This window comes from Tiliqua scincoides, chromosome 2, assembly GCF_035046505.1.
Source record: "Tiliqua scincoides isolate rTilSci1 chromosome 2, rTilSci1.hap2, whole genome shotgun sequence".
Lineage (NCBI taxonomy): Eukaryota > Metazoa > Chordata > Lepidosauria > Squamata > Scincidae > Tiliqua > Tiliqua scincoides.
The window spans coordinates 206328223-206472401 of NC_089822.1; the positions used below are offsets into that span (position 1 = coordinate 206328223).

The 144179-nt window shown below is 43.2% G+C and overlaps 1 protein-coding gene across 2 annotated transcripts; it reads left to right on the plus strand.

Annotated features, from left to right (window-relative positions):
- Positions 1-4511: 4511 nt before the first annotated feature.
- Positions 4512-88458, plus strand: MAPKAPK3 (MAPK activated protein kinase 3). 2 transcript variants are annotated; one of them, XM_066614712.1, is made up of 11 exons: positions 4512-4701; positions 6629-6988; positions 64505-64644; positions 72627-72691; positions 74894-74973; positions 76025-76151; positions 76926-77001; positions 77293-77417; positions 80099-80184; positions 85338-85418; positions 85907-88458. In XM_066614712.1, exons 2-11 carry the CDS (start codon positions 6764-6766, stop codon positions 86063-86065), a joined length of 1164 nt encoding a protein of 387 aa, XP_066470809.1. In that variant the 5' UTR covers positions 4512-4701; positions 6629-6763; the 3' UTR covers positions 86066-88458. The 2 variants fall into 2 exon arrangements, with proteins under 2 accessions (XP_066470809.1, XP_066470810.1); XM_066614713.1 differs by lacking the exons at positions 4512-4701; positions 6629-6988 and adding an exon at positions 54902-54949.
- The last annotated feature ends 55721 nt before the right edge of the window (positions 88459-144179 follow it).

A 144179-nucleotide genomic window follows, 5' to 3' on the forward strand; every position in this document is an offset into this window, starting at 1 on the left:
ACCTTTCACTACACATAATGTGTGCGGTATGACACATTTTTCTTTCCACCCCCAGACAAATGGCCAGGATAATACCCTTGCCATATGACACAGATATCAATGATTATTCTCATAACATCTGTTGTTTTGAATAAAATGCACATCCTTTTTTTACAATAAAGATAGTGCTTTCTGGAAAGAAAACACAAGTTGGACAAAATATTTAAACAAATGAAAATTGACATACCAAAATGGGATTGCAACGTTTTAAAAGTGAGACATGGTCATGTTATACAGCTCTTGCCTTAGAAGGCTCCTAGAAAACTCTTGGAATAGAAAACAAAATTTCAGCAGGTAGTTTCTCCCATCACAACTGATGGAAAAAGCTTCACCTGATTAATGTTTCCCTTTTATGCAATGTTTAAAGATACAGGAATCAGTTCTAAGGCTCTGGCCCTAGCAAGCTTTCCTTCATCAGTGCAGGTTTTTTTTTCTTTTGTAGAAAAACACCATCATAGCATTAACAGAAAAATTCTATTTAACCCAAGCTAGTGCTCATCTTATAACGTAAGAAAATAGGATTCATTAGTCTTTGCAATTTCTGTCCTAACCTATATAGCTGCTGATGTGCAGAATGTAAAATCCGGTTTGATCCCTAAGGCATTTAATTGAATTCTCGATGGGGATTTACACTGCTCTCATCATCATTGCGTTGTAGTGCCTCCTATTAGTCCATTAAACAACATTAACATCTGTCAAATGTGGTTTGCTCTTCCTCTCTTCCTCTCCCCACTGAAGTACTGTGTGTACTGGGTAAATATTCAAATCTATATACACACACTAATATTTATGTATGTGAAAGTCCTCGTAGCATAGTTTCCTGTGTTTTCTTGTACTGATAAAAAGGCAGCAGAGTTTATTTCCATGTGAAATCAATGTTCTGGTACTTTATGTATGTATGTATGTATGTATGTATGTATGTATGCATCTAACCAAAATACGACATTCTAGTAGCAGTCACAGGAACATCTTCCCACCAAAAACTTGGTGTGCCTTGAGGACTTTCTTAAAAAGCAAAGCATGTGGGTGCTTCCTGTACTTACGACACATCTACAATGGATAAGGCTTTGTTCTGCATGCATGCCAACTGAACCTTGCTCAAAAGCACACAGAGCAGAGCTTTCTCTAAAGATTTCCATGGATGGGTGGATTGATATGGCAGAAGTCAGTCCTAAATGTACCAACCTATATGGCTCTAAAGGTAACAACAAGTACTTTGAACTAGACCTAGAAACAGATAGTAAGCAAGCATAGTTCCTGCACAATGGGAACAATAAGCTCCTTTTAATGTGACTCCCATCAGCAATCTGACTGAAGCATTCTGATCCAGTTGCAGTTTCTTAAATTTTTCAAGGGCAGTTCCACATACAGGGCTATGCAAGTAATCCAGTTGAGATGTGACCAAAGTACCAGTGACTGTGGCCAGATCTGGTTTCTTGGTGCACCAACCAAAGCTGGGCAAAAGCACTCCTGGATGTGGCTGCCCCCTGCCCCCTAGGAACAGTGTCAGGTCTAGTACCACCCACAAACTGTGCATCTGCTTTTCCAGGCGTACAGCCCCATCAAGCTCAACTCCTATTCTAGGGTCAGCTCTCCTACTTACTTATCAGCACCTCTGTCTTGCTTGGATTGGGTTTCAACTTGTCCATATCTACCCTATCACAGCCTCCAAGCACATTCAGAACATTCACTGATTCCCTGGGATCAGATGACATACTAAGGTGGCATTGAGCGTCATTCACATACTGACACTGCAGCTCAAATCCCCCGACAATGTCTCCTAATGGTTTCATGTAGATGTTAAACAAAAGAGGCATAACAGAACTCTACAGGACCCTATGAGCCAAGCTGTAATCCCCTATCAAAATCTTCTGAATTCCCCCCCCCCCCCATAGAACTGGAACCAACACAGTTTTGCAACTCCAAATCCTAAACCAAGAAGCAGTCCAGAAGGATGCTATGGCTAATGATATCAAACGCCACTGTCCCCTGTGGAAGTCAGAAACTATGACTCTAAATCCCACCAAACAGTGGTCTGTCCAGGACAATGGAATCATCATAACTAGCCAACCCACTGCTGGGAGAGATCACCTTCTCCCACCTTGTCCAACCACATCTTGGTGATGCACGCCAGTTTGGTCTGCTCATGCAGGAGATGATGCTGGATGTCTGTGGCTTTACCATTTACCAACCTGGCATTTAGCAGCATCTTACAATCATGTAAAGCTTTTTCTACACTCACTAACAGTTGCTGTGGAAACAGTAACTTTTATGTCTTCACTGAACATTTAAACCCCCAAACAAAATGTTGCACTCTTTATTTTGCAGAGAACTGAGAGTGTGTCTTGATTAATCAGTGTAACTAGCCAGTTAATGGCTTTGGTAGAGATTAAAAATACCACTCAAATTAATCCCCAGTGGCTTTTTCTGCATTTTGGGGAGAGCCTGATTTCAGGGCAGTGTGCTCTTGGTGCAGGCAGTAGCAGATCTACTTAGGGAAAGAGGAGACTCACCTGGGGTGGAGGTGACTTGTGGAAGGCATCACTTGGGTTGCACTGACTTTCTGTAATAGATCAATTACTGTAATAGATCAATCATATCAATTATTAATAGTTCAATAGATTGAACTCCTGGTAGGTTCAATCAATTGCTTAATATAGCACAGTTCATTACCTCAAATGTGGTTGTTCTTTACAATTACAAGTAGCATGCTCATTGCCTGTCCAATAACCACTACTATGTGGATAAATCTGAGTATTACAGAAGAATGTCAACATTAGTAAACAGTATTGCAACACTATTTGTGGGACCTAGCAGGAGTTTGTAAGTGATGTTAGGGCATATTGTGGAGGATACTTTCTCCATGGCCAACACTAAGGTCAACAGAAGCAGTTGTTCCAGGCAGCAGATCAGTACTTGCCGCCACTGCTCCTCCCAATCCCTGGATTGGAAAAAGAAGAAGGGGACAGAGAGGAAGAGGAAATATGAAGAGGAGAAGAATGCTGAGCTAGAACACTGGAGAGTGGGAAGAGCAGAGGCTGGTATGTCACTGGGTAAGGGGGCAGCATTTGGCATGTTGCCCCTGACAGTCTGAAAGTCTTGGACCAGCCCTGCATCTGGGAATATGCATAGATAGGCACCTTCTGGAAAGGCAGCATTACTTAAACTGCCTTAACCCATTTCTGCCCAGCCCACAGCTGTACACATTTCAGCCCTGTTGCATATATGCAACATTGGTCAGAAATGGCTTAACAGTTTCCCACTGCAAGATGCCCTGTTGCTTTAACACACATTCGATGCAGCCTTGAGGCGTCGGAGCATTTTTGTCTTCTGCTGCATGTCACCATTTTGTGTTTTCTTGCTTGCACTCTTTTGTTGACTGCACCCTCTTTTCACCAGCAGGTGTTGCCCTGACACCATCGCAGCACCATACTGGAGACAACCCTGTTAGCAGTTGCTCAAACCCAGTCTAGAGGAACAACCCAACCCAGGGTCGTTGCAAGCAGCTTCACCAGAGGGACTCCCAGAGTCGCTTTCCTTCCCCAAACCTTTCAGTCACCCCCTTTGTTTTTATTCTGTTATTTCTCCAGAGGAGGCAAAGGGGTGGCAGGAAAGACCTTCTCAGGGCAACCTCTCCCCGCAGTGAGGCGCTTTGTTCTGTGCACAGGCACTGCTGGAGAGGCAGCTGAGCCCTGCAACAAAGCCACAGCCATTCCTCCCCTCCCCTCCCCCCACAGCATGATTCACCCTGACCGGCTATGATCCTATGCACACTTACTAGGGAGTAAGCCCCATTGACTATAATCGGGCTTACTTCTAGTAGACAGGCACAGGATTAGGCTCAGAGGCTGCAATCCTATCCACTCTTACTGGGGAGTAAGCCCCATTGACTCTAATGGGGCTTACTTCTGAGTAGACAGGCACAGGATTGGGCTCAGAGGCGTTAAGGGCGAGGGAAGCAAGTTTTCCCCTCCGGGAAAAAAAGCGCCTTGCAAGCCTATCCTAAGCGGGTCTCCTCAGAAGCAAGTCCCATTATGCCCAGTGGGGCCTGCTCCCAGGGCGAGAGAGCTGTAGCCAGGAGAATGTCTCAGCACGAAGCGGTGCGGCCTCTCGCGCGCGCCCGCACAGACTGCTGCCGGTGGCCAAGGAGGCCCGCCGCGAGTCGGCTTCCCGGCGCTGTGCGAGGCGCTGTGCGAGGCCCAGCCAGGCCCGGCTTCCCGCCCTGCATCAGGAGGCTGGAGAGACCCGCTCGGCCGGCACCGGCGGGCCCTGAGAGGCAGAGCGCCGCGCCGCGCCGCGCCCAGCCCAGCTCGCTCTCCCTCCTCCCGCCTCCACAAAGCCTCGCTCTTGCACGGCCCGGCTCCGTCCCGCCCACCGCCGCCGCCTTGCACTGCCCTCCCCGTTTGCGGCCAGGTGTCCCGGAGCACGTGCTCCTGCTCCTCCCTCCGTTCTTCCTTCCCGACGGGACTCAGCGCCGGGACCGGGCTGGGCAGCCACGGGGGAGTCGCATGAAGCGCCCCCTGAGCCTGTGCTAGCGCTTGGGGAAGGGCTGGGCTGGGCTCCGATCCGCTCTATGGCCCCTGCTGCCCCCTTCCTTTCCCTGCCCGGCGCTTGCGGGAGCAGCAGCAGAGTGACCACCTGCGAGGAGCGCGCCCAGCGCAGGTAACAGCCAGGCGCCCCCTGCGGAAGCCTCACCTGCTCAGGTGTCCCCTCCCGGGTGCACCTGGGGATCCTCTTTGCTACACTGTGAGGCTTGGGGTAGGAGGCTCTTTGCTCTGAGAGGGGCGGGTGGCTACGTCCCCCCCCCCCCCGCCTTGGTCCACAGGTGAGCTGCCCACAGGTAAGGAGCCAGCCTAGGAAAGTTGAGCCTCCTGCAGGGACAGCAATTGGTTGTTGAGCCTCCTGCAGTTGAGCCTCCTGCAGGGACAGCAATTGGAGTTGGCACTCCTGGGTTGAGGGTTGCCAACTTCAAGCCATGAGAGCAGTTTCTGGTTCTTTAGGACAGGGGTGGGCAAACTTTCAGCTTTAGGGCTCCTGGACCTTTAGCTATTGTGTAGGAGAGAGAATTTCAGCAGGTGCAGCTTCTCATCTGAGAGATGACAAGGAGATCTGCACCTGTTGAACTTCCCTCTCCTATACAATTGTTAAGGGTCCAGGATCCCTAAAGCTGAAAGTTTGCCCACCCCTGCTTTAGGAGTTGCCTAGAAGGGAAAGGTCCACCAGGTGTAGCTTCTCCCACCTGTGCAGTACCAGCCTCAGAAAAGCTGGATGTCTCCCACATAATTCTTCTAGAAGGGAGGAATCTTTGGAGTATCTGAACCCAGCCATTTTGTTTTGCCAGGAAGGGTTGACACCTTGGCTGCCTTCAGAAGGTAGCAAGTCTGGCCCTTCTCAACAACTCTTGTTGTTTTGCTCATGTCGGATAAACAAGGAACAACAAGTGCAGGGCAATGAGACTGAGAATTCTTATTTCCTGTGAATTACACATGATGTGGGAAAATAAAAGGACAGCACAGAGATGTCTGATGAGATCAGCAAAGCCCAGGTGCCCACCTTTTGGGAAATCATCCACAAAGACATCCCAGCTAAGATCATCTTTGAGGATAAGAAGGTGGGCAGGCAGGGGTGGCTGGGCTGTGAAGAAGCACAATGACTGCACCTTATATGGACTTAGGAACTGTTCAGGCAGGATGGGACAAAAGGTTCATGCAGGCAACCTTTCTGGCCTCATCATCAGCCAGTGTCTTTGAAAAACCCTGAATAGGCAACAACACTCCCATGTTTTTTGCCCTATATCTTCTAGTACTTGGAGGTATACTGTCCTCTAAAAGCAACATTAAGGTGAAGTGGCATGTTCAATATTCTCTACGTAAAAAGTGGCACATGGTATGCTGTGGGTTGGCCACCCCTGAATTATGGTATATAAAATTATGTAGGCTTACACAAAAAATGTGAGTGCTAGTCTTCACACAATATATGCATACATGTCCTGAGATCCCAGGAAATTTCCAGCTCCCCTCCTTTAGCTCTCATGCCCAGATATGATGTACCCCCTACCATGGCATGCAGGTGCTTAATTATACCCAGGCCCAGGGTCATAAAGGAAGCCCAGGAGGCAAAGAAGGGCTCCCCCCCCCCATTTTTTTTATCTTGCTTGAAATAATGGTACCAGTTAAAGCATGCTTTAGTATTTTTCTAATGCTAGTTCTTTTGCAAAAGTTTAGTTTACCCAGTATTGCCAACTTTTTTCTGACAAGGTGCCTTTAAAAATTCTGATTTTTGCTGTGATAGCAATTCAACAGGTAAAGTGTTTCTCACATTGTACTTATTGATGTTGAATGCTTCAGTCATTGAATTTCTGCCTGTCATACAACTGTTAAAGGCACAAAAAAAGTTGGCAACCCTGGATCAGCTTGACTGCTGCAGGCATGGCATGCTGTGAGGCCTATAGGTGATTGACATTTTTTTTAGCATTTTGTAAGCCACTTGAGCTATGACACAGAATCAGGGGAGGAAGGTGTATGAGTAATAGTCCATTGTTCCATGCCTTTGTAATTAACTAACATTGTGTTCATTTTTTTTTTAAAAGGAGATCCTCTGCTGAATCCCACAAAATGGACCTGAGCTGCTTGCAGTGTTTGCTTTGATGGGAGTACATTACTGAAGGCAGTACGTTTAGGGAACTTGGCAACTGCTTTTTCTGATCTCTGAGTCTCAACCTGCCATGGAACAAAGTGAGAGTCAACAGGGGCCTCCACTGGAGAGTCAGGAAGACAACAAAAGCAACACAAGACCCTCATCTGGTGGTGCTGCCCCTGTAAAGGGGGAGATAAAGAAACATGCTGTCACAGATGACTACAAAATCTCTAAGAGAGTGCTGGGGTTAGGCATTAATGGCAAAGTACTGGAGTGCTTTCACAAAGTGACAGGGCGGAAATGTGCTTTAAAGGTATGTGTCCATATTTGATTTTGTTGCTGTCATCTTCCCTGTTGAGTCTTGGAAGTTACTGAAGAGTGATTTGGAAATTCAAAACTATGTCTTACCTTATGGCAGTAAGGGCCAAGTTGTTCCAAACCTGTTGGACTACTCCAAGCAGTCCCTGAGTTAGTGTTTTAAAGTACTAATTGTAAAATTGTTTTGCTCCTTTGTGTGGGCTAAACTATATGCTTCCTTCCTCACCCCCCCAGTGAGTCAGTTGGTGATTTGAATACTGATGCTACACTATTTTGAGCCAGGAAAACATTGCCTGTGTTTAGCATTGCAGGAGGTCTGAGCTGTGGAAGCTCACAAGGTGTACTTTTGAAAGCAAGTTAAAGTGGATTGACCTTAAAGCTAATAGTGTTCAACTCCAAGAAGCCCTACCCAACAACTCCCTATTTTATTCAATGGCATGTTGTTATTAATCAAAAAGGCTGAACCCAGTGGCACTATAATTGAGTGCACCCTTCCTTCTTCCTTGTGTCACCTTTTTCCTTGTGCTGGATGAAGCGACTGCTGGCCTTGGTTCCTCTTGCTTGAAAGCCTGGGTGAGGAAGGAAAAGGTGAGATTGTCACAGCTGCCGATATTTTGCAATTGGTTTTCTTCTGTTCTGAAAGTTCTATGTACAAAATAAACACAGTATGTTGTTTTTTTATAACTGTCCCACACTGACCTACTGTAAGAGTAAGCCTGAATGATATGGAGTTGGTAGCTGAAGGTTTGGGGGCTCTTGGTTTAGTTTATATTATGTCAATCCATTTGAAGGGATTTGTTTATCAATCTCTGTAAGATAGCCTAGTAAAGGTCGTTTTAAAAATTGAGAAATTATTTGAGTGGGTGGTGATTAGAATAATGTTTGCATTAATTATTGAGAAAGCAAACATCGTATTAAGTGATGCATGTATATTTGTGGAACTGACAATGATGAAACATGGTCATCAGTAACAAGCTAAGCCAGATCTTTCCAGGGATCATGGGAATAATATCAGAGAGTCCTGTATGCTCTACACCAGCGGTGTCCAAACTTTTTGGCAGGAGGGCCACATCATCTCTCTGATACTGTGTCGGGGGCCAGGAAGAAAAAGAATAAATTTACATTTCAAAGTTGAATAAATGTATATAAATTTACATAAATAAATATATTAGAGATGTAATTTATATGAATGAATGAATGAATGGTCTTGCAATACCTCAAGGCATATAAGGCCTTGCGCAAAGCAAGGCCAGTCTTTCCTTCGCTGCCACTGCTGTATCACAGACATGAAACAGCAAGTAGTGGAGGGAGCCCTTGGTCCACAGCTCACAAGAGAGGTTGAACAGTCACCCTCACACTGAGAGCAGTTACATTGGGTCAGTGCAGACTCCAGCAAGTCTCTGGAGGGCTAAAGGCTCATTGGAGACTGGGGGCTCCCCGTGGGCCTGATTGTGAGTCTCCGAGGGCTGCAAATGACCCCTGGACCGGGGTTTGGGTACCCCTACTCTAGACCAGTGTTTTTCAAACTGTGGGTCGGTACCCACTAAGTGGGTCATGTGCCAATTTCAGGTGGGTCTCCATTTATTTCAATATTTTATTGTTAATATATTAGAGTTGATGCTAACATGGTATGTGACTGCATTTGGGGAAATGTTAGACCTGTACTTTTAACAAGCTACTATGTGTATTCTTTGAACAATGATAGTAAATGGGACTTCCTCCTGGGTAAGTGTGGGTAGGATTGCAGCGTAGGATTGTTAAAAATTTTCCTGCTTGATGATGTCACTTCCGGTCATGACATCACTTCTAAAAAGCTGGTTCCAGTTTCTAAATGTGTGAGAACCACTGCTCTAGACCAGTGGTTCTCAAAGTTGTGGGTCACGACCCACGATTGAAATGTAAAAGGGTCACTTTCTCCTTAAGGGGAGTGGCCCATAAATGAGTGATCTGATGGTGCCACAGCAATCGCAGTGCCACGGACACCCAGGTGTATTTAACCATACCTGGGAAGTCTGTGCAGCCTCCTGGAGGGTCCTGGAAGTTCTCAGCCCCCTCCACTGCCCCAAACAATCCAAAACAGCCATGGTGAGCAAAAGAGAAACAAAACAAACAGAGGTGAGCAAAAAAACATACAAAAAAACCCCAGAAATATTCAATCAGAAATGCAATAAAGCCAAGGGAAAACTTGAAACCAATAGGTTTCACTTCCTACTTGAAAGCAGAGTGTAGAGGTCAGCCAGGTCTCATGGAGAAGGGAATACATAATCAGGGCACTACCACCTAGAAGGCCCTGTCTCACATTTGCATCAGCCATACCTCAGTGATGGGATGTGAAGCAGCACCTGATGATTTCTATAGCATGCAGACAGGTTGATGGGGGTTGCCAGTGTTCCATGGAAGAAGGTGTGGAGAAGACTTTACATGTAAAGGTGCCATGTACTGAGTCAGACTAGTTTGGCATGATCTACGCTGATGGTCAGTGGCTCGTCAAGTTTTAGGAGGGGTTTTCTGTCCTTAACTGGAGATGCCATGAACCTGGGTCCTTTTGTACTCAAATCACCTATTCTTCCGCTGAGCTGAAGAACGGAAAACAGCAAGTTACATTGTAAAGGGGATTATCTTTTTGTACTTTATCCTTATTTGAGCAACAGGAGCCTGTGGCAAGAACAATTGTGTGTACTTTTGTCAGGAAACCCATTTAAAACTGCAGGAGAAAACTCTGATGAATAGTCTCATGCTGATAGCTTCCTTTGGATATTGTAGAAATATATTTGCTTGTTTCTGTTGGAATTTTTTTGAGTATGTATCCCGCTTTACATGGTAAGAAGACATCGACTATGTCTTGTAACCATAATCTGACACATTTAATTGATTTTACGCTATGTTCATGCAGTTCAGCTCTTTATCAAATTGTATTCTCTGGTTATTCTGCAAGCTAGACTTGCATGTGAAGATGCTGAACTGACTCTGAGTGCCAGTGGTCTTTCCAGACATAATATCTTGATTATTTTTAAATAATCACTTGAATCTCATTGATTCTCATCATATGTTGCTTATTGTTTTAGGTATCTGTAGTATAAAAGAATTTGTTCCTTTTTTTGTACTTGGAAAAAATTAAATTACAACTGTAGTCTTATGCACACTTGGGAGTAAGCTTCTTTGAACGCTGTGGGACAGACATGCCCCTGTAGTCACAGGGATTCCATTCTGAGGCTCCTCCTTTCACTTGCCTCAGAATCCATCGCAACCAGGAAGATAATGCATTGTGATGCATTTTGGGGCAACATTGGGGGAAGGGAGGAGCCTCGGAGCTACCAGGAAGAGGCTGTAGGCAACTTGGAAGACTGCCTACAGCCTTGAAAATGCAGCAGTTTAACTGCACAAAGGTAAAAGGAGCTATTTTTAGCATTCACTTTCCTATATGTTTAAAGGGTATCCCTGGTACCTGGTGGAACTGTGGATAACTTAAACTGCGGATACCAGAGTATGTCTGTATGCATGAGATCAGGACATAAGCAGATAGTACAATCTTAGGGAGCAAGTCACTTTAACCCAGGCTTACTTCTGATCAAGGGTTGGATTGCATGGTTGGCATTTGAAATATCATTTTACATCTGAACAAATGCTTTAGATTTATTTTGGGAGATGTTTGCAAACTCAGTGGGATGCAACCCCATAATTACTAATGACATAATGTTTACAAGGTTTTATCTTCAGTTAACATCTAAAGAGACTCAGTTCAAGTTGGATCTCTAGAAAGAGACTGCTGCCTCACTAGTAGCCTCTTCCTGAACTGTATGATTTGAGCCTGCAGTTGGGGATTCACATGAGTTCCCTTCATACCAGACAATCCCTTGCTCATTGTAAACTGTTATATCAAGGGGAAGGGGCCTATCCTCTCAGACATGCCAGTTTTCTCTATGACCCTTGGAGTTCCTGTTGACCCTTTCAGCTAACAGCAACCTCAGGGAAATGATTTAGATCAGAAAAATGGCGCAAAGGGAAGAATTAAGACCCACTCCCACAGCACTGTTGTTCCTATCAGTTTTGAAACTCTCCCCCACCCCCTGCTGCTTAAAAGTAAAAAACTTGGGAGATCCCATCATGGATTTTCCATGTAACTTATTGTTGAATAACCAGCCTAAAGTAAGGCCCAGACCAAATGTGCAAAAACCCATTTGGAAATAATCATTTCCCCCAAATGCAGCACAGGTCTGGATAACAAACCCATGTGTGTTTATCTGTGCATTTTTTTCCATAGAAAAAGGACATTTTCCACTTCTTAATCTGTGAGTTTGGAGTTGACCACGTGTTTTGAATGCCTGGTTGGAAACTCATGGTTGTCTGATATTCATGAGGTTTGTGTTCTCAGAGGATGTGAGGCAAAGGATGATTGACAGCACTGGATGAGGGACTAGCATGGTTTTTCCATGGATAAACCCCCAGATTGGTGTGAATATGTGTTTGCAAATCCCATGTGAGTTGACACTCATGGATGTGATTTGCCCACAGATGTACTGCGCAATTGATCTGTGCCCAGATTCATACCTCAAATAGGAAGCACATAGGAACATTAAAAGGAGACTCAATTTGTAACAAACTTGGAGGTCCCGGTGATATTCATGTGGCTTATGTCCATGTAAACATTCTAAGGAGGAAGATGAAAATGTTTGTTTTTTGCTGGAAGTATTTCATTCTAGTAGCCCCATTCTCACTTTCATCATCACTTCTTTATTACATTGCCTCCCTTTTGTTAAAGAACAGTTTACGTCCCCTTTTCCCATCCTTTTTTAAAACCTCAGATATGTCAGTGCCTTAAGCTGGAATTCTTCTGCAGTTGTGTTTAGATGCAGCTTCTTGGAATCCTGGCTGCATGGTCTACCGCTGAACTGGAAGAGTGGGTAGCATTAAAAAATAGGGACAAGGTTGCATGAGTTTTGACCCTCGCATGAATTATGCTATCTGGGCAGTGTATGGAAATTTCCCAATCTGACATTCTGGCTAGTTTTTCATGTTACAGCAAATGGGGAGCCCTGCATTACTATTCTGAGTTGACCACATTTTCTGTGTTCAGGGAATTCACAATATCTGTTGAATATCTCCATGAATACTATTCAAATGTTACAGAAAAGGATGCAGTCAACATAAAAGGTATATGTACCTGCAGTAATGTGTGAGCTGGTACTTTAGCTTAAATGTTTGGCAGAATTTCTGATTTTGAGTATTTCGGAAATAAACTGCTAAAGGAGGCTGTAGCATCCTTTTCCTTGGAGCTTTCCAGAAATGTTTGGAAAAGTATCATGAATACTTTAGGTAAGGTTTACCTAGGACAAGAATTGAACTAGATTATATGTTCAGTCCCTTCAGTCATTTCGTTCTCTGTTATGTAAACTGACAGTCTAAAGCAGGGTTTGGTAACCTTCTTCCACATAGGGACCAGACATTGGGTCTGTCGGTAGTAAGAATGCATGTGCAAACTTCCCAATTAGGCTATAGAGCGGAAAAAAAAATATGGGTAAGGCATGGAGAGACTTTTGTCCAGACAGAGAATAACACTCAAAGGACTCAAACACTCAAATAACACTTCTGCCCTTGGTCTACTTCCACTGTAAGCCTTACAGAGATAGAATTACAAACGTGAATTCTTTCTTAAGGCCACTAAAGGCTGGATGAATATATCTTGTTTGGACTACGGGCCAGGTAGTTTTGGGTGAGGGCCAAATCCAGTCTGCAAGCCGTAAGTAGCCTACCCCTAATCTAAAGGATGTTGGTTTACAGAAAATGGCATCAACTACCAAACAGTGGGAGCCACCAGTCCTTTATCATACTTTTGCTATTGGTATTGTTGATTTATTGTGTGTTGGTTGAATTTTTGGCGATTTGATTTGTTGTTTTTTGTGATGTTAACTGCCTTGTGCACCTCTCTAAGGTGAAAGTGTGAGATATAATTAAAAATAATACTTGTAAACGTAGGCATGTGTATCTAACATTTTTAGCATTTGAGGAATAAATGTGAGTTTTTGAAAGTAGTATGTTTACAGATTGGTCCTCCTTATCCATGGATTTGGGACTCGCAGATTTGACCCACTGCAGGTTCCAACCAGGAGGCTGACCTCTATCTCCTGGATATGACTGGAAGACACAAAGCTCCTCCAGTCTGCACCGGCAGAATAGCTGGCACAGACTGGAAGACACTACCTCCCAGGTATGACTGGAAGACTGTAAGTCACGCCTGGGAGGTGGTACCCTCCAGTCTGCACCAGCTATTTTGCCGGTGCAAACTGGGGGAGCTTTGTGTCAGACTTTTCAGTCCGACACGGAGCAGAGGATCCAGCGGAGGCCTCCGCCAGTCCCTACCTCTCCCAGGCCCAATTCTCTCCTTCCAGGCCCAATTCTCCCCACCTTCCCCCCTTGCCCTGAAAAGCCTTACCTCTGGCCAGTGCTGCAGGAGCACCAGCCAGCAGTCCCTGCTGTGCTGGGGCTTGGTGCTGACTGGCGCTGGCCCAGTGCTGGCATTCCTTACTCCCAAGGTTCCATAAACATGCTTTACAGCACGTTTATGACAGCCCCGCTGGTGGTATGTATGTACCGCCGGCAATGAAGAGGTCAGGACTGGGCTCTAAATTAGTTAATCCTCACATTTCTTTTACTTTTGTTTTGGGGCTTCAGAATAGGGCCACTCTTGACCCATTTTTGCCTGGCCCACGAGTGTACACATTTGGTCCCTGTTGCTTATATGCAATGTTGAGCAAAAACGGCTTAAGTGTTTTCTTCATAGTATCTCTTCCTAATCTTACTCTAGTTGTTTTTTTTTACTTTAAAATAAAAATGGAAGACCTTAACTTGCTGTTTTTTTAACTTGACTTGTTGTCCAAAAATGAAATAAAGTGTTCCTGAAAGCAAATCTTTAGAAAATGGCATTTCCAAACCAAGAACAGAAACAGTAACCAAGAACGTGTATTCAGAAGGCAGGGATGGGATTCCATTTATTTGTAAGGGGACAGTGTGTAAACTTTATACAGAATCAGATATTTTGCATTAATCTCTTTTATGAGCTCCTATTGTCAAGATGGCTTCTGTTGCAAGACTGCTGATTCACAACAGACTTTCGGCATCATCAGGCTCTCCCCATCAAAGCATTTCTAGACTTGGCAGATGGCTTCTCTTTGCCAGCAAGCTTTATTTCTCTGTGGGAACAAAACTGGAATAGTCTGGATCTGAACAGATTACTCAATGGAAAGAATTTTTACTTGCTGCAAAAGGTCTTTAACAGGAAGAAAGTCTTATCCACAGAGTTTTGTGTCATTCATGTGCTGTGCACTGTAATTGCGAAGTCTGTTTTTTTTTGTAGTTCTTGTAAGTAGAACTACTTAAAATGTTCACTAATCATTTTCGTCTGGGAATGTAAAATGTAGCCTCCCCAAAGACATTGTAGGAGCTTTATAGTAGCTTTGGTTATTTTTTCAAAGTGTTAAATGATTTGATTTACTCTGCTTAGCTTAGCGGTTTTCTAAGCTCTTCTTATAAGGGCTGTCAACGTTGTTTCTGTTTGATTGAAATGCCACACAGACTGCTGTCTTGGGTTTAGAAGACCCAAACTGGTTACTTGTTTGTAAGCCAAAATTGAGTGGCAATATTTCCAAATGGATGGAATGCATGAATTTAAAATGATGAAGTAAACATGGCTGATGCATGACATCCATGCATCCCCAGTAGTTCTCATGCAGCCTATTCTTCAATAGCTTCTTTAACGTTGTTCAGTTGTCCTATGAGATTGCAGTGGGAAAAAATTACATTTTTTGTTTTAGTGTTTTCAAGAGACATGGGGGGAGAGATATCCAAAACCTTGAGGCAGCCACTGAGTATGCCGTGTCTTATGTGAGCAGCAGATTTTAGTGGTCCTTGAGATGTCTATGGCTTTTCTGCTATGCAAAAGGATACTCTCCATTTGGATTTATGAAACACTCAAGAACATCTAATCTGACCCTGAGTGTTCATGGGTGTTTCTGGATGCCTTTCTAACAGAATTATGTAAGAGAGCTCAAGCAGATAGCTGCTAACTCATCAAATTGCAAAGTTGAAATGCAAGATTTGGGGGAGGCGGGGAGGGTGAGTGCTGTATAACTATAGGCTATCTTTATAAAACAAGCCATACAGCTGCTCCCTTAGTGTTCTCTTTCAATCGCCAAAAACCTGAAACAGGTTTACCCAGATCTGTGCATTAATCAAAGCCTCAGGGAGATCAAAGTATTTTACTAGAACTTTGAACATACTGTATTTGGAATGGTTATGTGTGAAGTTTAGCTCTGTCTATCCATCTATCAGACCAGAACTTAATTCTCTTAGAGCCCAATCCTAACCAATTTTCCATCACCAATGCAGCTGCAATGCAGCCCTGAAGTAGTGGAACAAATGTTCCCTTACCTTGAGGAGGCCTCAGTGACTACTCTTCCACTGCAGAATGCAGTGCACACCTCATTGGCTTGTCTGCATCAGTACTGGAAGGTTGGATAGAATTGGGCCCTTAGTTATAAAAGGGATAAATTACACATTACATCAAGAAATCCAGGATACTGTAGTGAGGGGTGGATGTGACCTTTTGTGTTAAATACCTAAATGCAGCTGTGCCATTCTCTAGTCAAATTAGTGGCCCCTCCCACTATAATGCCATTTAAAATTAAGAACCTTGGGAGAATAGTTACTGTGCTACTGGTGTAATATATAGTTTGTCTCTGAGACACACATCCATCTCCAGTTATCTCTGATGGCACCCAGTGATTGAGGGTATCATGGGACACTGCAATCTAATATCAATTGGGTAGCAGAAGCATGAGGGACAAGCATTTTCTCTGTCCTTGTTTGTAAGTTGCAAATGTTACCATGGGATTCTCACCCTCGATAACTTGGATGTTGGAGATCAGCTCTGGAACAATTATAGAATGACCGAAGCAGTTTTCTTTGTTTGTTAGATGAGATAATTGCTTATGATTATACTTAATAGTAGAAAAGAATACAAGTGGAACATATAAATAAGACTTCTTCAACAATGTAATTATATTTTTTGGGTGGGTAGTCACCGAATGTCAAGGTGCTAAGCTAAGTATTCTCATGCGAAAGAATATTACACATATTTTATTTAATAATCTTATTTAATATGTAATGTGTTTAATATTAAGTATTTATGTAAGTGATTATTTGTATTTACGAGTAGAATTTTAGCCTGAACCGTACATTGAAAATGACAGTGCTTGCTGTCAAGATGTCTCTCAGATGGTGGTAGTTCTTTGCATTAATGGGGTACATGCATGACTGCTCAGTCAGTGCTTTTGGCATGGTAAGTTGTCATTCTGGCTGAATTGAATGCTGTAACTCCTACATGGAAGCTATCAAAGAGTATACTTGTTGGAAGGTGTCATGTCTGAAAGGCTTCTTCCTCATGTACTGACTTGTATATCTGTTTATGTCTGAATGCCAGAGCAGCCTCAACCTGGGATGTATAGTGCAGGTGATCAGATATTGCATGCATATCTGATTGGTACATAGAGTAAGACCACTTAAAAATTATACTGTGATATGGAACGCTAGCACAGGTAAATGCTTTTAAGTGGTTTCCATATTAGGTTGCAATGTTTCACTGGGTCCTCCACATTGGTTTACAGTCAGATCATATCGCCAGGCAGCACCAGTCTCTTACACACTACCCTGGCAATGGCCTTTGCAAACATGCCATAAGGCCCGCTGCTGTGGCCAGGAGAGGAATGGTACCAGGGGATCAGCTCTAGTTGGCCCTGGGCTCTGCAACAGTGTGATGACCCCCCAGGAACCATCTGGGTTGGGGGAAGACAGGGAGGGGGTAAAACTGGGCAGGGTGAGAGTGACCCCAGAGGTGGTTCTGCCCCGGAAGGCGGTGGGGACGGCAGCAGAGGCTGCCACTGAATCCTACCCCCCCCCCCCGAGCTTTGGAGCCCTACACAGGTCTCTTCAGTTCTGTATCAGCTAAATAGCTGACTCGGATCTGAATAGGTCCATAGGGGCTTCTGGGGCCCCATACAGGGGTCTATGTTCCCTTACCCTGAGACCTCCAGCTGCCTTCTTGCCCCTGCAGGATACAGCAGCAGTCACTTTGGCCTCACTATACTATAGGGTGGCAGTCAGCATAGGATTGAGCTGTTTGTTTCCTGCCTCTTATACCTGTTTTGTAGCCCCTTGGATTGAGAGTTTGGCTTTTATGTGCCCAGTGAAGATGGAACAAAGTAATGGACTCTTTACTTGGTTGGAAATTCATTTGGGGTGTAGTCTTTCGGTGATGGAATATACAAACTATCTGAATCATGGTATTTTGCACAGATTTACTAAGTATTTAAGATGATTCAAAGCTCTCTCAATGAGATTAAGCTGTAACTCTTGGATTTTAATACTCCGTAACTGTACAGTGAAAGTACTGTAGTTCAGCATGCAGATTAGCCTCACTGGTCCCATAATTTGAGACCTGACAATGTGGCAGCTCATGCAGGAACTTTAAACAAATTATTCTTAGGGATTCCTAGCAATGAGAGAAGTGGCAAACATGCACACAACATTTTGTTTAATGTTGTGGCAGAATGTCCACAAATTATTATATACTTAAAACATAACGAGCAAGGTGTACAAATGGCAAAATTTCCTTTAAAATGTGGGCTCTCCGATATTCTTTGCATAAACAAAGATATACTTGAGTGTTTTTCCCTCCTGCAACAGCTGATTATGCATAATATATAGTCCTTGTTTAAATGGGCAGGGAATCCTTGAGTGCTCTTATTAACAAATACTAGTTACCTCAGGAGACTTTCACAATACTATTTGCTTGCAGTAAGCGTCATTTCTACATATTCAAGATGTAACCCATGCTACAATTTACGTCATTGGGTATCCTGAAATGGAACGGAAACAAGGCAAGAACATCTAATTAAAGAGGACTCTCTTATTCATTCTCTGACTAACCCCCGGAATGTATGTATAGATCAGAAATTCAAGCTCAGGAAAGTTGTCTTCTTCAGGACAGCTGATAACTGACCTTAGGATAGGATAGCTAGAGCAAGTTCATAGCTGTCAATATAAAATTTGGCAGATTAATCTATGCTTTCCCCCCAAGAATATGGTTTCTCTCGACTCTTTTTTTGAAATTTAAGTAACATTGCAAGCAGGACCTGATCTCGGAGGCAAGTAATCTTTGACGTACTTGATTGCATTTATCCAAGGGTGACCCTTATAATAGGCTATTAAAACATGCAAGGAAGGCTACCGTCCTTGGAGAAACTGGAAAGAAACTAATGATTTTGCAGAGATGTTTTCTTGTAGGAAACATTCTTGTATTTGTACTGAAAATATTGAATATTGGTATTCTAGGTATATTTAGGAATTAGGATCCAGCTGACCTATTTATTTACTTGTACTGACCTAATGATCCCTAACCTATCGCATTGTAAGACTGCAAACAGCAGAAGTGGAAGAAAAGATGCACTGAAGCCCTGAAAAAGCAATGTGATAATATTTACTAGCATGAGACCACAGCATGCTGGTTCCTGGGTATGACTCTTGTACACATAACACCAAAATGTTCACAATAAACAGCTAGCTACTCAAACACCTATGCTATGCACAGCCTTCATAGAGCCTGAAGGTGCAGGAGTTCATTTTAAGTAGTGGCGCTATGGAGATGTGTAGTGTGTATTCAAAATACCACCAGGATTAACTTGGTCATATTGATGGTGTACAGATATTGAATCTTCTTTTACATGCTTATTGAGAAAAAAAAATGTGTGTGTATCCTTGTACCTTCATATTTAAATCCTAATTTTTTTCTTTCAGAATCCATTTCTCACAGGGCTTTAGAGATTCCGGTTTCCCACATGTTGCTTTCAGTCAATGTGGCTTTGTCAAAAGCAGTCTGGTTGCCACAGCAACAGAGCTGTTAACACTAAAGATGTCATTGCTTGGAGGTAGGGGGAAGGGGGATGGGTTTCTCTGGCTCAGCTGTGCCTCTGCAGCAGAAGCCCCTATTGCAGCCACATTACAGTACAAGGTCTCCTTTGTCTCTCAGTAAAAGCCTTTTATATATATTTTCCCCTTCTCCTTCCTTTCAGATCAATTTGCAGTCACACTTTGACACTTATGTTTGGGGGAAGGGTGAGGACTAGGCACTGGCTTGATGTACTAAATCTTCCTGTACTCTCATACAGACTTACTCCTTGAGGATGCTTCTCTTTTCTGACCAAATGGGAGTGTCTATGTAAATATTAATCATGTTTAACATTTGTATAGACATTCTCACTGTTTGAAGCACTTCAGTTGTATTATTATCCCCATATTGCAGTTGAGGAGCTAAGATTGTCCTCCTTGTGAACTCACAAAAGAGGTAAGGTTTTAACCAGGGAAGTGCTAATTTGTAACTCAGACCAGTGGTTATCAAACTTCCCAGCACTGTGACCTACCTTGTCTTTCATGGTAGGTTGTGAAGCGCTGCAGGTCCTTCTTGGGGGAGTCTGGAGGCCACTCCCAGGTCACACTGAACAGGTCACCCACTCTATTGGCCTCTTTGGCCTCTAAATGACCTGCAGAATCATCCAGAAGTGGAACTGGTGAAACCAGAAGTTGCATCCCGTAACCAAAAGTTGCTTCTGGATGCTTCTGCTGACCATTCGGAGGCCTACAGAAGCCAATAGAGTGGGTCATTGCCCAGCCCAGGATGATGTGGGAGAGGGCCCTTCCAGTGCTTCTAGAATGGCTCCAATCTGGAGCCAAATGGAAGCAGTGGGGTGGGAGGCCCCAAGTTGTGACTTACCGTGCATGGGGTCATGAACCACACATTGGGAAACCTTGGCCTAGTCTTTTAGTCTTTACACTATGTCAGATGTCTGGAACTTGCAGCAGGTGGTTTGTCCTAGGGCAGGGGTCGGCAACCTTAAACATTCAAAGAGCCATTTGGACCTGTTTTCTGGAGAAAAGAAAACCTCGGGAGCCACAAAACCCTTTTGACATCTAAAATGAAGATAACACTGCATATATAGGTTTTTTTTGCCTTTATGCTATGTATAAAAAAACTATAGTGTGTTGCATTTTTGAAATGAATGAACTGCTACAGAGAAAACAATATGTAACATATTTTAATGTTACAAGATCACCATAATCTTAAATTTAGCATTACATATAAAAAACGAAAGAGCTAAAATAAAATACATTTAAATTAAATACTAATTTATTTTCCCAGGGCCTGCCCTAGCCAATTTGGTGCTATAGGCAAGACTTGGGCTGGTGCCCTCCCTAGCAGAAAATCCTGACCAACAGTAAATAGTCATCTTTGTGTCTTTTCCACAGTAATGTAAAAGAGGTACAATGAAATACAAAATCTAATGACTAGTATTTTTCAATACAATAAAGAGATTTATAGTTATTTCTCCCCCTTGTATGTCCCAATTTATAATGCACTCCCCTCTTGTATATGCAACTTTTATAATGCGCTCCCCTCTTACAGGTCCCATTTTTATAATGTAGCCCCTTCTTGTAGCTCCCTTGTAGGTGCTGGGGCACCTTCCTTATGAGGAAAGGCTACGGTGTTTGGGCCTCTTCAGCCTAGAAAAGAGGCACCTGAGGGGGGACATGATTGAGACATACAAAATTATGCAGGGGATGGACAGAGTGGATAGGGAGATGCTCTTTACACTCTCACATAACACCAAAACCAGGGGACATCCTCTAACTGTCTCCTCAGAAGTCAGTCCCAGAAGAGTGAACGGGGCTTCCTCCCAGGGAAGTGTGGACAGGCTCCTCTGCCTGTCTACTCAGAAGTCAGCCCCAGTAGAGGGACCGGGACTTCCTCCCAGGGAAGTGTGGACAGGAATGCAGCTCACCTCGCTCCTTCCTGCCCATTGCCTCAGCAGCACTGCGTCTCCCACGCTTCTCCGACCAGCCTCGCCTCTTCCGTTCAGCCCCCTGCCCATTGCAGGGCGAAGGAAGGAAGAGCGCAGGGAAGAGGTGCCCGGCTGCCCCCCCCACACCTGCTCGCAGTGGGGCGGGGAGAGCAGGTCCAGGAGAGCGCAGCTGCCCCTGCCTGCCTGCTGAGGAAGGAGCTGCTCTGCGGGGGGGGGGGGGCGGCGCTTTGCAGGGAAGGAGCTGCAGCTTTGCAGGGAGGAGCGGCACCCCGCACTCACCAGCAGCCACCCGCAGCACATCGCTGGAGTGAGGCGCCCTCGGGGCTGGGCTGGCTGGGCAGAGGCCAAGGGGAAGGGTGCCCCACTTCCAGCCCCCACTGGGGAGCCGCATCAGAGGACTGAAAGAGCCGCATGCGGCTCTGAAAACACAGGTTGCCGACCCCAGTCCTAGGGTCACATTTATATGAAGAGTAATCCCCTAAAGTCGTTGGTGTACTGTGCCCCATAAGCTAGTGTTGTGGTTACGAAAATGATATGTGAGTCAGAGAGTTTCAAGTTCAAGTGTTACCTGGCCAGTGAATTCCCTGGGAGCCTTAGACAAACTTTATTTTCTGGGGTATCCCCCTCCACCTATAATATATAGAGATAATATTACTGACCTGCCTTATGAAACTCTCATGTTCTCTCTCCCACTTATGTATTTAGAGATAGACTCTGCCCCAAAGAGCTAATCTTATATTTTTAAACATGATACTCTGAAAAATGCTTACACCATGATGATTGATTAGCTATTAAAAAACATTCTCTACCTAGCCAGAGTACAGCAATAACTCTTTCTAAAAGTCCAACTGTGGAACCTTAGCTCATGGTGCTCACTTCTTCAGGTGCAGAGGGTCTTTCTGTACCAGTGAACAGATCAGGATCTCTACTGTACAGGGCCTAGTCCAAACAGTACCCCAGAGGAGGTGCATCTTCAGAGTCTCCCCTTCAGTTTGCTCAGAAAATGGCTTCACAAAAATTTAAAAGGGTTACAATAGGAGATGCTAAAGTGATTCATATAAATTTAATACAGTAAGTAATCCTACTTGTTTGTCCAAATTTAACTGACATTGTTCATGTTCTGGGGTAATTCATCCCCCACTAGAATTTCCTGAAAAAATAGGGATTGAGCTAAACCCCAAAACAAAAGTTGGGATCCAACTTTTCTATAAAAAAAATTTTGTACAAGATATGAAAGTGTACAACAAAACTTGGGTCTGGTAAAAATTAAACAGCCAGTTATGCAAATTAGATAGTCTATTCTGTTACAACCACAGTTATTTTGAATTTTTATTTTTATTGTATTGATTTTTGGTGTATTGTTATTATTATTATTATTATTAACAACAGTATTTAATATGTTAACTGCCTTGAGCTCCTTCCTGTTGCGAGAGAGAGTCAGAATACAAACATTTTATTAATAGTAATAATTACAGTGTAACTTTTTATAGGAATTCTACCCATGTGTATCTTATCTGTACCATTTTTGTTACAAAAATCTGGTTATCTTTGTAGGCCCAGTTTTACTAGGCTGAGACTGGGTGCCTATATACGCATTGAAGTATGTCTTGAATTTGGTGGGATGTGCTTCTGAGTAGACATATATAGGCTCAGCTTGTGAATGGGAGCACTTCTCCTGGCTCAGTTTTACCTTACCACAAGAATGTAGTTGAGTTGAAATCCTGCAAATTCAACATTGTGATTGGCTGGAAGACCCTTATACTGTTTTGTGCTTCTCATCATTGCTCCTGCTTTCCTTGTGGATATTTGTATTTAATTTTGCAAATCTGCTGGGTAAGTCACCCTAGATCTCATTCATGGAAATAATGAAGAAAATGCAAAGTGAATAGGATTGCATAATGTAAATGCACAATTAAATCAACATGCAAAACAGATAGGGTCTAGGAGTTTGGAACAGATGGTGTATGAAGAAAAGTTGAAAGGCTGAACATAGTTAACAAAAACATGACAGTATTTACCAGGGATGGGCAAATCCATCCTGGCTTGACTTGAGTCGAGTCACTGTCCCCCTGTGTCTCAACTTGAAAACGAGTCATAACGGGGGCACTTGCCAAGTTGCCCTTTTGGACTCTAAAGGACTTGAGTGACACGTCGGCCCCTTTAAAAAACCTGCCTTTAAACCTTTAACCCTTTAAACCCTTTAAAAAAACCCTTTAAAAAAATGAGGCTGATGCCAGGGTGTGTGTGTATGTGTCAGAGTTCTCTTTAAGTACTCCCTTGCTGTCCCCACCCATCTGTAAACAAGGTGGGATGGGGTGGGACAGACTGTGAGAGAGTAGGGACAGAAGTGGCAGGAGGGAGGAGGGTCACATGCAGCAGCTGCGAGGCTTATCAGGATGACCCAGTCCTTGGCATCTCTACTCAGAAGTAGTCCCACTGCAGCCTGTCATTCAATGAGCCTACTGGAGCCATGCCATGAATTTCTCCAGGATGAATAGGATCTGCCTTCTCCTAACCTTCTCCCCTCATTTGTCCAGGGAAAAAACCTCTCCCTCCCTCTTCCGCAGCCAATCGTAAGGTAAGAACCCCCTTGGCTCCTCCTTCTGCCAAAGAAAATATCCGATGCCTGTCCTTTGTGCAGTGATCATTGGTTTCTTTCTTCCTATCTGAGATGGGCAAGTGAGTTCACTCCTGCCTCTCCCCCCTCCCCCGGCTCGGATGCAAATGCAAACATTAACCCTTCCCTACCTCCTGGCTGGAACTTCCCTGCTGCTCAGCTGGTCTGAATGATGGCCCCACAAGGTCTTTCACACCATGAAAACAGTAAGCAAGCACAACCAGACACAGACAGACTCAAGTTTGCATGTGTGGGGACAAGGGTTGAGTCAAAGAGCCTTTGACTCGAGTGTTTTTCTGAGTCTTCCACATGTGCAATCCCCAAGTCAGTGAACAACACGCATTTCTGTGACTTGAGTCTGAGTCACCTGACTCAAGTTCCCATCCCTGGTATTTACATATTTAGAAGGCTATTAAAAATCAGAGGCATCATTGCTGTTTCTTTGAAAACATACAGCAATAGGTTTAAAGTCTAACCAGTACAGCAAGTTTATGCCAAAGCTGAGGTGACCCATCTCAATATTAAAAGGACAAGCAATTGAGCAAATGCATGGGATTCCTTATCCTGGAATATATTGGACTCAAGATTTTACTTAATATGCTTACTTAATATTACTACTTACTAAATATTTACTTAATATTTTACTTTAATTTGTAATGTGCAGAACAAACTTGATTGTGTTTTCTTGATCCAAAAGCCTTGTAAAAAAGGTGGCTGTTTCTTCCACTTTGTAGATGGGAACCTGAGTCTAAATCATAGTGGCGTTCCGAGGACCACACTATTGTAGAGGCAGAACTTGAATTCAAGATTTCCCAGGTAGAAAATGCAAATACTACTCTAATTATACAGGGTGTCTCCAGAAAAAATGTGCACACATTTTAATCAGCTCTAATTCATACATTTTTGTAGAAACCCACAACACTCGAACATATAAGGGAAGCAACTGAAGAAATGAGTGGAACTATCCCAGCATACATGGTGAATGTCTGCATATACTTTAGTCAATGATGTTAGCCAATGGGGAACATTTTGAGTACTTGGTCTAATTCATTAACTAACTAAGAGCGCAATCCTAACCCCTTATGTTGGTGCTTTCCAGCACTGACATAAGGGCAATGCAGCTCCGAGGTAAGGGAACAAACATTCCCTTACTTTGAGGAGGCCTCCATGAGTGACACCCAACTGCAGGATGCAGCACACATCCCATTGGCACCGCTATGCAGTGCTGGAAAGCACTGACATAAGGGGTTAGGATTGCGCCCTAATTAATCTGAGTCAAGCAACCAATTCTGTATATACCACATGCAGTATAGTGTGTGAATTATAGCATGTTATAAAGTGTGTGTGCATTTTCTTGAGATGCCCAGTATAATACTAGGCCCTCAATCTTGCAAATTAGTTATAGGGAATGTGTCCCTTTGGCAAAGATTCTCCTCTAAGAGAGTCAGCAGGAACACTACAGTGCATTTCCAGTCTCTATGCAGTCATTATGTAGTACTCTTGTTAATTGAAAATCTTGGTATTGCAGGTGTTTTGTGTCATTGATCCAAGCCTTTACAACAACAAAAAAGAGAAGAGATACTTGCACGCATTTTCAGTTGCATTTTTCTAACCCAGCAATTTGGGTTTAAAATTGTGATAAATTGGAATGGTTCATCTATATTATTTAATGTTTCACACACGAACCTTTTCCAAACCTTTACACCGTTATTATTCCATTTTGGCTTTTCATAGTATTATAAAGAGCTGAGAGGACACATTATTCCTGGAGCCATGGAAATTGCAGCCATTTCCAAAGTTGAATTGATTTCATATCTGTAATTCTTAATCATTTTAGACAGGCACCTTATATGCTGTGGGAGTCCTACAGTTATTTACAGTACACAAATAATTTGTGAAGCATGAAGGGATAGAGCTGCCTCAGTGTCTAAAATTTATTGTACCAGGTAAGCTTGTTGAAGGATTAACTGGGTTGGGTTTCAGTAGAGGTTTGCTAAATTTGGAAAGTGACAAAATGTCATCCCACAGGATTTCCAAAAGCAGTCTGAAGAAAGACAGATAGATGGAAAGGGATTGTTGATAAGGTCAATTCATTTAGAAACTGCTGCAGTTATGATGGATTGATATGGAGTGGAATTTTCCTCCAGTCTCTTACTGCTGTATTATCTTTTCTCTTGTTGCTAAGGTGCTCAGTGGCTTTCTGTGAAAAGCAAGAAAATGATTTGGAGTTGCTTGATAGACAGCTATGCTTTAGAATTTGACAGCTGCATCTAAAGTTTACATGGCTGTTATTGAAATACAATGTTGACTTTTGTGTTAAATATGTGAGCACCATAACCACCTTGTCACAAAGAAGAAAAACATTTGTAATTAACTATTAACAGATTTTATTGATGAAAGGTTTCTGAATGGATTTATGGAGTTCTTAGGGGTTCTGAGAGAGAGAGAGATGAAAATTTAACTATTCAAAATTTTATGTATTAAAATGATGGGAGATTATGCATATCCTTGCTGCTGAATTGAGAAATAGGTCATCCCACACAACTGTCTGAAGTTGTTGCTGCTGCTACTTCTGAAAGATTGTGGGCAGCAAAAAACAAAGTAATTGGGTAGAAAATGTACGTGTGCTGCCTGGTTACAAAGAAATTAAAAATTCATTTGATCCTACAACCCAATAGTTCCTTTCTATTTTCCTGAGTGAGTAAAAGTGGTAGATTCTGAGATATTCCAGGCTCTGAGTATTTCTTAAAATAGCAACAGGAACCATTCTTACATGGTGATGACCTCTTAGGGTTGCAAGTAAGAAAATGACAATTTTTAAAACCTTTTTTTTTTTTTGCCACCTTCTTACAAAATGTGGCAACTAGATTGGATACTTCCCTAACTGTTTAGGAGGTAGATCCTTGAGAACATATTGTCTATGTAATGAGATTTTAGTCTTTTCTGCCAAGTGCATGTTGATAGGATTGACTGTAGATTCCTGCTGCATTGCACATTAACATTTATCAATGCACAGTGACCCTTGAAGCAAAAAAAGAGATTCTCTTTTTGTCTCTTTCTGTGTGAAATAACTAATCATGTGAGTAGGTCCTGTTGACATAGGCATTATACGTGCATAGGCCATGGTCCACATTCCATATAAGAAATCTTAATACACTGGTAGATGTGACATAAATATCTAAATAAAGAACCTTCTTTTAGTCTTAATTACTAGGTTACCAGGGGTGTCCAAACCCTGGCCCGGCGTGGGGGGTCACATCCAGCCCTTTGGAAGATTTTATCTGGACTGTGGCACGTGGTGGGAAAGCTTAAATGCAAATTCCAGCCGTGGTTGGAGCTGGGAGCCTTCCCACTGGCTTGCAGATAATCACTGATGAGAATAGCTCAGCAATGAGCTTTGCAGGCAAACGGTTGGGGCTTGCAAGTGGTGGGCTGCCATGTGATTCCAATAACTAGAGTCAGTACTTTGTGCAGGCATGGTTTCCACCATTCTCCTGCACATGCACATTCAGGCTTTCTGCCCACCCTTGCATCGCTGCTGCAGCGGGAAAATTGTTCTAAATTGGAGCAGAGACAGAGCTTGGTTCAGCATGTAGGGTTTGTTGATGGAAAAACTAGGGGTTTCCAAGAGTTTCTGAGCGGGAGGTAGCCAGTTCTCTGAAATGGGGGAGTAGGAGGGAAAAGAAGCAACAACAAACCACTGCAGCTGCAAGCTGGCTGCAAGCTGGGAATGCTGCTGATCAGCTGGCCTGAGCAAGGCCTTGTTAGGGTGGGGGCATCATCCACCTGAAAGAGAGAGAGAGAGAGAGAGAGAATCTATGCCAGCCCCCTGTCCTATGCGTGTGAAGAAAAGGCAACCAGAAATCCACTGGTAAGCTGTTTGGAAGGACTGGGGTGAAGTGAGTCAGTGAGAATCTTTCTGTGTCTGGAACTCAAAAATCCATTCTCCCAAAATTAATTTTCCTTTTCAAAATCCATTCCCCCTCTTCCTGTGCTTTGGGAACCACTCCTCTAAAAGGTTGAAGAAGTATATACATAATAGAAGGAATACTTTTATGGGCTTATCATGTAATACTTACTAGGGGCCAGTTCTAAGAAGTCCTGCAGCTGCTGATTTTTTTTTTTTCATGTGATGGTGCAGGGCTTGAACATGCCTGCATTCATGTAATGAAGAACACTGTAACTTTAAGAACCCTAGGATGCAATCTTAAACACACTTACCTGGGAGTAAGTTCCATCAAACACAGTAGGACTTACTTCTGAATAGACAAGCTGTGATTTGATATGTGCTGATCAAGTCACATTAAATGCAATAGAGCTTACTTCTGGGTAGATAGGCATAGGATTGCACTATTAGTTGCCTTGAAATTGAACTACTCTTAATGCTGTTTGGGGAATTGCCCCTGAGATCTCAAGTAATACAGATTGCTGCAGCTAGACTGCTGAGTAAGACTACCAGTAGTTCTTTTAGACCAGGGACACTGCACTTGCTCCCCGTGTGGAAGGGATTGTCACTCCCGAATTGGCCTTTTCAGCCACACTAGGCGCTGTTCCAGAACCACCATTCAGAGCGCGATACCATAGTCTTCTGAGACTGAAGGTTGCCTACTAGATAGTTCTTTTGACCATGTGTTGCTGCAGCTTCACTGACTTGTAACTTTTTTTTCCTGAGCTGAATTCAAGTTCCTAGCTATTACTTTTAAATTCTTAAATGGGTTGGGGCCAGAATATGTAGAGGACACCTCTCTGCCACCCAGAACTTGTCTGATTTCTAAGGTTACCTTCCTACATATTCTGTGTTTATTAGAGATGCATCTGGCAGAAACTTGGGAGAGGGCCTGTTCAGGCAGTAGAACTGAATTCCCAGGAAATTTGCCTGGCCTGCACTAGATGTGTTTGCTACCTTTTGAAACATTCTGTTTTAGACAGATGTTTAATCTTAGCTGTTTGAATGGTTTTATGCTGATCCTGCTCTTGCTTTGGCTGTTGTTGATTCATTTTTACAATGCTTTGTGTTTTCCAGACCGCTTCACATCAGGATGGGGGGCAGAATGTAGTCCATTATGACATCAGAATATGATTTGTACTAGACATTAAGTAGGAGTAAATGAGGTATTTTTGGTGATGGCTACATAAGGTAATGTCTAGGTTGGGTGTAATGTATAGGTCTGCAGATATAGTATAATCATTCCATTCCTATCACTTCTCACAGTGTGTCCTACTTTAATGTAGGTTTTCCAGTTAAATGTCATGAGAACATGCTGGATTATTAGAAGATGGGCTATAACATCTGGATGTCATTCTGTCATTCTAGCTGAGCCTTTGTCAGTTGTGAGCTCTCTTGACTTCTTAATGACAGCAGGGTAACAGCACTTACCTGATGAATTATTTGTGAAACTGAATCTCTGATTATTAACCTTTTCCATATTTGGAAGAATTCACTACATAAAGACTATTTTCATTGTGAGCAGGTATGCAATATATTTCATGTTCTATCCCCAATTCCTCTTTGTGCATTATTGGTACATGGAATAATATTTCATCCTTTTTAAAATACGTATGATAGGTTTTTATGGAATTGATAATTTGCACATTAATTTTGAAGAAAGGAGGTGCTGTGTTTTAATAATTCAGAGCCCTTTTGCTGTCAGCAGTGTTTACTAATAAGTCAGAAAGAAAATCTTGCAAAATTTATTTCTGCAGCTTGCATTCTATGTTTTGAGTCTGCTTTTTGACTACTTGAGCCAATGTTTCAAACAAGGAAAATTGAGAAGGCTTAGAAACACACACATTGTGGGAAAATATATCATTAAAACAAATTTCTCAGTGATTAAGTTGGCTTCTTGTCTGCTATTACTCTTGTATCTCTTCTTGTATCTCAAGGTGCCTTCTTGCTCCCAAGAAGACATTTTAAATCCTTGGCATGTTTCTGGGGTGGAAACAAAATTGCAGTGTGATACACTGTTTGTGAGCCTCGTTGTCAAAAATTTAAAGCTCGTTCGTGCTGCTTCTATAGCAGTATGTCAAACCAGGCTAAAATTTGGCCTCGTTCTCGTGCTGAATTGTACAGTGATACCGTTCATCTCTAGATGGTATCGGTCATAGCTATTTAGCTGAGAAAGAGGAATGAAAAAAGGAGGTTCTTGGCAAACTGTTTAACATAAATATGTAATATTTATATGGAATATAGACTAGGGAATTATTGTGGTGCTTATTTAAGTACCTGCTTGAAACAAGACTGTAATTTTACAGCTGCAGAATAGGAAAATGCAGAGTCCTGTTGCAAAGTAGTGTCATAGGGGCAGATGCATAGTAGTAATGCATTGACAAACATATTTCCTTCCACACAGCTCCACTTTCTCTTATGGTTTGGCTACATTTACTGAATATTCTGCTACCAAGTATTCCAGATGAATGTCACCTTCTTAAATGTAGTAGATTAAGCCTGTTTCTCCAACAGTAGGTTGGGACCCACTAGATGGGTCACAAGCCAATTTTAGGTGGGTCCCCATTCATTTCAATATTTTATTTTTACTATATTGATGCCACTATGGTATGTGACTGCATTTGGGGGAGATATGTACTTTTAATAGGCTACTCTGTATATGCTTTAAGCAATGATAGTCAGTGGGGCTTACTCCTGTATAAGTGTGAATGGAATTGCAGCCTAGAATTGTTAAAAAATTTTCCTGCTTGATGATGTCACTTCCAGCCAAGACATCACTTCCGGATTAATGACATCACTTCTGATGGGTCCCAATAGATTGTCATTCTAAAAAGTGGGTCCTTGGTTAAAATGTTTGAGAACATTTGCTCCTGCCATAATTCAGTTTGTATGAAATCTTTAATTAGTTTTGTTAAGGTGTCAAAACAAAGGTGTAGCTAGGTCATTTGATTTCCAGGACCCATAAATATTTGACACCTCTATATGACAAAATTGTTTAATTTTTCACATTTTTATACCACCCTTCCTCTAAGGAGCTCAGGGTGGTGTGCATGGTTCCTCCCTTTCTTTTGTCCTCACAGCAACCCTGTGAGGTAGGTGAATGTGAGAGATTGTAATAATCATGACATGAAATGAATAATAATAATGGCCAGAAAATAAATGCAGTTAATATTTCCCCACAAGCAATGCATGAATATTAGTGCCCTTCCTTGTTCCTCTGCACATAGTATTCAGTGACATACTGCCCCTGCATCTGGAGATTTAATGTAGCCATCATGGTTAATAAATACTGATTGTCTATAGTCCACTATGAATGTTTAGAAACCACTTTAAAAGTCAACTAATCCAGTGATCAACAACACTCAGCCTTTCCACCAGTGGCATTATGGTGTCACTCCCATTAATTTTATTTATTTATTTTACTATATATAGTAGAGTACAGGTCACCCAACCAATCAGTAACCAACAAAAAAAAAACCCAATGGCTAACTTGATGACAGTCGGGGTCAGATCCTATCTAACTTTCTAACCCTGGTGTAGCTGTGCCAATGGGGTTTGCATTGCATCCTGTGGTGGGAGGGTAGTTATGTAGGCCTCCACAAGGTAAGGGAACATTTGTTCCCTCACCTAGGGGCTGCATTGCAACTGCACCAGTGCTGGGAAGTTGGATAGGATTGGGCCTCACACAACTAAAGAGGAGCTGGAGTATTAGCTCTGGTACATGGAAAGGGTTCTGACTCATAACATTTATTGGTTCTATGCCGAGTCATAATAACACCTTGTTAGCTCTCAGAACAGTCAGACTCATTGGTTTTCATGATTTTGGTCAGCTCTAGTGTTGTCACCCTCTCTTAGGGTGGCACTGGGGAAGACCTGCTCCCCAAACTCACTAGCTACACCACTGTGCCTAAAATTTATTCTTGAATGTTAGTTTGTATTGTAGCAACCATTTTATAGTACTCATATACCAGACAGAGAGACAACAGTGATATTATGGGATAGTGTTTTGACTAAATGTGGCTAGAGACTGGGGGGGACGGGACAAAACAGAGGACTGAAAAATATGGCTACCATTTCAGACCAATCTTTAAGCAAACTTTAGAAATTAATTGTGCCTTCAGTTCTGTGGTAGACTAAGCACTAAAATCAATTGTTTCAGTGCCCTTTTTTCTTTTTCTTTTTCCAGCTTGTGGATTCATGAATACGTTTTGGGTTTATAGGAGCTATTGCAAAGAAAGATTGTGAAATTGATATCTAATATATTAACAGCAGCTAAAACTGAAGTTGCTCATATTTTGAAAAGATCTCAGCTATAACCTTTGAGCACAGGATTGATTTGGGTGCCTTTGTAGCATGTGTACCATGGCTGACTAATTGATACTAATAACATTTTATTAATTTCGTTAGTGTTAATATCACAAATAGTTAATCATGGTAGCTTCTCCTACCCCTCCCATTTTCCTGAATATTTGAATACTTAAATTCTGTTTTACTGTATACATAATTGTCTTTGCTTTATCTGTGCAGATCAAACAGGTGTATTTCCTGATCTACATTTGTTTAAAGCCAGATTCACATTTTGGGTAATGAAAAGACAAATGGCTTGAGACTGGTCCCTTGAGCTGAGCCAAAAATAGTTATGGAGAAAACATTCACATGGGCTATGGATCTCCTGATACACACCCCCAGCAAGTTATTACAGCAGAAGGAACTACAGTGTGAAATATAAAACCAAAAGATAGAATTTGTCTAGCTTTTCTTCCTTTTTTCACCCCAAACTCTAGGGAAGGAAAATCCTGTAGATCAGTGTTTCTCAAAGTGTGTTTCTAGGAATGCTGGGGCTTTCTGAAACCCCTTGTAGGCTGCCACAAGCACACCATTAGCGATGGGCAGAGACAGGGGCTGGCATATAGGGCCCATGGAGGTGGAATCAGTGGCACGAGCATGCACTTTATCCTATCCCCCTTCCCAGATGTCTCTATGTGGGGTTAGAGACATAGCTGACCTATAGCTGATCTTAGCTGACATTGGTCTATCAGAGACATAGCTGGCACAAGTTGCCCATAGCGACTGCTGGGATTTACCCAGGACAAATGTCCCCTTACCCTGAGGAGACCTTTAGCAACCAAAATTCCCCTGTGGGATGCACCAGTGCCACTGTATCACCATACTGGAATTTAGTTAGGATTGGGCTATTAGTCAAAATTTGTTTAGCTTCAGCTTTTTTCTGCTGGATGATCCCATTATGCCTTGCTACACGAGAGTCATTGCTATTAAAGTTGGATGTGGATGTGCTTTGTGTAGTTAAAGTGGTGGTGTGTGAATTCATACTTTCTGGAATTTATTCTGAAATGGTTTTATACATATATTATGAACAATACAAGAGTTCTGTAGAGGAAGGATGCATACAGCCTCTTGGTTTATTTAGGAAAATCAGGGAAATCTGGCTGACTGCCTCTATAGTGCATATATTTAAATATGTAACTAGCGGAAGGGGGGAATCTGGTGATTGGCTTGTGCTTAAAGGGAGACTACAGAAATAGTTTACTGTGCCTGAATACAAGACACTGAACACAAAAAAAGCCCTGTGGACTGCACTGTGGATTAGCCCAATCTTGAATTTCTTCCTGATATTTTCCCTGTTTGCCAAGGGTCATTGTATGACTAATCCAGGAAGCAATACCCTCATTCTCAGGTGACTTTGTTTACATCATATAACCAAATCTGATTCATCAGTACATATTACAGAGGGTTGTGATATTATCTTTTTCACGATTTGCTGTCTGATTAGCTGAGATCACCTGTCTTCCCAGTAAGAAGCAAGAAGTAGAAATCGAAAGTGGTACCAACGTAGTAGCAGCAGATGGTGCGTGTGTGTGTGCGCGCGCGCGCACAGAGGATTTTTCCTCTTTTTATTCACATTTTTCTTGGAACCTTAAAATGCTGTGCTAGTGCATTGGTTGCACCAGCCTTTCTCCCTTTATGAGTGAATTGGCTTGAGGATCATAAAAACTTTGTTAAAAGTATTCGTGTTTGTTTTTAAAAGATGCACCTTCTTTACTTTAAGTAGCCTCCAAAGCATAAGGAAGCTCTTGGATTTGGCAAATAATGCCAATGAATTCCTTTTTGTCAGATCCCAGTCTTGACTGCAGTGGACATTTATTGGCAGAAAGAAACCTGGGCTTTGGAGCACCACTTCCCTTATATTCTTTCAGAAAGTTTTTCTGTGTAACAAGCAATTTTAGCTTAGTATTTAGTGGTTGCTTCCCGTTTTGCTGTCAATGCTTGCTTTGGTCTACTATAGTACAGGTCCAGCCTTGTTATACAGGGATTTTTTATACATGGATTTGACTCAGCATGAATGGGCATTGCAAATAAGAAGGAATGTGCTGATCCCTGGAGAAGGGGAAAAATGCATCCCTTTAAAATCAGTTTAAAAAACTGAACAGTCCTTTAACATTAGCCTCCTTAATGAGAGGGGGGGGCAGCTGGCTGATCAATCCTTCTCTCTCCAGGTGACCCCTCCCTTCCTCCCTGAGCACTTGAAAGAAAGGTGATCACTTTGCATTGGTGAAGGGAGGGGCTGAGTAAAGCCCTTGGAGGAGGACTGATTGATAGATTGTCTTCTTAATGTCTCTTATCTTACATCACAAAGGTCAGCAAGGCTGTTTTTAAATCACAGGAGCAAAGAAACTATGCTTTTTAAATTGATTTGCTGTAGTGCGTTTTTTGCCATCCACCTGAGTGCTTGGAACGGAACCCATCTGAATAATGAGGCTCAACCTGTAATAATACCTGTCTTTATTCTGCTGGTTTATAAAGAACAATTGCTGAATATATAATTTCATTGGTGCCAAACTTGGAAAAATGGTGCTGATATGGTGTCTTGCCAGATTCCCAGTCCAAGCTCCACCTGGAGAATTATGCCCACTTGCAGCCAATTAGCTCCCCTTTTTTTACCTAACATTGACTCTAGTTCTGCCTTGCAGTCCTACTGGACCCCACTAGCGGGGTAGCTCAGCTGTTCAATCTGCAGAGGTCCTCTCTCCTGCCAGCAGCCTCCCGCCACTACAGCAGCCCCTTGGTCCTCAGCAGGTCTTGGGCATGGAAGCCACACACCAAACTCCAGTGTCTCCAGCAGTCTCTGCTCCAGCAGTCTCCAAGGTCCATTAGTCTGCTCTAAAGACCATCAGCAGTTCCATAGTTCCAGTTGTCCTCAGAAGTCCATCAGCCATTAATTTCTCAGTCCATTAATCCAGTCTGTCCTTCCTCAAGCTTTCCTCCTACTGATACCCACACTAAACTCTCCCTTTATCAGGTGCTTTTTTACCTGAGGGCCCTATTACCTTCACGTGGCTGCAGCTGTGCAGTACACTCCCTGCTGAATGCCCAGGCCTTTACCCTTAAAGGGGTCACTGCTGACACCACATCCTACCTCCTAAATAGACCTTCCGCAATTCCAATACCCATGGAGAGCACAGTGCTAAAGTCCAGCTTTAGGATCTATTGATAGTGATTGCTTGCAAATCCGATTTTAAGAATTGACGTGGTTTTCCTGACTGATGGCTGTTTGCCGTGTAACCCAAAGACACAAATATGGGCAGTTTATGGAGCCCCTTACGGTTATGTTAAGGTTTCACAGTTCGGTTGTTTTAATTTTCACATATGGTTCTTCAGATCATATTGGTAAGGAATTATCACGTATAATTTAGAATGAATCTTATTGTTGCATGATACTGTGTGTTTAATGTCCTGCATTGGTGTAAACTTCAGCTGCGTGGCTTGGACAAGCTTCCTTTGTGTAAACTTGAGTTGACAACATGTTTATTGATGCCATAGCACATCATGTCCTGCACAGTAATAGCAGATGGCATGATGCATCACTCAGATGTTGCAAAACTTTATACATTCATAAAGTTCTTAACAAATTGTTAAAGTAACTGTAGTTCACTTGAGAAGATGGTTGGTGTGCTATGGAACTGGTAAATGTGTTCCCATCTTATCTTGTGTTCACACAAAGGTCTAGTTATGTAGCTGCAGTTCCCTGTTGAGATTTCTGGCAATCTCCAGGATAGCACTGAGAAGGATCACTTTCCCCTCTGGAAATCAGTCCTTCTCTGCCCCTGAAATCACACCAAAGTAACACATGCAACTGCCATGCATGTGAAGTAGATTCCAACTGCCACCAGTGACATTTGGTCAGTGACAGAGGTCAGGGTTACATTACCACCCCTCACCCAGCTGGGGCTGTCTATCAACTGATAGCCCTTCTGCTGAGTTGCCAGAGAAGGAGTAGGGAGCATCTTGAGGGACATCCTTGCTTTCCTTTTCTCACCACCACTTCCCAATACAATCACCCAGCACACTTGCATCTTCACTAAGTAGTATAAAACTGAGCAATGCTTCAGAGGTGGGGGGCAGGCTGAGTTGAAGTACTAAGCAGGTTTGTTTTAGTCAGATCAAAGGAAAAGATTTATTGGATTTATTTGTGACAAGTGGCAAAAAAGTCAAATTCTATACTTGAGTTTGAGAGGCAACATTTTAAATAAAAAAAAATTAATTAGAACTTTCCCTAACTGAAAGAAATCCATTTACAATCAGCATTCTCTTGGCAGTGGAGTGAAAGATCATCTTAGGAGTTATGTATATCCCAGCTGGACAGCATCATAACTTGCATATTGCATCCCACAAGGCACAACATACACCTTCCAATATACTGCTCTTTTTATCCCATTTGAGGACTAGTCTTCCAGACTCCAATAGGCTGGTTTGAAATAAACATCCATTCAGATTTTCCACTCCCAAATCAAGTGAGCAAACTGGATCAGATGACTGTGTGAGAGCTATACCCAGCAGGAATCCAGAAAGGTTTCAACCAAAGCTGCTGTTCTCTGGGAAAACCACACAGTCATGGAACTCACAATATATATTTGAGAGGGGAATACTATATGTCCTACATGACCTAAGGTTCTGAACAGAATGAAGAATGCGACTGATTCTTAGATCAGCTTAATTATTCACAGAGCACTGTCATTTAGGGGAAAAGGGGGTTTCCTCGGAAAGAGGGGTGCTTGCTCATGATGGGATTCAAGCAGTGAGAATATGAGACTTTGCCATTTCTCTATTACTGTGAACTTGTAATTAGTGGGACATAAATCCATTAATAAATGTGTTGGGATATATAGATGCTCTTTTAAAGGAAAAAAGTTATGGAATTAGTTATGGAATCTAGAGTATTAACAGCAGCTAAAATTGAAGTTACTCATAGATTGAAGAGTTGTCAAATATAAAATTGCATATGAAGGCAAATGGTATTTTGAAAGGGTAAGATAGCAATACATTCCTTTTTAAAACAGACACTTCCAAAACAGCCTTGACCTTTTCCACCTTTTCATTGGTGGTGTTTTCCCCTTCTGTTTAGTTTTGTCCAGTCTAATTATATCATTAGATTTCTGGAGTTCTGATTTCTAGATGAATTTTGAACTGAGAGTTGCATCTATTTTTTTTTTAATTCATTGGAATGAGTACAATGTGATTTTCAGATGGCCGGGAGGGGATTATGCTAGAGATGTCTCTTCTTAAATGCTATATGTAGAAGTGTTCTTCAGTGTTTTTATTTTTTTGCAGTTTTTTTCGCAAATATTTTTATTTTATTGTTTTTGTTTTATTCCCAAGGAGGAAAAATGCAGAAAGTGGTGTTTTGTGTTTTATTCCAAAGGCTTTATACACTATAATTGTAAATTATAAGCGCTTTAAAAGTGTATTAGGCAGATGATATAAGTGGTGTAGTGTTAGCAAATGCAACCACAGTCATTACCCATGCAACCAGCCCAAGCAGCTGGAAGCAGTTTGGAAGAAGGCTGGAAGTCCAGCCCAAGCAGTCTACAGTAACAAATATGGAGAAATGCTTTTTTTGCAGATTTTTTTTTACAAAAATGAGAATTGCAGAAAGTGGTGTTAATATGTTTTTATTTTATTATAACTGAAAAATTATTATAACTGGAAAAAAACTGATTTTCACCAGACGCTCCAGCCTTCCCAGCATCAAGATCACACGCAGTTATCAGGGTGCTGCCTGCGACACTGACCACTCCCTGGTGTGCAGCAGAGTGAAACTGCTAACTAAGCGACTGTATCACACGAAATAGGAAGGAAGACGTCGCATTGACACCAGCAAGGTCCAGGATCAGGGAAAAGTGGAGGAATTTGCACAAGCGCTGAGGAATCTCTTCCAGGCCCGGCCGATGCAGATGCATCCAACAGATGGGAACCTTTCAAGAATGCCATTTACAACACCACATTGTCCATATTCGGCAAGAAGACCACCAAGACGGCAGACTGGTTTGAAGCCCACTCTGAGAAGTTGACACCAGTCATTGAGGAAAAGAGGAGAGCTCTAGCAGCATACAAAGCCTGTCCCAGTGAGTGCAACCTGCAGGTCCTCCAAGCTGCTCGCAGCAAAGTCCAGCAGACTGCCAGGAGATGTGCTAATGACTACTGGCTCCAACTCTGTTCCCAGATACAGATAGCAGCTGACACGGGCAATATCAAGGGGATGTATGATGGTATCAAGCAGGCCCTAGGTCCAACACAGAAGAAAATTGCCCCTCTGCCACAGGCAAGGTCATCCAGGACCGGGCGCGGCAGATGGGACGCTGGGTGCAGCACTACTCTGAGCTATATTCCCAAGAAAATGCAGTAACCGAGGAAGCACTGAACAACATCAAGTGCCTGCCTGTGTTGGAGGAGCTTGACAGTGAACCAACCCTAGCAGAACTTCATGTGGCCCTGGACTCCCTTGCCTCTGGCAAGGCACCTGGGAAAGACAGCATCCCTGCTGAAGTCCGAAAGTGCTGCAAAGAGATCATCGCCACTGAGCTGCATGAAATCCTCTGCTGGAGAGAAGGTGGAGTACCATAGGACATGAGGGATGCAAACATTGTCATGCTGTACAAGAACAAAGGCGACAGGGGTGACTGCAATAACTACTGCGGCATCTCTCTCCTTAGCGTTGTAGGAAAGCTGTTTGCCTGAGTTGCACTGAAGAGGCTCCAGGTACTTGCAGAGAGCGTCTATCCAGAATCGCAGTGCGGATTCCGAGCCAACAGGTCCACCACCGAAATGGTATTCTCCCTCAGACAGCTGCAGGAGGAATGCGGAGAACAACAGCCACTCTTTATAGCCTTCATAGATCTCACAAAGGCTTTCGACCTGGTCAGCAAGGAAGGCCTCTTCAAGATTCTCCCCAAGATCGGATGTCCACCCAGGCTCCTCAGCATCATCAGGTCTTTCCATGAGGACATGAAGGGCACTGCAGTCTTTGATGGCTCAACATCAGACCCCTTTGACATCCAAAGCAGAGTGAAGCAGGGCTGTGTTCTCATGCTGACCTTGTTTGGGATTTTCTTTGCTGTGCTGCTGAAGCAGGCCTTTGGAACTGCAACAGAAGGCATCTATCTCCAGACCAGATCAGACGGAAAGCTCTTCAACCTCTCCAGACTGAGAGCAAAGTCCAAAGTCCAGCTGAAATGTCTGATCTCCAGCAGCTCATGAACTGTTTTAGCAAGGCCTGCCAAGACTTTGGACTGACAATCAGCCTGAAGAAAACACAGGTCGTGGTTCAGGATGTGGACTCACCTCCCTGCATTACAATCTCTGAGCATGAACTGGAGGTTGTCCATGACTTTGTGTACCTTGGCTCAACGATCTCCAACACTCTTTCTCTCGATACCGAGCTAAACAGACGCATCGGCAAAGCAGCTATCAGGTTTTCCAGACTCGCAAAGAGAGTCTTGTCCAACAAGAAGCTGATGGAACATACCAAGATCCAGGTCTACAGAGCTTGTCCTGAGTACACTTCTGTACTGCAGCAAGTCATGGACTCTTCGCTCACAACAGGAGAAGAAGCTGGATGCTTGCCACATGCGCTGCCTCTGACGCATCCTCGGCATCACCTGGCAGGACAAAGTTCCAAACACAGTCCTGGAACGAGCTGGAATCCCCAGCGTGTATACACTGCTGAAACAGAGACTCCTGCGTTGGCTTGGTCATGTCGTGAGAATGGGCGATGGTCGGATCCCAAAGGGTCTCCTCTATGGAGAACTCGTGCAGGGAAAGCACCCTACGGGTAGACCAGAGCTGCACCACAAGGATATCTGCAGGAGAGATCTGAAAGCTTTAGGAATGAACCTCAACAGATGGGAAACCTTGGCCTCTGAGCGTTCTGCTTGGAGGCAGGCTGTGCAGCATGGCCTTTCCCAGTTTGAAGAGACACTTGGACAACAGACTGAGGCAAAGAGGCAAAGAAGGAAGGCCCATAGCCAGGGAGACAGACCAGGGACACACAACACTTGCTCCCAGTGTGGAAGGGATTGTCACTCCTGAATCGGCCTTTTCAGCCACACTAGACGCTGTGCCAGAACCACCATTCAGAGTGCGATACCATAGTCTTTCGAGACTGAAGATTGCCAACAGAACTGAAAAAAACATACTTCTAGCTATATGACCCTGTACCTTCTGTGGGATTTCAGATTTTGGGGGGAAATTCTAGCATTTCTGGAAAGATAACAATAAAATTTTCATTCATTGAGTGTTCCAGCCTACTGGTATAACTGAAAGCTCTTCTGTTGTTAGTCCCTAATGCTTAAAGAAAATGAGTCAGGCTCTCAGTGACAGGTGATGCTTAGAAATAATGATATTTGAAAGCATATATGCTATGTTTTCATTGCCTTCCAAAACTCATAAGAACACCTTTGCTGAATCATGCCAGCAGTTTGCTAGCCTAGTATCCTAGCAATTTCATGTTCTGCCTACTTCAGATGCAGTTGAGAATAGCAGAGGATATTAGTGGAGCACTCCATTTTATACTGCTAGGTTCCAGTGGTCTAAAGTTTGGATTCAAATCTGTCTTTGTGGAAGTGGAAACATTTGCATTCATGTAAGATGGAGGATCCAGTATTCATCTTGTTCTCCTTACCTGACGCATTGTCCTATATTTCCCCCCCTCCCAAAAGAAACCTGCCCTGAGGGTTGGGACTCTCCTAAACATAAGAGCAGCCCTGCTAGCTCAGACCAAAGGCCTATTTAATCAAGCATCCTGCTTCTCCCAGTGGCCAACCAGATGCCAATAGGATGTGCATAAACAAGAGATGTAGCCTCCTCCCTCCTACCATTGCTTCCCTCCAACTGATATTCAGAGGCACACAGACGGTGAACCTGGAAATCGCACACAACTATCATAACTATAGTAGTGATTGATAGATCTTCGTGCATTTGTCTGAGCCTCTTTTAAAACCATGTAATTTGGTAGCCATCACCACATTGTAGCGAATTCCAGAGATTAATTATGCATTGTGTGAAGAAGTCCTTCCTTTGTCCTTGGGATGTGGTGCAGAGCCTGCCACGGATAGGAGGAATTGTCAGAAATGGAGGGCCCTGCCTTATGTGAGTAGAAATGCTTTCTGCTTGTGCAAGGCATCTTAGATTTGGTCCATAAGGTTTAGGTATATCAAATACTCCGACTATATTACATAATAGCATGTACATACATAAGATGTATCATGCTCCTCATCTCATCAGCTCATGAATGGGTGTGTGGGTGCATTAGAGCTAGCTCAGTACATCTTTTGCTGGCACTTCTGTGCAGGTGAGATAGTGCTGGGTCAGCAAAAAGTGGCTGTTCTGACCCATGTTGGTTTCAGGTTACAAACAGACCTCTGAACCTAGCCTCACCATACGTAGGGGACTTAGAGCCCAATCCTATCCAATCTGCAGGGCTGGTGCTGCTGTGCCAATGGGATATGGCACTGCATCTTGTGCTGGGGAGGCAGTCACAAAGGCTTCCTCAAGGTATGCGTACATTTGTTCCCTTACCTCGGGGCTGCATTGAGGTTGCACCTGTGCTGGAAAGTTGGATAGAATTGGGCCCTTAGTTCTTATATGCCTAACAACAAAGTATCATTATATACTATCAGTTTTTATGCACTTTTTTTGTCTTTTGAATCAGCAACCATTCAAGTCAGAATTGTTCTACTTTCTTAAAGAATGAAAGTTGAAGAACCTAAATTATAAGAATAGTTCGCTGATGTCAAACATCTGCTTTTGTGACTGCAGGCTAAATATTGTTCAGGCATCATCTTTTTTCATATATACACTGTATATCCATTTAAAAACAATTTTTTTCAGGATATTTGAGAAAATCTAGTTGAAGTATTAAGGAGATGCCTGATTACAGTATGCTGTTTTATGCAGAATCATGGCTATTCCACTTGCACAATCCTATTCATTCTTTTTTCTCGCATGATGTGCATGCCCTTCTTTACCCCTATAATCCAATAGGCATGAGAAGGAAGCAGATTGCTTTGCCTCTAATGCTTGGAAAATTGGATCAAGCCTGACTTCTGGAAGACACAGAAACTTCTTTTGTCTTTCCTTCTTCTCCCTTACATAATGGAATGGTGCATAGAGCAGATACTTTAACAAGGTCATAAAGGTGGTTGGTTGGCTTCTGTTCTTTGTACAAGACGAGAAAAAAGCACTTGGTCTAAGTAGAAATGACTTTATCCTAGCAGTTAAAGGTAGACTGTTCTGATAATCAGTGCTAAGCAGGGCTTCCTCAAGGCCGTGGTGTGCAACACATTTACCTTTCCCTTGCCAAGTGTTTTCATCCTACGTAACTTGCCAGTTTGCCTCATATAGTTGCTTACAGCTTTTTATTGTACAAAAAATTGGAACTTGGATTTATACAGAATCTGCTTTATTCATTTTAGGGCACAATCCTAACCAGGTCTACTCAGAAGTAAGTCCTATTTTGTTCAACGGGCCTCACTCTCAGGAAAGTGTGGTGAGGATTGCAACCTTAGGGTTTTTTGGGATTAACTTTTTCTGTGTGACGTAACACAAAGTAAGCACTTCCAAATTCATTACTGTCAATGGTTCTTAGAAGTACTTAGCTTTGCCTGGATCATGCTCCTTGGTTTTAACAGTCTAATTAATAAAGGAAACCACAGAACATGTTTGATGAAAGCTACATAGAAGTCCAAGGTGACTTGTGCTATTTGCTGCTTCAACTCAGATCTGTTTTTCTTAACCTGTTCCCGTAAGCTAGAAGTGAGAGTGAAACCAGCAAAGGACGTGCCTGAGCAGCAAATAAATTATTTTAAATTTTCACCTCAATTTGTTCATCAAATGCAATGGGAGATAGAGAAAAAATAGTTTTTAGGATAAAAGAAAATGTAGTAAAAACCCAGAGTTAGCAGTGGGAAGAGGCACCAGTTTTTGTAATAAGCATCAACTTTGTGTCTTGAGCTTCCTATTCTAATTAATGTGGACAGATTGAAAAATATGTCAAATTCTGTCTTGTAGGAACCAAGTGATCCACTGTTTAAAGCAGCTGCAGTTTTTGCAGGGCCTATGACCTGCAAGGGTGTGCCCAGCCAGTATGCTTATCACATTTGATTTTGGGTTTGTCTTTTATCAGCTTTGTGCTCCTTTTCCATGTTTCTCATTTGTGAATGTGGTCGTATGTGTTGCTTGTTCCCTAGAACAATGGTGCCTTTGTACCATTATACCTTTGCACTGCATAAGGTTCAGTGTTTGGTCCTGGCTACTCCAGGTAGGGCTGGAAAGAACCCTGTTTGGAAAACTGGAGACCCACATCCAGTCAGTTTAGAAGTATTGAGCTAGATGGACCAATGATCTTACTCTATAGAAGGCAGCTTCATATGTCCCTGCAGTGAGGTAGGTGGGATGGTGTGCAAGAGGGGGGAAGCAATCCCCATGGTACTCTCCCTGGGGGGTCTATGCATGCAAGTAAAAGGGCTGTTTGGGCATGGAGTTGGGAGGGACAAAGAGGGAATGGACCTTGGTGGCGGCAGCAGCAGACATAGAGATCATATTCCCAGTTTGACATGCCCCCTGCCTCTCCTTGGACTTTATGCCAGCAAAAAAGCTGGTATATGGAGATCTGTTAATGGTCAGGCAACCTACAAAGAAGTAAGTAAAAATATCATTACTTACTTCTCCCAGACTGTTTGGTTGCCTCCCACCACAACATGCAGTGCACATTCTGGCAGCACAGCTGCATTGCACAGGATGCTGGGGAATAGGATTGGGGCCTGTATTGACATTCCTACAAAGTCTCTTAGATTTCAATTAGGATGCACTTAAACTTCTAAAACGGTTGTTCTCACACATTTAGCACTAGGACCCACTTTTTAGAATGACAATATCTCAGGACGTGCTGGAAGTGATGTCATGACTGGAAGTGACATCATCAAGCAGAATAATTTTACAATCCTAAATTGCAATCCTACCCACACTTACTCAGGAGTAAGTCCCATTTACTATCATTGTTAATATACATAGTAACTTGTTGAAAGTACAGGTCTGTAACATTTTCCCAAATGCAGTCACATCCCATGGTAGCATCAAGTCAAATATATTAAAAATAAAATATTGAACTGAATGGGGACCCACCTGAAATTGGCTTGCGACCCACCTAGTGGGTCCTGACCCACAGTTTGAGATAAACTGTTATTTTGTTAAATTGCTTCACAAAACAGTATTGTACGTATTAGTTCATTCTCTCTTTTTTTTTTTAGAGTAGGACTTGCGAGGTGTGTTTCTTCAGAGGCACGAAGAGTAATAATGCTTTTGTCAGGGTCATAGTTCTTGATAAATTTTATTTTTACATGTGTACATTGAATTTGTATGACACACCTGCATTGATCTGTCATTTTAAGAATATTTATGCTCAGAGTTCAACTTCTGTATTGTATTGGCAACCTTCAGTCTCGAAAGACTATGGTATCGCGCTCTGAATGGTGGTTCTGGCACAGCGTCTAGTGTGGCTGAAAAGGCCAATCCGGGAGTGACAATCCCTTCCACACCGGGAGCAAGTGCAGTCTGTCCCTGGTCTGTCTCCCTGACTATGGGCCTTCCTTCTTTGCCTCTTAGCCTCAGACTGTTGGCAAAGTGTCTCTTCAAACTGGGAAAGGCCATGCTGCACAGCCTGCCTCCAAGCGGGCCGCTCAGAGGCCAGGGTTTCCCACTTGTTGAGGTCCATCCCTAAGGCCTTCAGATCCCTCTTGCAGATGTCCTTGTATCGCAGCTGTGGTCTGCCTGTAGGGCGCTTTCCTTGCACGAGTTCTCCATAGAGGAGATCCTTTGGGATCCGGCCATCATCCATTCTCACGACATGACCAAGCCAACGCAGGCGTCTCTGTTTCAGCAGTGCATACATGCTAGGGATTCCAGCACGTTCCAGGACTGTGTTGTTTGGAACTTTGTCCTGCCAGGTGATGCCGAGGATGCGTCGGAGGCAGCGCATGTGGAAAGCGTTCAGTTTCCTCTCCTGTTGTGAGCGAAGAGTCCATGACTCGCTGCAGTACAGAAGTGTACTCAGGACGCAAGCTCTGTAGACCTGGATCTTGGTATGTTCCGTCAGCTTCTTGTTGGACCAGACTCTCTTTGTGAGTCTGGAAAACGTGGTAGCTGCTTTACCGATGCGCTTGTTTAGCTCGGTATCGAGAGAATGAGTGTCGGAGATCGTTGAGCCAAGGTACACAAAGTCCACCACTGATATGGTATTCTCCCTTAGACAACTGCAGGAGAAATGCAGGGAACAACGACAGCCACTCTTTATAGCCTTCATAGATCTCACAAAGGCTTTCGACCTGGTCAGCAGAGACGGCCTCTTCAAGATTCTCCCCAAGATTGGATGTCCACCCAGGCTCCTCAGCATCATCAGATCTTTCCACAAGGACATGAAGGGCACTGTTGTCTTCGATGGCTCCACATCAGACCCTTTTGACATCCGAAGCGGAGTGAAGCAGGGCTGTGTTCTTGCACCAACCTTGTTTGGGATTTTCTTCGCTGTCCTGCTGAAGCAGGCCTTTGGAACTGCAACAGAAGGCATCTATCTCCGGACCAGATCAGACGGAAAGCTCTTCAACCTCTCCAGACTGAGAGCAAAATCCAGAGTCCAGCTGAAATGTCTGCGTGACTTCCTCTTTGCCGACGATGCAGCTGTCACTACCCACTCTGCCAAAGATCTCCAGCAGCTCATGGATCGTTTTAGCAAGGCCTGCCAAGATTTTGGACTGACAATCAGCCTGAAGAAAACACAGGTCATGGTTCAGGATGTGGACTCACCTCCCTGCATTACAATCTCTGAGCATGAACTGGAGGTTGTCCATGACTTTGTGTACCTTGGCTCAACGAGTTCAACTTGATAGTTGCTTAAACAGTTTTAATAATATAACTTTTGTGAAATGTTCACAGATAATTCTGTCTGCATGTTAAGACAAAATCAGAGGAGCAGGGTGAACAAGTCTGTTCTGAACAAACAATGGCAAAAACAATCTTTTTTTCTAATTGTGGCGTAGGGAGAAATATATCCCTTTTGACAGCAGTGATTTAGTACTTGAATGTTAGGAATGAGAAAATGTATTTACTGATCCTCTTCTTGACAATATGCAAGCTTATTGAAAATAGGGATGCTCATAACCTTCCTTCCCCCGTTTCAATACACTCGCATGTAGTCAAGGCAAATGTTTTGCACTGGAATTTATTGGCTTCTGGTCAATGTATGGCAAATCACCTAAGACTGAAAAGCCATATTGGGATGAACAGTTCTTAAATGACACTGTGACTTACATTAAAATAAATTTTAGGTTGTGATCAACACCAGAGGATGCCTTTTGTTCTTAGGCATACTAGACGCTTGTAGAGCATTGCTAGTCAAGTCACAATATATTGTATGGAACACTAAAATATGTGTCTTGCAAGAGGACACCTCTACACTGCATAGAGCACTGTGTTGGGAACATAAGTAGTACCATGACTGTTTGTATTCCCATAAGATGGAATGTGTGTAAAAAGAAATGATCTTACAAAGATTTCTCTTCAGGGAGCTTAATTATATTTGAGCAAACAATTTGCATTTGCTCTTGTATTCCCAGCTTTGAGAGTTTAATGACTATCTGTTCTTTGTAGCTCCATTGACCACTTCCGCATTTTTAGGAGTCACTTTATTCTCTGGACAATGGTGCAGAGAAGAGAAATGTTTATCACTGAATTTTGATCCTTCGTGGGTGGCCTGACTTTGTAATAAATGCAGTGTCACATCAGTAAGGTTGCATATTATGCAGTGTAGGTGCTGGAATGTTGCATGCATAATCCAAAAAGAGGCGCAATACTTCTCAAAAGTAATTTTCGTAATGTATGAGCATATGTGTCATGCTTATGTAGTTTGGTGTGGCCGGTGGGTGTCAGATAAAACTGTTTTGTATATTGCATGTGAGTAAAGGGACTCCCAGTTGGCCACACCATCCTTGATCTGTGCACCACTGGGAACTGGAGTGGCTTCTGAATTATGTTTAAAATACAGTGGACTGAAAAAGTTCCAAATCATTTCCTACTTTCAGTGTGAAGAACATGTGTGCAAACATTAATCCTTAAATCTCTGCTGGTTCCTAGTTCAGACCTCATCTTTGAACTCACTTGGTAGGATTAAGCTTCTCACAGTTCTGTCTGTTTATCTGTCTGTCACCCCCGCCCCCTTTGCAGTGTGAGAGTAATAATAATGATCTACCTCAACAAGCTCATTTTTAAGACAACGAAATCATGAATGTGAACACCTTTAAATACTCAAAGTAGTGCATGAGGACTGTTGCTGTCAAGGGGATCTGTGTGGACAGATCCAGTCATGTTTGTTTGCTCTCTTTTGCCCAATCCACATTTTTGTTTTTCTCTTGCTTTTTTATTGCACGAATGTGCATTTCCAGCATTGTGTGAGTATGAGGTAAGTATCTCTCTTGAGGACATTTCTTTCTTTAATAAGTCTAATTAGGAGGAGGATGGACCAATCCTGCCCACACACCTAGACCAGCAGACTAGTGCAGCTTTGATTCCAGAAACCAGGAAAGAGCAGATTGCAATCATAGCAAAGTTGCACAATATGCTGTAAGGGGAATATGTTGCATATGCAGTCTTGCTTTTCTCAATATATTACCACGCTCAAACGCTTGGGAAATGGGTGCATTTTTATTGAGTCCAAAAGCCATATAAATTTGTTCTTAATGTAAGCTGAGTCCAAGAAGCAAAGTTCAAATTTTAGTTCTAAAAGCTGAGGAACAGGGCTTTTGTAGCTCCTTGGACAGCAGATGCTGGTGAATCTGAGATGGGCATCATCCAGTGAGATTGTATCTTGGCTATCAGCCAGAAAAAAGTGTTCTATAATAAGAAGGTACGTTTCATTCAGCCAATTTGTTTCTCGCTCCTTGTCAGCACACTGGTCATGTCTAAACTCTTGTCTGAACTTTCTTATTTGATGCTTTTCCTTTCTGCTGTATCATTGCACTGCAGTCTGTTGGGAACTCCCCCGATAGAACTTCTTTTCCCATCACTATGATCACCTTTCTCAAGTCTCTGTGAAATGACTTCCTGTCAATCTCCACAAAAGCAACAGTTTCTAGACCTTAATCCTCTTTGCCCTTGGCTGTGTCTCTCCTTCCCTACTCCTCCTTATGCCTTTCCCATGGTGCTTCTTAAACCTGCAAGTGAGACAGTCTTAACCCTTCTTGCCCCACATTTGTCACATCAATCCATTTTCTCTATAAGGACCTGTTTTCACATTATATTGTATCATGGGAAACAGCTTCTATACCTCAAAGGTAATGTCAGAAAAGCCACATATGAGGAGCCCAGGCTGCAGCTCATCCCTATGCAAGTACTAATCACTATCGCAGTTTCCAAGAGGAGTTGTGCTGTGATTGGGAGGAGTCGCAGTCTACTTTCCTCCCACAGAACACAGTGTGAGACAGTCAGGCAACACAAGGAAGAATCTTATGCCAGTCCTTAAGATCCATTTGTTCAACAAAGCCTTTCTTCAAACATTCAAGCTTCACCCTGTTTTCCTAGTAGGTGGTTTAATGGAGGCCTCAATGGCTTCATTTTTTTTACCGGGAATTTACACATTTTGGCTTGACTCAGCGGCTAGCCATTATTTTGTGGTTGCTGCCAATCCATCTTCTCTCCCAACCCTCCATAGGATGTGGGAGAGGAAGGGTGAAGGAGTAATTTAGGGCTGCATTTAGTGCACCACTGTAGGTTCATAGAACCAAACAGTCCTAGAACCAAAGCCTCAGCTTGAAGAAAGGGGTGAATCGACACCTGCACTCTCTCCTGTTCCACAGGTTCCTCCTCTCTAGCTTACCCTGCAGCTCCAGAGATTCTTCTTCGAGGCATACCATTCACAGTGCTTTTAGAAACAATCTCGAGAATGTCCCTGTTCCTCCATTTTCTTTTAAGACCTGGTCTTTCTTGGTCTGGTCATATGTGCACATGCAGCCAGCATCATAGCATCTAATTCAGTGCTTGCAGATTTTCTTGTCTCTGTAGACACGACCAGTATCCAACAGTGGGGCAGTGTTTATTGTCCTAATGCCCTGTGAAGACTATGTTCCTCCCACTGGATGGCTTCACCCTGGTGATTTCTCACCCCCTCCCCTTGTCACCTGGATTGATGATGATCCTTTCTCCTCATTTATTACTCACTGGACAATGGCTCAGTCAGAAGCAGTAGAAGACTCCCCTACTGCTTCCACCTGCATATAGCTCAGTGCAATATGAGAGATTCCCTCACCCATGCATACTTCTCTTAGATTCTAGAAATACGTGGCTAACATTCAGTGCTCTCTCTCTCTCTCTCTCTCTCTCTCCCCGTACTTTACAGCAGACTTAGATAAAGTTGTGGTCACCTTGAACAGGTGCCTGGACTCAGCAATGGTCTGGATGCAAGCTCATTAAAACAGAGGTGTTGCTGGTCTCGGCTTGCTTGGATGGGGTTGCAGTCTGCCTTAAGGATCAGCTTTGCAGCTTGAGAGTGTTTTTATTAGATCCTATGTTGGTGCTAGATGTACAAGTAGGTCTCCTTGGGTCCCAACCCAAGATGGGTCCCCTCGAGGAGAAAGGCAGGTTAAAAATACTGTCAATAAATAAAGTGTCACCTATAGCTCTCAATACTTTTCTTTTTTAATCTGTTTTTATTATACTAAAACATTAAAAACAAATGCAAACAGAAATTTTTTTTTAAATAAAGATATTACAGATTGTATGGCAAATGCGGAAATCTCAAACTACATTTCTTTGTTCAACTATAAAATCATACAAAAAAATTAGTTATCAATTCTTAAACAATATACACTTATTAAAAATACATTTTCAACACACAAAAATGAAAAAACCATAAAAGTTAAATCCCCTATCTACTCATCAAATCCATAGATTACTTGGCCCATTATATCAAACTATATTTCTTTATTCTACTACAAAATCATACAAAAAAATTATCAGATCTTAAACAGCTTAAACTAACTAAAAATTACATTATCCACACAAAAAGAAAAATGAGAAACATGAAAATTAACTCCCCTATCTACTCATCAAATCCATAGTTTATTTAGCCCATTTTCCCCTCGGTGCACCGTAAGCCCATGAATGGTTTCCAATTATCCATAAAAATTTTTACTGACTTGTCTTTAATAACAATTGTAAGCTTATCCATTATCCATCAAAACTTCTTCCTCCTGACATTGATCCTGTTGTATATCTTCTAATCTTCCCTGTTGTCCTCCTAAATCTTCCTGTTCGTTAAATTTCTGCATAAAGTCTCTTGCCTTTTGAACCATATCAAGCCAGTAGTTTTTTTGTTGTCTATAAACATGTTCAACTTCTGAGTCAATGATTTGTTCATCTGTTTGTAAATACCGAGCTAGGACCTGTACCATTCATTGTCTCAAATGTTCTCCAACTTCTCCAAAATTCTTTGGTATGGTGCTTAGTCTCAATGTTTTTTCTTTATTTGCTTGTTCCATCAAAGATATCATATCCAATGTTTTCTCTTGTTCTGAACTCAAGACTTCCATTCTACAATCAGTGATATTGACTCTGTTCTGTATCTCCTGTGTCTCTTGTTTAATATGTTTGACAGATTCTTCCTGCTGAGCTATATCGTGTCTCAATTCAGATTTTAGGACTTTAAGCTCTTGTTCAACTGAGTCTATTTTTAATTCAGTTTTAAGCTGAAACTGCTGAAACAGGTATCCCAGAAATTCCATATTAAGTTCTCACTTTAGAGTCTGTACGTATTAGTAATCTTGGCTGTTTCATTTGTTCTTTTGCTTGCTCCATAATATTGGCTCTTCGATCCAGTTTTCACCAGCAGATGTCACTTCAAACAATTCAAGAACTCTATGGTTGCACACTCTATGGTTTTGAAATAAAAGTTCTTCCACTCTATGGTTTTGAAATAAAGTTCTTCCAAACACATCTCCTCGTCACCTCGCCTGCTGTGCACATTCCCAACATTTCATTCCTTACCGTCCCATGAGAATTGTAGATAGTCTCTTGTTATCCCTTTGATCTAGGGAAGTCCTCGGCTGCAAGCTGTCAACAGCAGCCAGTTTAAGTCTCCTGGTGCTTTCTCAAGCAGGAAAGTTCAGCCCACCATGTTAACTCCCTCATGTGATCTCCAGCTCTCAATAATTTCTTTCAGCTGGTACACTAGCTCCATTGTGTTTCCAAAACTATCTATGCTTTAGTGCAGTGTTTCTCAAAATGTGGGTTGGGACCCACCACTTGGTTTGTGAGCCATTTTCATGTTGGTCCCCATTCATTTCAATATTTTATTTTTAATATATCAAACTTGATGCTACCATGGGTATGTGACTGCATTTGGGGAAATGCTACTTTTAACAGGCTACTCTGAGTATGCTTTTAACAATGATAGTCAGTGAGGCTTACTCCTGGGTACGTGTGGGTAGGATTGCAGTCTAGGATTGTTAAAAAATTTTCCTGCTTGATTATGTTACTTCTGATCAGGACATCACTTCTGGTGGGACCTGACAAATTCTCATTCTAAAAGTGAGTCCTGGTGCTAAAAGTTTGAGAACCACTGCTTTAGTATTACCTAGATTATATAACTTTTTATGTGGGCCTACTTGTGAAACACATACCAAAACTACAACTACTACAACAGCTGCAAAATTTGGAGTCCAGAAAGTTAACCGAGACTGACGACATAAAACAATTAAGGACAGTTTTAAAAAAGATTCACTGGCTCCCAACTTTGTATACAGGCTTAATTCAGAATGCTGGTCTTCGCCTTTTAAGCTTGGCTGGAACTCTGGTATCTTAAGCATCACATATAGGCACCTCTTGCTTTACTATGGTCCTGATTTACACATTTTTGAAACAGCATGGCTTGCATATTAATACCGGACGTCTAATTTACAGAGGCTATTTTGAAAGAATGCGGCCATTCATTTCCTTGTGAAGACACAAAGACATTTTGTGGCAGTTGCCAGCTTTGCAATACAATTAATTAGCTTAGAGCCCAGTCCTAACGGGCAGCCCAATCCTGAGCTGCCCGGGGAGCCCCAGCTTCGTGGCACCGCAAGGGCTGCTGCCGAATCCAGCACCTCCCACACTACCGTGGGAGGCACCTCGGGAGTATGGGACGTTCGTCCCCTTCCCCCGGGTAAGGGAGGCAGACCCGAAATGTGACTACTCTCTTTAGCGGCAACCTTTTTCGCCGCTAATGTAAAGGCACTCATGTAAGGCATGCAGCCTTCATGACCGCCTAGGATCCTGCAGAGTGGAGCTCCGTGGATCCTCCTCCTACCCGACCCCAGCACGCCGGCCTCCCTGCCCCCTCTCCACGTCACGCTGGCCTCCCCCCTCCCCGGAATGCCGCCGTACCTACCCCTGTTCACCATTCTGCAGCTCGGTGGTGTCATCCAGTGTCACTGGTGTTAGCTTGGCGGTAAGCCCCACAAACGTGCCTTACGGCACGTTTGCGACTGTTCTTGGCGGCACAGGGCCTTGCCACCAGGTTCAGGATCGGGCTGCCAATTAGCTGCTAATGAGTAACCTCATAAGATGCTGGCAGCTTCCTGCTGAAGGGAGAGGGTATTTCTAAAGTCAACACATTAAAAAATAGAGGGGGGAAAGTGTTCACAGTGCTTCTGCTTACTTCTTTCTCAGTTTTCTTACCAGCATCTTTGTTTTCATTCCTTTCTTAGCCATTGGCATCATTAGCCATTTCCTCTCCCAGTAGCCTCACTCCTTAACCTTCCCCCTATGCCCTCTTAGGCAAGCAGAAGTCACCAGCTGCCAGAGTAAGTGTTGAATAACTTTTCCTCTAATCCACACCATTTACATTGGTACTTAGGGGTAAAATAGTTTTAATTTATGCGTTTTTATATACTCGAAGATTTCAGAGAATGCAACCCCCTGCTGTACTCCCAGGTGAGCCTTCTTGCAAGCCGAAATCTTCTTGCTAGGGCATCTCCACTTTTGTTAATTTATTGGATGGTTATCAGAAAGGGGGCCTTCTCTATGACGCCCAAATTCTGGAGTGTCCTTAAGAACATAAGAACAGCCTCACTGGATCAGGCCATAGGCCCATCTAGTCCAGCTTCCTGTATCTCACAGCGGCCCACCAAATGCCCCAGGGAGCACACCAGATAACAAGAGACCTCATCCTGGTGCCCTCCCTTGCATCTGGCATTCTGACATAACCCATTTCTAAAATCAGGAGGTTGCACATACACATCATGGCTTGTACCCCATAATGGATTTTTCCTCCAAAAACTTGTCCAATTCCCTTTTAAAGGCGTCTAGGCTAGACACCAGCACCACATCCTGTGGCAAGGAGTTCCACAGACCGACCACACGCTGAGTAAAGAAATATTTTCTTTTGTCTGTCCTAACCCGCCCAACACTCAATTTTAGTGGATGTCCCCTGGTTCTGGTATTATGTGAGAGTGTAAAGAGCATCTCCCTATCCACTCTGTCCATTCCCTGCATAATTTTGTATGTCTCAATCATGTCCCCCCTCAGGCGTCTCTTTTCTAGGCTGAAGAGGCCCAAACGCCGTAGCCTTTCCTCATAAGGAAGGTGCCCCAGCCCCGTAATCATCTTAGTCGCTCTCTTTTGCACCTTTTCCATTTCCACTATGTCTTTTTTGAGATGTGGCGACCAGAACTGGACACAATACTCCAGGTGTGGCCTTACCATAGATTTGTACAATGGCATTATAATATTAGCCGTTTTGTTCTCAATACCCTTCCTAATGATCCCAAGCATAGAATTGGCCTTCTTCACTGCCGCCGCACATTGGGTCGACACTTTCATCGACCTGTCCACCACCACCCCAAGATCTCTCTCCTGATCTGTCACAGACAGCTCAGAACCCATCAGCCTATATCTAAAGTTTTGATTTTTTGCCCCAATGTGCATGACTTTACACTTACTGACATTGAAGCGCATCTGCCATTTTGCTGCCCATTCTGCCAGTCTGGAGAGATCCTTCTGGAGTTCCTCACAATCACTTCTGGTCTTCACCACTCGGAAAAGTTTGGTGTCGTCTGCAAACTTAGCCACCTCACTGCTCAACCCTGTCTCCAGGTCATTTATGAAGAGGTTGAAAAGCACCGGTCCCAGGACAGATCCTTGGAGCACACCGCTTTTCACCTCTCTCCATTGTGAAAATTGCCCATTGACACCCACTCTCTGCTTCCTGGCCTCCAACCAGTTCTCAATCCATGAGAGGACCTGTCCTCTAATTCCCTGACTGTGGAGTTTTTTCAGTAGCCTTTGGTGAGGGACCGTGTTGAACGCCTTCTGAAAGTCCAGATATATAATGTCCATGGGTTCTCCCACATCCACATGCCTGTTGACCTTTTCAAAGAATTCTATAAGGTTTGTGAGGCAAGACTTACCCTTACAGAAGCCATGCTGACTCTCCCTCAGCAAGGCCTGTTCGTCTATGTGTTTTGAGATCCTATCTTTGATGAGGCATTCCACCATCTTACCCGGTATGGATGTTAGGCTGACCAGCCTATAGTTTCCCGGGTCCCCCCTTTTTCCCTTTTTAAAGATCCTTCCCAGACCTGTGTCCCTTCTTCAATAGTGAAAACCTTCTTCACTATTGGTTAAGCTCCAAATGAAATCTGCCCTGCCATACTTTTAATGACTTTTAATGGTATTTGGTCTTGTACTGTACTGCAGCGGTCCTCAAACTCTCAGGGAGAGTTTGGGACACTGTAAGTGCTGGTAGGGGAGGAGAGGGGTGGCAACATGATCACCCTGATTGTGCTGCTGCTAGGAATTGACAGGGTTTTTCACTTAACCTGAGGATCACAATGTACAACTGCCCACCCCACAATGCACATGGATTGTATAAATAATACATGCAGGAAGTGACAAGGCTTTCCTTTTCTGTATGGATGGTAAACAATTTCAGTATGAAGTAAGAGTTCACATCTTAATGTTGCTCTTGCCTGCCAAGAAACATTATGATTTTGGTTTTAGTCTCTCTGCTCCTGTGAACTGCAGTCAGTGCTTGTTAAGGTGCTGCTGTTGTCATGGGAGGCAGAGCTTTCTGCTCTGGAAGTACAGAACAGGCAGATGTGGAACAAGGTTTGCTGCTACTTTAGGATGCTTAATTACTAACCTTGCTAAATCCCTGCTTAGTCCTTGGTTTCTTTAAAGATTATAGTGATTGCTTTGGTACAAGGGATATCTTCACTAAAGTTAGCAGTTCCTTGTCTCTAATACAGACCAGTTCTCAAGTCTAAATATCCCTCATTAAATCTGAATGGAAAACCGGGGTATAAGAGCGGCGTTGGTTCCATCTAGGCCTACTTTATTTGCAATTATTAGTTATAAGCATACTTTTTGTGAACTCCTTATGTCGCTTTGTTGTTGTAATTGACTTTCTGCCTGAAGCAGTGATCCTTTAACCTTGAGTATTCACCAGCAGGAGTTGGTCTTTATCTGTGTATTAGCTAATGCATTTCATTGCTAGAACTCTGCTTTTTATACATCAGCATTGCCAACAACACACTTTTTAAAAGCTTCCTAAGCATAGGAATTCCAACTGAACTTGCAAGTAAACATGTTTAGAATTGACTGTTAATGCAGATTCTTTTGGAATATTGTCACTGATTATTCATCTGTGTGGGAGTGTATTAGCTGTCATGAGGAGGCTTTTTAAAAGGGGAAAACTTGTGCACAAAATATTCAGCAGCTCTGGATTTATTGCCCATTGTATTGATGTAATTCCCTAAATCAAGTCCTATCTTGGTGTTTTTCCATATCTAAAGGAAAAGGTGCAGGGCAAACGATTTTATACCCAACTCTGTGCATGTGCGTTCTGCTTCTCTCCTCCTCTCCCTCTTGAGATGTGCTTGAGAACAGAACGATTAATATATCATGTATCTGATACCTGAGCTTCCTGATATATGTTCCTATTTTCAAGGTCAAAAGATTGATAATGTTCAAAGCAAGCAGTAATCCTAAACAGGATCCTCTGTTGGGAGCTGAAACATTTAGAGAATAAATCGATGGGCTCTTCTTTTCTTAACTGTTGTGCTTCTTAACTTGCCAGATTTCATTTCACAGTCATTGCAAGGCCTATAGAAAGCCAAGTCTTCCAATGCAAGCAGAATATAATACCATTTAGCTATTGATGGGAACAAATCACAATAAGATATAATAATTTGTGTTCTTTTTGTTTTTTGTAGTGCACAGGTGATTTTTGGCAGCTTGTGCTTTGGTTGTTTCTGCAAGGAATTATAGCTTAACAGAGGTAGCTTGGAATTTAAAGTGGGCATTGGAAAAACCAGCATGTGTTTGAAGGATGTGGTACTAAAGGCTTCATTTGTGGGAGAAGAGGGAAGATGAGAGGTAAAAACCAAAGCTGCATTCTTCTTGTAGACCAACACTGGCCTACTTATGACAGCGGCAACGCCAAATAGATGATGAGTATAGAGGAGTTTCTCTTGAGCTCCTTTCTAGCTTAAGTATGTGTACATGACAACGATGGTAGCAGCAGCAGCTTGCTCGTGGCTGGCTGACAGTGAATGCTAGCTACTTATTGTGGAGAGCACATTGTGGTTTCTAAGCAACCCCTGATCTCATTCTTCAGCTGTTGCTGGGGCTTTGAGTTGCATCAGATGGCTGCTTAGCAACAACAAAGCATTCCCCTTTTCTGTCACTGGCGGGAAAACGTCCCCAGAATTAGTCCTTGGAGAAGTTAACCAGGAGAGACATGTATAGGTATTTGTGGGAAGTAGATTGGTTTCTTCTTTTGGAAGACCAGCATATATTGCTGGGAAACTCAAAACTACATTACAGAAATCCATCATTAATCTACTCAAGTGTGGATTTGGTATATCTGGAGAATTTACAGTTAAAACACACTCTCCTGCTTCAACCCTAAGATGCAGCACTGCAGAGGACTCATGGCAAAGAATTATAGTATTGAAGATTCAAGCTCATTACAATCTGTTGCTGTTCTTAAGCACTGTGTGGTCAAACAAAGCTATCTGAAATACTTGCTGGAGGTGGCCTTTAAATCTAGTTCTTGACATTTTGTAAGTTGCAAGAATTTTCTTTGCTAATTTCTGCAGTAACAGCAAAATCCTGTGATGGCGGAAGAAACCTCCACCACCTCCAGCTGTGGTGACAGCTTTCTTTTATATATAGTTTCTCAAACTCTGGGTCGTGAGCCAATTTCAAGCGGGTTCCCATTCATTTCAATATTTTATTTTTAATATGTTAGACTTGATGCTCCCATGGTATGTGACTGCATTTGGGGAAATGTTACAGCTCTGTCCTTTTTAACATACTATGCATATGCTTTTAACAGTGATAACAAATGGAACTTACTCCTGGGTAAGTGTGGGTAGGATTCCAGCCTAGGATTGTTAAAAATTTTCCTGCTTGATAATGTCACTTCCAGTGGGTCCTGACAGATTCTTATTCTAAAAAAGTGGGTCCCTGTGCTAAACATCTGAGAATCACTGATATATCTCTAAAGGCCGCTTCTTGTAAGATATTTTGAACTTGAGTACAGGTACCTTTATCAGATTATGCTCAGAGGTTACAGAAACAGTTTTTCCCTCATCAAAAATATTTTGATGGTGCAGTGGGCACCATTCCCTGCTGGGCTGGCAGACAGTTTGGGGGGACATGCACCCATGCCCCCCCCCCGGATCCGCACATGCATGGAATTCCATCAATAGGGTTCCCATTCCTGTAATTCTCGACCTTTCTTTTCAATGCTTTCTGCAATATCTTCCCATCTTCCCCCATTTCTGAAAGTTCCCTGCAACCTTGAATCTGACTTAAGACAGGGAGGAGCCATTATCCCCATAGTTTTTTTTTTTGTCAATAGGGATGTCAACTTCCCTATTAGACTGCATCTTGTCCTGGAGATGTATGTATCTAGTCCTAGATGATGTACTGTTGATAATTTGTGGAGACCTTGTTAAAATGTCCAAGTTTGCTTTTGGTACTGTACTTGCCTTGAGACTGATGCTGTTCCATGGAGATTCCAGACCAACCCTGGGGGGTTGGCTACTGTACTTTGTCACTGATGGTCAGGCCATCCAGTTTTAGAGTTCTGAACAGGTTTTGGCCCATCATATTGTTTGCTGAAGCAGTATTCTACTCTTTCCCCAAAGGAATGAATGCCAGCTGTGCATGCATAGGAAAGTCACAGGAGTTTACTTGAGGCTGCCATTAGGCTTAGAATTAAACTCCTGCTTCTGGTGCCATTAAGAATCAAGCCTATGACCATCTGTTTCTTGATCACACTAGAGTGTGACAGAATGTTGGTTGTGTGGGATACAATATTGGTATCTTTATCACTATCAAGAGGAAGTATCTTGGAACAAAGCTGAAACAGCAGGTTCTAAGGCCAGAATTGTATTTTATGTTTCTATTTCCTAATTATTTATTGGTCACAAATCTGTACTTCTAAACTTTTTTGCACCGGGAGCTGCTCTGAGCTTGCCAGTTCACCTAAATTGGCTGCTTGTGTAAATGAAAAAAATAGGGAGGTCAGACTCACCCATCTGCTTTCAGGAACTTGTTTATGTTATTCCTGCAGTACCAAGGTAGGTAGTTCTCAGTTGTTGTGACAGTTCATTGGTTTTGTTTCCACCAATACTAAGCATGGTGTAGCTGTTTCCCCTCCCTTTACGTAGTGGGTCTCATTCAGTGTCCATTGTGGAATGATTGCACCTATCTCCAGGATTATGACCAGGACATTATTTGGAGTAGGCATTTATAAGTTTTCCTTCCTGCATTTAATTCAGCTAGATGTTGGATTAAACTGTACAAATGCTAACTGAGTTTGAACAGACATACAAAGAAGCCTGAAATGGAGGTTGAAATGCTGTATCAATTGTTTTACGTTCTGTATGTTTCATGTAATGTTCTCAGTTCTGCAATGGTAAATTGATTCTCAAATACTATTCTGCTGTGCCATTTTTGGCTTCCAGAATTATATGGTATATTAACAGAAATGAAGTCGGTATGAATCGGGTAACTTAAATCAAGTGTTTCCTGGGAAATCTAGAGATTTTACTGCCTGTATGGCTCATTTCTCTGCTGCTGACACCTCCATATTGCAATTCTTGTCACTTGGAAAAGCACCTGGGCTTGTGGCCAGGAGATGAGAGGTGATAGTGCAGGAATCAATGTTTCAAAATGACAAAACGCAGTGTATCAGTAATGCTATTGTTGAGAGGAGGAAAGAGTTGTTTGGTAGTGACCCAAGTCCCCATATGTGTATTCCCAAAGTAGAAGGAGATATTGAGAACCTTGTTCTGTTCAACATCATTATCCTTGAGTTTTTATTTGTCTCAATCATGGGTGAAAGCAAGACAATCAAAAGTAAATATAAAAGTAAGTACAGTCTCAGAAATACTTTTTAGGTCCAAGCAAAAATCCAGATCTTATGTCAATCCTATCTATAAAATAAAGTTTTGTACCTAAGATAACATGGAAATAGAAATTGAATTCATCTAATTTTATTGTGTCAAAATGACTTTGTGGTATTTCTGTGCCATGAAGGCTACATAAGCTAGTTTCACTTGTACTTCTATCACTGCTAGTGAACTTTAAGCCCATGCTGATGTCAGCTAAGACCACAGTAAGCACATTGGTTGCTTCCAGTGCAATTGCATCCCCCACTAAGTTGGTCTTGACTGGGGATAAGACTTATTTGGAACATCTCCACCTGGATTAGAGGCTTAACTGCCACAGAGATGTGGACTTCTAAGCATTTTAAATAAACTGAATGAGTACCCTTGAAATCTTGTGGGCTCTAAGCATTTTAAATAAACTGAATGAGTACCCTTGAAATCCTGTGAAAGAATGGAACCTTACCACAAGCAAAGGTCCAGGATGATTCCTGCCACAGGTGTTCTGACAGTCACCAAAAAAAAAGCAGGGAATAACCAAAAACAGGGAGTGTTTCCAGGGCTGGCCCAGGACTTCCCAGCACTGGAGGCAATGTGCCAAACTTCCAAGTTTGAAACACTACAGGGACCTGGAGTGGCAGAAGGAGCATGGAGGAGATGAGAGTGGCAATCTAGAGCCTTTCTCTTCTTTTTCTGCTTCATGCCCATCTTGCTTTTCCAATCCAGGGACTGGAAGGAGAAGTAGTGGAAGCAGGCAAGCAAAGGTAGTCCCTACTAATCTGCTGCTTGAAGCGGCCACCTCAGGGCCCAGTCCCATTCAACTTTCCAGTGCTGGTGCAGCTTACCTGGAGGAGGCCTCCATGATTGCCCCTCCACTGCAGGATGCAGCACATGCCCCATTGGTACGGTTGCACCAGTGCTGGAAATTTGGATAGGATTTGCCCTCAATCTGCTGCATGGTTGGGTTAGTTCAGAATTTTCCTGGTTTCTTCCATGATTCCAGTACAGACACTTTCTGGATCGTTTGCCATGAGATGAACATGGCACATAGAGTTGCCTTATACTGACTCAGACCTTGGTCCATCTAGCTCCTTGTTTCCCAACCTGGGGTTTTCATGCCCCCAGGGCAGGCATTTCCATTTTTGTTTGGGATGCTACCCTCTTAAGAAGAGTAGCAATCCAACTGGGGACCCGTAGTTACTATTAGTATGGCATTTCTGGGTTCTCGCCATCAAATGCATAAGTAAAAAAGGGTTTTTTCCTTACTGGTGTTCGGTAGTGACGAGAATCTGAAAGTGCTGTCCAGGGCCAGGACTGCAGAATGCTGCCTTTCCCCCATCATGTATGGGGGGCCTTCTGAGGCCCAGAGGCTTTATCCAGAAACCGGTAGTGACCTTTCTAGGCCTTCAGAAGACCTACTGGGGCCAGGAAGGCCACGCTTTGTCTCCTCAGATGGCCTAAAAACATCATTTCTGGTTTTCTCCTAAAACTGGAAATGACGTTCATAGCTTGGTGGGGGGCGGCAGCATAAGGCACAAGGGTCAGGATCGCAATTGCGATGGCATGTGATGTGTGCCTATTAGGGTTCCTCTTGGAACTGCTACTTGTTGAGTGCTTGTCTTTGACTATATCATCTGGCAGCCACAATTTTTGTGAATTATGACATCCTGAATTGAATGCAACAAGTTCATATTGATGCTCAGCAGAACAATTCAATGACATAGAATTGTGCACAGAGCTCTCTTAATATAACTGAAAGTGTCATTGGTCATTCATGCCACATTTCATTTGCTGTCTATCATTTCCAGTTGATTCTCGTCAATGACACTGCCTAGCCAGTTGCCCCCTTTCTTGTTTTCTGCTTTGGTTTTGTCCCCCCACCCCCAATTAACACTTTACATCTGTTCCAGCAGGATTTCATTTTATTACCAGCTCATCACCTATCCTCTTTGATGTTTTCAGTCCCACTTAATTTTGCTGCATCGCAAACCAACAACGACAGAGTGTATCAACAGAAGACCAATGACTGAGCACTGTGAAACATTGCACATTATCCTTCCAAGCAATTATGGAAGTACATTTGTTTTTATTGGAGGGTGACTTTTAAATTAGTTGTTTCCTCTTATAGGGATTCCTTCTAATCTCATGTCTTAAGCATTCTAACTGGGACATTGGAGTCATAGAGTTTATAGGACTTGAACAACACAGTTGGAGAGGTGATAGCAAAGAGAAGCCTAAGGGGATGCTTCACAAACTTCGCTTAGACCTAAACCAGCTCCAAGGTTGGTTTCAGCATTGTTATGGTGTATGTGTCTCAGTGAACTTTCAGTTAGACCTTTAAGTGACAGGCCCAGATGCTGAAAGGAAAATGGAAACATCCACCATGACAGGCCCACAGAACTATAGCCAGACTAGTTTGTGGAAATGCAACAGTGTGAACCTATACTGGTGCCATTTCACACAGGGTCAAAATGTATTTAAAGATCTAAATGGAATTCTCTGTGTGGCTGTGTGTATTCAGAACCAGTTAATACACAGTATAAGAATATATGAAGCAAGTGGAGCTTTACCATTTTTAATCCCCCCCCCCCCCATGGACAAAAGCAGGAATGATGCTGAACGTATCTGCATGCAATAATACCATGGTGCCTATTTTTAATTAGCAAAATTTAAGAATACTAAGACCAAGTTTTGAGGCACCTTGCAGTATTTCTTTGTTTCTTTTTATGGTAGGCCAAAATATGTATTCATCTTGCTTCAGAAGAAGGAAGAACATGCCTGCTCTTTTTGAAAGACAAAACAAGTTAGAACTGCTTCATGCTTTTAGAAATAGTGCTTAAGTTCCCTTATTTGCATGTACCAAAGATGAGTGACTAAGGATGCAATCCCAATAGTTAGGTCGGCACAAGGGACTTAGGCTTGCAACTCAGGAGGGTCACAAACATGCCATAAAGCGTGTTTGCACCTCCTCGTGTGTCGGCTGGGCTGGTGCACAGATGTGTGCCAAGCCACAGAGGCCACTTCCAGCATCTGCACTGACATAGACCGGTAAGGCTGTGCCGGCTGAGCTTGACCAATGCAGGGGTCTGGAGAGGAAGCTGAGGGAGGTGTTCCGGGATGGGGGGAGGGTGAGCAGAGGATGTTCCAGGGGGTGGGTGGGGAGTGGGAGGCAGGACTGGGAGACAGCAGTTATGCCGGATCCCAACCCCATTCCCTGAGCAGCGTGGAGTGGCTCCAAGCTGCTCAGTTCTCCTTGGACTTGTGTCACCTCCTGAGGGCTGTGGTGGCTTACCCAGGGGTAACGGGAGTTTCCCCTTGCCTCTGGCTGAGCCGATTCTGGCCCCAATTTTGCGCTGGATACAGCGCAGACCTCCTGGCCTGCCTGTTCCAGTGCAAGATAGGATTGCACTGTTAGGCTGCAATCTTATGCACACTTTACTGAGAGTAAACCCCATTGGAGCCCATGAAACTTACTTCTGATTAGACAAGCATAGGATTGTGCTCTCGCTCTGTTTCTTCGTATCTCACGATATGCAGGACTGGCATCTGATGGCTGTCCCTCATTCCATTTTATCAAAAGCAGACATTTTTCCTGAACAAATGGAAAAAAACTATACCCTTGCAGTAAAGTGCTGTTTTATTGTGCTGAGTACAGATGTCATGTGGCTTCCTGAACCATGTACTCATCGTGGAAGAAACACTCGTGATACACTTCAGGTGTTGGTATATGTGTGTGTCTCTTTACCTGGACAGTATCTTTCGTGTAGGGAAAAAAGGCCATTGTGAAGTACTCCCCAGATTGTCCTGAGCCAGAGGTGTCTAAGCTGAGGGCTATGTGAATTCTGTAATTCCTCACAAGAATAGAAAAAACAGAGATTGGAGTACTGGCCACAGAATTCATGAGTATCTTGGCTTTGAGTTTTAAAACAAAACCCCATGTCTTCAGCTTTTGGTTGCAAAAGTATATTGGAAGGGTGGCAGACAGATTGCAAATGCTGAGGGATAGGCCTTCTGTGCTTTTCACAGCATTGTCTCATCCCATGACTAGGAGAAGCATAATAGGTGTGCAATTTTTTTTTGTTAAGCTTTCATCATTTATACATGTTGTAGAATTCAGATGTTTATGGCATCAAATTTGGGGTTACTTGTGATGCTAAATATTGAGGCTAGGGAGTTGCTTTTAGTGCAGAGAATGTATAGAGGGCTATGTAATAGTAAAAATCTCTGGTGCCGCTCAGAATATTTTCCAAGGGGATTTTGTGGGCCTTCTCCTAGTGCAGACATCTTCATGATTGTCAAAGCTAATTTCTGCTCTGATATATGCTCATGGTGAGTGTTAGTTGCAGTGCTTCAAAATAAAGCTGTTGTCGTATAGAAGAAGGGGACTGAAGCGTAAGAATAAGGCAGTGACCCTTGGAATGCCTGAGGTTGGTTTAACATTCAGGAAGCATATTTATACAGTCCCTGTATATTTAAACAATCCTTGTTTGCTTTAAGGCTCTGGAGTGCCCTTTGCAATTGCCAGTTTTTGTGCCAGCTATAGTGGAGTGGAAGAAAGGCAAACCCTTATATTTTCAAGAGATCTGAGACCTGTGACTCCATTCAGACTAGGTGTTGCAATGTTGTGAAGCCTCACTTTTGTCCTCACTTTTTTTTTACTTTTTTTGGCTAATTAAACCATAGATCTTGGAATGCATGTCTTCTTTTCTGAGGAGGTGGGCTTGGAACCAAGGCAACTCATGATTTATTTTGTGCCTACCAGAATGGGGAGTATGAGAATCAAACTGCCACTTTTTGTGCTGTTGGCTGAGACCCTCACTGTAAGGAAGGAGGGGATGTTACACCTGTGTCTCCGTTATCTACCTTTGCAGGCAGCCTGGCCAGCCAGCCTCTCTAGTTTGGACATTGGCCACTTGGCTTCAGAAAGTTGACTGTAAATCTAGTTTGAGCCACAGATGGTGCCTGAGAGCCCCAAGTGTCCCTAGCTTGCACTCGAGCAGTTTAAAGCAGCAACCAAAGATAAGAGTTAGTATCTTAAGAATATTCCAGTCAGCAGTGACGGTTCTGTTTTATGAAATTGTTGCCCCCAAATGCAGGACAACTGCTCAGTCAGTTGTTCATAATTGCTCTGAAAAAAAAATCTGCTCAGTGGGCTTCCATATTTGGTAATTTTACTATACCCTTAGAATTCTAAGGACAGCATGCAGAAGTTAGCAAAACAGGCAAGTCTGATAGTGTTCCTTTTTCTATCCCTTTGCAGCTCCTGTATGACAGTCCAAAAGCACGACAGGAGGTAGATCATCATTGGCGGGCTTCAGGTTGTCCCCACATTGTCCATATCCTGGATGTTTATGAGAACATACATCATGGGAAGAGATGCCTCCTAATCATCATGGAGTGGTATGGGCCAACTGTGTTCCTTTGCAGTGGAACCATGATTTGGAATTTTAATAAAATGTTATAAGAACGCCATTGTAAAGTGAAACACCACACTTCACTGGAAAACAGTGGTGGAGCATGTGGACATGCTCCTAAGAAGCTCTGACCAGCAGAGCTTTATGAAAACATTAAAAATCTTTTTTTTAATGGAGAATATCTTGGAAAAACAGCTTGTACCTGTTCATCTGTGCTGTATATGTGTAGCACTTCTCACATGTCATTCAATACTCTTTGTGTTAGTGAGTGGCTATTAGTGTTACAAGCACTAGAGGACTGGCTTAGTCCAAACCACCTACTCTTTGACCTTGTTCCCATGTGGTAAAGTCCCTCACTGATCAGAGTTTATTCTGGACCTGAAGAGAGTTGACGGCAACATCTTGTGGCAATCCACTCTAGGCAAGAGCTTGCTCTATTGAGATTTCAGCCACACTAGTGTAGTAAGAAGCACATAAAAACATCAGAAAAGCCCTGCTGGATCAGAACTATTCAATTTTATTTTATTATATGCAGCATTGTCTATTCTTGCTGTAGACCAGTGGAGGAACAAAAAGCAAGCTGTCCAAGAAAATAGGAATAATTGAATAACCCTGTTTGGGTCTCTGGAAAAGAAAACAGGATAGGGTTTGATTCTGAGTGCATTGTTTTGCTTGTTTAAAATATTTATATCCTGCTTTCTAGATTAAAATCTTCTTAGGGTGGCTTTCAAATTTGAAAATACAATAAAATTGCGCCTCCAAGATTTACCCACAAGCCATATTTGTGCACAACCTTTTCAGATCGCCTAATTGTCTACATGGCAAATGAATGAATTATGTGTATGAATAGCTGGTATAAAACTCCACTCCCCATCATACTGCTTTTGCATAAGCACTACTTCCTACCCTTGAGCATGTAAGAAGAAATATTAGTGAAGGAGTGCAAAAGATGTTCTCTGCATTTTGAGCAGGTGCTTAATAGGGCATTGCTCTTGGCTGGAGCAATTTTCTGCGGTAGAACTTTGAGGAAGGCATGCTTGCTAAATGGATATTCTCCAGTCATGACTAGAGAATGGTAATATGGCTCCTGCCTTTGACAAAGAACATAAGAACATAAGAACAGCCCCACTGGATCAGGCCATAGGCCCATCTAGTCCAGCTTCCTGTATCTCACAGCGGCCCACCAAATGCCCCAGGGAGCACACCAGATAACAAGAGACCTCATCCTGGTGCCCTCCCTTGCATCTGGCATTCTGACATAACCCATTTCTAAAATCAGGAGGTTGCGCATACACATCATGGCTTGTACCCCATAATGGATTTTTCCTCCAGAAACTTGTCCAATCCCCTTTTAAAGGCGTCTAGGGTAGACGCCAGCACCACATCCTGTGGCAAGGAGTTCCACAGACCAATCACACGCTGAGTAAAGAAATATTTTCTTTTGTCTGTCCTAACTCTCCCAACACTCAATTTTAGTGGATGTCCCCTGGTTCTGGTATTATGTGAGAGTGTAAAGAGCATCTCCCTATCCACTCTGTCCATTCCCTGCATAATTTTGTATGTCTCAATCATGTCCCCCCTCAAGCGTCTCTTTTCTAGGCTGAAGAGGCCCAAACGCCATAGCCTTTCCTCATAAGGAAGGTGCCCCAGCCCCGTAATCATCTTAGTCGCTCTCTTTTGCACCTTTTCCATTTCCACTATGTCTTTTTTGAGATGTGGCGACCAGAACTGGACACAATACTCCAGGTGTGGCCTTACCATAGATTTGTACAACGGCATTATAATACTAGCCGTTTTGTTCTCAATACCCTTCCTAATGATCCCAAGCATAGAATTGGCCTTCTTCACTGCCGCCGCACATTGGGTCGACACTTTCATCGACCTGTCCACCACCACCCCAAGATCTCTCTCCTGATCTGTCACAGACAGCTCAGAACCCATCAGCCTATATCTAAAGTTTTGATTTTTTGCCCCAATGTGCATGACTTTACACTTACTGACATTGAAGCGCATCTGCCATTTTGCTGCCCATTCTGCCAGTCTGGAGAGATCCTTCTGGAGCTCCTCACAATCACTTCTGGTCTTCACCACTCAGAAAAGTTTGGTGTCGTCTGCAAACTTAGCCACTTCACTGCTCAACCCTGTCTCCAGGTCATTTATGAAGAGGTTGAAAAGCACCGGTCCCAGGACAGATCCTTGGGGCACACCGCTTTTCACCTCTCTCCATTGTGAAAATTGCCCATTGACACCCACTCTCTGCTTCCTGGCCTCCAACCAGTTCTCAATCCATGAGAGGACCTGTCCTCTAATTCCCTGACTGTGGAGTTTTTTCAGTAGCCTTTGGTGAGGGACCGTGTTGAACGCCTTCTGAAAGTCCAGATATATAATGTCCATGGGTTCTCCCACATCCACATGCCTGTTGACCTTTTCAAAGAATTCTATAAGGTTCGTGAGGCAAGACTTACCCTTACAGAAGCCATGCTGACTCTCCCTCAGCAAGGCCTGTTCGTCTATGTGTTTTGAGATCCTATCTTTGATGAGGCGTTCCACCATCTTACCCGGTATGGATGTTAGGCTGACCGGCCTATAGTTTCCCGGGTCCCCCCTCTTTCCCTTTTTAAAAATAGGCGTGACATTTGCTATCCTTCAATCTTCTGGCACCATGGCCGTTTTGAGGGACAAGTTGCATACCTTAGTCAAGAGATCTGCAACTTCATTCTTCAATTCCTTAATAACCCTTGGGTGGATGCCATCAGGGCCCGGTGACTTATTGATCTTTAATTTATCAATGAGGTCTGAAACATCTTCTCTTTTAACCTCTATCTGACTTAACTCCTCGGTCAGGAGGGGCCGTTCGGGCAGCGGTATCTGCCCAATGTCTTCTGCCGTGAAGACAGATGCAAAGAACTCATTTAATTTCTCTGCCATCTCTAAGTCTCCTTTTATCTCCCCTTTCCCTCCCTCACCATCCAGAGGGCCAAGCGCTTCGCTGGCGGGTTTCCTGCTTCTAACATATTTGAAGAAGCTTTTATTATTCCCCTTAATGTTGCTGGCCATGCGTTCCTCATAGTCTCGCTTGGCCTCCCGTCTCACCTTCTTACATTTCTTTTGCCACAGTTTATGTTCCTTTTTATTCTCCTCATTAGGGCAAGACTTCCATTTACGGAAGGAAGCTTCCTTGCCCTTCACAGCCTCTCTAACTTGGCTGGTTAGCCATGCGGGCACCCTCCTGGATTTAGTGGAACCCTTCTTTCTTTGCGGTATACACCTCTGCTGGGCCTCTATTACTGTTGTTTTAAGCAGCCTCCATGCACTCTGGAGAGATTGGACTCTTTTTACCCTCCCTTTCAACCTCCTTCTAACCAGCCTCCTCATTTGAGGGAAGTCCGCCCGTCGGAAGTCAAGGGTTTTTGTTAGAGATTTGCCTGGTATTCTTCCCCCAACGTGCACGTCAAAACGGATCGCAGCATGATCACTGTTCCCCAATGGCTCAGTAACGTTTACATCTCTAACCAGGTCCTGCGTACCACACAATATTAAATCCAGAGTCACCTGTCTTCTGGTGGGCTCCGTGACTAGCTGCTCTAAGCCACAGTCATTTAGCATGTCAAGAAATCCGGTTTCCTTATCGTGACCAGAACACAAATTGACCCATTCAATATGAGGATAATTGAAGTCCCCCATGATTACAACCCTGTCCCTCCTTGTCACCTCCCTGATCTGTTTCCTCATTTCAAGGTCCCCATCCGATTTCTGGTCTGGAGGACGATAGCACGCCCCCAGTATTACATCGCTGCACAAGCCTGGTAATTTAACCCACAGAGATTCTACGGTGGAGTTGGACCCACCTTCAATCTCTACTTTGCTGGATTCTATCCCTTCCTTAACATAAATGGCCACCCCACCTCCAACACGCCCCTGCCTGTCCCTCCTGTAGAGTTTATAGCCCGGGATTGCGGTATCCCACTGATTCTCCGCATTCCACCAGGTTTCCGTTATGCCCACTAAGTCAATATTTTCCCTTGTCACCAGACATTCCAGTTCTCCCACCTTTGCTCGTAGACTTCAGGCATTCGCATAAAAGCATTTGTACACGGAATGCCCCAGGATGCGCTGCTTATTCGCTCCTTTGTCCCTGCATCCTCTCATTGTGCCAAACCGTCTATCACATCCCATCACCCTACCTTTCCCAATTTCTTCTCCTACTCTGCCTTTGTCTTGTTCTCTAACCTCCCCATCCTCATCCCATAGGGATGAGGAGTCCCGAACCGGATGCCCCTCGGCTCCTGTCGGCCTTCCCCCAGGGATCAGTTTAAAAGCTGCTCTGCCACCTTTTTAATGTTATACGCCAGCAGTCTGGTTCCATTCTGGTTCAAATGGAGCCCGTCCCTCTTGTACAGGCCCCGCTTGTCCCAAAAAGTTCCCCAATGCCTAACGAATCTAAACCCCTCCTCCCTACACCACCGTCTCATCCACGCATTGAGACCCCTGATCTCCGCCTGCCTAGCTGGCCCTGCGCGTGGAACAGGTAGCACTTCAGAGAACGCTACCTTTGAGGTCCTGGCTTTCAGCTTCCTGCCTTAAAGCCTAAATTTGGCCTCCAGGACCTCCCAGCTACACTTGCCCACGTCGTTGGTGCCGACATGCACCACAGCCGCTACCTCTCCCCCAGCACTGTCTACTAGCCTGTCTAGACGAGAAGTGATGTCCGCAACCTTCGCACCAGGCAGGCAAGTCACCATGCGGGCCTCACATCCGTCGCAAACCCCCCTCTCTATGTTTCTAATAATCGAATCCCCCACTACAAGAAGCCCCCGACCCCCCTCCCACCGAGAGAGGTCTCTGTTCTGTGTGTGTAGGTGCTACTTTATCAAGTAAATAATATTCTGTTGATATAATGTACTGCAGGGAGAAGACCAGAAATGGGGGAGGTTTGTAGAAGCTCCTGCACAGGCACGATTTGAGATAGTGAATAAATAAATGTAGGTGGTACAGTTTGCCTGTTTTCCTGGCATGCTGTAGGAGAGCTGGAACAGAGACAGAGGTGGAGTCATCAGTGTTGTGTTGAATACCCCTGCTGCTGTGTATTAAAAGGGAAATCTGTAGCTTTTATCAGTCGTTCTTCTAACTGAATGAGTCTTGTGTGACATGGAATATTCAACTTAAGAACATAAGAAAAGCCTTGCTGGATCAGGACAATCTAATCCCACAGTGGCCCTCTTTGGAAAGCCCACAAACCGGAGAGAAAGATGTGTGTCTCTATCATCATTGCTCTTCTGCAACTGATATTTAGTGGCTCCCTAGCCACTGAACTTGGAAGTAGTGCACAATCATCATGACTAGCAGCCATTGATGTTCTTCATGAATTTGTTCATGAACATGTACCAAGTACTGTGATAATGTCCACAAGTCAAACTACTCAGGCTTCATCGTTGTTAGAATGAACATGTTTCATCTGCCAGTTTGTATTCTGATCATATATATGTATGTTTGGGATATCATTTTCCCCAATTTTCTCCATATCAGTTGTGGCTTTGTATACAGGGTTTTAACTTTGCTTTCTATAGCAGGCCAGGCTTAAATTCTCTTCCTTTCCTTTTGCTGCATTTGTTGTTTCTCTTATTTGTTCCTGCCCCTTTTTTTGATGGCATCAAAACTATATAGGAATTTCTCTTAGCCTTCCTGCAGCACTGAGTATGTTGTGATCATTTCCAGTAGGGTCAACTAATAGCAGTGATTCAGCTTTCTCTGAAGAGCCTGCCTATATATTAAACCACAGGCTTTAAAACTCATTGTGCTTGTTTTTTAAAAAATAATTTGATGCAGGGTAGCAACCCACAGAGATCCAGTCACAAACAGGTTATTCTTTGAAGCTGCAGTCATGTAAGCAGTGAGGCAGCTTAAATCCTATTTAAGGCAGTTGAATTTAAGCAACCTAACTGTGTGTGAGACTGCACCCTGGTCAGGATAAGTAATATCCCTAAAAATATATTTGAAAAAACACCACACTAGTCTGACCAGCAGCCACAGATTGTCAGTCCAGGCCATGGTTGCCAGATAGCAATGCAGAGATCCTGCTGGTTGCTTTTCAGGTTCTGAAGTAGCAAGAGAGGCTGCAGCCACTGCACCCTCTGCCCCAGGGGTGTTGAACTGATTTCATCCTGGGGGCCACATTGGATTTATGGCACCTGCTGAGGGCCAAACTCCAAATGTGGCACCCAGAAGTGACCAGAACACAGGAAGTGATGTCATTTGTGACATTTCCTGTTTTGCTTTTTTGGAAAAAGCTGAGGCTTCCCCCTCACTCTGCTACCTCACCCCACCCCACCCCACCCCAGACACTCTCCTGTTCACTCCAGTCAAGAACCCTCTCTCTACTGACCTACCCCTCTCTCTTCTGCCTCACCCTTCCTAGACCCCATCTCCTTAACACCCACCAAGCACCCTCACCCTACCCCAGACCCCACCCTCTTAACCCACCCCAGAGGTGCCTCTGTCCGCTCATTCATGGTGCTCTCCTGCCTCTGACCTGCAGCATCCCCTCCTACCCACTCGCCCACCAGCCAGCTAAGCCTCCTGGTTGCTCCCCCAGCCCCCACCTACCTGCCACTGTAGCTGGCAGAGAGTCAGGGGGTGTTCCAGTGCGGCCCACCTCCGCTTGCTTCAACTGCTGGAGGGAATTCTGAGGGCTGAGCATCTGTGGCCCTCAGACGCCTCCTCCGGATGCAACCAAAGCCAGGATGAGCTCCAGCTGTGCCCGGGGGGTGATTCAGAGGGCCGGGGATGTCACGCATGGCATCTCCGACTATCAGAAATATGTTCTGAGACCTCATAATGAAATGAAAAGTTATTTCCAGATTTTCTGAAAACTCTGGTTGCAGTTGGAGAGAGCGGGCATGGGGCAACCCCAGAACTTCCCCAGAGCATGCAGGCCACCTGAAATGGCTTCGCGGGCCATATGTTTGACATCCCTGCTCTACCCTTTCCCCACTCTTTCCTTCTCCCCCATCTTACTACAGCAAGCAGAACTTTCATTTTGCCTCCTGGTTGACTATGAAGAAAGGTAGTCAGAGAACTGGTGATGCAAGTGTGGCTTCAGCTTCTGCTGCCTGAGCATTTTTAAAGGAACCAGCAAAATCTCTAGCTTGCCAGCTGCCAACTCTAACTCAAACAGGAAAGTCCACAATTGCAAGATGAACAAAAGAACGTTCTGCTGTAGCCATTGTGAAACACCTCTCTGAATGTTTCTGTCATTCAAATGTAGTGCACAGATCTTACCAAGAGTTCATTCTTAGTAATCTGTGATACTTATAAAGGTTTACAGGGAAATTTTGGGTCAGGCCAAGCCCTCAGAGGGTTGATAAACCACATGGACTTCTGAAGATGATAGGAAAGTACCCACCCTGAATGGAGGACACAGGGTGATCCCAGTGTCGACTTGTTGTTAGTGGCTTGCTGCTTTTCTGTGTAAAAGGAGGCTTTCCACAGTCAACACAAGACAGTGTTAACCCATGGAATGCTTTGAAATAGTCATTCACCAAATTGCACATAGATATTGCTAGGTCTGCATCTGCAGTATGGGTGAAAGACTGCCTTTGCGCTGGAGAGTGAAAAGAATTCCTAACTGCCATTTCCATGTATCTTGGTGGTTCCACAACTCAGAACCTGAATAAGCAGAAGTTGGATGAAGGTGACAACAAGTTGTTCAACAACTACCCAGCAAGCATATCAGGACTGTTTACATGCATTTGAGCAACCTGTGGGGAAAAAAAATGATTCAGGCCTTCACTTCTGTTATAAGGCCACAGTAACATTAGCCACTCTTTTGAAGAATAGGGCAAATCTTAGAAATGTATAACAATTCTGAAATGGCAAAACAGCAGTACCCATGCAGCTAAGCTACTGAAGTTGAGCCCTCCTTTTGTTCTTGGATTCTGAATACTCTCTGTGTGGATTCTTTGTTCACAGCATGGAAGGAGGAGAACTGTTCATCAGGATTCAGGAGCGGGGAGACCAAGCTTTCACCGAGAAAGGTAGCACATTCAAATGTTTTTATAAAATGAGCTTAATCTTAAGTTAGAGAGAAAGGAAGAGTGTGTAGAAAAGCTTAGTTGTGAAACTAAACACAAAAATTCTAAACCTACGCACACATATTGTGTTAGCTAAATTTTTCAAAATTTGTGGTAGAATTTTTGTGTTTTACTGTGGATACTCGCCTATAGTACCTGAAATCTTTGCCAAGTAATCAACCTGCAATTCTCACTTCGCCTTATCTCCCGGTCAATCAGAGGGCAAAGCCTTTCAACTCTGAAAAGTTTCCTTTCTCAAGGACAGACAGGCGCCAAGTTTCTTAAGCAGCAGGCAGGCACAGCTCCTTAGAAGCAATTTGTTAACCTTTTATTCTCCTTCCTTCTGCTGCAGCCTGGTTCTGCTTTGCAAATGCTTGCAAAGCAGGTCTGTTTTTTGAAACACCAGGATGGGAATCCTCCTTTCCATCTGAAGCAGGCTATAATTCAGTGCACCCTTACTTAAGAATAACACCCATGGAAAACAGTGGGTCTACTTCTGAGTAAAAAGGGTTGCAAATATATGCAGCTGCATCTTTCTGCTGTGAATTGAATTGCACACTCCCAGTTATGTGTTATGGGTTGTACGTTGTACGTAGAGCTTCTGGCTTAACACACCAGACACCTTAAAGGTGGATTTGATTCATGGTTCTCCTCATGTTCACCTTAAATGTGGATTTGATTCATGGATCTCCTGCAGTGGTTACCAACCCTTTTCACTTGCATATCCCTTGGCAGCCCATTTCCATAAATTGTGCCCTTCATATTAGCAAAATGTTTGTAATTAATAATACAAGCCCTCATCTCCTCTATATCAAAGCCCAGACTTCATGTATTCATCACAGTGTTTTCTCTTTTTATCTGTTTGAAGAACAGAAGGCTCTGCCTTTGCACTGTTTTGCACCAGAAGTGTGCTGAGAAATTCTGGGTGATTGATCACTTTCCATATTATGTTTCAGCTTTTTTTACTGTTCTGGTTTTCAATCACTGGTGCTTACATGAATTGATAACCAAAAACTAGCTATTGGTGGGGCTTTCACAGCCAACTAGCTACCTCCCTTCCTGCCTTGCTGGTCCTTGCAAGGCATTCCTGTCTTGCAAGGCATTCTGGAGCATGACCTGCCTTTTCCTACCATTATTCCATTATTTTTCAAGTACCCCTAAAGGTCCTTTTGAGTGTCCCTGGGAGTACATGAATACCAGGTTGGGAACCACTGTTCTACTGGTATGTTGTTTACAGTGTACTTACTCTGTACAAAAAGGTGATGAAGACCAGAATTTAAAAAGAATAAAAATGTATCTTATGATCTTTTACTATGTTTTTAATAAATTAGGGACTACAGTTCTTAGGTAACAATTAGTGATTAGATTTTTCAGGATCTGGCCTCGGGTAAAATCAGGCAAAATTATAGTCAGACACCCCCCCCCTAAGTTTAACCCCCGCCTTATTCGAGGGTCATAGAAAATTCCATGATTGTTGGCTCAAAACCTGCCCTCGACTTACCTGTGGGGTCGACTTATGGACGAGTGTCTGCAGTGTTTTGCAGCGGCTTCACTGTAAAACAACAAAAAAAGAGTGGCCCGTCCTGCATCCTGCTTGCACAGAGCAGAGATGTGTCCCATAGTAAAAACCCTCCCCTCCTCCAAGCTATCACTGTCATGATGGGTGTGTTCGAACAACCCTGGCAATTCACATCAAAAGGAGTCCTTCCTACATTCTACCTAGGAGTACTCAGCGATGAGAACTGCTCCGCACCTTGCTTTCTATGCATGCAGGTTGTATAATGTGGCCTTCTACTGAACCAAACTCTTAAACAGTTGAAAAAAATTTTTCCCACAAGAGATGCTGTTAGTTTGTGTGTAGATTGACATACCACATACCCCAAAAGCACAGCATTTATCTTCCTGAAGGTATGAAAAGTGTGCTTTCTACCATTTTTATTGTTACTGTCTAAGCAGGGGGTTGAGGAGCAGGCAGAGATTAAGAAAAAAGTGTGGGGGCACTGTTGTTTGCAAAACCTAAACACAGCTGTTGAGGCTAATTTTAGTTTTTCCCTGCCTTGACACTACTCCTGTAAACAAACAAGCTAGTTGATAGTCAGAAGCATCGGCTAGTTGCATATCTCTGAGGTATGGTAGGAATGTTAATGTGACCTTTTTCGTTTCTAGAGGCCTCTGAAATAATGAGAGACATTGGAACAGCCATCCAGCATCTGCATGGGATGAACATTGCCCATAGAGATGTCAAGGTGAGGCTTGAAAATGCCTTAGGAGGAGTGAAGAAAAAATAAACTATATAAGCCAGTGGATGATGGTAACCTGTACAGGCCATATTGCTACACTGATTTGTTCCATTTTTTAACTAGGCAAAGTAGAACTGTTCTGGTCAGAAACCCAAGTATCTATGGTTCTCTCGAAGTGTACAGGTTGAGCCTACTTTTCTGCAGATTTTGCATTCACGCATTTGGTTCAGCAGGGAGGTGTTGCCTTTCTAGGACCTCCTGCATGCAGCCTCCATGGGCTTCAGAACCACCTCCGGAGGCGACTGGAGCATAGTTCTAGTTCCCTCTGGAGAAGTGGTCTCCGAGGCTTTCAGAGACCTTCCTGAGGCCCGTGGAGGCTGTGCCACAGCCTCTGTGGGTCTCAGAAAGACCTCTGGAAGTCCTAGAACTGAAAACTGGAAGCACCTTTCTAAGACTTCCAGAGGTGTGGAGGCTGCATGCAGCCTCCACGGGCCTCAGAACAGCTCTGAACACGGCTGGTCACATTTAGAGCTCAGAGGACCCACGTGATTTGTTCTCATGCAGAATTTGGTATCCACGATGGTTCCAGGAACAGAACCCCCGCAGATGATGAGGTTCCATCTGTAATGTGCTTTAAAAAGACATATTGAAGAAGGCCTAATGTTGATTTAAATTGACATCACCACATTGTGGCTTACTGACAGTAGAATACAAAGTCGCTTCTAGGTACTATGCCAGTCAATTTAAAGCAGTGATTTTCAATCTTTTTTCACCTCATGGAACACTGAGAAGTCACTAAAATCGTCAGTTTTTAAATAATTGACAAGGCACATCACACTGATGGCCAGGCGCTCACTAATTAGCCCTACTAATATATGACCCTCCCATGGCACTCTTGCAGACCATTTGTGGCACACCAGTGTGCCATGCTGTAGTGGTTGAAAATCACTGATTTAAAGGAACGAATCACAACAGAACCAACAAGTTCAATAGAGCTCATTCCAATATTCCTCTACTGTTCAACTTTCATTTTCTTTCTCTCTTGACACCATCACAGCCAGAAAACTTGCTTTATACATCCAAAGGAAAAGATGCGGTGCTCAAGCTCACTGACTTTGGGTTTGCCAAAGAAACTACTGTACAGAATGCACTACAGACCCCATGTTACACTCCCTATTATGTAGGTGAGTCTGTTTTCCTCACTGTTCTATTTACAGGTTTTGAGAATTGGAACCAGTAGAGAATGTTGTGCTTTGACAAACACACTTCTCCCCTACTGTCAGGTTTTGGCAACAGTCAGCCTGGGTTAAGGGGGTGGTTGTCCATGTGGGCCAGAAGCAGCTGCTTGGCCTCAAACAATCGGGTAGAGTACTAAAGCAGCTGTTGAGGATGGGGCAGAAGTGTTAGCAACAGGGTCCTCACACAAAAAATAAGTTGCTTGAGCTGATGAAAAAGCTCTAAAGTGAGTGCTTTATCGGGGTTGGTAGGTCAGGCATTGGCCTTGGGGTCAGCTGACTCAGGCTTGCTGGCACTCGCCAAGCATAGAACTTGGCCTTCCAGGTTTGTTACAGAACAAACCTCTTTTGCACTGGTAGCACAAGAGGTAAGGTGCCAGTCTGATTGCTGGGAGCCCTAGTTCAAGGCATGCACACCATGGTGCTTTCCTCCCACACACAATGTGAAACATGACTATTTATCAAGCTTCACCAGTAGCTATAAGGCTTACATAGAAATATTTAAAGGTTTTTTTTCCCCCAAGAAGCAACCACTAATATTGAAAACAAACAAAGGCTGCAATCCTACTCACACTTTCGTGGGAGTAAGTTCCATTGACTATAATGGAATTTACTTCTGAGTAGACAGGCATAGGATTGGGCTCAAAAACATATGTATATTCTCCTGCCACCCAAATGAAAGAATCTGACATTCACTTAGTTCTTTTGGTTCCCACTCCTCAGCCCCAGAAGTTCTTGGTCCTGAGAAGTACGACAAATCCTGCGACATGTGGTCTCTCGGTGTCATCATGTATATTCTGTAAGTGTGAAGTGAGGGGAGAGAAATAGGTTAACAAATTAGTTCTTTATATGTTTGGTATGAGCAGATATTTGCCTTATATCCCAACCCACTCCCATTCCTGATGTCATTGGTGCAGTAGTGATATTTATGCTGCACTAAGAAATATTAGTCACTGGGATATTACTCATTCCATCATCATAAGAGTTGGCAGCCATCTGTGACTCGATTTAGGATTGGGGGGAAGAGAAATGGAGATGCAACAATTGCCTAGTTAGCACAAGTTCTTTTCTATATTCCAATCTTTTGCAGCCTATGTGGGTTCCCACCATTCTATTCCAACACTGGACAGGCCATCTCCCCAGGAATGAAGAGGAGAATTCGCATGGGGCAATATGGATTTCCAAATCCTGAATGGTCAGAAGTATCTGAAGAAGGTAAATCAGTGGCTCTACATCTCTGGTACACGTTGTGATAATGAATGATGGGTTGTTGTTTTTTTTAAAATGCACTAATTCTGCAATGGACCTGCATATATGCTGCTTTGAGGCCTATGAAAGATGAGATTTTATAAAAACAAATTAACAAAAATCTGCCTAGGCCAGGGATTCCCAATCTGTGCAGCACAATGCCCTGGGGTGTCAATGGACATCTGGGGCATCACTGGAGGCCCACTGTGTGGCAACGAGACGGTGGTATGAGCCTAAAAATAGAAGCAGGAGGCTCTGTGAGGCAGGCAGAGCTGCTGTGCACAAAAACCTCATGCTTGCAAGTGCCCTCCCTCCTGCCCTGGCCTCCTTACCTCTATTTTTAGGCTGTATTCAGTCTCTCAACCCAGAAGTAAGTGGCCAGTGACGTCATGGTCTAGGCTTTGAGAAAGCAATATCTATCTTTTAAATACTGCAGAGTGTGAGAGAGAGAAGGTTCACCAGAAGAGAGAGAGAAGGTTCACCAGCCCAGGGACAAAGTTAAGCAAAACTAAATAACTGTATTTCTTAAATCTTACTACTTCAAGCCCTGCACTTAGTGGGGCTGGACCAGCAAACTCGCAAGCAAGTATAAGTTCCCATGATGAAACACTGTACCAATGCATCATCATTACTTGTGACATTTTTCTTGCATCTTTTTTCTTCCCATTTTTCACTTCACTTTCAATTTGTATCCAGCTTTTCCACAAAAGGAATTGTGCCCAAAGCGGCTCACAATGCATAAAAAAAATCTTTAATTGGCTTCAACATGTCACGCCAGTGCATGGTTGGTTACCACTAATGTGTCAGTGACAACTGCTGCTATCAGATGTGATGTCATCTCACGGGATTATGTGGCACAGAGACAAGGCAGGTTATGTGCAGGACTGTGAGAAGCTCATTCAAGCCATATTCATACTGTAGTCCTTTTGCAACCTCAGGTCATTTTTGCTGACATAATGGCACACATTTGATAGTTATGACTGACATACATAACACAAGGGGCATACTTTATTTCATAGATAAAGGTGCAACAACTACCAAGTTATGCTCTCCTGTCTCAGCTGCATGTACGTATATCAGTACTAGAAGTTCCTTTTACCCATAAAATTTATTTTATTTATGTAAGATTTTTATACTGTTTTTCTGGTGCTCAGAGTGGTTCACAACAAAAATAAATAAATACAATACAGTCAGCCCTTCTCATCCATTGATTTGGCACCCATAGATTTGACCCAATGCAGGTGCTGACCCTGTGTCAGAAGGACCTCCTGCATGCGACCGGAAGGTCCTTTGAGGGCTTTCTGCATCTACAGGGGACCCAAGAACAGTCCCCTGCAGATACCAAAGGCCCACTATAATAAAACATTAAAAGCAATGAATAAAAACAATTAGGATGCAGAAGCCAATAAGAATATAATAACAGCAACAGCATAAACCAGCAACAAAGACCTGTAGGTATTTAATTAAAATGGGGTCTCAAGAGTTCCCTCCCTCCCTCAAATGCTAAGTAGAATAGGTATGTTTTTACACCCCTCCAGGAATGAGGAAATGCAAAGTGAGACGATTCTCAGACTTTTGTTGATTTCTGGCCTGCAGTACTAAGCGTACCCAAAGCTTACTTTAGAGCAGGGCACTCCACACCCTGTCCTGTGGGCTGAATTCAGCACATGGCCAATTCTGTCCCCTGGGTGAGAGAAACATTCTGTTCCACTGGGATCTCCCCCAAACTGCGGGCCGGCCAGCCACGTCTGGGGTCAGTTGCCCCAGCAGGCTTTGCGCCTGGATTTACAAGCAGATGTGGCTGGCCCACATGCAGTTTGGGGGAGATCGATGGCATAGTAAGGAGACTCCCCAGCAGAACGGAGCGTTCCATTTGCACCAGGGAAGCCGTTCTTGGAATGCAGCAGTCTCCAGTTTGGAAACTGCTGCTTTGAGTAAACCTGATTAGGCCTAAACTGTTAAGAATGCATGCTGGGTGACTTATTATACAGGTGTACCTTGACTTTCATCCACTTGACTTTTACTGCTTTGCTCTTTCAGCCGCGTTCAGTTATAACGACATTGCAGATTTCATCCATATGCGTTCCTCTTTCATCCAAACTTCCATGATGTTCGTCGATATTCTTATGTTTATTTTTCTTTTATTTCTATTTGTTTAGGTTTCGAATGCATTTGTGTGTGTTACATAGTTATTTACGTTTTTCATTGGCTGAAATAATTTGCAAGCTAAATAAGACTGCTTTTATATTCATCCAATTTTGACTTTCATCCATGAGATGGTCCCTAAGCAGATGAAAGTACAAGATATTGCTGTACATGCCAACTGAGGATAACACTTCATTCATCTGAAGACCTTAACCCACAAAAGCTTATGCTGAAATAAATTGATTAGTCTTTTAAGTGCCACATTATTCTTTGTTTTAGCAGCAAAGGGTTGTTTTACAGTTTGGTTTATGGAACCATTAACCCTATTTAATACTCTCTTGATCCATGCTTTTCCTTCCTTTTCCTCTTCTTTCTCTCTTTGCAGCTTGTCATTAAATAAGGTCGCAAGAGCTAAACTGTTCTAATTTTTTTTTTCAGGATGTTGTTGTTTTGTCTAAGTGTTGCAGGTTTTTGTCATCTGTATTTATCTTTTCATTTTCTAGCTAAGCAGCTAATTCGTCTGTTGCTGAAGACAGACCCAACTGAGAGAATGACAATTTCTCAGTTTATGAATCACCCCTGGATTAATGTAAGTCTTGCACAGTCCTTCCTCTGTGCATGTTAATAAGTAGGTGGTAGCTTTTCACTTTCTAAGCAGTACAATCCTGACTGCCTGCGTATGGTAAAGGGGAGTGTAACTAATTTATTTAACCAGGAGTCTGCCCTGCATATTTAAAAGGGCTTGAGCTTGCAAAGCTATTATTTCTCCACCGCAGTGTGAGGGCACATTTTTTTAAAAACCTCACAAAAATCCAAAACTTTCCTTGTCGGTGACAGTTGAGTACATTACACCCCCATCCCAACTGCTCTCAGCTAGCATTTGCTGTTCACTGCAGTATACACACCCCTCACTTATAAAAAGCCGAGTTACCTCATCAGTGTAGGGTTTATAGAGGACTATTATTAGACATCCAAGGCACCATCGTTCCAAACTGTGTTGATATGAATAGAGAACCTACTGCTTTGAGGGCATTTTCAATCTTTGGCACTGATCTAAAAATGCCAGGGGCAGGGAGTGGGGTGGTGATGGTTGTGGTTTATATACAGAGCTCTGAACAAACACTACCAGAGGCTGCTTTTAATGGTGATGCTAACAAAAAGGCCGTGGCAGTCCTGGACCTCTTTCATCAAGCAGATTTTTTTTTTTGTCTAAAAGGTGCCATATCTATTTTGTGTACTTCTGTGCAGAAATTGCCATTGATTGTTTGGTCTACATGGTGTATATATCCTAGTGTATACTATCCCAGGCCAAATGTGCAGCTATTCTGTGGGAAAACACATCGGTGAGTTTCCATCCATGTGGGATTTGCAACCACACTACCAATCATTCTTGCCTCTGCTTCCCTCCCTTCACTTGTAGGCCCACAACAAGAGTGAGGATGGAGAGTTTCTCTGTGGGGAACATGGCCAAATGAAGGGAAATTTGGTGAAAAACCATCCATTTTACTTGAATGTAAATGTTTTTTGTATGTGGGAGGGGCAAACCTTGTGACTCCTTCCAGTGTATGCACAATCTGCATATTGAGGGTGCATGTACCAGTGTGCATGATGGGTCACCCTTCTGAGGGCAGCACACCTTTGGACTACCATAATGGCTGTGTGTGAGGCTTTGTTTCTTTTTTGTACCTTTCTTTGGAGAAGGGTGATTAGGCATCTAATCAATGGGGTCGCTATCTTGCCATGATCATTGGGACTGCCACCTACCTGCTACAACCATGGCAGATGAAGCCTTAGCCACCATCTCTGTGTGGAAGTGCTTTAACTTCATCCTCAGCTGATGCAGGATGACTGACCATTGTCTGAGGCTAAGTGGCTTCCCCCCTCCCCCTAACCATTTTTTGTTCACACTAAACTAATATCTCTAACACCTTGCCCTCCTCCCAAGTTCAGGGTAAGTGTAGTGTTGTGGTTGTATGGATTCCTCATTTCTCATGCCTTTTACTGCTGTAACTCTTTTTAGCTTACAATGGAGCTCATAGATCTCATGAACCCTTCTTTAATGCAAAGTACTTAGGCCTTACAAAACTACATTTAGGGCACAATCCTAACCAACTTTCCAGCACCAAGATAAGGGCAATACAACTCCAAGGTAAGGGAACAAATATTGCCTTACCTTGAGGAGGCCTCCGTGACTGCCCCCCAACTGCAGGATGCAGCACTTGCCCCACTGGCACAGCTATACCAGTGCTGAAAAGTTGGTTAGGATTGCACCCTCAATTGTCTCAGAAATGGAGGCAACAATAAGTGCAAATAGCTTGCTTGGGTCTCACAGATATTTTGTGTCTGTTATACTCTATGTTTAGTGCAAACTAAAGGAGCAGCTATACCTGCAGCTGAGATTAAAACAAAAATATAGTTGAAGAGTGTTTTAAAGGCTAGTGGACCAATGCTTTACCCGGAGAATGCTATTAAATAAGTATCTAGTTGCTAGCAGTAAAGGTATGCTTATAAATGTAATGAGCTAGCAAATGTAATCACAATGTAATGATAGCAAAGATAACAGGTTTTTGTTCCATGGACATCTCACCTGGCTTTTCATCATCTTTGAATGTTTAAGAACAAGCTAGCCACTTCTCCAAATGAATAAAGGAGTAGGATGGGGGGGGAAGCAAAGCACTACTTTCTTCTCTTTTTGAAAATGTAACTTGCAAGCAGCAGAGAAGCAAGACTCTCTTGTCCACCATCTCCTCACTGTTCCCCCCCTCCTTCAATACTTGTGCTTTAGTGAGCTGTGGAAGTCCTTCTAGATTGCACACCAGCTTTGATGTCGTCTTCCTACTTTGTAGCATCTGTCATGGTGACATTTCGGTACTAGTTCCCAGTCCAGGTTCATATGTTTGTGACAAGAACTATAAGTACATCTGTATAATTTTCTAGAAGAATGCAGACTCTCCCTTAGCTCTAGTAAGGCTCTCATGAAAAATGTACAAAAGAGATGACCAAAGCTCAAGTGGAGGATGCTGTATTCAGCTGAAATTGCCACCGAATTTTTAAGCGCCACCATCTCATATAGAGGTTAACTAGATGATAACACTAATAAGGATCATGTAAAGGTAAGGAGTTGACATTATGTGAAAGTGGTTTCAGAAGAATCAGACTGGGGTGCTAACTCTCTTGGACTCTTAACGTCCTCATAAAGGCTGCACCCTCTTTTCATCTTTCCGCAGTCCTGAGCCTGCACACTTGCAATCATGGCTCATTTCGCATGCTACTTTTTCCTTTTGGCTGCCAAGTGCTCCGTTGTAGGAAGCCAAGACTATTCCCACCCAGTGTGGATGGATACACTTAGAGATGAAGGGGGAAGAAATGGAGCAAGGGTAGCTAAATTTACAAATGCAGAGTTGGGGGGGGGAGGTGCAGTTACTATTATTTTCGGCAAACAATTGTGTCTTTAATTTTCCTGATTGCCCTCACTGTGATGAGAAGTCAATACAGGCATGTAGTAAGATGGCACAGCTGCGGTCACAATAGAAGTCTTTGTTTTGTTCTAAGGATGACCTGTTTTGCCACAAAGTGCATAATTCTTTTCTGAGGAAGAGAAGAAGAAGTCAGTGAGGCAAAGTGTTACCGTTACCATCTCCGTCGGCTGCTTCTTTAGCTGCGATGGGGGCTCTTTTCTCCTCAGACGGGCCAGTAGAACCCCCAGCTGCCCTGTGAGAGAAGTCATCAAAGCAAAACAAAAAACATGCTTTCCATTGTTTTAATTATTTATTATTTGTATTAATTTTATGTAAGCCACACTGGGAGCCTCATATGCTGAAGAGCAGGGATAAAAATGCTAAATAGTGTAACATTGTCCCAAAGTGAAATAAGTTACCTTGCAGCAGAAGACCGTCCTAAGAAGCCATATGGTGGAGACTTTTTATGCCAATGTACATGGAAAGGGTGAGCAGAAGTATCAAGGAAATACATAGCAACACAAAGCCTCTTCTCTCCAAAGAGGTTTTAAAACCTCCCTGCTCTCTGTGCTCCCTTTTTAAAGCCAGGAAGCAGACACAGTAGCGGTCAGCCAGAGACCATCTTGCAACCAAAAAAATGAATATCTCCTATTATGAGTCCTACGTGAGGGATACAGATGGTATGTGTGCTGTCCATCAGCCATCACTTTCAGTTCTTCATAAAAGTTAATTTATTTTTACAGTCCTTCAGAAACATCTTTGGTATTCTCTGTTTCGATTTACTGAGACAGAGGTAGAATATTGATTTGACTGACATCACATACCAGGCAATGAGTAAAGTTCAGAATAAAACCCAAGAGGGCTAGTCTCATATTCCGAGCTAGTAATTACTGGCTGTGTGTATTTGCACATCCTTATATTACCTGAGTGCATAGTGCAAGTTCTTTTTAGCGATCGTGATTAGGATAGGGGCTACTCCCATGTAACATTTGTGTCCATGTCTGTGTGTGTATGGAATGATATTTTTGTAGTATACCTATGAGGAAACATGGCATCTGAAAGGATCAATTGTGTGAGTGTATGTGAAGGACTCGTGAGCAGGATACCAAAGGTATAGCTGTACTGCAAATGTATGTTAACATTTAACGAGCACTGCTCTGTAGTCAACAAAGAAGGCTCTTTCGTTTCCTTGAGGAGAACCAAGGATCTCTGCACACGTAGTTCTTGAAAGCAACATTAAGCCACTAATCTATGCATAGGGTATAGATTTTAATAGCTCATTCCAGCACTGATTACAAACCACCAAATAATAAAATGCACTATGGGTTTTGAGAAGAAAAAGTTAGAATATTTTTGATTCATTTTTGTTCCTAAGCTGCTGCAGACTCAAACTGCCCTCATTTCCCATTATGTTACTTGAGTGCTTCCTTTTCTGACAGTGTGTGCGACATGGCTTCCTTACTCGTGCCAGTTGGAGCAACCTGTTCTACTATCATGGCTGTGCATTTTACTCTCATGCAATCACTCCAGTTTGCATAAACTGGTATGAAAGTTGGAAGGGTGCAGGCTCTGGAGGTCATAGGCTACATGTTCCTGCACTGTAGTAGAGGGACTAGAACTGTTGGGCCTTTCTAACTTTCTTAATTGATGACTTAACTAGACATTTTGTTTAAGCAGGCCTGTAGAAGCCCCATTACAAGGTTTGGGGTTTGCAAAGGAAAGCTACTTTGGGAGGGGACAGTAGAGAGCAGGAAGGGGCACTTCACCTTTTTTTCCACCCACCAATTTCCTGTTCAGAATTGCTGCCCCCAGCTCAGTCCTCTGTGGGGAATGCATGTTTGCCCTAGCAAACATGAATATGCAGGGGGAAGCCACAGTGGTTACAGTTGGGAGTGGCAAAGAGGTTAAATGCCCCCAGCCTTTTGCTGCTTCTCCAGTCCCAGTCCCCCTCTCAAGCAGCTTTCTTTTCTAAAGGAAGAAAGAGGGAAAATTAAAACACTCCATGACTGGGCTCTAATGTGCTCATTTCATACAACATGTAGAAAACCCTTCAGTTCTTGCATAGGAAGGCTTACAGCTACAATCCTCTGCAATTGAAGCATCTTCACATTAAGCATAGCAGTGCTCAGCAGGACAGTTGCATACATTTTTCTTCTCATGTTGCTTAGGAGACATATTTATATGTAAGACTTGTCATATCTCTGCAGTAAGGACAATGAGTGGCAGCGCATGAGTGTGTTGTTGTCAGAACAATGTTGATGCCTTCCTGCTTTGCTTTCCTTAGCAATCCATGGTGGTGCCACCAACTCCTCTTCACACTGCCCGGGTCCTACAAGAAGATAAAGACCATTGGGATGAAGTGAAGGTAATGATCACTTATGTTAGTAAGCAGATGCTTCCAAATCAAGATAAAGATGTGTGGACTGTCTTTAAACTTCTACAGCTCTAACTAGTCTGAACTTGGCTTCAGCTTTTCCTTTCCTTTCTTCCTTCTTCATAATGGTTGCTAAAATATACACAAGTGAGTGCTGAAAATGTTTCCTGTATTTAGCCAGGGCACAGGGAAATGGTTGATTTCTAGATGTTAGCCAACAGATAGTGGCATAAGAAACAACATCATAATCTCATTGTAAAATGCAGTATTTTATTCTGTTGTCATTTACTCTTTGTCATTGATGTGTCCCATCTGCGTGGATAGGATATGTGGTTGAACTTTCTTGGAGGACAGGGTACAATTCTTAGTTTTGACTCATGGAGGAAAAGGGGGGTCTGTGCAAAGTGGGCTCTGTTTTTGTCAGAGCAGAGTGGGATGTGCCACTTTACGATGTCACCATTGCTTCCTGTGCATTTCAGGAGGAGATGACTAGTGCTTTGGCGACCATGAGAGTGGACTATGACCAGGTAAAAATTAAAGATCTGAAAACCTCCAACAACCGTCTCCTCAACAAACGACGCAAAAAACAGAAACAAGGAAGCACTTCTTCAGCATCTGCTGGATGTAACAACCAATAAAGAGAGGAAAGAAAAATAACTCTCAGCAGGAACAAATAGCCCAACTGGAGTCAAGCTCACCTTGTGCTCAAAAGTACATCACTGAAGTACATATGAACTACAGAGAAGGTGTATTGTGGCATCCAATACATGACTTTCTGGAACTTTTTATTTGGTCCCTGGGGTTTTTTCCCCCTCCCCTTTTCTAAAAAGGAATGTATTTGTGCTTACCATTCTTTTACACTAGTAGAGAGTAAGCAGAGCTTAAGCAATTCCAGAAGACTCTGGGATTCTAGTGACTCTTTAGATGAATATTTGGTACTGAATGCAACACAGATTCAGTATTTATTCACAATGGGCACAGTCTAGCCAAGTGTGACCACTATTACGTTCCATTGATTTCAATACAAGAGATTTAAGCTGCACTCCTAAAGGCTCCTACTTGGAAGTAAGCCCAATTGAACTCTGAGGGACTTGCTTCTGAGTAGACATGTGTAGGACTGCACTTTAAGCATGTGTTTAACTCTCTCCCCAATTCAATTCAGTTGGACATAGAACTGATTAATGCCTAGTGAATTTGAGAGAAATGAGTGTATGACTTCTGCTGTGCTGTAGGCCGAAGGAGCAGAACGATCAGAGTATTTCAACAGATAATAGAACCATACTGAAAAGGGTGAGGAATATAAGCTCTCCGTGTATTCCTGCTAGGCTGGCATTTTGTTTTGCTGCTCCAACATGCTCAAGTTGGAGAAAAAGTATTTTATTTCTCATCTTAACGCTGCCAACTCACACAGTGTCCACAAGAATGGGGAATAATTGCTTAGGAACTAACTTACAGTTTCAGCCTTAAAGATGTGTTTCCATAGTCACAAATTTCTACACAGAAAGCCATTTCATATAGGAAAAGCTGTGAAAATTACATGTAGATTGTCATACATGGTGATAACACACACTTCTCTTCCACGGCAGCTGCAGACATAGGAAAGTTGCAATGGGCCTCACCCCTAGTGAGTGTATAATACGTACAAAGAAATAGGTATGTGAACAACTGTTAAATGTTAGGATTCAGCTAGTCAGATCTCTTATTCTCTGTATCTGTTATGATTGTTTTCGCACATAATTTTCATAGTCAGTACTTTATAAGATTCAAACTTGAGGAGTTAAGAATCAGTGATAAAGCTGCAGTAATCATTGAGCAGTGTTTTAAGTCCAAAGTGGCGGACTTGCACAAATAACTGAAAACGTCAGTTGAAATGCTTTTCTATGCAGTCCAGGAAGAAGGTCTTGATCCATATAGAAGTCAAGGTCTAGTCTTCCAGTTCCTTGGTTAAAAACAGGGCCTTGTGCTAATTTCAGACATGCCATCTACATTCTGTTTATAACCATCATGTTAAAACCTTTCAAGCATCCTGTATTTCCTTGATGTAGGTAATGGAAAAAAATTTAACAAGTGAACTTGCCCAACAGTGCTCCAAATTTAAGGAACTAGACCTACAAAGGAGAACATCTACATGGATATGCGCATAATTACATTTTTTGCCACATATGCGAGATTTACTTGGTTGAACATATTTACGGCCAAACACTTTTCCCCCTTGGTATGTTAGGGTTTAGCATGGACACAGCAAAGTGTGAGGGGAAAAAAAGCCCGTCGCACAAGTGACATTTTTTCAGGAACTTGTCAACCAGAACTAATGGTCTCAAATGGGGAATTTTCAACTTTCCCTTATAACATATCATGAAAGCCTAGTCAGGTGGAACTCCCTTCATATGCTACCTGTTCTGTTTTGAGTCATTCTGTCACATACAAGCTATTCCAATGAAAAGGGGGAATGTGATAACACAGAAGCAAGTGCCTCAGCCCTCTGTTGAAAAAGATGCTCTGCAGCCCCCTGTTCATGACCCTCTACCCTGAGCTTTCATTTGTGCTGTAGTTTGGAGGGAATGAAGAACAGCAGAAGACATCAGTTGTCTTTTCTTACCTTATCCTTAGCAAGTGAGAGAAATCCCCATGCTTCCCTAGAGTGGAGCAATGTGTTCTACTTACGGCGTGGATTGAAAAAGTTAACAAACCCCCGTTGTTTCTTACTTGCTTCAGAATGCAGTACAAATGAGAGAAATCTCTGCCTCTCTGGTAAGCTCTCTCCTCGTGCCAGAGGACTTGAGGTAAAGGAAAAGGGGATTGGTAGCAAGCATGTCTAGTGGCTGGCTGGTAAGCCAAGGCTTCCAATATTTGTGGACCCCTGCATGATAACCTCATTCTACCAACACAGGGTAACGGGTATTGTGAATCTACAATAAACAATATCTGTATTGATCACTCAGTGCCTTCAGTAGATGTTGGACTGATGTTAAGAAGCACTGGATAAACCAAGCTCATGATTCTTTTTTTAACACTGCATAAATTAATAAATGGTGCTTTTGCATTTTTTCTTAAGTGGACCATTCTTCTTCCATTGTGATTAATGTATATTTGTAATGGGGCTCTGCATCAGTTTACTCCACATGATGGAAATCTTCTCCACCCTACTAAAGAAAAAAGCAGCTGCATTAACAAAAAAAATGGCAACCTAATTTCTGTTCAGAAGGGCTCCTATGTAGAAAGAACTAACATTCTTATAACCTAATCCTAACTAAACTTCCACACAGTAATGCAGTGACACCAGTGTGGTTTCTGCCTGCATTGCACAGGAGAATTATGGCTGCTAGAAGTCTCCTTGGCATAAGCTCCAGCAGCTGTGGTCTGATCAACTCCAGCAATATCTCTGGTGGAAGTCCATGTTGACTCAGGAAGGTGGCTGGGACACGGTGTGCAATGGTGCCACCAATCCTGCTCCCACCCTGGACCTGATCCACCCATTTCCACCCCCTCTCCTTCCTGTTCCATCTCCTCCCTGCCTTCTTCCCACCCCTGTGCTGAATTTACGTGGTCCGGTAGGCATCACTGCAACTGCCAGTGGCAGTGGGAAGGCTCTGGCATTCCTGCCAGCTGACGTTGCAAAGCACTTTACTTGTTCTGCCAGTGGGTCTTATGCATAGGATTGGGCCATTATTTTCTCATTATCTAAAGCAGTGGTTCTCAAACTGATGGGTCATGACCCACCAGTTTGTGTAAAGCTTCCCCTGCCCCTTAAAGGGGTGGGGGGAAGAAGAGAGGCAGGGAAGCAATCCCCAGGATTGCATCCCTAAGGGGGAGGGTGCTTGCACTTACATTTACGTAGTTAGGGCTCTTGGTTCAGTTACATGAAACACCCTTAATGTTACCTTACAGTTGGCCCTTTGCCACAATGATAATCTACCTTGCCATGATCATCTCTTTTACCTTCGGTATTTGTCACATGTTGAAGCTCAAATTTAGCACAACTGAAGAGACATTGAGCAGGAAAGAACAGAATGGTCACTGGGTCAGTATCAAAATAAGTAAGCAATGTATTGGAGGGGGGCTTAGTTTTCTCAGCAGCAAAAACAAAAATTGCTTACTCTGCTGTTACTCCCCTGCCAAGTATAACTATTGCTTAGAGACAGCTTCCTTCCCTCCTGTGCATCTTTCCCCTCCCGTCTCTCCAGTGTGCTCCCTCCAGCATGGTCACAGTCACTTGCTTCCTCAATTTTCTTTCAATACCTCACTTCTATGAAAAATACAGTGTGACAAACCTCCCTCTTGACATGCTATACTTCAAATCTAGTTTTAATTATAAGCCACTGTCTTGCTGCTTCATTTCCTAATTGAGAAAGCACAGCAGGCAGTCCTGGGACTGGGTTTTTCTTTACTCCTTCGTGCCCTAGGGTTGGCTGTCCAATTAAAGAACATCTCCTGACTTGCCCAGAGACTGAAATAATAGGGTGATCATCCTGCCTGTTCGCTGTGAGTTTAACATCCTGTCCTCATTTCAAAAGACTATTTTTTTAATCCATTGTTACAACTGACCTTTCATTTAGACAAATCAATGGCAAGTGGCAAGTTATATTGAGGTTTAGTAGGTAGCCTATTTAAAATATGCTGAATGTCTTCACATAACTAGCAATTTCCTATTGACTTATGTTTTAGGCCTCCACAAAAAAATCTAATTTCATATATCTGGGAAGAAACTTGTCACCTGTAAACTCCACATGGTCTTTTATAGCTTCTGCAGAATAGAATTGTGCTGTATGCTGTGATGGAGAAACCACTTCTGGCTTACATTTTGAGATGCCAAATATCTATAAATTAAAAAGTGGACCTGTCATTTCTATGAGAACAGGCTGATGAGTCACCTTGAAAGAACAGCTGCCTCAGAGTTGTCTCATAATCATTGCCCCTTCAATCACTGTATCCTTCATTTCTGATACACAGTATGGTGATCTTAAGGGACATCTGTGTCCTGATAATACCTTCCCACTCCAGTTGCTGTTAGTAACTAACTTTCACTAGAAAATCTGCTTCAAAACTAATTCCTTGTTGGCTGGTCCCAAATCTGTAAGCAGCAGTAGACACTGGCCCCCACATATCACTGGCCAAGAGTTCCAAAACAAGGGTAAACTTCCAAAAAATACTTTTCTCATGGTGGGAGGGAGAGTCTGAAATTCTCATTGCGCTTTCAAGAGTTTTGTCTCTCTGTAACTTCAGATCTTGCATATATAATAGGTATCATAGGTAACATTTGGGAATCATCTCACCAATAAAATGGAACCAGTTCCACCTACTCCATCCTGTTTTCTGGGAGAGACTACTCTCTATGTTAAACTGAAAAAGGATGCAATTCACAGTGTTGCAGAAGTAAATGTCACTGCAGTTTTTGTTGGCATCCTTCAGTCTCGGAAGACTATGGTATTGTGCTCTGAATAGTGTTCTGGAACAGTGTCCTCTCCAGTGCGTGAAGCCTGGGTAAAGTAGATATGGAGAATAGACTGTTACCCATACAGCAAATCCCCCCCTCTCTACATCGCTGAAATGGTCCAATGGAAAGGCAGAAACCAATACGGTTGGTTCCATCGGCGTCGCAGGAGTTGCCAAAACGTGACTGTGTTCAGCCATGACCTGCCTCAGGGACTCCGGCTCCGGATTTTGCGTCGAGGTTGACTCCTGAAGCCTTTTCCATAACTGGATGTAGCCACAAGGCAGTAGAGGTTTGGGATCAAAGTTTTCCTTCTCTCAGATGAGCTGCCTTCCCAGGCTAATGAGTCCCATCTACCTGGTGGCTGTTTAGTCGCCTCTTACGACAAGTACAGCCACTGCAGTATGACCTCATTTTTTCCCAGTTCATTCATATACATCTAGGCTAAAGCTAATCAGAGAAACAGAAGTGCTGTTAATTGACAGGAGGCGGAAGAATGCCAGTATGATGCAGTGGCTAGAGCGATGGAGATTACCAGACAGGTCTGGCCTCAAATTACTGCTCAACTACAAAGCTCAGTGGGGCCAGTCACCCTCTCTCAGTCTAATCCAATGGTCTTTAACCTTTTCTTGTGCCATAACCCCAATCAATCAATCAGTCAAGAGACTGGTGACCTGCCACTGATCCTACCCTCCTCCTGTGACCCAATCAACCCACCCCACTTATCCCATTTCCCACAACCTCATGTGGCTTCACCAACAATTCTGTGAGGTTTCAGCCTGAGCAGGGGCAGCAAGATAATAAGAGGCTGTGCCGGATTATTTTAAGAAGAGTTTTGATAAGCCTGTCTCTTGCACAGGCTTTGAAACATTGCTACAACCCACCACAAGAGGCTTTGTGACCCCATTGAGGTCACAACCCACAGGTTGAAGAACACCTGTCTCACCTATCTCACAAGGTTGTCGTGAAAATAAATGACTGGAGAGCCTTGCTTGCTGACCTGAGCTTTCTAACAGAAGGACAAAATAGAAAGGTAATTAAGAGCATAGGAGTGGTAAGTAATAATTGCCAAAAGTGACCAGGAGAAGTAGCTTTTCAAAGAACATAGATAACCAAACCGTGGCAAAGTTCGGGGGAGCAGACCATATAAGCGTTCAGATTTTGCTGGTTTACTGTGTCTTTTGTGTTTATCTGCTTTGACCACCCACCTGACACAAAACTGCTATAAAACCAACAAAAGCCGCTGACTAGGGGTTTCGTCTCAAACGGAGGGAATCCTCGCATTCCCAGATACACACAGGCTGCCTGGGCAGCCATCCCTCCATGCAGCTCACATAGGGATTGTACTAATGTCCAAGAGCCCTCATGTTCTATTAGAAAGGCTCAGGTATGCCTGGGAGCTGTTCTGAGAACACACTAGGAGCTAAACACGGCACTTAATTGATCGCTGGTGGGAAAGAAATTATAGTAGTAAAGCCACCTGTGCTTTACCTCTTCAGGCCTGCAGTCCAGCTGAGCACTGTGTAATATGCAGTAATGTATTTGGAATAGTTGAGGTGTCTCTCACTTATGGAATGTGTCCAAGGACTGATAATCACAGGAGGATCGATTGAAATAATAAGCAGTGGGAGTTCAAAATGCTGCTCTTGTAATCTGAGCAAAAGTGAAAGTGATTTCTGCTAAATTCCAAAGTGTTAAGTTTAATTAGAAATGGTTTGTTTCTTTTACAACAATTGCCACCACTAACTGTGGTGTGTGGAGGCCACGGCTTTAATTTCTTAATAGGGTCATGGATGCTCCCCAGTTCCTTCTCCGGTCCATCAATTTTATTCAGGTCCTCCAGGCAAATAAATGGAATGAATGTTTAGCTCACAATAGCTCTCCTAAAATTCCCTTCCTTATGCCCCTGGGAGGCTTGGAAGACTGTTCTAAGAGGGGGTGTTGCTTCTTATTGCTTAGCGACTAAAATGCCTGCTTTCTTAAAACCTGGAACAAAATTTAAATGTGAAAAGGGGTGGGTAGACCTGGAAGAGAAGCTTCTTCAGAGGCTAAAATTAGAATAGAATGTGTTGGTGGAAAAATATAGCTGAAGAAAGAAGACTTTTTCCAGCTAACGATTTAAGGAGCATTTATGAAGGGAAAATTAAATTTTACTGAAAAACTCCAACATGCTTCCACCAAATAAATATGCATTCTAAGATAGGCCACACAAACAAGACATTTTGCTGTTCTCATCAAAATTATTTTCACATTGCCCAAAATCTACAGCTGTTACTCCTGTGGAGGGTTGTCCATACTTCAGGTAATTCTCACTTGAGTGAAATAGTATTTTTTAATATGACACCAAAGAAAGATCCTTTTTGTGACCATATGCTTTCATTCATAGGATTGTAATCCATGGCCTTGGATAAGAACAGTCACCTGTTCCTAAAGGTGTGCCTAACACATGTGCCATACAAGCATAGAGACATACCTTCTTTTGAATTCCCTAAAGAATTACAAGATGATATACTTTGTGCTTGTGCTTGGGGAAAAGGCTGGGTTCAGGAATACAAACACAGCTCATTTTTTGGCCTCACTTTTAAAAATCACATTTGTATCCCATCCTTTCTCCAATGGGTTTTATTCCATTTTTATCCTTATGCAAGACTATGGCAAATTCCACTAGTTTCTATAGAGTTTGCTTCTAAGTTTTTTGTTTAGAGTCAGAATCTAGGTCCAGAAGTCCTGCATCCAGTCACCTGGCTTCCTATGGAAGAAGAGACAGCACATTGCAAACAGAGTAACCTTGCTATACAGCAGGTTTTACCACATTTCAGAGTGGGAAAAATATTTGATGTAACAGAAAGGAAAGGGATTTATTTTTTTCTCTAGGATTTTTCATTTTTCCTCCCTGTTTCTAATCATCCTCTTGGGGCCCATTTTCATCTAGCCCTCACATGCTTTTACCTAATTGGATCTTCACATTTGCTGCTTTGCACTGGAGGAATAATCAGACATTAAGCTGCCTTCTCCCAACCAATTTTTCAATCAGGCAGTGAGGTTTTCTGTTTTGTTTTTGTTTTTAATAATGCGACCCCCTTTGAATGAAGCCCTTAAGCATTCTGCTACTGAATAAAGATATAGACACAATTCCACTGTTTTCTCTTTCAAGGTTCATATTTTTCTATTTTAAAGCTTTAAGAAGATTTAAAATCAACCACCACCAGGCTGATCTAAAATATTTATGCCCATCCAAACAGGAGTCAGGGATTTTGATTCCTGGATTTAAACAGCCACAGCTTGTACCTACATCCTTGTTATATAATAGATTGGCTCAACCCCAGATGCATCCCTAGCTGCACAGTCCCACCAAGATTTTCCTTGATTAATTTCTCATTCCTGCTCACTTTCAATTCCCAAGCCTTTTCTCAAGAGACACCAACTAGCAAACAAAACACAGGCACTGAAGGCAAATGCCTTCATGTCACGAAGCATCTGGAGACCTCCCTCATCTTGCATTATAAAACAAATATGTATCCTGCTGACAAGCATTTAAGGATAATAACAGGAAGCTGTTGTAGCTTGTCATTTAACTGCATTTAATTTATCTGAGCTTTTCTTCCCATTGTCTCACATTCAGATATCATCTTGCATCATTGCTATAAAGTTCCAAGTTATTATTTACTGTTGATTTGACTGCAAATTCTTTATAACGTCACCACTAAAAAAAAACCCTTTTCCCATTCATACAGAAATGTTGCTGAGAGTACCCTAACAGCACTTCTTAAGCCATAGGATGAATATTCCCACTCCTTGTGGTTATGTGGCAATCTGATTTGTGCACAATACTTGCTTAAACATGTTAGAAAGAAAATGTTGCTGGTATTCTATCCAGGCAGCTGAATCACACAGACTTTGCTTGGCATGTCAAGCACCCTCTTGTACAAACATGTGCTGCTCAGTTCAAAAGCAGATTTGTAATGTTTAAAAAGAATGTGGCTCTAGCTTATGCAGTGCCTATGAAAGAATGGCACCGTTACATTTAACAATGTGGTTTTTGCCATATCATAATTACCACTTATTTGCTTGCTGCATTTATCTACCCCATCTCTGCCTTGACATTCAGGGCAATTAACAATGTAAAATTCTAAAATTAGCACAAAATCAAACAAAAGCTTCAAGAGGCAGAGCAAATTTGCTTCAGGCCATCCTTCACAATCTGCAGGTACTGTATGAGAGCCCTAGCCTGGGCTTCTTCTCTTCTGCCTCCCATTAGGGCACACAGGCCTTATAAGTAGCATTGCAGAAGAGAGGGGAGGGGATGCCACTGTCCAAACTAAGTACTTCCAGGACCTGATGGTGTGAGCTCCTGGCTTGGACTTCCTTCTTCCACCTTCCCCTTGTTCGCAGAGTTGCAGGGAAAAAACAACAACACCTAATTCACAGTGGGGCTGAATTACACAAATCAAGAGCAAGAGAAGCAACTGTTCATGGCTGCTTAGGTGGGGGACATAAAACAAGACAGGAAAAGAACTAATGAGAAGTCTAACCAAAGTAGGTGCAAGCAACTCACAAGCCTTTAAACTAAGTACTTAATAGGTAACTTCTACTGGTGGGGACAAATATATACACAAGTGGGGCCTCTATGTGCAGATCCAGCATCTGTGGATTTGCCTTACCTTGGATGCTGGACACCCCCCCCCCCCCCCGGAGCCTTTAGTTTTGGTTTTCGGTGAAAACCAGAAGTCACAATCTAAAGGCTCTGGGTGGCATTCTGAGCCTTGGAGAGGCCACGTGAGATGGTGTGTGGCCTCTCCAAGGCTCAGAAGGGCTCTGGACACCACTGGAGCAAGGCTCCAGTGGCGTTCAGAGCCCAGGTGGAAAGAAAATAGCGGATCTGATTTTTGGTATTCATGGGGGGTCCAGGAACAGATCCCCTGCAGATACAAAGGCTCCACCTGTACCCACACCCAATGCTGCTGGTGTTGGTTGCATGCTGTTGCTCTTGCTGTTTCCCTCAAGGGAAAACGATTTCTTGCATCCCTGGGAAGGTGGGTTTGGGGTGACCCCAAACAGACCAATGCTGAGCTAGTCTCTATAGGAATTGATGCTACGAGCTCTCTGGGCATGCTTTTCTAGAAATTAAAATTTAGCAGATGCTTACGTTACAGTTCCTAAAGGAATTCTTCAGCAGGTAAATGTGCACACTATGACCAAAATATATTTAATTGCAAGGGTGTACATGTTCCAGTTCACCAAGCTCCTTATTGTCTTCACATTGGCCCTTCCCTCAAAAAGTTAAGTCTCCCTTCCAAGCTGCTGATGTTCATCTTGCTCCTGTAACCTCTTCCTCCTTCTGTTTGCAGAGGTTCTGCACTACCATCCCACCATCAGTCTTGGGCTCTGACTGTTATGGAGGGAGGAGCCAATTCCAGCAAACAAGAGTCCTCTGCCATGTCCTCTGTGTCTCTATTGCAGCAACTGCCCAAGCAGAATGTGAGCAGTGCAGTCATAGGAAGGGAGGGTAGGCTCAGCTGAAGAACGAAATGATTGATTGCATGACTGTCTCTCTAAAACAGTAAGAAAAGATTTTAAAGGGATGAATTTTTTCCCCTTCTCTAGGGATCAGCACATTCCTTCTCATTTGCAGTGGCCATTTGTGTTGAGTCAAATCCATGTATAAAAAATCCATGTATAACAAGGTTGGACCTGTACAGGTGGAGCCTGTTTATCTGTGAATCTTTTATCTGTGGATCTGGCTTGACGCAGGTCCCCTGGACCCTCATTGAGCCAGTCTTGGCCCCACCTGAACCTTCCAAAGGTGACCAGAACTGTGCTCCAGTTACATCTAGGAGGCTTTCTGAATCCTGCAGAGGCCATGCACATCTTCCCATGGCCTCTGGTGGGAAACCGGAAATTGCATTTTTAGTGCCTTTTTAAGGTATTAAAAATGTCACTTTCTATTTTCCTCCAGAAACTAGAATTTTTTGACCTTTTTGGCCTTTCTGAAGCCTGCAGAGGCTGTGGGTAGACATGTGTGGCCTCTGTGGGCCTTAGAAAGCCATCCAGATGCAACCAGAGTGCAGCTCCAGTCACCTTCAGAGGTTTTAAAGGGAACCTGAAACAGTGGATTTTGGTATCTGTGGTTTTCTGTATCCATGAAGGGTCCGAGAGCGGATCCCTCGTGGATACTGTGGCCCCAACTGTAATGAGCATGTATGTGTGAACTGCCATTAAATCAGCAGATTTACCTATTCATCCATCAAATCTTTTTTTTTAAAACAGGCCTTCTCTGGATACCATTTTATATTAGATCTGCCTGTAGCTGTTTTACATGATTTTAGAGGTGCTATTTTTATTATTTTATCCTTTTATTATTTTAACAGCTTGTTAGCTTCCATGATTATATATTTTGATAGAAATTATAAACAAAATTAGAAATAAATGAATAGCCAATGCAAAAGAGTTACCATTTGTACAGGGCAGCTTTCCCAAGAAGAATGCTTTGGTAGTGAGATCTTTGTAGTAATTCATTGCTTGTACTGTATTGCATCCCACATCATTGGAGGCGGTTTCAGTAAACCCTCAAAATCTGTTATGGAAGTGCCATAGCAGAAGCATAGCTAATGTTAATATTTGCACATTAAACAGGGATTAAACCACTTGTTATGTATCGCGTCTGTCTGCTATCCAGTCTTATTCTGAGTGTGGAAAGAATTTTCTGGGAATGCTAAATCTTTTAATTAGGTTATATTTAATGCTAAATGCATTAAAAATAAGAGCCCTTCTTATATAGTTTTGTGCCTAAGCGTTTATCTTTTTTTCAGATCCTTTAAGCAAATAAATTCCTTACTCTATTAAAAAAAAAACCAGCATTTTTAGTAGATTTAGAGCCCAGTCCTGAACTCCTGGGGTATGCAGCTGCGGCAGCACCGAAAACAGCTGCCGCCACATCCTGCATGCCCACGGCAGCCATGGGTGGCACCTTGGCAGAAGGGGACTTCCCCTTCCCCCAGATAAAGGGAGTAGCCCTGCAATGGGGCTACTTGATTCACCATCGACCAAAAGGTTGGCAGTGACGTAAGAGCCTTTGTGTCAGGCGCCAAGCCTGCTGCAAAGGCTCAGGATCCAGTGGAGCATTGCTCCACTAATCCCGCCTCCGTCTCTCCCTCCTCACTCCCTTCCCCCAGCACGCCTCCCCCACCCTCTCCCCGCCTCCCCGTCATGCCTCCTCCCTGCCTTCCACCCACCTCCCCCTCCCCGGAACGCCTCCTCCCTGCTCCTGCTTTCCTGTCCACTGCTCTGTGATCTGTGCACGTTATGGCACATTTGCGACAGTGCGTGCCAGTGGTAAGTGGTCGAGCTCAGGATTGGGCTCTCAAATGGTGAAATTCAATTTTACATTTATTGCTAAGAATACCATAAACTCATAGATGAGTTTAGAAGAACAGCCTCATAATACTGCAATAATTTTCATATTTCATCAATTCTGTGTCCTGTGCAGTTTGGTTGCCACATTCAGGCACTGGGCTGCTGTGTGCACCTAGTGTTAAATAGGAGATTCTACAATACAGGACACTATGATAATTTATCTAAAGATGCTGCAGAATCAATTCTATGTCACTCAGCTATTTGCTAATATGTTGCATTAATTAATACACTGAAACATTTTAATAGTTTTGGACACAGGAGTAACTTACAGATATGCTTCTCAGTCTTTAAAATGCAACACGAACAACAGTTTTTTTATACTGAGGACTAGATGTCTTCTGCAATTAATTCTAGCCCTGCAGTTAAGATTGCTACAATGAGCACATAATCTGTTTTCTTGCTCTCATAGCTTGGATCATTTTGTCTTCATATTGTAACTTTCAGTATTTTATATACACTGTATTATCCTCTGTATTTCTGGCATTAAAGTATAATTGTTTGCAGTTTTGTGGCAACCTTTAAATTCTGTCTAAACCAGTGATGGCAAACTTTTGGGGCTTGGTGTGTCAAAAATTGGTGTGTCAAAAATACCTAACTTGACACTGCTGGCATTCAAACCTTCCCCCCCCCCCCCCAAACAAGGAAAGGCATTTTGTCATATACTCAGATGACTTTTCTTTGTCCTATATAGGTGTGTCCTCATATCCGCAGAGGATCTGTTCCACTGACCCCTGCAGATACAGAACCTGCAGACACAGGGGATGCTATTTAAATATAGTAGCAGCCCCCTATGCTCCCCCCAGCATGCCCATTCCATTATCTTTGTTTTTGTGTAATAGTGTTATAAGCGCTGGTGTTTCTTCCTTAAACCAAGTGAAATTCTTGCTAAACTGAAGAGCAACGTTTAGGCAATTAGCTACAGACAGGAGACTAACTGAAAGTTAATAGGAAGCACTTCCTGTTAATGTTCAGTTAGGCTCCCTCTAGTGTGCAGGTTAATTGCCTGACCACTGATTTCTGATTGCTCTTCAGTTTAGCAGGAGTCTCACTTGGTTTAAGGAAGAAACACCAGCACTTACAGTGCTATGACACAAAAGCAAAGGTAATGGAATATTTATTGGCATAAGATATGGGTGCAAACTTTAGTTTTGTGATAGCACACCTTGAGTTTCCAGTTTTGAACAAGAACTGCTAGATTCAAAGTAGATTTGTTTTCCAGTTTGGTAGTTACAACTCTACTTGTGCAGTGGTCATTTAATATAATCAGCTGCCCTGGATCCCTTTTGGTGAACCCAGGCTGTGGAGGCCTGTAAAGCAATCAGTTCATTAACCAGTGCCCGAAACAGTAATGAATTCCACAAAATTCTGATTAGCACAGAGGAACTAATCTTATTTTAGACAACTTTATTCAATTATTGGCACAAAATATTGGTGTTAGTACAAACTTTAGTTTTGTCATACTGAAGCATGAAGTCACTGCTTAATTTCCAGTTCTGCCCATAGCCAGGGAGACAGACCAGGGACAGACTGCACTTGCTCCCAGTGTGGAAGGGATTGTCACTCCCGAATTGGCCTTTTCAGCCACACTAGATGCTGTTCCAGAACCACCTTTCAGAGCGCAATACCATAGTCATACCACAGGCATAGTCAAGACTGAAGGTTGCCAACAACATGAACAATAAGTACTAGAATTTGATTTGTTTTTCATTTGGAAAAATACTACATTTCATTGTTTCTTGTCCCAATGCCATAAGCGGAAAGAGATAGAGGTCAGTTAAAGATGAGAAATGTGATTTTTCAGGATCACTGAACTATCTTTTTGTGCAATCCACCAACAAGGCACAATGTTTTTAGTGCATGCAAGTAATCAATGTGCTCAAGCAGTATAATGTCAATTGTCATTATGTAACAAATCATGTCTCAAAGTATCATAATGACAGAGATGAAGCAAGAGAAACCTTTGTTAAGGAACTGAAGAAGAAATTTGCCCATCAGATGCAACTCAGAAATGGACTTGTGACCAGGGATCTACTTGCAAAGTGACATTTGCTGTGACCGAATCAATTGGGCAACATGTGAAAGCATTTCGTGATGGTGATTTGTGAAATCCTGTGCTATAAATATGTCCAAAGCCTATTGAGAACATTTTAATTTATGTCTTACAGGATGGAAATGTAATTCCATGTGCAGCTCCCAGGTTCTGTATCAAAGTGTTGCAGGTCGAGGCAAGGATGCAGGTGGACACCAAGAGGTCAAGGAAAACAAACTTTTATTTTCAGCCTGCTGCTAGTCACAGAGGAATAGCTTCCAAAAAATCTGTGACCCTGATTTCTCTGGGCTTTGCATTGATATACAAAACAACTTCTCATTGCAAAGCATTGGTTACATTCTTGATTGGCAAACAGCATATCACGTGACTCTCTGCCCCTGCCTACATCTCCCACTACTCAATTTCTGCGCTGCATGCTCTACCTTATATGGCATTTTAAAAGATGTGAAATCTTTCTAAGCTGCAAAAGTCCCATCTCCTCCTCCCTGCATTGTCTAATAGCATGCTTGCAAAAAGTCCCTGTTCTCCTCCGACCGCTCTGCAGCACAACTTCTGCAGTCAGGCTTAGTCAGAAACACCCTTTCCCCTTTTACACAGACACAAAGGGCATTTTCTAAATATGTAGCTGAGCCATGGAGCCAAGTATAGCAACTGTTACCCTGCACATGCCTGATCTCGTCTGATCTCTTGGAAGCTAAGTAGGGTCAGGCCTGGTTAGTACTTGGATGGGAGACCTTCTGGAATAGCGGGTGCTGTAGGCTTATACCAGTCTTTCGATACTGAAGGTTGCCAACCAGGCCCAAACAGGGCTCTGAATAGATTCAAACACTGCAAGTTCTAGGGAACCCTCTCACAGAAGTACTCCTGCGACATAAGAACATAAGAACAGCCCCACTGGATCAGGCCATAGGCCCATCTAGTCCAGCTTCCTGTATCTCACAGCGGCCCACCAAATGCCCCAGGGAGCACACCAGATAACAAGAAACCTCATCCTGGTGCCCTCCCCTGCATCTGGCATTCTGACATAACCCATTTCTAAAATCAGGAGGTTGCGCATACACATCATGGCTTGTACCCCATAATGGATTTTTCCTCCAGAAACTTGTCCAATCCCCTTTTAAAGGCGTCTAGGCTAGACGCCAGCACCACATCCTGTGGCAAGGAGTTCCACAGACCGACCACACGCTGAGTAAAGAGCGTGACCACGTTGGTATGAAAAGTTTGAGCGCCCTGGTATAGATAGTGCTGCTTTATCATCCATATTGCTTCACATGTATTATTTAGATACACTTGTAACAACAGCCCTGCAAGGTACATATTGTTCAAAGCCATCTTCACACATTGGAACTGACTGGGTATAGTCTGAGGGCTCACGTAGCTGATGGGGTCAATGCACCTGATCATGCCCCACTTGGCTGCTGTCACAGCTCCTTCCACATGGCCCAGTAAATGTCCTGTGGTTTACTTGGCAATGAGAAGAGAAGCAACAGCCACAGTGATTCATCCTCCTTTCTGGTGCCAGCTGTCTCACCCCCAGTGCAGAGTCAGGGGCTGGAGTGTCTGCAAATAATAAAATGGCTGGCATTCAGGAAAGAAGAGGTACTGCTGCAGAGGTTGCTCCCTTCCCCATTGCCCTGACAGGTGACTTCAGGAGGGGGGAAGCAGCTGCCATAGCAGAGATTTCTCTGTTGCATTGTGGCTGCAATTATGGTGGAAAGCAGAAGTCTTCTTCCATCTCCTGTCCAGAAGCTGGTCAGTTGAGGCCCAAGATGGAGGATAATTCTTTTTCCATTTCCTGCTTTCCCAGCTTCTGAGCAGGTGGAGGGATTGCTGGTGCTCATGGGCATATATAAAGCCACCCCCCCCCCCAAACAGGGCTTGTATGCAAGAGCCCCAACCAAACTGGCACTGACACTGTCCCTACCTGGCAGGAGTGCTTTGCCTAAGGCCACCTAGTGAGTTCACAGCAGAGGCAAGATTCAACCCAGGGAAATCCTGATTAGAGCCTCGCTGCCCGGAGCATGGGGCTGCCACAGTTGTGAAAACAGCTGCCACGGCATCCAGCACACTAGGCAGCTGCCGCCGCCTCCTCTGGAGAAGGGGACATTCGTCCCCTTCCCCCAAGTAAAAGAAGTAGCCCCACAATGAAACTACTCCATTCTACAGCAGCTCTGGAGCTGCCGCATAATCAGAGAGTTCTGTGTTGGGCTGCAGGGCCCGGCAGGGAGCTCAGGATCCAGTGGAGCTGAGATCCACTGGTCCCGCCCTCCTCCTGCCCCACTCCCTCCCCCGTCATGCCTCCTCCCCACCTCCTGCCATGCTCCCACCTACCTCTCTGCCGCCCAGTGGGTTGAGCAACCACCAAGTGGCAGAGCACCAGCTTTTCACCAGTGCTAGCCCTGGGCCAACACTGAGGACTCCCTTTACAGCACATACGCGACAGTGTGAACATGGCACTCACTGTTTAGGATTGGGCTCTCAGTCTCTTAGCCACTATCTACACAGCTAAACAATTGCCTGCTCTGGCACCACTGACATATATGAGCATTGCACAACAGCCAGATGCTGCTTATTTTGCAAGTGGATTTGTGCAGCACTTATGAGCAGATGGTGGCCTAAGCTCCATTTTCCTTTTGTTGCTCTCTTTTAATGTTTTTCTTCCTATGTCCCAAATCTGACTGAATCATAACTTGTACCAAATATCTTGAATATTATGTGTCTGACAAGGCAATCCAAAATAACATCTGTCTTTTTGAACCTATGTCAGTCTTATAATTGAATCATGCTCTGTTTTTTGTTCTAATCCTGAACAGAAATTTTACAATCACAAATAATGGGGTGTGTTTCTGCTGACTATCCTAAGCACAATTAGATTCTTATTAACTACCAAAGTAATACATTTATGTCTTACAACTTTCATGTAAAGTCAGCATTTATAGTTTCCACAACATGTAGTGGCTCTACAGCTGCAGTATGTGAGACTTTTAGGATGATGTAGCACAACAGTGCAATAGCTGCTTCTGAAGTATGGCTCAACTGGAGCATCTCAAGCCTCATCCTATTTGAGGGGTGACTCTTCCTGCTATTTCCTTCTCCCTTTGTGGGGTGTGCATGTGCCTGAATGCAAGGAAACAACTGTGAACACAAGGTTAGAAGGTGAGGAAAGCTAACCCTTTTTGCCATTGGGTCTCCCTCAAGAAGAATTGATCGTCATTGTAGTGTGGTTAGATTGTTAAAGTGGGAATGGAAAGGCAAAGGTTCAGTTCCCTGACCGAAGCCTGAGGTGTGCCAGAATAATTATTCCAGTGTGCCTGATCCAGCCTGCAGGCTGGAGTTTGGAGGCCCGTGCCCTAGACCTGAGGTATTCAATCTGTTCATCCTGGCTCCCTAGGGAGGCATGGCTAGCCACCAGAGGCATCATGAGGCATGGGGGGGGTGTATTGGAATTGCGGAAGATCTGGGGAGGAGGTAGATGTGGTGTCAGCAGTGGCCCCTTTAAGGGTAAGGCCTGGGAGGCCAGCAGAGTGTGCTGCACAGCTGCAGCCACTTGAAGGCAATAGGGCCCTCAGGGATATAAGGAGCACCTGAGGAAGGGGGTGTGGGTTGTAGAAGGAGTGCAGGTTGGAGAGGAGCCTGACTAACTTGGCTTATTGACTTTGGAATCTGACCTCCGACTGTGACTTGGCTTATTGACTTGGGACTTTGCCCTGGATACTCTGACTGACTTTGTGACTAACGGACTGACTAATGGACTACTCGAACAGGCTGCAGAGAGCTGAGGTGTGCTGCTATACTGGGAAGGACTGCTGCCTTATGAATTGGGTCCCTGCAGTTTAAACAGGCAAGCTACCATGGTGGTGGAGTCTAGCAGTGCTGTTGTAGAGAACTGGGGCCATTGTTGAGGGAACGAAAGGGGAGCTAATTTGCTTAAAGTGGGCATAAGTTCCACAAGTGAGGCTTGGAGTGGGAATCTGGCAGAATGGGGGGGGAGAGGTGGCCATAGCTGTGCTGCTCTGCTCAGCTGCATGTGCTGCCTGCTAACTTCCTGCTTTTCTGCAGCTGTGAAGGAGGTGGATGGGGCAGTGTGAGGTGCGGAGGGCATGTGAAACATGCTGGGGGGAGGTTGGAGAGAAGGCTGGCTGGGCAGCTGCATCTCATCAGCACAGGGCTAGCAGGCTTCAAAATGGGAGGGAAGAGTAAGTACAGGCAGCGCAGCATTTTCCTCTGCTTTGGAAGGAGGGAGCCTAGCCTTCTCTGGGGGGGGTGTGTCCAAATGCCCTATCCTACATTCCTCTGTCTTGCCTGGGGGATAGGGGTGGCAGCTGCATGTTGGGGTGTATGTGTGTGAGCAGCCCCCATCTACTTTGGGGTGAGTTGTAATATTGCTCTGTGTGGCTGCAATCCTTTCCACACTTTCCTGGGAGTAAGCCCCATTAACTTAAATGGGACTTACTTCTAAGTAGACCTACATAGACTTGGGGTCTGTCAGGTTAACCAAGGATCTTCACCTTTCTTTTTCCTCCCCTTCAAAAAAGAAAAAAGCCACTCTTGATGGCTTTGTCTCCAAAAATTAATTAAAAAATAAAAATCCCCATTCCTTTTCAGTCACCCCCCTTTTTCTTCCTGCCTCCTTTGGTGGGGGGGGGTTTACTTGGTGATGGTGATGCTGGGGGAACTCAAGGGCCAGATAAAGAGCTTCCCAGGGCCACTTCTGGCCCACAGGCCTTATGTTTGACACCCTGGCCCTAGACAAATCACTCTGTTTCAGCCTAACCTATCTCATAGGGTGATTGTGAGGATAAAACAGGGAAAGGGAGAACCTTGTACACTGCTCTGAGTTACCTGGAAATAGAAATAGAAATGTAACTAATAATAGTTAAATTATTAGCAATAGAAATAGTGAAATAGAATAGTGAAATAGAAATGTAACTAATAATAATTTTGTTTTTAGCTGTTCATTTGCGAGACATGTAAATCATGCAGAGAGAAAGTTGTGAAATAGGATGTTTATTAACTTGTTTCCACTCCTTTCTGGATTAATGAAATGATTCATCTATATAATTAGTGCTCATGAGAACCCACGAAAAAGGGGTAAGAGGAGATGGGATGCATATTGAAGGTATTGTTTTTGTCAAGCACCCTCCCTTCCTTTGAGTGATGCTCATGACTGAACTAATTGTGATTGGTAGTGTCTGGTCATACTGATCATCCTTTCCCAAAGTCCTTCATGGGAGGAGGGAACCACTTGAGTCTTTGTGGGGGATGGGTTACAGCAATGATGTGATTCCCAGGATCTCCCCCTGCTGAGACAGAAGGGGGAGTTTTTTTTACTTGCAGGCAGGTTGTGCCAGCCTCCAGGGGGTGCGGGAAGCCCAGTGGATCCCTCCATAGGGCTCCTCAAGCCTCCAATTCACTAAAAATGGCGATCAGAAATCACTTCTGGTTTTTGATCGCAAAACCAGAAGTGGTTTTTGATTGCTATTTTTAGTGAATCAGAGGCTTGGGGAACCCTGTGGAGGGCTCCATGGAGCTCCCCCCCAGAGGTCGCCTGACTGTAGGTAAAAGCTCCCCTTCTGTCCCAGCATAGGGGCAATCCTGGGGATCATGTCACTGCCTTCCCCCCGCCCTGCCCCTTAAAGGGGCATAGGCCAGTGCTTCCCAGGCTGGTAGGTCACAACCCACCAGTTTAGGAACCACTGTCCTAAAAGATTTCTTCCTTTAATGTGGATAAGTCCTCTCCCCCCTTTTTTCCCTTTATTTGCATGGGTTTGTTATTGTGATGGAGAGTTACATATGATTTCAATATGTATCTTTTCTCTTTCATTAGGATAAACAGTATGGGCTGTTGGAGCCTGGGTAGAGAAGAAAGAAAATTAAGTAAATTACTATAACCTATAATTTTTTTCTTGAGAATCTGTTAGTTTAACTGAAAATTCAATAAACAAAACTGTTCTAAAAGGCTTTGTGGGAATTAAAATACAGTTTGGGCATTGCTTATCTGCAATGCTTGGGACCAGAAGTGTTTTGGATATCAGATTCTTCTGTATTTTGGAATACTTGCATATACATAATGAGAAACTTTGAGCCCAAGTCTAAACACAAAATTCATTTGTTTCATATTCCTCTAATACACATAGTCTGAAAGTAATTTGATACACTATTTTTAATAATTTTGTGTATGGAACAAGATAGCTTTAGGCAAAGATTGCTTTAGTAAAAAAAGTCATGTCAGCCCTCCAAAAGTTCTGTATTTTAGAATATTCTGTATTTTGGAATTCTGGATAAAGTGTGCTCAACCTGTATCTTTAGGATATTATGAAATGCACAGGGAATGGTGAGAAGTTAAATAAATTTAGGAAAATTTCAACAAAGAGGAAAACAAAACAAAATACTTGTCCAGAAATATATCAGGAAAAAAATGCCATAGTAGATTCATAATGTATTCTGTGATATAAACAGACAAATCAAAATCTGACATTCTTAAGGTGCAGAGCTGAATAATGCAATGTTATCTTTTAAAATCAACAGACCAAATGACAGTCTCTAAAATTAGCCATCAATGAAAGCTAGTGCAAGAACTGAAACAAAATGCTGCAAAATGAATCATCCATTTCTCTGGTGGTGAGTGGAGCTGAACAGAATATTTGTTGTTAGTGCCCACTTTGGTTGAAAAGAGAAAGCGAGGCTGCTCACAATTGTTTGTGGAGTTATATCAGGCAATTAGAAAACAGGTCATCTTTAGCAGGACTCTGCATATATATATATATATATATGCATCAAGTTTGACATCAAGTTTGACTGGCCCTTCCTCCTGGTAGTGGGAGAGGCATTCCTGAAGGGTCAAGAATACCCCCCCTTTGTCTACCAGAGAACATCGAGATATCAAAATAAATTTTATAAAGAGCATTGAATTTCAAATATTTTCCATACAAATGCACTAGAAGAGCTTATCGCCTCCTCCTATTCCTAACCAAAATCCCGCATCCTGTATCCACCTAGCCTCAGACCCCCTAATTGCTTGAACTCTCCATTCCCAGCTGCTTCTTCCTTCAAGATTCAACAAACCTCCCTCTCCCTCTTACCCCTCCTCCCTTACCTGAACATTCTTGTTGCAATAAATTCCTCCCCTTTCATTCAGGCACACTCCAGAGGGCAGTTCATTACAATGTACTATATTTAGAAAAGCAAATTTTTAGAATTGGTTTTGGATTCTACATATAATTTCTGTAGCTCAAGAAAAAGACAACGCAGCAACTAAAGACTAAGTTACATGGGATACTGGCCATGGACACCAGCAACACAGTTACATGAATATCTGCTCTACATGGCTGTGATTAACTTGTGCACAGGCCCGTATGTGTGTAGTGTGTGCACTCTAGCATATTGCACTGTCATACAAAAATTAACTGATGCGAAGTTCTCATATAATGTAACTACTAGAATGTACCTGTTCTTTGAATGGATTTAAAAAGTGATTACTTTCTACCCCATTGATTGTCTAACATCTAAGGTTTAAAAGAATTGTATAGCTACATGGCTAGTGCTTCTTGGTACAGTATGTTTGCAGTTCTACTCCCTGGCGCTAATATCACCAAGTCAGAGGCTTTGAGAGGAATTTTATCAGAGGGTACAAAGTGTATCTTGGGGACACTTTAGGACAAAATAGGGCAGGGGGAGGGTGCTGACAGCCAGAATAGTCCTTGGAGCCCTGATCTATCAGGCTTCTTGATGCAGAGCCCAGGTTATTCCGACCATGCAGCATTGGCAGCTAGGTAAATATGGAAAACAAAATACACTCCTAAGTCTTTCTAAAATATTGAAAATCATGCAGAAAATTACCATAATCGTATTTATGTTCACACTAAAATGGACCGTGTCCTGTGTGTATCAAAACTTGCTGCTGCAGCAGCTGTAGCCCCGCAACTGTGTCCCTGAGCTCTTACACCAGCCATTTTCAACTGCTGTGCCATGGCACACTGGTGTGCCGTGAGTGGTCCACAGGTGTGCCACAGGAATTTGGGGAAAGGTCATTGATTAATAGGACCAATGGGAGATGTGATTCTCCCCCCCTCCACTGGCAGCATGGTGTGCCTTGTCAATGGTCAAAAAACTGATGGTGCTCCTTGACAATTTTAGTACCTTGTCAGTGTGCTGTGAGTTGAAAAAGGTTGAAAATGGCTGTCTTACACACTTCTTCATGGTTATCGGATCCACAAGCCAAAGAGCCACTGTATCAGACTGGTTTCCAGATTTGACAGTGTTCAGGAGGGTCATGGATGCATTTCTGGCCTGGCATGTATGGCTTGCAACAGCAGTTGCCACTGCGTGCGTGTGGTTGTGCCTCCAGCATCATGTGCAGGCATTGAGTTTGGATGAGATAGGAAAACGTCAGATCCCAGAAACTATCTGGGCCCCCACCTTTGATTTCTGGGACCCCTTTCTGACCCTGGACTCAGGTTCAAATTATCCCCTTTACCCCCCTCTCCTAGATGCTGCACCAAGTGCCTTGGTTTACGAATCCTTGAACAAACTAAATTAAATTGACCATGACAGAAGCAATTTTGCTTTACATCAATGCTAGCCTGTTTCAGGATGGTCCCTGATACTTATTGATAGTCATTATGAAGCATACTCTGAGTGGGAATTGCAGCCTTTTAAATTCTGATTGAATGATTGCAGTAAGTGGAATAATTTCAGTTTTATTCTCTTCACATCCTGTGAAAACCATCTTCTTCCTTAGTCCTCTGCTAGTGTTTGGGGAGCAGGTTGTCCTTTCCATCAACACACTGCTGTAGTTGCCGCTGGGATCCATGCATCCACTCTTGGCAATGGTTGGTGATGTTTTTAGCCCCACTGATGGTCAATCATTGGTTCCTTAGATCTTCTTCAATGGGCCTGAGCCACTTTTTCTTTGATGCTGCCCATTGAACCCTCTAGTAGGGAGGTCAGCAGAGGTGGCCAAGCCATTGCAGTCTGCATTTTTGGATTTGTTTTTTGACTGATGGTTGATGACCACATCTTAGCTGAATTGTCTTGTTATGATGGCAATCACAAAGAGAGACACCCAGAATCTGTCTCAAGCTTCACATCTGGAAGATCTTGAGTTTGTTCATGTCTGATTTGAGCAGAGTCCATGTTTCTGATTTATATGGGAGAATTGGCAGGATCAATGCTCGGAAGAGGTGAATTTTGGTCTTGTTTGAGATATTGACCTTCCAGAGGCACAATCTGAGCGAGGCAAATGATCCTGTTGCCTGGCCAATCCTGCTGTGAAATTCAGAGATGGATGCAAGTTTTTTTCTCCTATACTAGCAATCCCAGGTATTTGAATTCTTGAACCTGCTTGATTTGGACTCCACTGAGGTGAACATTGGTCTGTGATCCATCTGTGGTCATTGTGCCTGAGGATTTGAAGCTTTGTGCCACTAGATTCAAATTACATACTGTAACAACAAGTGCACAGACCTTTAAACAACAAGCCCACCAAGGTGGGCTGGCAATCCAGGGGGGTTCAGTATGTTGAGAAATTAAACAGGGTACTGTCTGTGTTTGTCACCGTATCAACTGAACATTGCATGGGTGGTTTTACCACCTTCTACATAAAATACAACCTGCCTCACAACATCATTTTTATTAGTGATCCATAAGCAACAATCATGACAAATTTCAGTTTTCTAACTTAATGGGAAATGAGAGATTGATGAGTCAGTGAGTCAGGGCTTTTGCTTATATATATATAGGTAGCTCCACCACAGAAAACACAATGGTTTTTGTGTAAAGTAAGAATTATATTGCTTCATCTATGTTCAAGAGTACTTCTATAGTTACAACATATCAGAATAAACATCAGGTTTTAAGTTTTGTTACTGAAGGGCATGATCTTGCTAAGGAGAATCTTGCAGGTTTCATTGATTTTGGTTACATTATTGTTATGCTTTTCTACACAAAGCAACTCGCAACAAAATAAGTGGTTATAATTTTGTAACCATATTCCTCAACAATGCACACTTTCTTGGGAGCAAGCCCCCTTAACACAATGGGGTCTTACTTCTGAGTACCCATGCATAGGATTGTGCTGACATACAGTTACAACTGCCTGTATAAACATACTGTATTCAATGGCATTTAAAGTGATGAATTGAGCCTGCCTTGTGCCCAAAGTCAAAGGTGTGCATCACTTAATGACGGGATGCATTGTCATATCCCCATTGTTAAGTGACATTGTCGTTAAACAATGTCACCATGTTGGAATATTGCTAACTATTCTTCCCCCGCCCCCAGCATTGTTAGTTCTGCTCACATTTGAAGTCAACAGATATTTTAGTCTATGAACACTGATAATGGTTAAGTGTGTTTGCATGATTACAGATGCAGCGGCACTTTTCAAAAAATTCCAGTGAGGCGGTCCTGCCTCACCTGCTGCCCCCACACCACAGAGAGAGAGGGAGAGAAATTGCAGTGCTTTTATATCTTGTCGGTTTCTTATTTTGTATTTTCTTTGCAAAGAACTTTGGTCAAAAGCAATATAGCATTGACTGATTGCATTTTCTATCAAAACATATCCAAATGAATTTTGCATGAACAATACCTTTAATAAAAACAAATATACCTTTTTATCTGACAATGTGTCTTGTAGAAAAACGGTTCACCAATAATGGTTCACTATTAGATTACATGCAGATATAAATTTCCCCCTTTATCAAGTTTTTTTTAATGTAGCATTTTCCCTGCTATCTTAGGTTTGTCTGGTGTAAGAAAATTGCATCCATTTTCCTCTGTGTCAGTACTCTGACTAGTGGAAGCTCTTTAAAACTATAAATAGCACATAGGCATGTGAACCAGGTCTGAACCACAGCAGGGGCTAAGAACTAAAGCCCACCTATTCAATGCTGCAGTTTCAGACCATGTTTAACTCTGCCCCCATGATAGTTAAATAAAAAGCAAAACAGCACTCCATGGCCTAATTGCACACATTTTTTACAACATGTAACTTGACCCTAGGGCTTGCACTGCACAAGCTGCATTTAGCATGTGTGTGGGTATGTGGAGACATACTGTAGATACCCACCTATAAGGTGAGAAATTTCCACCGATAAATCAAGCTGAGATTGTCTTCTCGTCATATCTGTGGGTCATTCAGGGCTGTTCAGGCTGTTGGGGCAACCAGGAGAAGCCCCGAGGAGCTTTAAAAGTGCATGTGGAGGGTCTGTGAAGCATCTGAGGAACATTTTGAGTGACTGCAGACAGCTTACAAACACACAGCTTTGTTTACATTTGTCTACATTTGTCAAGTTCTGTTGTAGCGTTTTCTGAGCATGCTCATTAACTCCAAATCCAGAAGTGCCTCTGAAGAGGACAGTATAAAAAGTTGTCTGGCAGCAATGGAAGAAGGGTGTTGTACTGTGGTAAGCTGTTTATGTTGCTTTACATTAGTATCACATTTATTTTGGAAGGTTTCAAAAAGTGCAAATGCTTTTCTGCTGTTTCAAACCTGGATTTTTTTTAAGCAATTCAATGCAATGTTCAATTCTGTTGTTTTAAGGGGGATGGCACAGAGTAGTAAATAAGCACCTTGTTAATGTCTTCAAAAACAGGGGGGTGGCTCAGATTTCCCCCCTTTCAATCAGGGTCTAGTTGCCCTAGAGCTGAAGCTGAAGTTTCTCTTCACAAGCACCATTCCCTAAGTCTCCCCCGAGGGTCATGAACCATTCCATGATTTTGAGCTGCAAATCTACCTTTGACTTATAAGTGAGTATGCATAGTCCTGCTGATCCCTTTTCCCATACATTCAAGCCGGTTGTTTCTCCACATATAATGTATCCAGAGCTGAGCTATATGTGGGGAATAAAATTTCTGAATGTATTGGTTTCCCATTGGATTGTGCAATTTGAAATTAGTGCATGTGTACAGAAGAGCAATTCTGCATGATCCTATCTACTACCATACACATAGTGTAAGCAGTGGATCAGGATGTTTATGTTGATAAATTCACAGTCCAATCCTATGGACTGTGCAATGCTGGCAGGACAGAGTCCTCCTGCCATAAAGTGCCATTTATGAGCCGCCACCACAAAGTGGCAGCGGAGACCCACTGTCTCAGCTGGTAAGCTGGCATGGGAGGGCAGTTTGTGAGAGGGAGGAGTAATGGGGCATGTTGGGGGGGGGGTGGATCTGTTTGCAGTTGCACATGTAGGATCTTATCTCCCATTTTTCTGCCCACCGTGCCTCCTGGCTGTCCTCAGACTTGCTCCAGCTATACTGGTGGCATAGGTCTGAGGACACCCATAAGCAACTGGGCAGCTTACTGGGGGGGGGGAAGGGTAACAAAAAAGTTTTACCTTTTTACTTTGATTTTTTTTACTTACTTCCTGCAGGGTGTTAGAACACAGCCCCCAACATCATAGCATGCAGGGTGGCCTCTTTTGGTGTGACTACATGTGGGAGACAGGATTTGAGCATTAATCATACACACACAAAAACTAAATACAAAGTTTGGTCTCATAAATCTTTTAACATCTTACCCAGTCAGGAAAGTATTAATGGGGTCGCCAGGTAGTGCTGGACATTGGATGAGACAAACCATTTTCCACATGCATCAATGTTATCAGACAATATCATATAATGGCCAACGTTAGCGTGAACTGTATTTGAACTGTCATTCTAATACAAATCCAGCAGCTTTTAAATTACTTTTCATCCTCCTAACCTAGACTTATTGAATTTTAATTCACTAGGTGGGAATGTCTTCAGGAGATTTTTTGCAGAAATTACCTTCCAGAGGAGAAGTAAAACCTTTTTATCTGGCTAAGCATTAAATGGCCAGGAACAATCAAGTGATTACTATATTGATATAGTGTGATAGGCTTTATATACATATTTAATCTTCTAAATCTCTTTGTTTTAATAATCAATATTTGTGAATACAACCTTCTATAAGGTTATTACCAACCCTGAGCTTTCGTAGCTGACTGAAATACGTATATTTTGATTTATAACCTAAGTACAGTAAAAGAAAGCCAAGTAAAAGAAAGCAAATAATTAAAAACACATATTTAGACCCAGTCCTATCTGATGCTGTACTGATGTTGTGCAGTTGCTGGAGCAGCATCCATCATATGCTATGCAGGGAGCGGCAATATATCTTATGCACAGAATGAGGCATAGAAGCCAGAGCACATAAACAAACCAAAAGATCAATGAATCCAGTTGATATCTGCAAGAGCCATGATTGTAGCGACTGACCCTTGTGTGCATGGAGGCTGCTGAGCGACTGAGACACATGTACCCAGCAACTGAGGTGCATGTGGGCAGAGGCTGCTTAGCTACCAGCTGCATGTACCTGACAATTGAGCCAAGCGTGTGTGGAGACTTAGGACCCAATCCTATCCAATTTTCCAGTGTTGATGCAGCTGTGCTGGTGGGGCGTGCGCTGCATCTTTTGGTGGGCAGTCAGTCACAGAGGCCTCTCAAGGTAAGGGAACATTTGTTTCCTCCTGTTGGAGTTGCATTGCAGCTGCACCAGTGCTGGAAAGTGGGATAGGATTGGGCCCTTAGTGATCAAGTCATGCATACCTGGCAACCAAGCCATGCCTGCTCAATAACCACAGCATCATACAGAGCCAAGTGGCCAACAACAGTGTAATCCACATCACCAATAGCATGACAGCTAACACCCATGGGCACAGCTGCTGCAGCACAGCCTGTCAACACTCATGCTGCACTCAGATTCGCATACCTTACCAAACCATACATACATACCATACACACATATGGGCATTCCATACAGGAACAAGGTGGCCCATTCATCCTCACACTCAAGGCACCCTAGGCTGCTTGCTGCACACATGGCAGCAACACCCTGGCAGACACCAATATCCAGTCACAGCTTGGCACACAACCAAGCCATTTGTAGGTAGTGTTGCCATCCCTATGTCATGCTGTGTGTTCCATCAGCAGCCATTTTACAAGAGTGGAGCTCTGTTCAACTGTCATAAACACTTCCATGCAATAAGATGTTAAGATTATTAACATGTTAAGATTATTATCTTGTCCATAGTTAAACTAGGGACTCATTGTCAACTTAATTGCAATTTAAGCATGCAGACTTGCAGTTCATGGCTACAAAAGCTAGTACTTCATCTTGCCTGAAAGCTGATGATTATTTGCAGCCTTTACCTCGATGCCCACATTTTCTATGGATTCAACCAAAGAGTTAGCCAAGAAATACAGCTAAGGTAACTTTACAACACGAATGTGATCACATATAACAAACTGCAACATCTGTAAGGATCTCAAGCTTTAATACATCATATTTATTACGTTATATTTGCATAATAAAATATCATCTTATCAGAGGCATCACTAGGATTGGTATCATTTGGTGCAGTATTTCATGGTGTTCCCCCACCATGGACCGCCTCAAAAATGTAATAAATAATGTAATAATAAATAACACTAGCAATAAATAAGACTAAATATTATTATCTATTTTAAAACCATAATTCAAACTTCAACCCTGAAAATTTGTTCTCATGTATGTTCTGAGGGCTGCAGATTGTGTGTGCAAAGTGCTCCAGCATGGCAGCGACCATTCTGACAAATGCTTAAACAAAGTGTGGCTTGAAATGATTGAATGATATATGAGGTGCCTCCTGATATTTTATACACATTGAACTTTGCCTTTTTAAAACATTAAATGCCCATCACATGTTCATGAGTTCTTTTCTATGGCTATATCAGTTAGGAACTCATGAACATGTGAGATGCACACGCACACACACACGCACATAGGGGGGGCACTTATCTGCGGATCCCACTGGCAGTTTCACTTACCTGCGGATCAGGTTCACAGGCCGCCCCCCCCGTGCTCCCCTCTGGAAATGAGGACAGCAGAGCTCCCCTCACCTCTTGAGGGTCTTCTGAGCCCAGCCGAGGCCACACACATAAGAACATAAGAACAGCCCCACTGGATCAGGCCACAGGCCCATCTAGTCCAGCTTCCTGTATCTCACAGCGGCCCACCAAATGCCCCAGGGAGCACACCAGATAACAAGAGACCTCATCCTGGTGCCCTCCCTTGCATCTGGCATTCTGACATAACCCATTTCTAAAATCAGGAGGTTGCACATAAACATCATGGCTTGTAACCCGTAATGGATCTTTCCTCCAGAAACTTGTCCAATCCCCTTTTAAAGGCGTCCAGGCCAGACGCCAGCACCACATCCTGTGGCAAAGAGTTCCACAGACCAACCACACACTGAGTAAAGAAATATTTTCTTTTGTCTGTCCTAACCCTCCCAACACTCAATTTTAGTGGATGTCCCCTGATTCTGGTATTATGTGAGAGTGTAAAGAGCATCTCCCTATCCACTCTGTCCATCCCCTGCATAATTTTGTATGTCTCAATCATGTCCCCCCTCAGGTGCCTCTTTTCTAGGCTGAAGAGGCCCAAACGCCATAGCCTTTCCTCATAAGGAAGGTGCCCCAGCCCCGTAATCATCTTAGTCGCTCTCTTTTGCACCTTTTCCATTTCCACTATGTCTTTTTTGAGATGCGGCGACCAGAACTGGACACAATACTCCAGGTGTGGCCTTACCATAGATTTGTACAACGGCATTATAATACTAGCCGTTTTGTTCTCAATACCCTTCCTAATGATCCCAAGCATAGAATTGGCCTTCTTCACTGCCGCTGCACATTGGGTCGACACTTTCATCGACCTGTCCACCACCACCCCAAGATCTCTCTCCTGATCTGTCACAGACAGCTCAGAACCCATCAGCCTATATCTAAAGTTTTGATTTTTTGCCCCAATGTGCATGACTTTACACTTACTGACATTGAAGCGCATCTGCCATTTTGCTGCCCATTCTGCCAGTCTGGAGAGATCCTTCTGGAGCTCCTCACAATCACTTCTGGTCTTTACCACTCAGAAAAGTTTGGTGTCGTCTGCAAACTTAGCCACTTCACTGCTCAACCCTGTCTCCAGGTCATTTATGAAGAGGTTGAAAAGCACTGGTCCCAGGACAGATCCTTGGGGCACACCGCTTTTCACCTCTCTCCATTGTGAAAATTGCCCATTGACACCCACTCTCTGCTTCCTGGCCTCCAACCAGTTCTCAATCCACGAGAGGACCTGTCCTCTAATTCCCTGACTGTGGAGTTTTTTCAGTAGCCTTTGGTGAGGGACCATGTCAAACGCCTTCTGAAAGTCCAGATATATAATGTCCACGGGTTCTCCCACATCCACATGCCTGTTGACCTTTTCAAAGAATTCTATAAGGTTTGTGAGGCAAGACTTACCCTTACAGACGCCATGCTGACTCTCCCTCAGCAAAGCCTGTTCGTCTATGTGTTTTGAGATCCTATCTTTGATGAGGCGTTCCACCATCTTACCCGGTATGGATGTTAGGCTGACCGGCCTATAGTTTCCCGGGTCCCCCCTCTTTCCCTTTTTAAAAATAGGCGTGACATTTGCTATCCTCCAATCTTCTGGCACCGTGGCTGTTTTGAGGGACAAGTTGCATACCTTAGTCAAGAGGTCTGCAACTTCATTCTTCAATTCCTTAATAACTCTTGGGTGGATGCCATCAGGGCCCGGTGACTTATTGATCTTTAATTTATCAATGAGGTCTGAAACATCTTCTCTTTTAACCTCTATCTGACTTAACTCCTCGGTCCGGAGGGGCTGTTCGGGCAGCGGTATCTGCCCGAGGTCTTCTGCCGTGAAGACAGATGCAAAGAACTCATTTAATTTCTCTGCCATCTCTAAGTCTCCTTTTATCTCCCCTTTCCCTCCCTCACCATCCAGAGGGCCAAGTGCTTCTCTGGCAGATTTCCTGCTTCTAACATATTTGAAGAAGCTTTTATTATTCCCCTTAATGTTGCTGGCCATGCATTCCTCATAGTCTCGCTTGGCCTCCCGTCTCACCTTCTTACATTTCTTTTGCCACAGTTTATGTTCCTTTTTATTCTCCTCATTAGGGCAAGACTTCCATTTACGGAAGGAAGCTTCCTTGCCCTTCACAGCCTCTCTAACTTGGCTGGTTAGCCATGCGGGCACCCTCCTGGATTTAGTGGAACCCTTCTTTCTTTGCGGTATACACCTCTGCTGGGCCTCTATTACTGTTATTTTAAGCAGCCTCCATGCACTCTGGAGAGATTGGACTCTTTTTACCCTCCCTTTCAACCTCCTTCTAACCAGCCTCCTCATTTGGGGGAAGTCTGCCCGTTGGAAGTCAAGGGTTTTTGTTAGAGATTTGCCTGGTATTCTTCCCCCATCGTGCATGTCAAAACGGATCGCAGCATGATTCCCAATGGCTGTTCCCCAATGGCTCAGAAACATTTACACCTCTAACCAGGTCCTGCATACCGCACAATATTAAATCCAGAGTCACCTGTCCTCTGGTGGGCTCCGTGACTAGCTGCTCTAAGCCACAGTCATTTAGCACATCAAGAAATCCGGTTTCCTTATAGTGACCAGAACACAAATTGACCCAGTCAATATGAGGATAATTGAAGTCCCCCATGATTACAACCCTGTCCCTCCTTGTTACCTCCCTGATCTGTTTCCTAATTTCAAGGTCCCCATCCGATTTCTGGTCTGGAGGACGATAGCACGCCCCCAGTATTACATCGCTGCACAAGCCTGGTAATTTAACCCACAGAGATTCTACGGTGGAGTCGGACCCACCTTCAATCTCTACTTTGCTGGATTCTATCCCTTCCTTAACATAAATGGCCACCCCACCTCCAACACGCCCCTGCCTGTCCCTCCTGTAGAGTTTATAGCCCGGGATTGCGGTATCCCACTGATTCTCCGCATTCCACCAGGTTTCCGTTATGCCCACTATGTCAATGTTTTCCCTAGTCACCAGACATTCCAGTTCTCCCACCTTTGCTCGTAGACTTCAGGCATTCGCATAAAAGCATTTGTACATGGAATGCCCTAGGATGGGCTGCTTATTCGCTCCTTTGTCCCCGCATCCTCTCATTGTGCCAAACCGTCTATCACATCCCATCACCCTACCTTTCCCAGTTTCTTCTCCTACTCTGCCTTTGTCTTGTTGTTCTCTAACCTCCCCATCCTCATCCCATAGGGATGAGGAGTCCCGAACCGGATGTCCCTCGGCTCCTGTCGGCCTTCCCCCAGGGATCAGTTTAAAAGCTGCTCTGCCACCTTTTTAATGTTATGCGCCAAACTTCTGCCTGCAGCCTCTGCCAGTCTCAGAATGACGATTAGAGAGAAAAAAGTAACTTCTGTTTTGTCAAAAAACCAGAAATGTCTTTTTTTTCTACAAACATACTAAGGCTTTCATGGCTGGATGAGTTTAAAACATAATTTAATACACTGCCTGAGTCTTTAAGCCACAGATTAAAACACATTATAGAATCAAGTCCCAACGTTTCACTTTCAATTGTGGAAAGCATTTTTGGGTTGTAAAGAATTTGTATCCTCTTATCTGTCAGTGGGCTACTGGCTTAACTGCCAACTCCTGCTTGAATTTTTACTAACATACTAATACCTTTTTGCCTGTTCATCAGTACCACGATTTCTTATATAGGTTTCTCCTCAAAGTTTTTTTATCCTAGTATATTTGAGTGCTGGAAGCCAGGCACTACTTATACTGAGAGTCTCTTCTTTTTTGTTGATATTGTTTTTATATTTTGAATTTCAGTGGCCTCTGTTCAGATTTTTAGTGGCTCTGTATAGATTCTAGTATGGTTTTGTTGCACTGTGGAAAGAACCTGAGTCTGACTGAAATGTATTTGAAGGCCAGTTCTCACAGTAAGCTCTGCCACTGTTGATTTTTCACTTTGCTCTAAGCAGCAGAGGCGTTTGTGTTCCTTTACTCTCATAAGCATGCTCCTATTTGTGGTCCCTATGTAGACTTTCCCACACTTGCAAGGAATACGATAGACCCCAGCTGTGGAAAGTGGTGGTCTTTTATCCTTCATGGACTGCAGCGCTTATATCTTTTTGTTAGGTTTATAGATGGGTCTGAGGTTGGGCTCCTCCAAAATTCTCCCAAACTTATCCATGATTTTCTGGATATAAGGCAAAAATACTTTTGTTCTGTTGTTATCTTCTTGCCCAGTCACTTTTCGGGTGGGTTGCAATGCTCTATTAATTTCTTGTTCTGTGTATCCATTTTGTTGTAAGGCTCTAAATACATGTGTGTATTCTCCATTTAAATACTGAAGCTCCAAGATACATCTAGCTCTGGTGATTAAGGTATTAATTAGTCCTCTTTTTTGCCCAGGGTGATGATTAGAGTTTTTATGCAGGTAACTGTTTGTATGTGTAGGTTTTCTGTACACTGTAGGTTCTGTTGGTTTTATGTCCCAGCGTGTCATCCTCCTTGTAGCTGACAAGCACATCCAGGAACAGTAATGTCCTATGTTTCTCTTGCTCCATGGTGAACTTCATAGCTGGATGTCTTCTATTTACTTTTTTCCTCTCTAATCATCATTCTGAGGCTGGCAGAGGCTGCAGGTGGACACACATGCCCTCTGCTTGTCTCAGAAGACCCTCTGGAGGAAAGGGAAGTGGTATCCACAGTTTCACATAACAGGGCGTTCTGGGACACAACCCCTGCAGATACTGGGGCATGCCTGTACTTAGAGGAAGAGGCCGCCCAGCTCCATCAGAAGCAATGACTGATAAAGACTGTTACTTTTACAAGAGTCGAGAACCCAGTAAAAGCTTCCCCACATCTTAAAGCACCCTCCAAGCAGAAGACTAATTAAACAATGTAACCCCATAAGGAGGCATATATGATATCCATCTGATGAATAATGCGTTGTTAAATACACATTTCAGGAAGTATAATTAAAGTACAGTATATGTCAGGCGGAAGATGTGGGATACAAGGAATGTTGTTTTTGCAATAAGGATCTATATAATATGGATAGCTGGAGTTAATAGCCAAAGCTTGACTTGTGGTTGTTTTCACCATAAGATTGTTATGCAATTATAGCCAGAGAAAAAGGGAAACCAAAGGTGGTCAGCAGGAAATTCTAGCTGGGACTAGACTTGTAGGTGAGCTTGAAATAGACTATCCAGCTTCAGCAAGGGGAACAACTGAATCTGCATATACAAGTGGAGAAGGACAAAAGTTCAAGTTTAAATGCGTATGCTTAAATAGCAAATTAATATTTTCTCACATACCCCTTTTAGCTGATTAGGTCTTTTACATGAACATGGGATGTATGTACAGGGTGGGGGAACATATTAAGGAGTTATATGTTGTAGGCGAGCCAGAAAAAAAATGTAACCTAACCGATAGGAAACAAGGGAGGGAAAGAATAAAAGCCCATGTAATGATCTCACTGTGTCTCCCCCCTCTGGGTGGAGCACCCATTCTTGCACGAGTGAAAAATAAAATTATTTTTGCTGCTTTACTTGGAGTCTGACCTGAGTCTTTGCAAAAGATAAATGCATTTCTCTCAGAAGAGAATTGGATTTTGAAATCAATGAACTTTCAGATCCCTCTCCTTTGCATTGCTATACTTCCCTGGGTGATCCCAGGCCAGTTACTACCTCACAGGGCTGTTGTGAAGATAAAAGGGAAGGGGATGAATTATGTACATGACCCTGAGCTCAGATGTAAGGGTGAAATACTATAAATGTCATAGATAAGTCCTATGTATTTGAAAACACAAAGAACACAAATAAAAATATACATTGATATATCCTCAAATGGTCACTAAATATCCTAAATATCCTGGTCCTGATATTTAGTGGTCACTAAATATCCTGATCACTGAAAGACTTTTTGGCTTAAAATAGTTAAGGAAAAGTCTCACATTGTCTCAGTTCCCATCTGGAAGTTCCAGAAACTATTTCATTTGCATATTATTTTCTCCAACCTCTTCTAGAGCTAAGACAGTTTGCTTACTCATTCACCCCACATGGGATAACCCATCAAGTTGGGATGGGGGTGTTTTGGGCTGGGAGGAGGGCAGGTGGCAGGTGAACTGGGCCTGGGACAGGTCTCCAGCATTTAGGCCAGATCCTAACCCCCTTCCTGAGCAGCCTGGAGTTACACTGGGCTGCTTGGATTTGCACCAGAAATTTCACTGGCGCAGATCTGAGTAGCCCCACTGAGGTGGGGCTGCCATGCAATACGGAGTAAGGGAAATAAATCCAAGTTGTGCGGAATGCACCTCAAACCCTGGCCTACCTATTTCACCACAGGTTACATTTTGACTGTAAAAAACAAAACAATTTCACCTTACCAGCTGCTTAAGCCTCTGTTTTTATTCTTTTTACTACGGTGGTGGGTGGATACCTTCTGGAGCATTTGTTGAACTCTACATTCATTGGATTAATACTGTTCTAATGGCCTTGCATTCCCCTTTGCCTGGGTGCGATAGGAGCTGAGTCACGTTTGCCTACTCATGCCGAAATGCACACGTGCAGCTCGGTTTCCCTTTCCCTAGGGCTCAATACATTTGCTTTGCCAGCCTGGGGGACGACGACAACTACCTTCTCAAGTGTTTTTGGGACCTGCATTATCAGATTGAGAACATTCTGGTGGTGTTGTGTTCCACTCAGCCTGCCCTTCAAAATGCACTGAGGCATGATCATGCATGAGTAAACATGCATGTGCAGCGCAGTTTCTTTTTCCATATGACTCAATACATTTTCTTTGTCTGCTATTAGCTTATCAGCTTCACAACCCACCAGCAATGATGAACCACAGTTTGGGAAACACTGAGAGGCCAATCATGAGGTCTGCAGCACAACTCCACGTCGTGGACCTGCAGTGCTCACCGCTGGGCTTCTGCTGGAGCTAACCCAGTGCCAGTCGGCGCTGGGCTAGCACCCGGTGGTAGCCCCTGTTCTGCAACTCCACGGTCTCCCGGACCACGGGGCGGTGGAATGAGAGGTGGGGGTGTGGCTGGGGGCGTGGGGAGGTGTTCTGTGGAGGGGGCGTGGCCGGGGGCATGGGGGAGGCGTGTCGGGGGGGAGGGAGAAAGGTGGATCTGCGGAGCTGAGCTCTGCAGGATCCCAGGTGCTTGTGCTGAGCTGCTCTCCCTACATGACTGCCTTTACTTTAGCGCAGACCTTTTGGTCACCGCTAAAGTGAGTAGCCCCATTGCAGGGCTGCTTTCCTTACTCAGGGGAAGGGGAAAAGCGTGTATCTTATTGCAGATACAAATTACCTCCCTCCCTTTCCTTAGTAGAACAAAGAGTCATTTCTCTGCATCTCTTGATGTTGCTTATGTTCAGTACCAAACATATTTGTACTAGACAGAGAACTGTAAGAAAAGCTGAAAACCCATTAAAAGTCAACTGAGGGCCAGTTCATGCAAGATTTCTGGCATACTAGTGTTTGACCTGCCTTTGCTGAAATTGTGAAGAACCTTCTAGCTCAAAAAACACAGACAGCATGCACCAGAGTGATATAGCCAATCATTGCTTCCTGGCTCACATCTACCACAGGTCATTTGGCAGTTTGAGAATTTGTGTCATCTTCGTACTCAACATGTTTACAAGAGCAAACACGGGTCAAATACCAGTTTAATGTGTAAATATGCCCTAACTGATTGTATGTCTCTCTCCCTTTCCAATATATTATATATCATGAATATTTATAAACCACTTTTCAACAGAGTAGTGGTTTACATAGAAATCCTTCACTAGAACTACAATCCTAAATAACACATAAATGGTGATGGATCAATATTCAGCCCAAACACATTTAAGGGGTATGTGTGGGGGGAGGGGGGGTTAACACAGCAATCCAATTGCACAAGGGGAAAGAATATCAGTTATCTTCCGGCTATCATTTATCACAGTTGGTTTATCATTTATCACATATATCAACGCAGAAATAAACTGTTCACAGTATTTAGTGCTTCTTCAGTCTCTCAGAATACTGCAGTCATGCACTTGTTACAGACTGTTTTTATACAAGATACTAATAAAACATGATAAATTTTTATGACTATGCTGACACTTCTTTTTATTTTGAAGGAAAGCTGTAAATCCTCTGCTAATGATATGTTAAGTTAATGAAGCAAAAGAGTTAAACTAGTCAAAAAAATTACTGTGTGCGTTAAAATGTATTCCCCAAACAATCACAAGAATTAATCTTCAAGAAGAATCACTGCAAGGAGGAAAGTACTGGTTTGCTCATGTGCACCTAATAACTTTTTTACTCCTGTATTTGATGCTTGTTTTTAAATGATTTATTAGAAATAGTACAATTCTGCCATACTGAGCATGAAACCCATCCAGAGAGGTTTTAGTTAAACCAAATGGTGTATAACTAATGCTTGCACATCCTCTTGGGTACCGCAGTTCCAAACCATACATATTTTTGCTAAGTAGGTGTATCAGATATGTAATACACTGCAATTTTACTTTTTGATGAAATAAAGTTATTACCTTTATACATGACAACCAACTTGGCAGTTTCATATCACCTGAAGTCCTAGAATTTGGGAGTACTCTATAAGTTTCAAACGTTTTTGTTATAGGTTTCAGGTGAATAGGACTGTTAGAAAACTAAAGTTGAGAGTGCTAACAGCCCAATCCTATCTAAACCCCCACCATGATTCAGCCATGCCATTGGAGTATGAGCTACGTCCTGCAAGGAAGGGCAGCCCTGAAGGTATTCTGTAGGTAAGTGAGCATTTGTAAGGCTCTGCTCTCCAAATGGGTCTACTTGGACCTATGCCAGCTCTTTTGTTGGTACAAGTCCAAGTGGACTCGAGAAGAAGGATTGTGGCAGGGAAGGGGATTAGGATATCAGTGGTTCCATGGAGAACATGTCTTCCTTAAGGTTTTCATTATATTGTACTTATAAATAATGTATTTTACTTACAATTACTATGCTTTAAAAATGGCAGGGAGAGATGTTCTGTCCCTGCATATATATCACAGTCCTCTGAATGACCCCAGACAAATTTTTACCCTGTTGAGTTAAAACAAAAGTTTCCTGTCAGAAGCACACATTTGAATATCCTTGAATCAGAGAAAGTGGCTTGGGGAAGCAATTTGGAGCAGCTAAATAAGAAGAAAAAGATTCAAGACAAAGATTCATGGCATCAAATCATCTTGGAACTATTGCCAAATTTTTTTGATAGATCATAGGGTTGCAATTAATAGCAAATTCTCAATACTTCAAATTCTTTACAATGTTACTATTGTACACTATCCCATCATGTAAGTGTTCAAAAATATTATTATTATTATCATCATCATCATCATCATCATCCAATTTTTGCACAGTCATGTTGTTTTTAAGAACAGCCCCACTGGATCAGGCCATAGGCCCATCTAGTCCAGCTTCCTGTATCTCACAGCGGCCCACCAAATGCCCCAGGGAGCACACCAGATAACAAGAGACCTCATCCTGGTGCCCTCCCTTGCATCTGGCATCGCCCATTTCTAAAGTCAGGATGTTGCACATACACATCATGGCTTGTAACCCTTAATGGATTTTTCCTCCAGAAACTTGTCCGATCCTCTTTTAAAGGCATCTAGACCAGATGCTGTCACCACATCCTGTGGCAAGGAGTTCCACAGACCAACCACACGCTGAATAAAGAAACATTTTCTTTTGTCTGTCCTAACTCTCCCAACACTCAATTTTAGGTGATGTCCCCGGTTCTGGTGTTATGTGAGAGTGTAAAGAGCATCTCTCTATCCACTTTATCCTTCCTCTGCGTAATTTTGTATGTCTCAATCATGTCCCCCCTCAGGCGTCTATTTTCCACGCTGAAGAGGCCAAAAAATTTTCTAGGCTGAAAATCCAGTTTTTGACTGGATTTTGTTTAGATCCACCTATTGAGTCCTTCCCAAGAGTCTAGGATAGGCAGCTATTTTTTGTTTTTATATTGTTACATTACAAATATCGCCATAGTATATGTACTGTTCCTAGTAAGACAGTCTTTTTTAATCGTCTGATAATGCTTGTGCTCATCCCAATGATGTCCAAGTGCTTTTCCAGGTATTTCTAGATAGCACCCCAGGCCCCTATGACTATTGGGATTACCCTTGCTTTCTTGTGCCAGTTTCTCAAGTTCTATTTGTAGGTCTTTATACTTGGTGATTTTCTCCAGTTCTTTATCTGCTATTCTACTGTCACCAGATACTACAATGTCTACTATCCAGACTTTCTTATCCTTCTTGTTGATGATGGTTATGTCTGGTGAAATTGGTTATGTCTGGTGAAACTTAAAAGCAAAATTGCCATTTTAACTGTCTTTTACAATTACATTAGGATGAAGTCCCATGTGAATTGTATGCCTCTAATTAGCTAGTTGGGTTTGAGAAGACCTTTGCAGTTATATAGAGAACAGGAAGTTGACGTGCCTTGGAACGGTGGAGTTTTGCCTTTGGATGCCTGATGACGTGTACAGTGATTGTAGGATGAAAAGTTTTTTAATTCATGAAACAACGTCAGTGTTTTTGACGTTTATGTTGGTATACCCAGAAATTTTAACTGAGTGCTGTTGCCTCCAGCTATGATAACCTGAGAACCTATATGCCTGGTATGTTGCGTGGCAGATGTTTGTTGGTTTGTATTCGAAAATCCCAGAGTCCTTTGACTTCTTCATTCTCTACTACTTTTTCAGTTTTGTGGTTCTAACAGTTGTTACTTGCAGGCAGTTACTTTTTACACAAGTTCTAGTGAATTATTGTTGCAACTTTGTTGTGCCTTTCTTTGTAGTCTGCACTGTCTTTCAGCAGCAGCTGATGAGGTGATCCACAGGTTCATTAGCATCTTTATATAAGTGACATTTGTTGTCTGTAGATGTTTTCTCAATTTTGGCTCTGCATACATTTGACCTTAGTGCCTGGTCTTGGGCAACCAAAATTAATCCCTCTGTCTCTTTTAATCTACCTGTTCTTAGCCAGTGCCAGGTTTTGTTGTTATCAGCCTTTCTTGCAATGTCTTTTGTATATTGTCCATGGAGCGCTTTGCTTTGCCATTTTTCTTTCCTAATATTCATTTGACTTTTTTCATAATCCAGCTTTGTTGTTGTTATTATGTTGATGTAAACAGTGGTTCAGCACTGAAACAGCCTGCCTTGTGTACTGGTGGGCTCTTCCTCATTGGAGGTTTACAAGCACAGGCTGGATGGCCACTTGTCAGGGATGCTGAAGCTATTGCCTACACTAGCGTTTCTCAACATTTGTCCACTGCTGTACCACTTTGTATGGGCCACCTATTGGAAGTACTACTGAAAGTAACTAGTGTTGATATCATCACCAGTTACTTCCAGATTGGGAGGTCAGATGCAATGCAAACACTGGTATGAGGCTCAGGGTGGATAGGAGGGCTTTTACGAGAGTGCAAAAAGCACACTCTGGAACTCTGCCCACCAAGCCTCCTATCAGTGCTTGTCATGTTGTGTTGTTGGTCTTTCCCCCATGTGGGTCAGGGGATCCTGCTTGTATCACCAAACACCACCTCAAGTACCACCAATGGCACCAGCCTATACACTGCTCAGTGTATAGGCTGGTGTACCGGTGCCACCGGTAGTATTTGAGGTGATGGCAATGTTCAGGTTCTCACCGAACCAAACGATGTCTCCAGCGTGTTGCCATCGCTGCCCAGAATGGTTCCAATGGCAAGTGGGAGGGGCTGCTTAGGTGGCACATTGCAATGCCTGCAGTACTTACTGTTTTGCCCTCCCTCTCAGCGGTGGACCTCCGCAGCCCTGCACCTGGGGCAAAGGTCCGCAATGGTGCCCCCCCACAGGCTGTTGCTGCCCCCTGCATGGAAATCTCCCCCCACTCACCTGAGGCTCATGGAGCCTCGCGCGACCTGAGCCCGCGTCGGGGAAGCCTCTCTGAGGTTCCCTGACACTATAAACCAGCCATTTTCAACCACTGTGCTATGGCATACTGGTGTGCCACATATGGTCCACAGGTGTGCCTCAGGAGTTTGGGAAGGGTCATTTATTAGAATGGCCATTGGGGGATTTGAGCCCCCAACCAGCAGCATGGTGTGCCTTGTCCATTGTCATAATACTGATGGTGTGGCTTGGCAACTCTAGCACCTTGTCAATGTGCCATGAGATTAAAAAGGTTGAAAATCACAGCTATAAACTGTGCTTCTGGAAAACTGGAAGTACAGTTCCAACCCCGTTGGAGCCTCAGACAGACTTCTGCGGGGTCCTACAGCCTCACATCTGGGGCATTTGCCCCATCAAACCCAATGGTAGGTCTGCAACTGCTCCCTCTAGCTACACTTCTGCAAATAAACAAGTTTTATTAAGATAAATTAATACAATGAACAAAGAGGAAAAACACTAATAATTAAGGCTAACACTCAGATGGACAATTGTGAACATATATGGCAGGTTGGGGAAAAAAATGAAACAACTGGGAAGATGTTTGTTAAATATACAAATGAAACCTTTTCCAAGAAAAACACAAGCAGCACTTAACAAGAGTGAAAAAGACACAAACACTGCAATTTTACTCATGTTTACTAGAAGTAAGTCCCACTGTATTCAGAGGAGCTTGCTCCTAGGAAAGTATGCAAAGTATAGGATTGCCAAAAGAGACATATTGCCTGTTCTTGAAACTAGACAGTGACATACCACACCCATAGGCTGCGCACATTCTCTTACTCTTGAGGAAAGGGCACTTTTCAAAGAGGGTGCTTCTCTGGTAAAATTTCAAGGGGAGGGGGATGGATGAGCTAAACAAATCAAATTAGGTTTAACTAGATAAAATAATGGGTCCTTTCTAAGGTAGAGAGTTGTACCTTAGAAAAGTTCAGAGCCCATCTCTTTTCTGACAATGTTGCCATTTAGCCAGCACCATCTGTTCAAAGGAGACACTCCATGTTTCTTGTGAGGATTTTGAAGGTAAAAGTCTATGCAGATCTTAGAATATGTGTATTTCACCTGGCTGCACCTTTATCGGAGACCTTGCCACCTTTCAGCTGAGGCAGACTGCAGTTTTAGGGCCCAATCCTATCCAACTTTCCAGTGCTGATGCAACCATGCCAATAGGGCATGTACTGCATCCTGCAGTGGTGGGGGAGATATCATGCAGGTCTCCTCAAGGTATGAGAATGTTTGTTCCCTTATCTTGGGGCTACATTATGACTGCATTGGTGCTGGATAGTAAGATAGGATTTGGCCCTTAATGTCACCTCATTTGGAGGGCATTTGGCTTAGGCAAAATGCAGTGGAAAGGCTAAGAATACATACAACTTATTCTTAAAAAGTGGGAAATAACTTGTGCAATTAAAACCTTGCATGCACATCAACTTTTATCATATCTAGGGCCATTTCTTATATGACATGTATGGAAAAAAGTGTACAATGCTGTGCAAAATACTACCTACCTGGAGCTTGCAGAGATTTAATCTGGAACATTCTATCGTATGCAAAGCATACGTTTTGCCCAAGGCTAGCCCTTGTGCTTTGTGCTACTTCGTCTTACTGCAATGCTCTCAAAATGACCACTGACCAAGCACTCTGTGCTCTGTTTGTGACCAAGAAATTCCTTGCCTTTGCTGAGTCTTATACAATTTCTTCCCTTCTTATTGCTACTCTTCCTTAAAAAGGGATATTGGGCAAGGGAATAATAGCCTCTCTTTTGCACAATCATCAGATGTCTTGGAGAAAGGGATAGTGACTGCACCCCCTTTTAATCTCTGGCAACATGCCTGTGAGGCTCTGTGGCTGGTACCAGAATTCTGTCTCTAGCTGCATCATTCACTGCTGAGCACAATCTCATGGGCCTTATTTGCTTTCTCTTGCATGCATATGTTTCATGTGGTGAGGCTTCATCACTATAAGGGCAATACACTTTGAGATGGAATGTCTGACAAACTTTGACTTTGCTGATTCCTTAACTTGTACTCCTGTATAGATCTTGCCTTCAGTCACTATAGAGGTGTTAGATAGCAATAACTTTTGACTCACTCCAGAGGGAAGATGGTGGCAAAAACAGAATCTAATTAAGACCAGTGGAAACACTGCTGTAACTGGGGAAAATCACAAAACACCATAATTGCGGAGCTGCTCTTCTTGTCATGCATGTATTGAAATTTTGTCTTAATTATAGAACCATTCCTTTGCGAGGATGCATCCTTCAAAAGTGGATATTTTCTACATATGCCACTGTTTTTGTTGGTGCATTCAAATGTGTAGAAATGGCATTGTCTGTCTCAAACCTTGAGCCAACTGCAGTCAGCCCAATATCCTTCACAGAGTTGTTCTGAGGATAAAATAAGACAGCCCATTCATTGTATGCCATCCTTAGCTCCTTTGAGGAAGGGCGGAATATAAAAGGAAATTAAAATAATGCAGGTTGGGCAACCCTTATCTGAAGCTCTTGGGACTGTAAGCATTTTGGATATCGAATTTTTCTGTATTTTGGAATACTTGCATATATCTAATCAGATATATTGGGGACGGGACTCAAGTTTAAAAATGAAATTTATTTGCATATACACCTTATGCACATACCCTGAAGGTTTTTTTATATAATAATTTTGTGCATTTTGTGTAACCTGTCACGTGAGATAAGGTGTGGAATTTTCCCCTTGTAGTGTCATGTTGGTGCTCAGAAAAGTTATGTACTTTGGAATACTTCGGATTTCAGAATTCCAGATAAGGGATGTCCAATCTGCACAGATTTATTATTGATTCTAAGATTGTTACAGTCACTTTTCAATGAGTCACTTACTATCAACCACAACTGGGAGCAGGGACAGTGACCTGAGGAAAGGGAGCTATCTTTTGCTCAGAGATGCCCTGTGATGAATGCCCCAGTTTTTCCCTTATTTTTGGAAACTTCTAACTCCCCAGAAGCTTCTGTGCAAGTTCAGCAGTCTAAAAGTGGTTGGGACATCAACATCCTCCAGCAAACTTTGTCCTTTGATTAAAATGCCATCATAAGCCAGCAAGTGTCCTACTGATTGGCACATACCTACTAACTGGACAGCCAAATTGTCTGTCTAGGTGAAAGGTTGTGATGGAGAAGCCAGGTGGGCTCCAGTCCTCCAATCAGGAAATTGTAGAATATCATCAAACTTTGGTTACTTAAATTCAAGTCCTGGGATGTTTGTCTGCCAGGTTCACAGTGAGATTTGGTTCATAGAAGGCCTACCCACTTACTCTGCAGTAAGTGCAGGGACCAGGATTCCTGGGGTAAGTTAATAGGGACTGTACTCTTAGCTCATTGGTTCCCAACCTGGAGGTCGTGATCTGATTTTCAGGAGAGCTTGGTGCCACCATCTTGAAAACTTATTTTGAAAAACCATCTTGAAAGCAAGAGCTTAAGAAAATGGTAAGAGAGAATGTGAAGTGGGGGGAGCAGTGAGAACCTGAGTGCTAGCAGTTGTTCTTGGAGTGATCATTTGTGATCATTGAGTGGTGAGTATGCTTGCTTATCTATCTTTACAAAAGTTATCTTCCTCCCTGTATCTGCTGGGGCCCTGTTAGCTATGCAAAACTTAGCAGTTGGGAACAGTGGGAATTTCTGGCTAAACTTCCCTATTAAATTGCCACTACTTCAATGCCTCTGAATGCAGGGGAAAATAGTTTGCCTTGGGCTTGTCTGTGTGCACAGGCGGTGAAGTCTCACCTGGGCTGTCCAAGTGGGCATGTCTGCCTTCCCTGTGCATGCCTAGGTGAGTCTCAGTGCGTGGGGAAGAGCAATGTAAATACTCTGAAGAGTATTTAAAATTTGGCTTTACTACCTTGATCAGTAATGGCATAGAGAAGCCACAATGCATTCTGTGCAATGTTGTTCTCAGTCCTAAATCAATCACTGAACTCAAAACTCAGCTGTCACTTAGTGACAAAGCACTTTGAGCATTCTAAAAAGGACTTGGAGTTCTTTCAACTTTCAAAAAGTGTGATTTATTAAAAATAATGACTTGCCTTCCTGCTCAATGTTATCACTTTCGATCTAGCCAGCACAATAACATCACTTCCTATTTTCTTCTTAATGACATAACTTCCTGCCTAATCTCACTTCCGACTCTAGTTCTTAGGAGGTTGCTGACAAGTTGTCTGACAAGTTGTTGAACCTAAAAAGGGGGTCCCAGTGCAAAAAAGGTTGGGAACCACTGGCTTAGCGAGATATTTTGGTTTAGATGTGTTTTCTTTTGTTTTCACTTCATGTCAGGCTGTATATGTCATCTTTTTGATGTGTGTTGTGGTTTTAATGGGTTTTGCTCTTGAGTCTTGAGTAACATCTTAGTACCATTTTCTGGGCACCACCGGTCACTGTATCAATTTAATCAATTTTTTCTTTGTGTCCATTTAGCTAAGTTCAGGCATGTTCCATCAGTCTGCTTGGAGCTTTCCTACTCCCCTTTCCCCCCATTTGCTTTAATCCCTTTATTTTTTAAGAAATCTTTTGACTGTTGCCTGCCTACAGCAGGTTGTCATGTCTGATTGCTTTCACATGCTGCTGTGATCGTGATTTTAAATAAGAACCCATGATGTTGAGTGCTCTCCTTGAGAGGTTTTCCCAGATGTCCCCACTTCCTGTAGCCTAGGAAGGGAGCAGTGGAAAGTATCCCCCCCCCATTTAGCTGCTGACACAGTAAAAAGGGACAGTGGAGAGCAAGAAGGAATGCATGAGCACTGACCACCAGACACTACTCCCTCAGTCAGCCTGCCTTCTCCTAGTGTGATCCTTGACATGCCCTGATAATAACCCAGTAATAAAGAAATATAAAGAGAGCCACATTAGACAGTCAGCCTCATTGTTTACCTAGCTGAATACAGGGCAAGGGGCTGTATTCGTGGATCCCATATTTGTGGGTTGTTGTTAGCAACCTTCAGTCTCAGAAGACTATGGTTGGCAACCTTCAGTCTCGGAAGACTATGGTATCGCGCTCTGAATGGTGGTCCTGGAACAGTGTCTAGTGTGGCTGAAAAGGCCGATTTGGGAGTGATAATCCCTTCCACACTGGGAGCAAGTATAGTCTGTCCCTGGTCTGTCTCCCTGGTTATGGGCCTTCCTTCTTTGCCTCCTTACCTTGGTCTGTTGGCCAAGTTAACCATAACTGAAGCCCCCACCACACCCCTTCCAGAGGCAAGGGGAGTTGGCCTCCACTCACATCCAGAGGGTATTCTGAGCCCCGCAGAGACCGTGTATGTCGGCCTGCAGCCTCTGTGGGCCTCAGAATGACAGTTAAAGGGGGGGGGGAAATGACTTCAGGTGTTTTGTCAAAACTGGAAGTGACATTTTTATGCCTTTAGAAGCTTTAAAAAGCTCTAATGTGGCTCCCTTTATATTTCTTTATTTATATTATTTCTTTATAATTATAAAGATAATTTATAAATAAATTATAATTTATTATATAATTATAATAAATTAAATATTTCTATATTTCTTTATTACTGGGTTATTATCCAAGTAATAATAAATGCATAAAAAGCATAAAAAGAGGAATTCCTTTAGAGCCATTTAGTTATTTGATTTTTCTCTGTAAATCCGCTTTGTGAACTTTTAGTTGAAAAGCGGTATATAAATACTGTTAATAATAATAATTAATAATAAAGGCATTAGGAGGGCGAGGGAAGCCCTGGAGGAGGAGGAGGCAAAAGTCAAAGACAAGCTGTAGCGAGGAAATGCTTTGCAGGGATCCTTTCAGCTAGTTTCTAGCTCCAAAGCTGTTGCTGTTTTTATTCTATTTATATACTACTTTTCCACACAAAAAACCATTCTCAAAGCCGTTCACATAGTAAATGAGTAACAGCCCAATCCAAACTAACTCCCATCCCCTGCGTGGTTCAATCTGGGGCAGCGGGCATCCAATGTCCATCTCTGCCTGGAGCCAGCTGCTCACCATTTCCACCAGCAGCCAGTGCATTTGGGCATGTTACCTTTTGCAAGTTAGACAGCACATTATGCTGCCAGAACACTTGTTCCAGTGCCATAATGCACCTTCAGGAGTGGACCATATGTTCCCTGTCCCAAAGGACTTAACAATCAAAGTTCACAAGAGAGACACCGTAACAGCCGCTGGAAAAGATACTATGCTGGGATGAGTATAGATAGTATCTCTCCTTCTCCTAAATATAAGATAGCTACCAGTTTGAAAAAAGATGCCTCTTTGCCCAGTTAGCAGAGATTCTATTCCCACCCCAATTTTGTCAGTTACAGACAGCCCAAGGGAAACTGCTCTTTCTATATATGGTATAGCTTGATCATAATAAAGATCAAGATCAATATGCACTTAGCATATTGAAACATGCCTTTCTTTCAGATAGCCACAGAGGCATAACAGTGTGAAGGAGGGGTAAGTTATTTGCCCATAGGATGATTGCATCCTAATACATACAGGTCACAAATTCCCTATGCAGTCTTAAATGGCTTCAAATGCAAACCCATAAAACCTCATTCATAGAGATTTTGTGGCCACCATGTACGCCTGCACCATCTATGTCATCTATGTGCCACCTGTGTCATCCTTGAAACTAGAATAGGTAGATATCATTAGTTCTCATCCAGCAGTGATCAAAGAGTTGAGGATTCCTCTGAAAAAATGAGGCTACATTGTGAACTAAGAAAACTCAGTCTACTGGCACCAACCAAAAAGTGAGGGGAAGATTCAAGGTCTCTTCTTGACCTATCTTTTGGAATAATTCTCTACAAAAGCAGAATGAGCTGCAGAAAACTGAAAACTTTTTGATTCTGATTTTATTTCTTATCCTTCTTTGTTGTATTGAGAACTTCTGTATTTTATAAGAAAACTTTCTGTACAAACCTTAGGTGACAATTTCTCCAATCAAAGCTGAGGCAAGAAAAACACCAGACCTGCTCAGTGGCATCATAAACTATGCATTTCTATTACATTTAATTGGGGCCTGGATGGGGTCTTAGGGCAGCTAGCAAATAGTTCAATATCAATAATGACTTCCCATGTCCTTGCCTGTTTTCAAGAACTAGGACGGGGAATTACTTCTCTAACTTATTTGAAAGTACTGTGCACAAATTTTCTTTCTTTCTTTCTTTCTTTCTTTCTTTCTTTCTTTCTTTCTTTCTTTCTTTCTTTCTTTCTTTCTTTCTTTCTTTCTTTCTTTCTTTCTTTCTTTCTTTCTTTCTTTCTTTCTTTCTTTCTTTCTTTCTTTCGAGGGAAAGTTGTGCCTGGAACAAAGAACAAGGAATCTTTTTTTTTACAAGTTGGGCAGACCACCAAATTTGAGTAGCAGCTTAAAAGGTGCACATTTTCGACAACCTGCAGCTTGACCTAAAATCTCCAACATACTGCTCTCCTCTCTTACTGTAGCTGTGAATCTTTCAGTTCTTGGTCTACTGTTACTCAAAATGGCGGAATGACCAAATGGAAACTTGAAAGTGAGGGAGAGAGGGAAGAAAGTCAGGATTGTCACCTCAAACATGAGTTGTTGGATTTCTGTTCCCTTCCACCCATCATTCTTGATAGACGTTTAGCTAGTTATATTTATTAAGTCACAAAAGACAGCATATTTTAAAGCATTGACTAATACTGTATGCCAGATGCGAAGGAGGGCAACATGATGCAGGTCTCTTGTTGTCTTGCGTGCTCCTTGGGGCAACTTGTGGGCCACTGTGAGATACAGGAAGCTGGACTAGATGGGTTTTTGGCCTGATCCAGTCAGGCTTTTCTTATGTGCTGGAAGGCTTACTACAAGGCAATATGTATAGTGAAGCAGGAGCCCTACCACATCCAGAGAGATCAATTCTTCCTTTTATTCCCACTAGTATATAAAGAAAACACACACACACACACACGCACACACTACAGTACTCAAAGTAGAGTTTATATCTTTATGGTGTTTGTGATGTTGTCTCCAGGGCAATGCATTGCAATTAAGGGTGCAAACCTGAGTTCACCTTGGACTGGAGCAAGTCCCTTGCACCAGCCCAGGAGGGTTGAAAATGTGCTGTAAAGCACATTTGCGCCTCCTGAAAAGTTGGCTGGGCCAGGGACGCGTGCCGGCCCGTGGAGGCTAAATCCTGTCTCTGCACTGACTCTGGCAGGGAGGGTTGCATTGGCTGAGCTTGGCCCATGCAAGGGTCTGGGGAGGGTGGGGAGGAGGTGGGAGGGAGGTGTTCCAGGGTGGGAGGAGAGGAGTAGAGGGTGGTTCCGGGGTCAGTGGGGAGTGGGAGGCAGGGCTGGTACCTGGTAGTTATGGTGGATCCCAACCCTGTTCCCTGAGCAGCTCGGAGTGGCTACAAGCAACTCCACTCTCCTTGAACTTATGCCACCTCCTGAGGTGGCGCAAGCCTGACGAGACCCATTGGAGCTGCAGTGGCTTCGCCAGGGGTAAGGGGAAGAGTTTTGCCCTTACGTCTGGCAGAGTCACTTTGGGCCCCTATTTTGCACTGGATACTGGCCTGCCTGTTCCAGTGCAAGATAGGTTTGCACTGTAAGTTGATGATTCCTCTAGGACAGAACTGTACAGTTTAATTGTCAGATGGGGGCAACCCTTCTTGCCTCTTCTAGACTATCTCCTGCCCTCCATACATGCTACTTCTGATGTTTATTGGAGCTTTAGTCCCAAGTGCCACATTTCCATAAGATATTACACATGCATACACAGCTGCATGTAAGTAAATCTGGTGATGGTTGTTGTTTTTGTTGCACTGCACTTGCACAATAAGGAAACGTTTCCTTATCCCTCCTGGGCTATGGGCACCATCAGCTTGCCATGAAAAATATAAGAGAAATGTACATGGCTGGGGAAAGCACAAGCTAGTAAGTCTAGCTGAAAAGGCTTAGAAAGTCTGGGACTACCTATTAGAAGCAATTAGTCATGCTCACAGACAACTCAAGGGTGATATCAGGGATTAGCCAGGTTGGGCACTGCCTGAGGGACCATGGACATTGGAGGGCCCACCTGGCCAGGCCAGCCTCTGAACTCTTTATATAAGTGGCAGCAGTAGCATCAGGGGATGGGAAGGAGTCTTTGCCACAGCAGGCAAAGATGAAACATTAGTCTGATCTAGCAGGTTCTTCTCATTATCTCATGATGTATAATGAGCCATTCTTTCCAATTGCATTGAGGTTTCAATGTCTTGCTAACCAAAGATTTGGTGCTGTGCTCTTAACATGCTTTTTAAACTTTCTGGAAGGAAAGTAAGAAACAATGAATGCTATGTATCAAATGTTCATTATAGGGGGGGGGGAGTATATTTCAAACCCTGTCCAGAATTGATAAAACAAACTTTGACCAGCATAATACTTCAACCTCTGAAGCATTATGGCAATAATGGGGCACTCTTCTTCCAATAGTTGACGTAGAGGAAATAGTGCCATCTGCTGAATTCAGTCTTCATTTTTACTTTGAGTCTAAGCCTGTGAATCAGCAATTGGCATTCGCTCGGTGCTACAGGAAGGGAGGGTGCACATTGTTCCTGGGAGTGCCTTTTGGCACATGTTCAATTCCATTCAGTGGTCTGAGACCTATTGGTTGGAGAAGGTACCTTACATCATCTTCCAAGGTACACTGTATCCTCCTCCTAGCCATTGGGGTGGGTGGGCTGAGCCTCTGGTTGTTAAGAACAGTGGTTCCCAAATTTTTTAGCGTCAGGAACCAGTTTTTAAAACAACACTCTATCACAGTGGTTTTCAACCATTTTCATCTTATGGCACACTGACAAGGCACTAAAACTGTCAAGACACCATTGGTTTTTTGACAATTAACAAGGCATGCTGCATGGCCGGCTGGGAGCTCACATCTCCCAATGTCCTTCCTAATAAATGAAATGACGCTTCCCCAAACTCCCAGGGCACACCTGCAGACCATTCACAGTTGAAAATCACTCTCTATCAGGATCCACCTAGCATTACGAGACTAAAAAAAAAGTTCCACTTTACAAGCTGCTCCAGCTTCTGTTTTTATGCTTCCAGAAGGGAGTGCCTTCTGGAGTATTTGTTGCAGTCATTAGGCTGGGTACATTCTGGTGGCCTTGCATTCCCCTTCACCTGGCTTTAGGTAAGAACTGAGACATGGTCGCCTATTTATGAGTAAACATGCACATAAGGTTCAGTTTCACTTTCCATAAGGCTCAATACCCCCCCTTGTCAGTTTGGGGGGGGACTTCCTTCTCAAGTGTTTTTTGGAGCTTGTGTTCATCAGATCAGGCCTGTCCTTTGAAGTAAACTGAGGCACGTTTGCCTGCCTATGAATAAACACACATGTGTTGCTTAGTTTCACTTTCCATAGGGTTCAATACATTTTTCTTGTCAGTTATCAGCAGGTCGCAACCCACTGGTGAGTTGTGACCGACAGCTTGGGAAACACTGGATTAGAAATTTATTGATGGTAGCATCCCAGGTATCAGCACTATTCCAGGGGCTAGGCTAGTTACCAGACCCAGCAATGCAACCACCTATGCTGTGGAATGGTGGTTCAACTTTCTGCACATACTCAGGAGCTATGTTCCCAGGTGAGGTTAACCTGCATTAGGTTAGCAGTTTAGCTTTGTTGTTTTCTGTTCTGCATTCTGTATAATTCCTATAACATTATTAAGATAGTTTTATGCTTTAATAAATTCTTAAAGGTTAACAGCAATGAAAGTAACAGCGTAGCAGTGAAAGTGAAAGCGGAGTGATCACGCTCCACTTCTGCTTTTACTTTCACTGCTGCGGGGAGTCCTGCTGAAGGTGGAGCCAGGCTCCCCGCACCCCCGGGAGGCTGCAGGACGCTTGGGTAAGTGCACCCAAGCCCCTGCAGCCCCCTGAGCAGCGCAATCCTGGGGATCGTGCTGCTGCCTCTTCCCTGCCTCCAGGCTGCCCTACCCCTTAAGGGGGCAGAGGCCAGGGCCCACAGGCTGGGGTGTCACGACGCCCAGTTTGAAAAGCCCTGTTATAGGGGGTTGTGACACCTTCCTCCAGAGGAAAGAGTGTTCTTTCCAGAGGAAGAAGTCCTCTGGAGGAAAGAATTTTAGATGTAGTCCAGGATGTGGCTGGGGCAGCATTACACATCTTATAGGGTGCCAGTTCTAGTATATCTGATTTAAGTCTACAATCCTACAAACACATCATGGAGAAAGTCTCACTGAACTCAGTGGAGCTTCTGAGAAGATATATATTCAATGGCAATAGCACATGCCAGATTGTATCCTTACAAGCCTCCCTGTCCCCTTTTTCTCCTAAGACCTGTGCCAGCTAAAGAGGTCTCCGAGGAGACTTGGTGCAGAGTGGGTACAAAGGGGTAAGGGTAATAATTCTCCTTTCCTCTCCAAAGCATCCTGATCTGGCATTTCCCCCCACCCCCCTTGGATACAGCACATGCCTTTTTGGTGCAGCTTTTTGGTGCATCAGTGGAGAGAGAAAGATAGGATTGTGCTCCAAGACTAGCAGTGGAGTTTTAATACCTGCTGTGCTAGATAGGTAATGAGGAGGAAAATATATCCCATGAGTATAATACCAGGTGTCATGATGCTATTTCAGCACAGCAAAGAAGTTGTGATGATGTGACAGAGATCTATTCTGCTATTTATCGATCTAAGAGAACAATCCTTACCTTCTCTTTGGCCAGTGCAAGTCCCTTGTGCTGGCCCAGGAGTATTGCAAACATGCCATAAAGCACATTCGTGTCTCCTTAAGAGTTGGCTGAACCAGCTCCCTGTGTGATGGCTCAGGGAGGCAGAATCCAGGCCCTGCAGCACCAGGAAAAGGTAAGGTTGTGTTGGCCATGTGTGGCTGGCGTAGAGATGTACAATTTCCAGAAATTTTGAAGCTCAGAAAAAAACCCAGTTTTTTCTGTTTTTTTCAGAAAAAAAATGGAAATTTTCAGAAAAATTGGAAAAAAAATGCTGCACTAGCACTTTTTTTTTCCTTTTCCTGATTGAAAGTCATTCTGTTACATTAAGAACATAAAATATGACTATGGACAATTTGACTTGGCATAAAATTATCACAACTAGCATATTAAAAATATAGTGTATCCAAACAATTACTACAAACAGAATTTACTTTTTTATAATATTTATTTGTAATTGTAACAAATGGATCAACAATCTCCTGAACTGTTTACTAGTTATGTGAAACAGATGAAAATCCTCCACAAAAATTTTTTAAAAATCCAGATGTAACAATTATTCATATTTCCACTCCACAGTATTAAATAAAAATTAAAAAAAAAACAACCATTCTCATAAAAATAATTGAAGAGGGAGGAAGTTTATAGAAGGGAGTGGGACTAAGTTTCAATGAATGGGCATGAAATTTAATCAGAATCATTTTCTGAGCTGTAATTATCAGTATCAGTTTCAGTCTCTGCTTCTGCAGCCACTCTGTTTTGTCTGTCATTATCACAGTGATTACGGACTTCTAAAAACTGAAGGTTTGCCTGGATTGAAACAAGCTTCTCTACCCTTTCACACTCAATTTCTTGATTGAGTGTGAGTGTTTCCAAACATAGACCAGATTCTTTCACTTGCTGCAGATGATGGAGGAATCTGAAGAAGGCGAGAAGCAAGAGGAGTCAGAGGCTGTGTTGTGCAAAGACCTTGCCACCGTGTTGCAGGAGGAATATGCTTGGCAGAATCCCAGATTGCATTCCTGGACCAAATCCCTGAAGATGTTTTATATTCTGCAACATTTGAAAGTACCTTTCCAACATCAAGTCCTAAATGTGATGCTTGTTTTGTAATCCAGTCAAATGCAGTAACGGTGCTGTCATCACTTCTATTTCCACCTTTGAATCTTGGATCCAGCAGATTTGCAGCAGCATGAATTGGATGGCAACAAAATTATTCCCTTTTTAAAATAAAATCTTTCACTTTACTTTCTTCTGGAGTTGTAAGTGGAAATATACAGTACTGAGATTTTCAAAAACCTTGGTCATTAGATAAGGAATTTCTGACAAAAGTGCACTATCTGATTCAGATGCAGTGATCACTGCAGCAACTGGCTTTAGAATCTTCAGGGAATTTTGCAGCTGAACCCAGAAGACATCCTGATCAAGAACAGTATTTCTTACACTCTTGGGTACTTTACAATCTTCAACTATTACTGTTTCTTTAAGAGTTTCTTTGTTTTTTAGTAAATTTTCAAAGCAGATCACCACTCCAGCCCACCGAGTTTTACTACAGAGCTTCAGTGTCGCTATTCTTTGCATTTTTTCTACTTGCTTATTCTTGAAAACTGCAGCTACAATATGAGTACCTTTTACATGTTTTATAACTTCTTTTGCTCATCTATAGATCATTTGAAGCGTGTCCAGTTACATAATAGCATTAAGAAGCAAGTTTAGTCCATGAGATGCACATCCTATTGCAGTAATAAGTGGGGGATAGTGGATAAGTATCCACATATCTCCACATATCCACTATCACTATGGAATTCTTATCTCCCATGCTGCTTTCATATTGCTGGCATTGTCAGTCAGCAAAGCAAATACTTTACCACTACCAATTTTCTGTAGGACTTCACATATTTTACAGCTGATATACTCTGCAGTATGTCTGTTCTCTCCTGTTTCAATGCTTTTGTAAAAAACTGGTTGAAGTGTTGTTATAACAAAATTTATAATTCCTTCTCCTCTCACATTTGTCCATCCACCTGTAAGTAGTGCAAGAAACAGTGCTTCATTAATTTTTCCTTGCACAGATTCCATTACATGTTCATATTCCGACTCCAAAAGAGGCTCGCTCAAAGAATGTCTGCTGGGCAAATGGTATGATGGTCTTAGTAATTTCAAAGCTTCCTGCTAGTATGTTCAGTTATTGAAAATGGTGTTCCAGAAGAATATATTGCTCTTGCAAGAGCTTGATCAATTTTTTCCTGATCTTCAGGTGTCATCTTGTCTACAAAAGAAGTTATTGAATAATTTTTGGATGCAGCTGTCTTCAGTATCTGTTTACTTGAAGATGCTGCTGATTTTGTGTTGCTGCTGATATTACAGATGGAGTAGAAAGAGGACTTCTTGAACAAGAACACTGAGAAAAACTATGTGCATTTTCATTATTGTGGTCCTCTTCACTTAGATCCATGAAGGATTCTTTAATATCTACAGGACACCTGTAACATACAAGAATGTGTTTTGTCATCCTGGTAGCATTTGGAAATGCATATTTCATCTGACAATATTTGCAAATCACATTTTTCTTCTCAGAAGAACTTGTAATGAAAAAATGCCTCCATATGCTAGATGTTCTACACCTGGAAAAGACAGCATCCCTGCTGAAGTCCTAAAATGCTGCAAAGAGATCATCGTCACTGAGCTGCATGAAATCCTCTGTCTCTGCTGGAGAGAAGGTGGAGTACCTCAAGACATGAGGGATGCAAACATCATCACGCTGTACAAGAACAAAGGTGACAGGGGTGACTGCAACAACTACCGCGGCATCTCTCTCCTTGGCGTTGTAGGAAAGCTGTTTGCCCGAGTTGTACTAAAGAGGCTCCAGGTACTTGCAGAGAGCGTCTATCCAGAATCGCAGTGTGGATTCCGAGCCAACAGGTCCACCACTGATATGGTATTCTCCCTTAGACAACTGCAGGAGAAATGCAGGGAACGACAGCCACTCTTTATAGCCTTCATAGATCTCACAAAGGCTTTCGACCTGGTCAGCAGAGACGGCCTCTTCAAGATTCTCCCCAAGATTGGATGTCCACCCAGGCTCCACAGCATCATCAGATCTTTCCACAAGGACATGAAGGGCACTGTTGTCTTCGATGGCTCCACATCAGACCCTTTTGACATCCGAAGCGGAGTGAAGCAGGGCTGTGTTCTTGCACCAACCTTGTTTGGGATTTTCTTCGCTGTCCTGCTGAAGCAGGCCTTTGGAACTGCAACAGAAGGCATCTATCTCCGGACCAGATCAGACGGAAAGCTCTTCAACCTCTCCAGGTTGAGAGCAAAGTCCAAAGTCCAGCTGAAAAGTCTGCGTGACTTCCTCTTTGCCGACGATGCAGCTGTCACTACCCACTCTGCCAAAGATCTCCAGCAGCTCATGGATCGTTTTAGCAAGGCCTGCCAAGATTTTGGACTGACAATCAGCCTGAAGAAAACACAGGTCATGGTTCAGGATGTGGACTCACCTCCCTGCATTACAATCTCTGAGCATGAACTGGAGGTTGTCCATGACTTTGTGTACCTTGGCTCAACTATCTCCGACACTCATTCTCTCGATACTGAGCTAAACAAGCGCATCGGTAAAGCAGCTACCACGTTTTCCAGACTCACAAAGAGAGTCTGGTCCAACAAGAAGCTGACGGAACATACCAAGATCCAGGTCTACAGAGCTTGCGTCCTGAGTACACTTCTGTACTGCAGCGAGTCATGGACTCTTCGCTCACAACAGGAGAGGAAACTGAGCGCTTTCCACATGCGCTGCCTCCGACGCATCCTCGGCATCACCTGGCAGGACAAAGTTCCAAACAACACAGTCCTGGAACGTGCTGGAATCCCTAGCATGTATTCACTGCTGAAACAGAGACGCCTGCGTTGGCTTGGTCATGTCATGAGAATGGATGATGGCCGGATCCCAAAGGATCTCCTCTATGGAGAACTCGTGCAAGGAAAGCGCCCTACAGGTAGACCACAGCTGCGATACAAGGACATCTGCAAGAGGGATCTGAAGGCCTTAGGGATGGACCTCAACAAGTGGGAAACCCTGGACTCTGAGCGGCCCGCTTGGAGGCAGGCTGTGCAGCATGGCCTTTCCCAGTTTGAAGAGACACTTTGCCAACAGTCTGAGGCTAAGAGGCAAAGAAGGAAGGCCCATAGCCAGGGAGACAGACCAGGGACAGACTGCACTTGCTCCTGGTGTGGAAGGGATTGTCACTCCCGGATTGGCCTTTTCAGCCACACTAGACGCTGTGCCAGAACCACCTTTCAGAGCGCGATACCATAGTCTTTCGAGACTGAAGGTTGCCAATACAATGCATATGCTACATGCTAGATGTAGACCTGGATTTTGGTACAGAGCTTGCGTCCTGAGTACACTTCTGTACTGTAGCGAGTCATGGACTCTTTGCTCACAACAGGAGAGGAAACTGAACGCATTCCACATGCGCTGCCTCTGACGCATCCTCGGCATCACCTGGCAGGACAAAGTTCCAAACAACACAGTCCTGGAACGAGCTGGAATCCCTAGCATGTATGCACTGCTGAAACAGAGACACCTGCGTTGGTTCGGTCATGTCGTGAGAATGGATGATGGCCGGATCCCAAAGGATCTCCTCTATGGAGAACTCGTGCAAGGAAAGCGACCTACAGGTAGACCACAGCTGCGATACAAGGACATCTGCCAGAGGGATCTGAAGGCCTTAGGAGTGGACCTCAACAGGTGGGAAACCCTGGCCTCTGAGCGGCCTGCTTGGAGACAGGCTGTGCAGCATGGCCTTTCCCAGTTTGAAGAGACACTTGGCCAACAGACTGAGGCAAAGAGGCAGGCCCATAGCCAGGGAGACAGACCAGGGACAGACTGCACTTGCTCCCAGTGTGGAAGGGATTGTCACTCCCGAATTGGCCTTTTCAGCCACACTAGATGCTGTGCCAGAACCACCATCCAGAGCGCGATACCATAGTCTTCCGAGACTGAAGGTTGCCAACAATAAACCAACAAAATGCTAGATGTTAGTCTCACCAATTTCCTGAGGGGAGTAGGAAAGAAAAATAATTTAATGGCTAGTTTGCAAGAAAACACTAATCTGTGGTTGTGGGTGGGGGAAGTAAAGAACCAGATTAGTAGTAATTAAATTATTATTTACACAAAGGTTATAAAGATAAACTAATGTAGCTAAATGATTCAGTTTTCTGGAATTAGATAAATGTAAACTCTTACCTTTTTAAATTAAGTATATACTTTCAGGTCCTTTTTGTTGCTCTGTATTTTCTTCCCATGCTTTGAGGCCTAGTGAAGAGGACAAAACAGAACCAAACATACCCACCCACATGCAAAAACAAAACG

Bases quoted from the DNA above. Each gene is read 5' to 3' on its own strand.
- MAPKAPK3 (XM_066614712.1), top strand. From the start codon at position 6,764: ATGGAACAAAGTGAGAGTCAACAGGGGCCTCCACTGGAGAGTCAGGAA. The intron at 72,692-74,893 runs GTAGCACATTCA...TTTCGTTTCTAG, and splicing joins CCAAGCTTTCACCGAGAAAG to AGGCCTCTGAAATAATGAGA. The intron at 74,974-76,024 runs GTGAGGCTTGAA...ACACCATCACAG, and splicing joins TTGCCCATAGAGATGTCAAG to CCAGAAAACTTGCTTTATAC.